The following is a 121,802-nucleotide window of genomic DNA, read 5'->3' as shown; positions in this document are numbered from 1 at the left end:
GCCTCAGCCTCCTGAATTGCTGTAATTACAGGTGTGCACAAGCTAGACTGATTCCTGCCACTTCATTATTGTTTCTCAAAATTGCTTTCGCTATTCTAAAATAGTTGTTTTTTTGCATATAAATTTTAGAATAATTTATCTGTATGTATAATGTTATTGGAAATTTGAAAGAAATTATATTAAACCTGAATGTGAATTTGCAAAGAATTGTTGTCTTTATTACTTGAGTATTCCAATCAATTGATCCAGTGTGTCTCTTCAGTTATTTATGCTTTCATTCATTTTTTTCATCAAGACAGCATACATATTTTGTTAGATTCACAATTAAGAATTCATTTTTTAGTGCTTATGAGTGATATTATATTTTTTGGCACTTATGTGTTTATTGCAGATATGAGATATGTAACTGAGGTTTACATGTTCATTTTCTATTCTGCCTTCTCAATGAATTCATTATCTCTATAAATCTATTTTTGTGTGTGGATGCTTTGGAGTTTTCTATGTATATAATTATGTCATCTGCAAATAGGGATAGGTTTATTTTTTCTTGACAATAAATAATTATTTAATTTCCTTTTCTTGTCTTATTACACTGGCTAGAACTTCCAGAAGTTCTATTCCTGTTTATGGGGGAAAGCACTGAGTCATTAATTACAAAGCATAAATGTTAGCTGCAGGTTTTTTATTGATGTGCTTTATAAAGTTGAGGAGGGACCTTATATTTCTATTTTTCTGGGAATTTAAAAAAAACATGAATGGTTTTAATTTTGTCAAATGCTTTTCTGTATTGATTGATACAATATTGGGATTTTTCTTCTTTAGTTGGCTAATGTGTTGGATTACACTGAATAGTGAACTGGTCTTGCAACACAGGAAAAAAGCCTATTTTGTCATATTATATGATTTTTAAAATAAATTCTGAGTTCCACTTGCTAATTGTTTTAGGTTTTATTGTTGCGATGGTCATTATCAAGGCACCACTGGTTTTAAATTTCTCTACCATTACATTGGGCTTAGGCTGGGTTCTAATTTGCAGGAGGCTATTTCTCATTATTGCTCCACCCTCAATTTTAGTAATTTCCTATGGCTCATTCCTCAGAAAGGGTCTCTCTCTCTCTCTCTCTCTCTCTCTCTCTCTCTCTCTCTCCTCTTGCCACTTACTCTTTTGTGGACTGCTGATGTTGCCTGATTTGGTATGTAAATGCAGAGTTTGGAAGGTTTCTGTTGTCCTCATCCCACAAGTGATAGGCAAGCCCCATGTACCCTAGAGTCCCTGAAAAATTAGTTCAATTAATCTACCTTAATTTCAAGAGTATACAAAACATATTATTCTCATGTAGCTCCATTCTGCATCCCTGTTTTGTACTATTATTGTCATATAAATTATGTCTTTATAAATTATATTCCTATTCTAATTTATTATTATTATATGCAATTGTCATAGAGGAAAAAATAACTTTAGTAAAATCGTTTTGATATTTATATTCACCTAAGTACTTCCTTTTACCAGTACCCCTTATTTACTCTTGGGGATTTAAGTTGTTGTAGTGTCTTTTAATGTCATGCTGAAAGATTCCTTTTAGTGTTACTTGTATATCATATGTGCTGGCAATGAATCCTCTCTGTTTTGTTTATCTGAGAAAGTCACAATTTATTTTACTTTTTGCTGGATACAGAATTCCAGGTTGATCGTCTTTTTCCTACAGCACTTGAATGAGGGCATCCCTCAGCTTCTGACCTCTAGAATGTTGAGGAGTAATCTCTTTGAATTTAACATTTGTAGAATTTGTTGAGGTTCTTGAATGTGTAGAACAATGATTTTCATCAAACTTGGGGAACTTTCCAGAACTGATTTCTTTATCTATTCTATTTTATCATTTATTTCTCCTTCTGGAAATTTCATTACACATGTGTAGGCTTGATGGTTTCCCACAAATTTCTGCGGCTTTGTGCATTTTCTTCATTCTTTTATCTTTTTATTCTACACACTGGATAATCTCATTTGATCTCTCTTTAAATCCACTTATTCTTTCTCCTGTCTCCTTGGGTCTTCTGTTGGGCTTCTAGTGATTCCCCCCCCCAATTTGTTTATGGCATTTTTCAAATATGCAATTTCTATGTGGTCATTATTTTTGTATCTCTTCATTAATATTTTTATTTCATAAGATAGTATTCTCATACTTCTAGTCACTAGTCAGTTTTCTCTAATTGTTTGAATATATTTAAAATTGTAAATTTAAAGGTTCCCCCCCCCCAGGTAAGCCTGTTGTCTTGGGTTCCTGAGGAACATTCTATTAAATGCTTTATTTTCTATATATGTATCATTTTTTCTTATTTCTTTGCACAACTCACAGCTTTTTGTTGAAGCTGGGCAAGTAGATAATATAATGTAGAAATTGTGGAACTCAGATTCCCTGCTCTCCCCAAAGTTCATTGGTGTTTCTGTGTACTGTTGTGGTAGTGATGGTTTATTTAATTATTTTTCACACTAATTTTTTGCAATATCTGTATTCTTTGTCATGGTGACCATGAAAACTCTGGTATAGAGTGATTAAGAGCTCAGTTGGAATAATTGTAGAGATAGAAACAAATACTATACTGTAGTGTGAGAAACAAGCTCAACTTCTGAAACCCAAAGAATGGATTTAGAGATGTAAAGTATAGCAAAAAGCGAGGCTTTTAGTGATGGTCTTGCAAAATCAGGTGTCTGGGTGAGCAGTCACATCCAGAGCATTTTATTCTCTAGTTATACAATGTCCCTTCCCCAGTTCCTCATTGGTAAGTACTATGATATGTGCAGTCTTCCCGAATATTATCTAGGTTAACTGTCTCCTACAGGGTTATTTAAAGAAATGTACCTATAGTTGTACATTTTACCCCCCCTCCCTCTGTTCTTTTGTGGTGGGTAAAGACTTCTTGGGGTAAGTACAGTATTTAGTTTACTTCTGATGGTCAGGCTGGGCCCCTTCTTTCTCACCTCCTGTTTGTCGAGGAGCTGTGCATTTGTCACACTCAGGTATAAACTGCTAGTAACCATTTGTTCTATTTCTCCTTTGGGTGTTTTCTTTTTACATCCCCAGCAATTTTACATTTAAAGCTAAACATTGTGTTTTGAAAATGGACCACCAGACTTTCTATTTCTCAGAGTAGTAAAGAAATCAAATTAACAGTATAATGTTAATTTAATGTTTATATAATGGTCTGTACTAACTTGATTTCAAGAGAAGTAAATTAAGGGTAGGGCATTAATTATGTTATTCACAACATAAAGTTAATAAACAGCAGATAAGATTTACAAACAGAATTTCCTGAGTCTAACCTCAGCTTCTATGATTCCAACACATGCTTTCCAGGACTCTTCTCCCTTGACAAGAGAAAAGTAAATTATACCATTTGATTTTTTTTATCACGATTTCTTTCTAAATTGGTCTTGACTGGGGGAAAAGTCGGATGAGTCTGATGAGGTCAGGGTGGGGTGCAGGGAACAGAAATTCTGTATTTGTGTAATCAGTGGATAAAATAAAAATACAACACAGATCATTCATGGCAGAATTGACCAAGTAGAAGAAAGATATGTAAACTGAACAGTAGGTTGTTTAAAAATATACAATCAGAAAAGAAAAAGAAAGAAAAGGAATGATGGGATAGGATCTATTGAATGACATCAGGAGAGGCAATATTTACACTATAAAATTTAAAATGGAGAAGAGAGAGAGAAATGAATATCACTCAAGAAAATAATGATGGAAAATTCCCCAGATCTGAGGAAAGATATAAATATATTGGTACAGGAAACTCAATGATCTCTAACTGGGTTCAATTCAACTAAGAATATGCCAATACGTTTTATAATCAAATTGTCAGAAGTCAAAGATAAAGAAAATCTTTAAAGCAGGAAAAAAAAGATCCTTACATAGAAAAGAACTTCCATAAAACTATCAGCCAAAAGAGAGTGCGATGATATATTCAATGTTCTAAGAAGGTAGAGGTGTGCAGCAATTCCAACGAAGAATACCTGATGCAGCAAAACTGTGTATGTATGGATGTATACACACACACACACACACACACACACACACACAGGGGATGTAGCTCTTGGTAGAGTGCTTGCCTATCATACTGGAAGCCCTGGATTCAATCCCTAGTAAATTGCCCCCCACTCCTGCCACCACACACAAACAAGAAAATACAGAGAAGAGATAGGGACTTTGATAAACAAGCTAGAGGAGTTCATCACCACTAAACAAGATTTGCTAAAGGGAGATCTGTAAGCTGAAAGAAAAGGATGCTAATTAGAAACATGAAAGTATAAAACTGGCTAGTAAAAATAAGCACACAGTTAAATTCATAAATTTATACTTATATTTTATTAGAGATATATAAACCACTATTATCTCTAGTATGAAGTTTAAAGGCAAAACTGATAAAAAAAACTGTGTATCTCTTAACAAATAATGATAGCTATAAAGTTAAAAGATGTAAATTATCAGAAGCACAAAATGTGGAAAGAGGAATCAAAGTGTAGAGTTTCAATATATAAAGTTATCAGCTTCAAATAGCCTGTTATATTATTATATTATATATAATATTATATATTATAATATATGTAGTTATATATATTATAACTACAATATTATAGAAGCCTTGCGGTAACCAGAAAGAAAAGTCTTATGGTACATAAAAAAACATAAAGAGGAAGGAATCAAACATACCATTATGAAAATTACCAAATAACAAAGTAAAGCTGCCAGAGGAAGAAAGGAATAAATGATCCACAAAGCAACTAGGAAACAATTAACAAAATGAGAGTGGTGGCACCAAGAATGAACAGAGGGAAACTTATAATGATAAAGTGCATTTATAAAACCCACAGCTAACATCATAGTGTGAAAAATTAAATGCTTTCCCTCTGATATTGGCAACAAGACAAAATATGTCAACTTTTACCACTTGTATACAACATTATTTTGAAATTCCATATATGAATATGTCACAGTGAATCTCATCATCGTGTATATCCACAAGAAATTAATTTTAAAAATAAAGACGGGTAAATGGCAGAAAGATCAGTAGAGGGAAGGGAGCAGGGAGTGGGGAGAAGAAAAGGGAAGGAGAGGTACTGGGGTCTGGATTTGAACAACATATACTCCATGCTTGTCAAATGGATTATGCTATCATGTATAACTAAAAAGAACTAATGAGGGGCTGGGGATGTGGCTCAAGCAGTAGCGTGCTCGCCTGGCATGCCTGCCGCACTGGGTTTGATCCTCAGCACCACATACAAATAAAATAAAGGTGTTGTCAAGTCCACAGAAAAACTAAAAAATAAGTATTAAATCTCTCTCTCTCTCTCTCTCTCAAAAAAAAAAAAAACTAATGAAATAAGAAAACAAAAAGAAACGAGGTACATAAACTTGAAATTTAAAAAAAATTATTCAATTCTGAAACAATCACCAATGTAGACAATCCTAAAGAACCTAAAATAATAGTCCTAGAAATAATAAGTGAATTCAGAAAGATGCAGGATTTAATATCAAAAGAAAGCTCACTTATTTCTATACATATCATTAAAATTTAGAAATTAAAATATGGTACCAATAATAACAGAATCCAACAACATAAAATATTTACAAGCAATTTAACTATCAAATGATGAAGACAGAGTGATATTAGCACAGAACTAGAAAACTTGAACACCAGAATAGAGTAGAAAACCAAGACACAAATCCACATATGTATGGAATTTTGATATATTACAGAAGTGACATATTAAGAGAGAAAGGAGGAGAAGATCAATAAATGAAGCATATAAATGATTATCAACATGGAAAATTTCTTGGATCCTAACCACATCTTATATATAAGCAAATGAATTAAGCCATTAATATCTAAAACAAAACTTTGAATTATTAGGAAAATAGTTTCATAGTTTATATGAGAATGTTTTTCTTAAATAAGATACCAAAATGTCTTGATTATAAACTAAATTATTTCTAAGTTTGGTTGCAGAAGACAGACAAAAAACATGGATTTCAGGACTGAACAAAAATTTTTAAAATAACAATAAACAACAAAACCTAGGGGAAATTCTAAGATATCTAAGTTAGCTTTAATTCATGTGTAGTGGGAGGTGGGTGGTTACGGCTGGGAATGGAGAAGTAGTAGGAGATTGCAATAGAAGAAGGGGCCAGAGGAAAGGTATTTGTTCTCATCTTGTCTCTTCCCTACATTATCTGGGCAAGCTTAATTATCCTCATGTCCCAGAGTAACAAGCAAAATTACAGATCGCTGTTGAGTTGCCCAGTGCTTTTGAGTTGATAAAGAAATGTGAAGTTTGGGCAGGGGTTGTGGCTCAGCAGTAGAGCGCTCACCTGGCATGTGTAAGTCCCTGGGTTCAATCCTCAGCACCACATAAAAATAAAGGTATTGTGTCCAACTACAACTAAAAAATAAATACTTTTTAAAAAAAAGAAATGTGAAAGTTGATCAGATTCTTGAAATATTTCTAACCCTATGCCACTGAAACACCAAGGTGTTGAATAACACACTGGAGAAGTTGTCTTTTCACAATGTTCTTCTTCCTAAGGGTTTAGTGATAAAATTTCTATAAGGGAAATTATGTAGTGATGCATTAGCTAAAGTGGTGTCTAAGGTTTCCTGTGTTGGTGTTTATCTTTCCATTTCTTAAACTTGGGGAAACTGAAAATCAGCCCTTGGTCTTCCCCCTTCCTTGATATGTGTTTCTAGGCAACATAGCTAATCTACTTGGAATAACATAAGCTCAAAAGTTAAAGTAAACATCTGAGGATATACTGTAAAAGAAAGACAAAACAAACAACTCTTTCTGCTGAAGCAGAATTATTAGACAGTTTAAAATGAGCATCATAAATATACTTAAGAAGATAAGGAAAGACAGTATATGAACAAACATAAGAAATGATCGTACAACATTTTATATGAAACATATAAAACATTTGACCCAAAGAATGCACTAGATGCATATAATAGGATGGATTGAACTGAAGAACCCATCCACTTGGTGGAGTTTTGCAATGAGCAACTCTTCAAGAAGGCATGAGATAAGGGTAAAGACATCACACCCAAAGGGCTTATCCAGAGGGGAAAAGAAAGAGATAGAATCACCCACACCTGAAAATATTAAAGCAAATTTTAAAATATCATACATAATGAGAACATTCTAAAGGCTTCCAAAGAGGTAGAGCCAAAGATTTAGAAATAGAGAAGATTTAGAATTTTCCAATTTTTGGCACCTACATTGAACACTATAATGTAGTGGAGTACATTTTTAAAATAAATTTGTTTTAGAATATTATGATTCACAGAAGAATTGCTAAGATATCTGAGAGCATTCCCACAACCAGTATATACCCACACCCAGTTTATCCTCTTGTGAATATTTTATATTAGTATGGTACATTTGTTAAAATTATTCAACATATGTGGATATATTATTATTAAAGTCTATTCTTTATTCAGGATTTGTTGTCTGTTATCCAATTTATTTTTGTCTGCCAGGATCCTATCCATGATATTTAAAGACATTTAGTCTTTATGAATTCTTAGGCTTCTGTTGTCTGTGAAGATTTCTCAGACTTTCTATGGTTTTATCCCCTGTTATTGTTTGCCTATTTGTTTTTGTTACCAGGGATTGAATCCAGGGGCACTTAACCACTGAGCTACATCCCAGCCCTTTTATTTTCTTTTTATTTTAATTTGTTCTAATTAGTTTTACATAACAGTAGAATGCATTTTGACACATTATACAAAAATGGAGCACAACTTTTTTTTTTTCTTTTCGAGACAGGTTCTCATTAGTTAGGGCCTTGCTAAGTTGAAGAGGCTAGACTTGAATTTGTGATCCTCCTTTCTCAGCCTCTTGAGCCACTGGAATTACAGGCATATGCTGCCCCCGCTGGATAGGTTTAAATGATTGATGATATAACATTTAATGATTTGAATTTGTTGAGTGTTTTTCTTGTTTTTAATATATTTTAGATGTTAATGAGCTTTATCTTATTCATTTATTTATATGCAGTGCTGAGACTCGAACCCAGTGCCTCACACATGCTAGGCAAGCACTCTACCACTGAGCCACAACCCCAGACCTGTTTAGTGTTTCCCTGATTAGTCAGGAATTATGGGTCTTTGGGAAGGACATAGATGTAAAAAGCTATTCTTATATTATATTAAGGAAACATACTTTAAACATGACTTACTAATCTTGATGTCAGATACTGTTAACATTAGCCAAGATGTTTATCAGATTTCTCCTCTCTAAAATTACTTTCCCCCACCCTTTCCCTATAGTAATCTTTGAAAGGAACACTTTTTGTAGCTCACATATAATAAGTGGGAATTATCCATTTACTTGAAGGCAAATATGCATGAATTATTTGGAATTTTTCTGTGTGGGAAATTATCTACTCTTTCCACTTATTTATTCAATCATTTATTTAGGTTCGTTTGGACTTGAAGGTATTTGTTTTATAGTTTGGGTTTTAGTCCAATGGGGCTTTACTTATTTTTGTTGCTCAAATTGTTCCAGCATTGGGCATGGTAAGTCCTGTGGTTGGATCCTGCATCTCTTTGATATAGCCTATCATTGTGGGTATTTGGGGGAGCTTCCTTAATTTCTGGCACTAGAAGATAATCTTCTTCATTTTCTGCCCTAGTCCAAGATTCATTTATTTCTCCAAAGAACTTAAGTTCCTTTAATCAAATACTGGTTTTAGAAACCAATATCTGGACACTAAGTGAGCTCATGGCTACCGGAATGCCACTCATTCTAGCCCTCTCAATTTATAGAGCAATAAAATATATATTTATGTATATACATATATTTCTATATGTATATATATTATGAGTTCATACTGATTATTTCTAATTAAAATTTATTACTGCAGGATCATTCAGTTCTCATCCTCTTGCTTACATATAACCCCTATTCTAAAAGTAAGAAGCATGGCTCCTGCCATCTCCTCTCCATTTATTTAATTGTTTAATCCCTGTATATAAATGTGATGACTTCGGAACTGTTAACCTATAACACCATAGGAACAACTTAATTAACTCAAATATAGTCATTTATGTATACTTCTCTAGACTTTTGTAAAATCCTTTTCCCAAAATTATTTAGATCAGCTAATATGGCAATTTTAAAAAATGTATACACAACAAAATATTATTCAAATGGGAGATGTTATAAAAATATTCTCAAGACTTCAGGTAGATTTTCATATAAAGATACACATTTAAATCTCTCCTGAGAGTGGACTTAGAATTGATGAAACAAATGATGTTACAAGAGATATAGAAAATAAGAGTGATCTAATACCTAAAGGAATATCATTTTATTAAAAAAATCAAGGATGAATGGGTAAAGAAAATGTGATATATATATATTCAGTCATAAAGAAGAATGATTTTATGACATCTGCCAGAAAATGGATGGATCTGGAGTCTATCGTGCTAAGTGAAATAAGCTAGTCCCAAAAAGCCAAATGTCTAATGTTTTCTCTGATATATAGAATCTAACCCACAATAAGGGGTGGGGGAGTGGTGAGGGAAAGAATAGAAGTTCAGTAGATTAGATAATGGGGAATGGAAGGAAGGGACTGGGAATAGGGAAAAAAAGACTGTGGAATGAATCTGACATAATTTTCCTATATACATATATGAAAACACAACAGTGAATCCCACCATTGTGTACATCCACAAGAATAGGATCCTAACTAGAATAAGATATATTCCATGCTTACATAATTACATCAAAATGGATTCTACTATCATGTATAATTATAAAGAACCAATAAATTTTAAAAATCAAGGAAAAACAAGAAAGCAAAAATAAAGTTTAGGGGCTGGGGTTGTGGCTCAGTGGTAGAATGCTTGCCTAGCATGCACTGGGTTTGATCCTCAGCACCACATAAAAATAAAAAACAAACGAATGTGTCCACCGAAAAAAACTAAAAAATAAATATTAAAAAAAGATTTTAAAAAAAAGTTTAAAGTTTATTTATCATAACCCTGAAACAAATTTCTATGCAAGATGATTTGTTATAATTACAACTAGATCAGTGTCATAGTTACTTCTGTACAGAAAACATTCAAGATTTAGAATTGTAAATTGGGTTTATATTTATCACATGAAGGGGACCCTACTGTTATTGCTTCAATTAAAAAATATGTAATAGGATATAAGCTCAGGCTTTGGAGAATATACTAACAGCAGACCTTTATTTTGTGATTAAAGCTTGGAGGGTACAGAAATAAACAATGGATAATATATTCAACTATTCTAAGAATTGGTTTAATTCCACCATAGTATATAAGGAATTCCAGGATTGGAGAAGATAGAGAAACAGATGTGGATTTATGGAAAAGAACTGTCTCTGCTCACTGGACACCAGGGCCTTGAATTAAAACTAGAGAGAATATCTGATGTCAATGAATCTGAACAAGTACATCTCTTGGTAGCCCAGGTTAAAGACACAAAAGTCAAAATAGCATAAACTTTACAACTATGATCACCTAGAAATTTAAGAATCAACGAATCATGAGAAAGTTTTAGAAGTTTCAGTAGAGAAATGTAGGGCAGAAACCAACACTCATAGGTTAAACAAAGAATGGGTGAAAAGGATATTATGAACATGGTGGGTGTTCATGACACTTTCTGAAATCATCCACATGCATGTTGGGTGACTTTGGGGATCTTCCTTCACCTACTTAAACTTTAATGTTTTTATTCAAAAGGGTGGACAATAATGCTACCACACAAAAATAATAATAATAATACCTTACAGGATTTTTTAAGATTTTTTTAACTTCCACCAGAAAACTGAAGGTAGCCACTTATTCATTGAAAATGGTAGGGGAGTTGGGGGGGGGCTCTTGAATTCTATCACTGGAAAAATAAACCTCTACTTTCTTTCACCTCCTAGTGCTGGAGAAGAGGTTATGGCAAAGAACCAATCTTGTATATGGACATTTAACAGAGCCTTTACTTTATGCTACTAAAATAATAGATGGTTTGAAAGAGTTGGATTTCCTGTAAAATAAAATGAGAAAAAATGTGAGCTTCCAATAGCAAGTAAAATAAGAATGTGGAGTTAAAGAACATGATTGTGACTAGGAATAAACAAAGAGGGCCCTGTTCTCTGGGTCAGCTCTAGGACTATGGTACCTGGTCCCTATGAAGCAGAGTTCAAGTTAGCATCAGGGTTGACAAAGAAGGGTGGAGTGAACACAGAAACTACGGGATAGCACATAGTTTGCTATAACTAGGATAACAAAAATACTGTAGATTGGGTGGCTTAAACAACAGAAATGTATTTCTTCATAGTTCTGCTGCCTAAACTCCAAGAGCAAGATGTCAGCAGGTTTGGTTTTTTTTCCTGAGGAAGAAAGAAAAAGATCAGTGTCTTCATCAGAAGGTCTTCATCTGATGAAGGTCTTCTTCCTGTGTATTCATGTCTTTATTTTCTGTCGGTGTCTGTGTCCTAATCTCCTCTTCTTATAAAGACACTAATCAGATTGGATTAGCCCACCTTCATTTTACATTAATTACTCTTTGAAACCCTTACCCTGAAATACAGTCATGTTCTTACACAAAAGTTTGGGTGGGGAATAATTCAGCTTATGTGTTCACCTTCCTCTTTTGTTTTCTACCCCAAAACCTACCTCAAGAGATGTCATCATCTTCAATAGATTAGTGTGTCTCCTTACTTCACTTCTTTCTGTGTGAAGAATCATTTATACGTGGTTTTGGTGATTTCTCCCACAAAAAAAATTGAGGTTACACTACAATGTTTTTTCTTGGAACTTGCTTTTAATAATACATGATATAATTAACTATGTATCATGGGAATTAACTATATGATAAGAATATTCAGATCAGGCAGAGATATAATTATTCTTTTCCTTAACTTTAAATTTTTTCCTAAGAGTTTGTTGTTTAGTTTATTTTGTTACTAACAGTCACAACTCTTATGAGTGCATTAATGAGTACTTTTATATTTTTATGCAGAGTATTTATATTTATAGCATAGATTTCCAGCAATGAAATATCTGAGTAAAATGGCATATATGCTTTTTTATTAATAGATATTATAAAATTGTTTCCCAAAAACAATTTCAGAACATTTTTTCCAGTATCTTCACATGGAGTTATTCTTTTTTTTTTTCTTTTCGCTGATGAGTGAACATATAAAAAACTGGATAGGTGGAAGGATCTGGAATTTTACCCTACTTATAAGCTCATCAGTCCATTACTGTTTTAAGGAAGCTGGCAAAAAAACACAAGACCCCTGGTTCAGAGAAAAAGAAATTATTCACAGAAAAGTAATGCTTGGAGCTTCATGTTCACATTGGTTCCTCCTGGCCCCAGTTTTCATGGGGTGACCCAGATGGGCCTCCATGAGCATGTTACAAGAGAAGACCACCTATTTTAGGGGACTCACCAGTTTTACAGTAAATAACAATAAGTCTCTCCTGTGTCTTGGAGAACATAGAACATTTCCTCATCTTCAAGATTTCTCTCTACAAACATAACCCTTAGGCACAACCTAACAAAAGAGGACCCAGGACGTGTCACAATCAGCAAGAATGTTTATGGGCACTAAGTACCCATGGCAGATTGTCTCCTCCAGTACAAAGTAGGATCTTAGCCACTTATTAGTCCTCCAATAGCTTTCTATTGAATATAAATTAATGTCTAAGTCCCTTGTCAAGGTGTGGCATCACAAGTCCAAGCCTGTTCTGAGACTAGTGGTAAAGAAATAAGTAGAACAGAGAAGTATATACATGTGGCACAGCAAAAATTTATTTACATGATAATAATGCAAATTCCCAAGTATCAAGAGAATTTTCTATTCTATTCTACCACTCTAAAGCCCTAAAAGTAAAAAAAAAAAAAAAAGATGATTATTCCAGGCTTCTCTGCTGATGGATTATTCATTCTGCATGAGGACATTAAGCACTGAACATTCAGCAAGACTCCACAAGAAAAAGGACTCATCAAACCACAATACTTCACTTTGTGCCAAATACATATGCCTGGGTTTTTGTACCCCTTTTTAATCCTTCTGTTTCTGACTCAGCAATAAATTAAGGATGTGAATAACTTTAAATCAAATCCAAATCAATGGCCTTTCCTGTTTCCAATCCAGCATTTTAAATATAAGATTACACTTCCTAGATATAATCTAGCTAATAAGCAAAGTAGGAGTGATGAAATCAGAATACTTTTGTGTTAGTTTGCTAGGACTGCCGTAACAAAATATTATAGACTGGGTGACTTAAAGAACAGAAGTTTATTTTCTCACAGTTCTGGAGACTGTACGTCCAAAATAAAGATGCCAATAGGGTTGGTTTCTGGTGAGGCCTCTGTCCTTGGCTTGCAGATGGCTACTCTCTTACTGCCTCCTCACCTGGTCTTCCCTCTGTGCATATGTGCTCCTGATGTCCTTTCCTGAGTCCTAATTTTCTCTTCTTATAAGTATTGTATTAGGGCCCACTATCCAGGCTTCATCTCCTTAAATTTCCTATCTCCAAATATATATTCCTATTACAAAGTACCGAGGTTTGATCTTCAATGCATTGATTTGAGGAGATACCATTCAGCTTAAAATACTCAGCATCTTGCAAAACCCCCCAAAAATAATAAATGTAAAAGATGATTATTTATGATAACTAAATTCATAAAATGAAGAATTTCCAGACTTTAGCCCTGATGGAAATGTTTAGCACCACCTATAAAGTCACTTGGCAAAAAAAAAAAATAATCACCTGTGATTCTCATCAGGTCTATAGATACAGCTAGTAATTTACAGGAAATATAAAACACAAATTTCTTGTTTAAAAACATGACATGGATATAACCAACAAAATACAGAGTAATTGGTAAACAACCTAGTATCATGAACAAGTAAATTGTGAGAAATAAAAAGTGTGAATATTGGTACAAACTAAACGTGTATGTACCTTGAAAACTTTAGGTAAAATTTAAAAATCTAGACAAAAAATCACACATTGTATTATTCTATTTATATGAAATGTCCAAAATAATTAAATCTATAGAAAGCAAATTAGTGGTCTCAAGTGTTTTAGAGAAAGAAAAAATGTGTCCTGACTACTTAATGTCCTTTCAGGGTGATGAAAATGTTGAGGAATTAGATCAACATAATTACACAAGATTCTGACTATACTGAATTCTATCCTTTAAAATTATTAAATTATATTTTGTGAATTGTTACCTCAATAAAAAGACAAAGTTTATCAATTTTCAAAAATAAGACCCAACTCCATGCTGTCTACAAGAAACCCATGCTGAATATAAAGATAAAAATGTGTTTTAAAAGTTGGGAAAATATATGACAAACACCAATGAACAGAATGTGCAGTTGCTCTATTAGTATCAAAGAACAAAGAATATTACCAGTGATAAAGAGGGGCATTTCATGATGTGGAAGAAATCAATCAGGAAGATAAACAATCCTAAATATATATGCCCCAAACAAGAGTTCCAAAATACATTTAAAAACTGATGGAAAGAAATAGGTAAATCCACAATTGTTATAGGCTTAATGTTCTTTTTTCAAAAAAACTGATAGAATAATAGGATAGGAAATCAGTAGAAATAAAGAAAAATTGAACAACACTCAATTTGACCTTATTAATACAGAACATTCTGCCCAACAACAGCACAACACGGTAGTCTTATCTGCAGTTTCAGTTATCATGGTCACATATAGTATAAGAATATTAAATGGGAAATTAAAGAAATAATCCATAAGATTTAAGTCACATTATGAGGATCATGACAAAATCTTGAACTGTCCTGCTCCCTCTCACCTGTGAACCATCTCTTTGTTCAGTATATCCATACAATATATGCTACCCACTTATTAGTCCATTAATAGCTGTCTCAATTTTCAGATTAACTGTCCCAGTATCACAGTGCTTGTGTTTGTTCAAGTAACCCTTACATAGTAGTTTAAGCCTATGTCATAATACCTGTCATTCATCTAACTTAATATCATCACATAGGCATTGTATAATCTCACATCATCACAAGAAAAAGAAGCATGAATACAGTAGAATACATAAAGAAAAAGATATTACATTCACATAACTTTTATTACAGCATTTTTATAATTGTTCTGTTTTATTAATGTTGTTAATCTCTTACTGTGTCTAACTTATAAATTAAAATTTTTCATAGGTGTGTGTTAGAGGAAAAAAACATAGTGTTTATAAGGCTCAGTATTATCCACACTTTCAGGCATCCACTGGGGCATGAGGATATTATGAGATACCACCTCACACTACTTAAAACAACAAAACAGGGCTGGCACAATGGCACACACCTGTAATCCCAGCAGCTCTGGAGACTGAGACAGGAGGATTGCAAGTTCAAAGCCAGCCTCAACAAAAAGCAAGGTGCCAAGCAACTCAGTGAGACCCTGTCTCTAAATAAAATGTAAACTAGGACTGGGGATGTGGCTCACTGGTCGAGTCAAGTACCCCTGAGTTCAATCCGAAAGAAAAGAAAAGAAAGAAAGAAAGAAAGAAAGAAAGAAAGAAAGGAAGGAAGGAAGGAAGGAAGGAAGGAAGGAAGGAAGGAAGGAAGGAAGGAAGGAAACAAGTGTTGGTGAGAATGTGGAGAAATTGGAGCCCTTATGCAGTGCTGGTGGGAACATAAAATGGTGTAGCTGCTAAAGAAAACACTATATTAGTTCTCAAAAGATAAAAAAATAGAGTAACCATGTGGGTCATCACATGCAGTTTTAAAAAGTAATACAGAAAGATGCTATCTGTCCTAGTAGGTCAACTTATTCAGCATGTATTCTAAGTCAACCCTCTGAAATTCTCTAGCAATGGATCTAGATTAGAGTAGAAACAATTTGTTAAACAAAAATGTTGCTTCTGCTTTAGGAATATATACCATTTATATAGAAAAGCAGGTGGTATTCATAAGAAAGAAAAAAACTACCAGAGAATAATTTCCAGAATAAGTGAAAGAGACTGGGACTGCAGTACTGATGAAAATTCCACCCCAACTGAGGATTCTTTAAGTAGAAGACCAAAGGGGAGGGAAAGGAGAAAGTGCCCAAGACAAAGGAGGATAAAGAATCTGTGTGAGTGTGGTAGTTACAGAATGTAAGGGGAAACACAGACATTGGTTGGGAGGAAATGGTAGCTACAGCATGCCTGGGTTCAAGACTAAAGAGAAAGATCAGAGTTCTAAGCTGTTGCAACCCCTCAGAGCTTACAGGCTGGGTGCTATCATACTAAAGTAAAAATACAATGATCTTATAAACAGTGAATCCAGGATATACTTCTTTGCAGAAAAAAAAATGGCACAATAAGACTGTGCTTTCTTAAAAAAAGGTTTCAAAAATCTATATGACATTTTAGATATAACAGAAGAGGACAAAATGATTTAAACTTATGAGCTAGGGAAAAAAATGTCAGAGATAATTAAATCAGGAGAAAAATCCAGGTTAGGGTAAAGATGGGAATTCAGCTTTAGGTATAGCTGAAAATGGGGGTGTGGGAGAGGAAGGGCAGAGTTCTGGATTGAGGTCAGCATGGGGCAAATGCAAAATGAAAACAAGATCCAGAGGGGAGGATCAAATATCTCCATCCAGGGGAGAGATGAAGAAAAGTGAGAAGACACTGGGTGGGTGAAAAGGAAGAGGCTGGGGTAGAGAAGGGAGCCTAGGCTGGGAAAGCTGTGAGTGGGTAAACCATGGATCTGGTAGAAGCAGGAAGTATATTAAGAAGTGTGGCTAGCAACCATGTATGGGGAATTCCTGGAACTATTGACCTATATCTCCTTCCTTTGTGTCAGAATGTCAAAACTCCAAGGAGCCAGTCTGGTAGAATCTGACCCAGGTACTAGTAAGAGTCAGCTGGGCAGATGCCAGATTAGAGGTATAAAGATCAGGCTGGAGCTTCCTGCCATCAGAGAACTCAGCTCCTTTCTCTGGGCAGAAAGGTTTTTCCACCTCTTCCACCAGAGGGATAATGTCATGAGTGGGGGACCCTGAACTTCAGGCCTAGTGTTGGGAGATCACTGAGATGGGGCTGTGTCAGGCCCTAGACAATGGTAAGGCCCATTCCATAGACAGGAGATCCTCAATAATGCCTGTCTCTTCCCAGCTCTGCCCCTCTGGGACAGTACACTAACCCTCCCTCTACACATGAAAGCATCTAAATCTACAGCCCCCTAAGACTCAGGACAATTCTAGATCTCAAGAATTGTCTTCCTCAGAGAACCTGGCCATCAACCCTACTCCTAACCCCACCCTAGTCACAGATGCCTATAACCTGCCATGATCTGGGGCACAATGAGGCCACAATGATAGCCAGTGAGGGATTCTGTCTAGTCTGTGCTGGAGCTCATGTCTGTCTCATGGTTCCCTATTTTCCTGCCTGAAGATATAGATGGGAAAAGATTCCCACCAAAGCCTATGATGACCCATCCTGACTGCTTTCCCTTTTCTTGCCTACCATCCAGCAGGCACAGAAGGTCTAGGCATTCTGCACACTCTCCAGAGTGCAAGGTCATTTCTAGATGCAATCCCGGTACTACATATACTCTGGCTCAAACCTGAAGTTAGTGCCCTGATCCTTGAGGCTGACAAGCCACCCTCCTCTCTGGGATCTGGCTATTATCTTCAGTACTCCCATCCCATATTTTAGGCTCTGAAGAACAAATGGCCTTTCTTGACCTCTTCCCATAACCATATCTTTCTAATACCCATCGACCAGACTAGACCCTTCATACCTAAGAGCAATCCCTTGAATTCTTCTGGTTCTGTGGGACATCTATTAGAATTTTTGGAGCTATTTTAACCAGATACACAGATAAATAATCAATACCAGATACACAGATGAATAATCAATACCCTTCCCATGGAGTAGAATCTTACCTTGAAGGATCTAAAACTCTGCCTTCTCCCACCAACCCCACACCACCCCATCAGCCTTTCCAGTACCAAAATTTCTGTAATACTTCTCAGTTTGGTCTCTATTCTCCATATGCTCCAGAAGATCCTAGAGGTGAAAATAACGGGTCATAGGGTATGTGCATCTTCAGTCTTAGCAGCTACTGAAAGTTCCAAAATGGTTGTACCAATTTCCCACCTTCCAGCAGGGTATACATTATAGTCATGTCCCTCAAATAAATGAAAAAATATCTTTTTTATTTTACTTTAGCCACTTTGATAGGTATATAATGTTATCACACTGTGAGTGTAAGTTGTATTGCCTCAATGATTAGTTGGGCTGAGTACCTTTTCTTTGATTTAATACATTTGGATAGTCTCCTTGGGAAATGCCTATTAAAATTGTTTACTATTTTCCCTCTGTTTGCTTTATCCTTTGATTTTAAACAACAGAGTATTTGACCTATTTATCACACAGCCTATTAGACCTCCTCACCCTCCAAATTCTACCATAATGACAGTCACAATATACTAAGGGGCTTTACATAGGTCACCTCATTTTTTAAGGCAACTATCATCCCCAATTTCAGAGAAAAAATATGGAAGCTCGAAGAAGCAAAGCAACTGGTGCAAGGTGATGCCATCGGTCAGCAACAGAGCCAGGGCTGATTCCCAGGGCTCGAAGAGTTTAGCAATACTTCCCATGAATTTTTAAAATTATTAACTACCTCTCCCTGACGGTTCATATTCCCTTTTCCTGCTTAACACGTTATGTGTAATTATTCTGTTTATTATCTGTCTTTCCTACTAAAATCTAAAGTAAAAGAAGGAAGAGATTTTTATCTGTTTTATGTACAAACATATCCCCAAAGCCTAGAGAATGCCTGGCACATAGTAGTTCTATACATTTTGAATAACCAAATGAATACTCAATGATTCTAAGGGATCAACATCCTAAGACATCAACATTTAGTTTCCTCTTACCTCTGAGGCTGACAACTTATAAACATCAGTCTTTCTTTTTTTTTTTTTTTTTTTACTCAGTAGCTGTCACCCCCCCACACACACACAAGGGTTAGTTGCAATGTAGAATCTGAAAATAATGGTGAACCTTTTGTTTTTTTTCACATTTTTTATTTTTTTATTTTTATTTTTTATTGGTTGTTCACAACATTACAAAGCTCTTGACATATCATATTTCATACATTAGATTGAAGTGGGTTATGAACTCCCAATTTTTACCCCAAATGCAGATTGCAGAATCACATCGGTTACACATCCATATTTTTACATAATGCCCTATTAGTAATTGTTGTATTCTGCTACCTTTCCTATCCCCTACTATCCCCCCTCCCCTCCCCTCCCATCTTCTCTCTCTACCCCATCTAATGTGATTCATTTCTCTCCTTGATTATTTTCCCATTCCCCTCACAACCTCTTATATGTAATTTTGTATAGCAACGAGGGTCTCCCTTCATTTCCATGCAATTTCCCTTTTCTCTCCCTTTCCCTCCCATCTCATGTCTCTGTTTAAAGTTAATCTTATTTTCCTGCTCTTCCTCCCTACTCTGTTCATAGTTGCTCTCATTATATCAAAGAAGACATTTGGTATTTGTTTTTTAGGGATTGGCTAGCTTCACTAAGCATAATCTGCTCTAGTGCCATCCATTTCCCTGCAAATTCCATGATTTTGTCATTTTTTTAGTGCTGCATAGTATTCCATGGTGTATAAATGCCACATTTTTTTATCCATTCATCTATTGAAGGGCATCTGGGTTGGTTCCACAGTCTAGCTATTGTGAATTGTGCTGCTATGAACATCGATGTGGCAGTATCCCTGTAGCATGCTCTTTTAAGGTCTTCAGGGAATAGTCCAAGAAGGCCAATAGCAGGGTCAAATGGTGGTTCCATTCCCAGCTTTCCCAGGAATCTCCAAACTGCTTTCCAAATTGGCCGCGCCAATTTGCAGTCCCACCAGCAATGTACAAGTGTACCCTTTTCTCCACATCCTCGCCAGCACTTGTTGTTGTTTGACTTCATAGTGGCTGCCAGTCTTACTGGAGTGAGATGGTATCTTAGGGTGGTTTTGATTTGCATTTCTCTGACTGCTAGAAATGGTGAGCAATTTTTTCATGTACTTGTTGATTGATTGTATATCCTCCTCTGAGAAGTGTCTGTTCAGGTCTTCTCCTAGGTTTTCCTGTCTCCTTCCAGTCTCCAGATCAGCTCTGTCATTTCCTTACCATGTGCATCTTCATACGCATTGCCCAACATTCAGCCATCAACCAGGGACAGGTATGAACAACTGAAGCCAAGGTCCCTGAGGGCAGGTATCTAGGCTAGGGAATGCTTGAAGGAGAATTAGGAAAGTTAGTGTCCTAAAATCAGATTGCTATACATTCAGATTCTCTCCCCAACCCCCAGTTCAACTGGCTTGCTTGGGTTCCCAATACCCCATGCTCAATGCAGATGCCCCCATCCATAACAAAGGAAGTTGTGAAAATGGCCACAGTGATGAGGTGATATCTGGCAGACCCATCTTCAAATGACCAGTACATGGCTCCTGAGTTGATGGCAGCCAGACATGGTGAGTGGGGACCTCTGCACCTGGGGATACTAACAACTAAAGGAGAAACATCAAGGTAAGGGCTCCATTCTGCATCCCTGTGTCTTGGAACTAGGAGAAAAATTCATTATTTATTTTTGTTTCAGGTGGCCCTGGGGCATCACGAAGAGGAATATTTCTCAAACCCCGGAGCCAAGGCTGTGCTAATGCAATTTTAAACATATTTGGACAACGTGGAAAGGGCAATTGTGGCCTAGAATGAGCAACTAGACATCCCCTTTGAATACTTGGAGCCAAGCTGTGCAGAGAACAGTATGGCTATCTGAGCCCAAATCTGTTCTTTCTTTAAGATCTTATGCCACCATTGTGATTAATAATTTGTCCCTGAGGTTTTTTTGTTTTGTTTTGTTTTCTTGGGTCTCAGTTGATATGGTTCTTTTTACTCCTAATACTGAGTTCTTTACCTAAGTATTTCACTTGAATGAGGCACTGTCCTCAATTCTAGGTACCCTATGGGAAATATCTTTAAAGTTAGAATTAAATTCTTTAGAGAAATCCACCCCTTGCTCCTGTCATTTTCTTTTGGCCCTAGAAATTTGCCTTTCCCACATATTATATAATTTGGAGGGCTGAGTTTTCAGATGCTATGATATAGAGATCAATTTTATTTTCATCTAGACACTCAGTTATCCAAGTACTGTTTATTGAAAAACCCATCCTTCCTCATTTTGTTAGTCACTTTTTTATCACTGTGACCCAAATATCTGACAAGAACAAATAAGAGAAGGAAAGATTTATTTCAGCTCATGGTTTCAGAGGTTTCAGTCCATGGTTGGCTCACTCCTTTGTTTGGGGGCTGAGGTGAGACAGAACATCATGGCAGAAGCAGGTGGAAGAGGAAAGTTGTTCAGCTCATGGCTGCCAAGAAGGGGAGGGGAAAGAGGCCAGGGACAAGATACAAACCTCAAGAATACACCCCAGGTGACTGTCTTACTCCAACCACGCCCCACCCACCCATCATTTCCACCTCATCCCAGTAGTCCATTCAAACTAATAATTCATCAAATGGATTAATTCACTGATGAGGTTAGAGTCATCATAATTCAATCACTTTCCAAAAACCCCACCTCTGGACATTGCTGCACTGAGGACCAAGTCTTAACACTTGAGCTTTTGAGGTCACAGTGGTGTTATACCTAATACAGCCCACTGTTTGATAAGACATATTTATCCAATTATTCTTTAGAGGTGCTTTGGCTTTTCTTAAACATATATTAAAATTAGCTTGTCAAGTTTCACAAATGACGTTGACTGGAATTGCATTGCATCTATATGAAATGTTAATCTCAAACCAATTTTGCATTTCTAGAGATATATCTAACTGAGTCATTTTATACATTGTAAATTCCATTTTTTTTGCCTTTGTATATTTTATGTCAATTTTCATGAGTAAGATTGGCCACTGGAGGTTTGAAGGCCTGCACAGGGTTAATATCAGAATTCTGCCAAATAACTTATCAAAGTAATAGGAAAAAACAGAATATATGATTCTGTCACCAGAGAGACTGAAATGCATTCCAAATGTGCTAACTAAAGTAGAACTAAAGCAAATCTTCCTTGGGCTGGGGTTGTTGCTCAGTGGTAGAGCTCTTGTTTAACATGCGCAGGACACTGGGTTCAATCCTCAGCACCACATAAATGTAAAATAAAGATATTGTGCCCACCTAAAACTAAAAACTAAATAAATATTTTTTAAAAAATCTTCCTTAATATGACAATATATTAATAAATGAATAGAAAATGTTTCGTTAACCAAAACCATTTATGCTGAAAATCAAAACTCAGAGAATGATCACCACTTTCATCGTTATTATTCCATAGACTTTGAGAGAGGCTAGTTAGTCCAAAAGAAAAGGAAAATGATTGTTTAAGTTTAGAGAAATACCAAAATAATCATTATTTGAGAGGATAATTATAGACCCAGAAAGTTCAAGAGACTCAAAGTTTATTAGAACTAGGAAAAGACAAGATATAGAATAAATACGTTGAGAGAATAGTTTTATCTTTTTTCTAATAATAGCCAATTATAAATTGTAATGTATTCCGCTGTAATTTATTTTTAAAAAAATCAATTTATAAAAGAAAAAATAAATTAATTAAAATTTAAAAATAACTCAATGCCTCTTACTGACATATTATGAAATAAAAATAAATGTGATAAGAAGTAAATTAGCTATAAGGAAACCTATGAAATTATTTTGATATTAAGCAAGATCTTAATAAGTGTAAAAACATTCATTTCCTAAGTAGGAATACTTAACATTGGGAAATGATCACACAGAGACTTAAAGCATGAGCTCTAGAGTCAGAACATTTGGCTAAAATCCAAATTGTAGTATATTCCCCAGGAAAGAACAGGAGAATGCATTCAATTGAATGTGTTCAATTTATTTATTTCCCCGATCAGGTTGCAAAGTACATCTTAGCAAATTGTGTCTTATCAAAGTGGCCGTGTATAAAATCAATAAGCAAAAATCAATTGTATTTCATACACTACTAATTATCTGAAAAGAACATTAAGAAAATCGGTTCCTAGATCAGAATAAAATATTTAGAATAAATTTATCCAAATACATAAAAGACTTTTTTTTAAAGAGAGAGAGAGAGAGAGAATTTTAATATTCATTTTTTAGTTTTCGGCGGACACATCTTTGTATGTGGTGCTGAGGATCCAACCCAGGCTGCATTCATGCCAGGCGAGTGCGCTACTGCTTGAGCCACATCCCCAGCCCAATGAAAGACTTTTATGGAAAACTATAAAACATTAATGGAAAAAAAAAGAAAGCCTAAATGAATGGAAAGGCACCCTGTGTTCACTGATTACAAGACTTGAAATTTTTAAGATGGTGATAATGTGGGGGACACCTTACATCCAAACCATGACAGACCTGAATAGACACTTCTTTTTAAAAGGTGTACAAATGGCCAATAGGTATATGAAAAAGAGATTACTGATCATTAGAGAAATACAAATTAAACCCACAATGAGATATTACTTCCCACCTGTTAGAATGGCTATTAACAAAAAGACTAATATTAACAATTATGGTGAGGATGGGAGAAAAGGGAACTCTATACAGAGTTAGTTAGAATGTAAATAAAGACAGCCATTATGGAAACAATGTAGAGGCTCCAAAAATTAAAAATAGAAATGCCTTATTACCCAAAATTCTGCTTCTAGAGATATATCCAAACTATACGAAATCAGTATGCCAAAGAGACATTACTCCTGTGTTTATTTCAGCATTATTTATAATAGCTAAGATGTGGAATCAACCCAAATGTCTGTCGATGGAGAAATGGATAAAAGAAGTGAAGTATATATACACTGTGGAAGACTAGTCAACCTTTAAAAATAAGGAAATCTTGTCATTTATAATATGAATGAACCTGGAAGATATTATGTTGAGTGAAATAAGCCAGGCATATAAAGACAAATATTGCATACTCTTACTTATGAGTGGAATCTAAAAAGTCAGATAATAGAGTAAAATGGTAGCTACCAGAGTGACAGGGCATGGAATATTGGGGAGATAGCCAAAGGTCACAAAAGTTCACTTATACAGGAAGAATAAATCCAAAAGATTATTGTGTATTATGGTCATATAGTTAATAACACTTTATTGTATATTTGAAAATTGCTAAAAGGATAGATTTTTAGTGTTGGCACCCTTCCTCCCACTGGGTATAGAATTCTAGGTAAGCAGGTACTCCAGAATAGCACTTGACTCCCCCCCCCCGCCCCTGCCCCGCCATTGCTTCTGTTGAGAAGTTAGCTATGAGTCTGGTTGCTTTTCGGAAAATATTGTATCCTTCTCTGTCTTAACATTTCCTCTGTCTGGTTTTCAGTGGTTTGGTTATAATGTGTACCTATGAGGTTTTCTTTGCATTTACTTATACCACATAGCTCTTACTTACATTTTTAAAAGTCTTGTTTACATAGATTAGCTACATTCATTCATTCTTTCCTTCCACTCTCTGCATAGTTCTGAGTTTCATTCCAAGTCAGTGAACATTCAAACATCCAGTATGGAATGATCTATAGAAACTAGGGGCCAGGACACTAAGAAATTAATTCCTCTCTCCACATACACATTTCTAGCCTTTGTATGCTTTTTTTCCTGACCAGCCCTCTCTTGCATATCAAGTCATCTCTCTCCCCTCCTTGTGTACCAGACCCAAAACCCCTTCAGGAATCCTGGTTAGGTTTCCTAGAGCTTACTGTAATTCATTCTTCTGATTTTAGTGCATCTGTGTCCCCCTCCCACAGGGCTGTACCACAGCATCCTCCAGGGTGGGCGTGCACATTGTGTTCATTCTCTGGGAAGGGTTTCCACTGAAGCTGTGCTACATGGTGGGCATCTATAAATGGTAAAGAGAAATGATCAAGGGTCCTAATGACAAGATTTCCCTTTTGGCTGGAAGCCCTGATCTAGAGATCATCATTCAACTCTCTTCACCACAGCCAAATAGCAGATCCTGTTATTCCATTGCTCGCCAGAGGGCTCTCTATTTAAACCACGGGCCCCACACTGAGAAGCCAAATACTTTGGTCCTAGAATGTCTAATTTCAGTGTAGGTGGGTTACATTTTTCTCTTTATTCATTGGCTAAAAATCAAAGCAATAATCCCAATTACTTAAAAAAGAGGACAGTTCATATTTTGAATAACTAGGATTTTCCTGACCTCTCCCTCTTTTCCATTCCAGCTGCACAATTCTCACAACTTATTAAATCTCTCCTATGCAAGTGGTTTGGTTCTTTTACTCCTTCCTAATATGGTTTAGTTTTAATCTCTCATTTTATGAAAAATAAAGCTTGGTTAATATTTTGGTTTTGTAAGAAATGATGTACATTTTTGCTGTTTCTCCATTTCCATATTAATTTTTGACTCTTGCTTCTTTAATGTTTAAATTATACTACTTTTTCTAGTTTTAAAAAATTGAATACTGAGTCATCCACTGAAGTGGCATTCAGCATCAAATAAGAGTGGTTCCAAAAGGCAACTGGTTTATTTTTCTCCGGTAACGTGTCTGGAACTGGGCTATCCATGCTGTTGTCGTGACTCCTCCTACCTTCCAGATCTTTTTTCCTGTGTGGCTTTCATCCTCATGATTACAAAATGGCTTCTATACCTCTAGACATCATGTCCACACTCCTGGCAATTAGAAAGAATAAAGGGGGAAAGGCTTTGTTCTTATCTTTTTTTTTCCATATTGACTTTGTAAAGCAACTATTTTCTGATGAGACTTCTCTCTTAATAAAATCTTATTGCTCTATAATCTTTTAGATTTTACTTTGCTTTTTAATTATGTAAGTCATTTACATGATTTCTAAATCAAAACTATTTTAAAAAGGAGGGGGTGGCTGGGATTGTGGCTCAGAGGTAGAGTGCTCGCCTGGTATGTACAAGGCCCTGGGTTCAATCCTCAGAACCACATAAAAATAAATAAAATAAAGGTAAAAAAAAAGTATAATCAGGGAGACCATGACTTTATTTCTGTACCCTATATACTCTCCATTCCCTTCTTCCATAAGTATAGTCCTTTGTTAAACATTTTGTTTTTTCTTCCTCTGTTCTTCTTTAAAGATAAGCAAATATGGGTATAAATCCATTTTATACAAAAGTTAGCATATTGTACACTTTCACGCACCTTACCTTTTTTCCATACTATATTCTGCAGATTTTGACTTTTTGCAGTACACAGATATTCCTCACTTGTTTGATAGCTCAATACTACTCCAATTTGTGGCTCTAACAGCAGTCATAATGTTGTGAGCCAGTTCCTCATTGAAGGATGTCTGGGTTGTTTTCAACCCCTTTACCATAATGAATAAATTCTACAGTTAATAGCTTTGTGCTTACATCACTCCTCATTTTTGTCCAGGTATTCTGGGGATAGTCCTACAAGGGAGATTTCTGCTTCAAAAGGTAAATGTGTGTCATTTTGTTACATTAGCACCAGATTCCCATTTTGCATTCAAATGGCTCTAACCTCATTAATGAATCAATCTACTGATGTATTCACAGCTAAATGGACTATTGAGAGGTGGTGGAAACTGTAGGAGGTGGGACTAGTTAAAGAGTGGGTCCTTTGGGAACTAGACCTTTCTTTCTTTCTCTCTCTCTCCCTCTCTCTTTCCGTGTCCCCCTTCCTCTCCCCCTCCTTCTCTCTTGTTTCTCTCTTTCTCTGGCTACCATGAGATGAGCAGTTTTGCTCTGCCACACCATTCCACAGCAATGTGCTCACACAGCCCCAATCATGGACTGTAACCTCTGAAACCATGAGACAAAATAAACCTTTCTTCCTCTTAAGTTGATTTTCTCAGGTATTTAGCCACAGTAACAAAAAGCTAACTAACACAGTCTGTTTCCTCACAGTGTCACCAACAGAAACTTTTGTCAAGTTTTGGGATCTTTGTAAAGCTAAGCAATAAACAATGGTATGTCAGGGGAATTCTAACTTGCATTTTTCATTTCATGAGCATGACTGAGAATCTTGTCATTTACCTAAGAGTCATTTTAATTTATTTTTCTGTATATTATCTGTTTTTATCTTTTGCTCATTTTTTTCTATTGTGTTATTGGTCTTTTCTTTCTTGAATTTTAGGCATTCATTATGTATTGAAGTAATAATCCTTTGTGGTAAAAAATTACTTATTATTTCTTAGTTTTCCATTTGTCTTTTTTCTTCATTTGTAAATTTTGTCATGCAAAAGGCTGATTTGTTTGTGTCATATTTATAAAGTAAAATTCATCTTTTTTGCATGGCTGCCGGATTTTCAGTCACAGTTAGGAAAGTGTTCCCACTGTCAGATTCTAAAGGAATCCACCCACCCCACCCCCTTTTTTCTTTTGCCACATAGGTGAGGGTTTGGAGAGTTGTTTGTTTTGGTACCAGGGATTAAACCCAGGGGAGCTTGACTACTGAGCCACATCCCCAGCCTTTTTTTTTTTTTAAAGAGAGAGAGAGAGAGAGAGAGAGAGAGAGAGAGAGAGAGAGAGAGAGAGAGAGAGAGAGAGAGGAGAGAATTTTTTTTAATATTTATTTTTTTAGTTCTCGGCGGACACAACATCTTTGTTTGTATGTGGTGCTGAGGATCGAACCCGGGTTGCACGCATGCCAGGCGAGCGCGCTACCGCTTGAGCCACATCCCCAGCCCATCCCCAGCCTTTTTTATTTTTTATTTTGAGGCAGAGTCTCGCTAGATTGCTTAGGGTATCATTAAATTGCTGAGGCTTGCCTTGAACCTGCAAATCTCCTGTCTCAGCCTCCCGAGTAGTTGGGGTCACAGTCATGTGCCACCACGCCTGGCTTCTTGTTGTTGGTTTTGGTTTGCTTTTACATGTAGGTACTTGGCCCATTTGGAATTTTTCCTACATTATGGTTTGAAGAATAGTTACAATTTTACCTTTTACCATATCGCTGAAACATTTGTCTCAATATTGCTTGTTTAAAAAGTCCTTTTCCACAATGAAGATAGATGATTGCTTTTATATTTACTTCTAGATTGCTGTAATGTTTCATTGATCTGTTTATTCACATATCCACACCACAGTCCTTATGATGAAAACTCAACTATATTTAAAACTTGACTGGGCTATGTCCCCATAGTCCTTCTTTTACCAAGATTTTCTAGGTATTCCTGCTTTTATAATCAATCCTTTAAGTCTGGAAAAAAATTAACCACACATTTATTTGATTGTATTACCTGTTAAAATTGATGTAGGGTGAATCAATGTGGTATTTAATCTTCCTACTCATAAACGTGACTTGGCTTTCTACTTGGTTGAAACTGACCTTTGTCTTTGGAGATAATTTTATAATTTTCTCATGTTGGGTCTGTATATTTATTGTTACATTTATACCTAGAAATTTTTCTTTATTTTTTGTTATTGTAAATGTGATCTTTCATTATTTCTATCAACTGGCTGTTTTCTACAAGGTTAATGACTTCTGTGTTTAATTTTGTATTCTGCTACTTAGCTAAATTTTCAGTTTGTTTTTAGTAGTTTTTCATTTACTCTTCTAGGTTTTTTAAGTATGTAATTATGTAATCTGAAAATGAAGACAATTTGTGTCTTGCTTTATATTTTTCATTCCTATATTATTCCTTTTTCTTTCTCTCTTGTACTGGTTAATACCCCCAATATGCTGTCAACTGATAATAGAAAGAAAGATGTTGACTTTACATTTTAATTTTTTTCACATTTAAGTTGTAGTGATCCAACCTTGCTATATCATGGTGTGTGTTTGTGTGTGTGTGTGATACTGGGGATAGAACCCAGGACCTTGCACATGCTAGGCAATCACTCTGTCACAACTACCTCCCCAGCTCTGTCACCAATTTTTAAATTAGTTTAATTTACTAGATTCTCAGAGGGCTTCCTAAATTCTCCCATAGAGATAGAAGATTTACTCATTAGTCTTTCTATTTTTTCAATTTTTTATTCTAATTTGTTATATATGACAGCAGAATGCATTATAATTCATTACACATACAGAGCACGATTTTTCATATTTCTGGCTGTATGCAAAGTATATTCACACCATTTATACCTTCATACATGTACTTAGGGTAATAATGTCCATCTCATTCCACCAGCTTTAGTCTTCCTATTTTTATTGTTACTTATATCTTTCGAGTTATCCTGATGGTTATTCTTTTTTGCATTATAGCATCTCCCTTTATCTTTATTAATGCTTATTTTTGCCTTTTACTTTGCTTGATATCAACCCATTAAGTCCTGAGCTTTTGATTCTGAGACTATTTCAGTGAAACTGACACAGGTCCATTAAAATAGGTTGAAAATCATACTTTATATGGTGTATACAATATTTGCTTTTATATACCATTGTATTCTTTTTTTAAAAAGATTTTTTTAGTTGTAAATGAACACAATACCTTTATTTATTTATTTATTTTTATGTGGTGCTGAGGATCAAACCCAGTGACTCACATGTGCTAGGACAGCTCTCTGACACTGAGCTACAACCCCAGCCCCTATCATCATATTCTGATATTATATGTAATTTAATCATATTATTATTATTGTCATCATTATTGAAAAATAGTTATTATTTTACTTTTTACCCTGCAGCTATCTGCTTGTCTCAACATAACAAAGAAAATTAAAAACCTCATTTCAAGTCAAACTCAAAATTACATATTGGTGCATCCAAAAGCAGTTGATACCAGAGGATGGCACAGAGACTCTGTGAAAAAAAGAGAGTAGTGTGTAGGACCCTATGGTTGGCAGAACTCAGAAATCACCAGTTTGGAAGGTGAGAAAAACAGCACCAAAAGACATAGTCTGGGTCCTTTCACTGGATCAGTAAAGGAAGCAAGCCCCCTTGAACTTGGTAAAGTTTGGAGGAACTGAGAAAGCATAAATGGATAAATGCACCATATTTTAAAAAAATATATTTCTAGAAACAAGAAAGGGAACCTTGAACTACACAACCCGAAAAACTATTCTTGTCCCTTCATAACAAAATACCCACAGGAAATTTCTGCAAATAGCTGATAGAGAAGGACCTAACTCATTCAAATATGAGTTTTAAATAGGAACTAACACAACATTTATATAGAGTATATACTTTTCAAAATATAAGAGACAGTACAAAGCATTTCTACAGAAAGCCTTCATCATAAACATGTTTTTATGAGTTAGTGAGAAATAAATATCCAAAGTTTTTTTAAAAAAATACTTAATAAAGCAACTGCCACCGTGAAGGAATACTACAAAGTAAAATAATAATAATAATAATAATAATAATTAGTAATAGTAGTAGTAGTATTCAGGAATAAGCTGAGCAGACAGTAGTGGAAATTAAAATGTCAACTAGTGGAACACAAAAGAAACAGAAGGACCTGGGCATAGTGGTGCACACCTGTAGTACCAGTAGCTTGGGAGGCTAAGACAGGGGAGCACAAGTTCAAAGCCAGCCTCAGCAACTTAATGAGGCCCTAAGCAATTCAGTGAGACCCTGTCTCAAAATCAGATATAAAAAGGGCTGGGGATATGGCTCAGTGGTTAAGAGGCCCTGGGTTCAATCCCAGTACAAAAAAGAAAGAAAAAGAGAATAAATAAATAAAAGGAAAAAACAAAACCAACATGAAATGAAGACAAAAAGAGTATAATGGGAAAAACATAGAGAGTACAAAAGGATAAAAATGAGAGAAGTAGGCATAATGAAACAGATCAAAAAAAACATTACAAAATACAGAGGTACAGTCTGTGGAGAGGAAACAATAAAACAGACTATAAGGAGATAGTTTTGAAATAAAATTCTAGCAAATGTTCCTTTAAAAAAGTCATTCAAATCTATGTTTTGAAAGGGCACACCATGTCTACAGAAAATGATCTAACATGGTAAGACCCAAGACACATCCCAGCAAAGTTGTTACACTTTAAAGACAAAGATAGAATTTGTTTGTTTGTTTTTGTTTTGGTACTGGATATTGAGCCCAGGAGTGCTTAACCACTGGATCACATCCCCAGTCATTTCTATTTTTTATTTTGAGACAGGTTCTCGCTAAGTTGCAAAGGCTGGCCTCAAACTTTCAATCTTTGAATCGCTGGAATTATAGGCATGCACCTCCAGGCCTGGCGGGAAAAGATGGAATTCTTTGGGCAGCTAGACTAAAAGATCAGATCACTGATTCTTCTCCACACAATGGTTTATGCCAGAATACACCGAACAACAATAAAATATATGTAAAACAGAAAATATAAGCCAGGGATTTTATATCCAGCTATATTACACTTCCAGTGCAAGGGTTACTAACAGTTACCAATGCATAAGAACTATGGAGTATTGTCCTCATTAACTCCTCTTATGGAAACTACCAGAGGGAAAATTCCAGCCAAACAAGAGAAACTTTGACAAAAGAACTGGAAATAAGCATTGTACACATATTTTCAGCAAAAGTAAAATGAAAATAATGGTGAGGATAAGGGTATTGAAAGTAAATATTCTATGTTTTGATAATGTGGGACTCATACAACCAATAAAATGGAGAGAATAGGGAGAGAAGTAAGAAAACTGAATAAGCCTCAAGTAGTAAAAGAATAAGCATATTTAACAGGAAAAGATAAACATTAAGAAAGCTAATGTTGGTTAAAATTGAGAGGTGGAGAAAATGTATCAGGAATAGAATATTAAATAATTTTAGCATTTCTCATAAAAAGGAACTAAAAACTATTGTTTGTATTAACCAACATATAATTACAAAGATAAGATTTTAACAAGCCAGGCATGGTGGCGTGCACCTGTAATCTCAGCAGTTCAGGAGGCTGAGGCAGGAGGGTTGCAAATCCAAAGCCAGCCTTTGCAAAAATGATATGTTAAGCAACTCAGTGAGATTCTGTCTCTAAATAAAATACAAAATAGGTCTGGGGATGTGGCTCTGTGGTCGAGTGCACTTGAGTTCAATCCCCAATATCAAAAAAAAAAAAAAAAAGATTTTAACAAACCTTCTTGAAGATGTATAAAACTGCAAAGTAAAGAAAACCAAGTGGCCCACATATGAAATTTTAAATGTTTATTTGTGTGTAATTAAAGAAAGAAATATACAGAAATATGTAATTAAGACACACACACATACAAAATCATATGACAGAACCAGGGACAGATATAAATGACAATAAATGTAAATCAACCTACCTTTCCAATTACTAGAAAATGTTTATATTGGATCTGGAAAAAAATGCTCTTTTGCTATATACAAGAGATATGCGTAAAATTCATTAGAAAGTGTAAAAATAAAAGGATTGATGTTTATATATCAGAGTTTGAGACATTACCATGAGGTCATGTTTAGCTTTAGAGACACAGATTTTACATGTAAAACATTTATAGATACATTCGAACATGTATATGTTCATAGGTAGGTTCATATAGGTTAGTATACACACACACACACACACACACACACATATATATATATATATATATATATATATATATATATATATATATATATTACTCTGTCAATTGAGAGGAGGTAAAAGTAATGATGGTCCAGTAACAACAACAAACCTAATGTCTAGACTTTGTTTTTTCATACTGCTTTCCAATGAAAGAACCAAAGTTCTTTAGGAAGGTGACAAGATTCTAGGACTGGGGCAGAAATTATACAAAGACAAACCAGGAGTATCTTGCAATGGCAGAAAGCAAGGAAATGCTCTTGCACACGTGCACACACACAAAACCCAAAAGATGAGGGTATGTCGAAGGGATACAGGAACCTACTGAAAGTGATCCCAATGGCCAAAGCTGAAACAACTTGAGCAATAAATTAAATAGAAGAATTTGGATCCGAAATCAAGATATAAAATAAATATCCATGGGAGGAGATAACGCCTGGTTGGATTTGAAACTGGAAAGAAAAGTTCTTAGACAAGCTCAAAAAAAAATGAGTTCAAAACTTCCGATCCAGTGAGTAGCTCCAGCAGAAACCTGGGAGCCAGCAGCTGCAAGGTATCAGTGCTTTGAGGGCAACTTTTAGGGCATGTAAATGTCACTGATAAAAACTGGAAAGTGTGAAGAAGGAACCCTTTAAGACAGATGATTAAGCTCAGTTGTAGACAAGTCCAGCTGAGTGGTGGTAGGTGAACCACCCATTGGGTAATAGGAAATACAGACTTGGAGTATTTGAAAGAAGTCAGATGTTGGGGCTGGGGATGTGGCTCAAGCGGTAGCGCGCTCGCCTGGTATGCGTGCGACCCGGGTTCGATCCTCAGCACCACATACCAACAAAGATGTTGTGTCCGCCGAGAACTGAAAAATAAATATTAAAAATTCTCTTTCTCCTCTCTCACTCTCTCTTAAAAAAAAAAAAAGAAGTCAGATGTTGAAGAGGAGACCATGGAGTCTTCTGCATGGAAGAGGAGAGCTTCAAGAGCAGAGAAGGAGAGAAGAATTCAAGGACTGAACCTTGAAATGCACCTTCTTGTAGGAATGAGGAAGAGGAAGGATGAGACCTATCCTGGGGCTTAGGAGAAGAATCAGACCAGGGACAAAGAAATCAATGGCAGAGAGAGCTTCCAGGCTTAGGCAGGCAATTGTTGCCTGGTATGACACAATTTGTATTATATTTGTTTAAGTGCATAGGAAAAAGTAAAGACGTGCACCAAATTTTTAAAGAGGGATGAAAAAAATAGCTGAGGACCTTAATTGTGCATGAATTTTTACAATTAGTAAGCCGTATTTTTATAATTCCCACCCTCCCCATTACAGCCAGAGAACAGTGATGAGCCATTCTGCTCTCCAGGTCCTTCTATCTCTCCCTCCAGTGTCCCCAGCTCTCCTACAGCTCTCCCTAATCTTCCTACTCCAGCCTGCTCTAATTTCCTCCAAGTGTTGGTCAGCTACTCTTTGCTGGGGGGAGGGTAAACTGTCCCAGGGGCCAACATAAGAAGATAGCTTGCTTTTGCCTCTGAGGTTGAGTTGAGGGTGGATCTCCTACCTGCTCCTTCCCACCTAGTTATTGCTTTCATCTTCAATGACATCTGCTTTAAGTTGTCCTTAATCCTCTAAGATTACAGAAGTGGGGCTTTGATTAAAGCTTTACTCTGACTCTCATTATCTTGATATTTGCTAGGTAAAATAATAACGAACATACAGTGATATCTTACCTCTGCATGGTGCAAGGTGGTTTATAAGGCACTCCCACATCCTCTCCTGGAAGGTACACATGACAGATATTTTTCCCATGGAATAAAGGAACTAAGCCCAGATGGGCTACAGGTCATAAAGACCTAGAATAGCAAATATAGCTCAGATTTTCTGCTTCCCAGGTCAGTGCTTTTTATGATTCATGTGTTTACATAGTGAGACTTCTTTGATATTTAGTATTAAATTATAAAAATTATATACATTGAATATAATCAGTTTTTTAATATTGTCATGTCTTCTGTGTATATGCCCCTTCTTATTCAACTTGCAAACAAAAATTAAAACATTACCAATTACATAATGGATTATTATGATGTGCTATAGTTTGGACAAGGTTTGAATGTGTCCTCCCACCACCCACATATTGGGATCTTGGTCTGCAGCATGGATGGTGTTCAGAGATAGCGAGATCTTGAAGAGGTAAGCCAAGTAGGAAGTTGTTAAGATTGACCCTCCCCACTCTGACTTTCTGTTTTGCAATGTGATCTCTCCATCTCCCCATAGCTCCCACCATTCTTAAGTCATCTGTCATAAGGACCTTACCAGACCAGTCTGGCACTGGTGCCATGCCCTTAAACTTCCAAAACAGTAAACTAAATAAGCCTCTTTTCTATATAAAGTTTTCCAGCCTGGGGTATTTCATTATAGTCACTAAAAATAGACTACAGGATAGTAATAGTGGTGGTGATGTGTAGAAAGGGATAGACAGACTCAGGTTATATGTGGAAGTTGAATTGACAGAATATGCTTATAAAGTGGATGTAAAGAGTGAAAGATAAACTCTTCATTTTTTGGTTAGAGAACTTACATAAATGGGTAATGGGACTATTTAATGAGTTGGAAGAAAACTTAGGAAAGAGGAAGTTTAATGGGAGGAATTCAAGAGTGTCATTTGGAGTTATGTTAATTTTCAGATAGCAGACAAGTCCACAATCATCCTGGGAAACTGATGCACCTCTCGGTAACCGATAGAACAGATGGAAAATCAGTAAGAATATGGATTTAAACAACACCATGACGAAACTTGATGGAGTAAATGTTTGCAGAGCACAGAACCCTACATTACATACCACACATTATTTTCAAGAACTCGCAGGACCTTTATAAAATGAATCACACAGGACAATAAAGTAAGTCTCAACAAATTTAAAAGATTGCAATCAGGCAAGCCATGTTATGACTGCTATGAGCAATCAAGCCAGACATCAACAGAAGTAATCTGCTTATGAAGACAGGGTGCTGTTGGCACAGGGACTGACCAAGAGCAATTAGAATAGGTTGGAGAGCCCAGAAACAAAATCAGACACATACAGACACTTCATTTTTGGCAGTGTATATCAGGTGGGAAAGCAGAGACTATATGTTTTTACTGCATATTAATAAATGGTACTGGGATAAGTAGGTGTTTATATGGGAAAAGAAATGGGACCTTTGCTCATTTCATGTCAGTTCCAAGTAGGTTAACATCTAAATGTAAAATATAAAACTATAAAGCTTTCAAAAGAAAATATAGAAGAATACCTTCAAACTCCCATGGAAGGATTTATTAAAATACTAATAGTACTAATTCTAAAGAGATTGACAAAGTGAACAATACAAAAATGGAGAATTTCTATTCATCAAAAAACTATATAATTGGGATGGGGTTGTAGCTCAGTGGTTGAGCACTTGCCTCACACACATGAGGCACTGGGTTCGATCCTCAGCACCACATAAAAATAAAGTAAGAAAAGATATTGCGTCCATTACAACTAAAAAAAATTTTTTAAAAACTATATAATTGTTAAAGATTGATAATTGGAATGTGGGGTTTCATTATGTTTTCTATTTTGTGGATGTTTGAAAATGACCATTAAAAGGATTTTTTAATAAACAGCTCATAAAGAAAATTTATGAGAACCAATAGGGGAGAGGATATTTGCAGCACCTATATTTAAAAAGGTGATAGCATCTAGAATACAAAAAGAACTCTAATAATCCAATAAATAAGATATAACCTAATAGTAAGTAGACAGAATACTCAGAAGATCCAGTGCCCCAATAAGCATATTCCCAACCTCATTAGTAATCAGAAAAATACTAATGAAAATTTCAATGATATATAACTATCTACTTTCAGAATAGCTAAAATAAACACAATACCAGAGATTAATGAGGATGTCAAACAATGGGAATTCTTATTTGTTACTGGTGAGATCTCAAATTCCTAGAGCCACTCAGGAAACCAATTGTCATTTTCTTGCAAATTTTAACTTGCTCATACCTGAACAAATTAACTGTTCCAATTCCAAGTACAAAAAAAATATCCTTAAGAAACTCTTGCCCACTTATAACACTTTACATGAAAAAGATGAGACTATTCTTAATAGCCAGTAATGGGAAACCACCCAGTGGTCCATTGACAGTGAATGGATAAATTAATTGTGGTGTATTCATACCTCTAAACACCACCAAGTAATGAAATGAATGAATTACAGCTACATGCAGCAATGTAATTTAATATCATAAATACAATATTGGGCTAAAGAAGCAAAATTTAAAAATTGATTCCATTTACATAAAGTTCAAAAACAGGCAAAACTCAGCAGTGCACATTTAAGTGGTATCGCTATAAAGATATACAAGGACAAGTTATCACAAGGTTAGAAAGTGGTTATTTCTGGGTAGAGGGAGAGGTTTGTTGTAGGGGTAGGGGTGGGGAGCAAAGAAAGTGTGGATAATGGAATGCTGGCAATATTCTAATTCCTGAATTGGGTTATGATTACCTGGGTGCTTTTTAATTGGCTTTAAATTATTCTTTAATATGTGTGTGTGTGTGTGTGTGTGTGTGTGTGTGTGTGTGTGTGTTTTGGAGCCATAAATTCCTGAAGAATATGATAAAAATTAAGGAACCTGGGTGTGGTGGCACACATCTGTAATCCCAGCAATTTGGGAGGCTGAGGCAGGAGGACTGCAAGTTCAAGGCCAACCTCAGTGATTTAGCAAGGCCCTAAGCAATTTAGTGAGACACTGTCTGTCTCAAAAGAAAATAAAAAGGGGTGGGGATGTAGCTTAGTGGCAAGTGCCCCAGGTTCAATCCCCAGTGTCAAAAAAAAGAAGAAAAAAAAGAATAAAAAGAAAGAAAATTAAGAATAAGAACTCTTTCTCAAAAAAAAAAAATCACATTTACAGGAAATTTATGTACCGTTTTAGATTTCTAGAACCACTAAAATACAACCATGAACAAGAGGATATTTGGACCATATACTGAAAACTGCTATAAAATCTATGAATTTAAGATCTCCATTTGTAGGGACAACTTCACAAGAACAAGAGCCTGGAAACCAAGAATTACTTGGGTTTTGTTGTTGTTGTTGTTGTTGTTGTTTTGTTGTTGTTATTTTCTTTTAGAACCAAGGTGAAAAAAATCCAGCTGGGTCAACTCTCCTTCTGAAAACCACACAGCCACCAAGATCAGGTTTCTGAAACCAAAGATAGCACAGAAAATACTGGGCACCTGAAAGTGATACACTGAGAGTTTCTCACAAATCATTGTAAGGAAACTTAACAGTAAAAGCAATTATGCTTATGAATTTGGAAAGGATAAAAGCCTCTGGTCAGCCCTGGGGATGGTTGTCAAGGTATTAAATAGTTCATCAATGGAATCAATCTCAAGGAATTTGAATGGCACCAACTGTAAAACTTTAATTTATACTCAACACAAGAAATGGTATGGTGCAGTTGCTAGCTTGTGTTTTTAAAATATCTAAAGTTATAGGGACATTTTGGAGGATACTTTGTTGAGGATAACAATAACTATGGTAAGGAAATGGCAGAGTTGAAGATATGGGCATAAATAACCTGTAACTTAGAGCTATGTGATTGAAAGCAAATTATATCACTCATGGACTTTAATTTGATGGGTACTAATTTGCACTTGGTTGTAAGCAATTGCAATTGGTACACTCACAAGTTCATTGGAACAGGAACTGAAGGATTGCAATAGGCCCTGGAACTTTGTGAGCTCTTAAGAATTTCTGCTCAAAAAAGGGATTGCCATTTTCTGCCTAATTTTTCTGTAAGCCTAAAATTGCTCTGAAAAAATAAAGTCTATTAACTTTCTTAAAAAAATTAAACATTGGAAATGGTTAATAATCAATGTGTTGCTTGTTAAACAGTTATGAAATACACATGAGAGCATTTTCTGATCTTAATTCCTAGAAACAAAATTAAATTAGATTCTTTTTGTTTTTGGAAAGAGCATAATGAAAGCTAACTTATCCTAAAGTGAGATGAATTATTCTTCCTGTTTAGATAATCCAGGAGAGGAAATTAAGTGAGCATTGGGGGGAAACAGATTCCTTTGAGAGACATGCTCTTGAGCACAGTTGAAGTAACTGAGATGTATAACAAAGAGGGCCGCTGGCAAAACATCACTGCTGGAGGAGCAGAGATTCTGTAAAAGTAGGATTGCTTTTAAAAATGTCTTCAATGGAAAATAATTTGGAGTATTTACTACATATGTGATTATGTGCAAACAGGTTATGGACATAAATAAGCTGTTAAATTATGGATACAATTATGGATAAATCAGCAGCTTTCAAAAGAAATCTAAATTGAGTTCAGATATATTTTCTATTCAGAAGCCGGTTTGACACCTTGGGTCTTGGATATTTCCATAAGTGACACTTGTCCTGGATTTTTCCACGATCACCAGTCACCCTGTTTGGAATGCTGTGATAGTTCTCCTATTTGTTACCTGCAACTAAAAATCTAACAAAGGTTATTTTACAGTGTCTCTGGAAATGTGAAAGAAAATTATGACCTGGAATTTCTGCAAAGAGCAAAACTTTAAGAGAAAAGGCCTGAATCACATAGGTAAGTAGAATGAATTGGACAGAACTCCACAAATACAACCACAAGAATGGGATCCTAATGGGAATGGGTTATACTCCATGTGTGTAAAATATGTCAAAATACACTCTACTGTATGTATATCTAAAAACAACAAATTAAAAAAAAAGAAAGATGGTTTTAAAACATGAAATCTATGGGATTTTTAAAAATTATCTGGGTAGTGTTGAGGTGCACAGCACTGAGCAGGCACCACAAAAGCCTGAGTTTTCTCCTCCCAGACCTGCATTCCCAAATTTTCCTGATATATCAAGAAAGTGTCATTATAGCTCTGGGAATTAGTAGAGATCACTCAGGATGGAAAATGGGGAAGAATAAAGATAATGTAATACTTATTCAAAAAATGTCTGCTAAAATCCATACCAGCATTTTTCAAAACTTTGCAGCCAATGTAGAACTATGTATATTGAATTATCTGATCATCAGTGAAAAATCCTAGAATAGATTCTCAGAGTCAGAGATGCTTCTTTTAATATTTATTTAGTTGTAGATGGACACAATACCTTTTTTTTATTTTTATGTGGTGCTGAGGATCAAACCCAGTACCTTCCACATGCAAGGTGAGATCACTACCACTGAGCTACAACCCCAGCACAGAGATGCTTCTTACCATAGAGTCTTTTCTTATCTTCATACATGGCAAGCACTTCATGAGCCCAATGATATTGTCACTTGTGTGTGTGTGTGTGTGTGTGTGTGCGCGCGCGCGCGCTAGCAATTGAATCTAGGGCCTCGGACCTGCTAGGCAAGTGCTCTACCACTGAGCTACAGCCCAAGTCCAATGAGTAAACTTTGAAAGAGCCAAGATTAGACCCTGACCACATAGGTTCTGACAGGTATAAGCAAGTTGAAGTCAAAAGTCCACTGCTATGACTTGCTGATGGCCACTGAAACAAACACCTAGAAAAATTGTCTTTTTACTTTAAACACCTAGGAAATTGTCTTCTTTTGACTATGACACTTTGTACTCAATTATATTGCATTATATGATGAGTATAAGCAGGTTTCTGAATGTTCTTACCTGCAGTATTTCCTCTGTTAGGCTCTCCTGTGAAAACTGCTTGTTAATTATTTAAGTCCAGTAATCATTGCTTCACTATATAATTTTTCTTTTATTCGTCTCATTTCTAATAATTTGTTTTATCTCTGATGATTTCTATCTTCATCATTGTAGTTTCATTTTAACCCTGCATTCTGTTTGATCCTTCTGCTACTATTTCTTAGCCTTCTCAGTTTTTTTCTGAATTTTAGCCCATGCTTCAGCTATTTTAATATATCTTTAAATCCTTCAATTGCTAATAGGTTTGCCAAAATTTCTAAGAATATTTGCTTCTATATGATACTTTTTTATATTTTATATAAACATTCCTGGTTTTCTCATGGTCATTGGATTCTTGCCAATTTGTAGGAAAATCTCAACCACTGAGGCATTTCTTTTTATTATTCCTTTTCTATGACAGCACCATAGTTTTAAAATTATTCAATTCTATGATAAACTATATCAAATATGCCAGAAAAGTATCTTTATAGAGAGAGAATTCTCTATTACTCTCTCATATCTTCATTTGCTGAATGACCCTCTTGTTTTTTCCATTTGGAAGATCTGGGGGCCAAATGCTTTTGTGGGAGTCAGCACCTTCTGAAAAAAAAAAAAAAATATATATATATATATATATATATATATATATATATATATATATATATATTGTACCAGGGATTGAACCCAGGGACTCAACCACTGAGTCTCGTGCCCGGCCCATTTTTATATTTTATGTAGAGACAGGGTCTCACTGAGTTGCTAAGTGCCTTGCTAAGTTGCTAAGGCTGGCCTTGAACTCTCAATCCTCCTTCCTCAGCCTCCTGAACTGCTGGGATTACAAGCATGTGCCACTGCACCCAGCTCTGCTATATACCTTATGGTATGTCTTTTTCCAGGGCTTGCTAAGTATGATGTTCCAGCAATTTTTCACTCATGCTGAAACAATCCATCTATTGTAGAAATTTAAGTAATATGAATAAACAAAAAAGAAGAAAAATAATGTAAAAACCATCCAAAATTCCACTACAAAATTCCCTCAGATAAATTATTTTTTGTACATTTTTATATATCCGTGTAACCAAAGAGGAGGCCTATAGTGCTTACTTCTCTTTCTAAAGGAATTTACCCCTCTCTTGGCTCTAGCTGCTAACTGCCTTACTTTGTACCATGTGACCCTGTTCCACAGGTCAGGTAGATTAGAGCAATAATGAACATCCTGCCTGTATTAGTCAGGATTTAGTTAGGAAAATAGACACCACCCTAAGTATTTCAAACCAAATGCAAAATTTAATAAGGAAAAGTGACTACTCAGGAAATGGAAATGCTGAGAAGCCAAACCCAGGATGGTGAGGCAACTGAGAGGTTAGCAGCAGCCAGAACCCTTCCTACCCAAGGGTTTAAAGGACAACAGAAGGTATTTTCATCAGAGCCCAGAAATTGTGGCCAATCAGAAGGAGCCAGAATCAAGGAAGTGGGGATTTCCCAACGGGGACTGGAACCACAGCAGGAGGGTTCATTTGGGGGAAATTGGAGACATCGAAGAGAAGCAGCTACATTCAAGTACCTCACAAGAAGCAGAACAGAATACCTTAGCCTTTCCCCTTCTGTGCTCCAGTCATCCACCATCATCTTTCCTTGACCAAACTTACCCAGAAGTCTGTGGGCAAAGGCCCATAGGAAATGAGAATGGGAGTAAGCACAAGGAAGCAATTGGCCAGAAATTGTCTCAGAGTGGCAAATCAGATGGATAGCCTCATAAAATCTAGTATTCTTGCCAGAAATGTTTAAACTGAATCTAATGAGGAAAACAGCAGGCAAATCCAAAAGATATTCCACAAAACAACTGTCCTAAACTTTTCCAAACGTCAATGTTACAAAAGACAAAAAGAACAGAGAATTTATCTGTATTCTCTGATATATTATCTTACTATTCTCCTTCATCGGTTTGATGAATATGGTATGCCAACAATTTTTTCTGTATGCCAAAACAAACATCCATTGTAGAAAATTTAGGTAACATGGATAAACAAAAAGAGAAGAAAAGTAAAATATAAATCATCCAAAAACCTGCTACCCTGAGATAAGTTACTTTTTATAATGTTAATGTGTGATCACAGCTGGAATACCAGATCAAAAATAGATCCATATATCAAGGACATTATGGAGCAATTATGAAAATATCGATATGAATTGCACATTGGATTGTAGTTGTATAGAAAAGTTAAATTTCTTGAGTGTGATACTTTGGACGTGATGATGTAAGACAATGCCTTCATTCTCAGAGGACACAGCTTAATGTATTAAAGGTAAAATATCATGATGTTCCTAACCAGCTCCATGCACGTATGCATGAAGAGAAAATCAGTGAGCAAACAAATGTGGCAATTGCTAAAATTGGTGAATCTAAGAATAGGGTCCATAGGCATTCATTGCACTATTTTTGCAACTATCCTGAAGGCTTACCGTTTTTCAAAACCAAAACTTGAGGAAAAAAAAATAGGTTGCCTTGTGACTTTTGACTACAGGCATGAGATAAAAAGATGAACTGAACTAACCAGTTCTTAGGAATTTGAAACTAAAACCCCAGAAAGAAGTTGAAGGTTAGTGATAAAATTTGGAGATAATAGAAAAAACGTGAATGGAGATAGGCAATAGCAAGCTGAAATTAGATGCAAACCCAAACTATGAGGTGACAGAAAATATACAGGAAACTGCTTACAAAAATAGCTGCCAAGAATGTTTTCCACTGCTGTAAGCACATGCCACTTCTCCCATCAAGAAGCAAAGTCTGTTTCTCCTACACATGGCCTGAATTGGCCTGAGGACTTGCTTTCCCAACAGAATGCAGAAAAATTGACTTGGTGCTAGTTCTTGACCATCTTTCACCTTCCTTCTCTTGGAGTTCTGAGCCACCCTGTAAAGAAAGAAGACTGCTCTGCTGGAGAGATGGACTTGGCAGGTGTCCCTAGCTGTTCTCTACACCTCAGCCAAATCCAGATCCTCCAGCCCTAGTCAAGCCGGCCCAGCCACCACCTCATGGAGCCGAGACAAGCTGTTCCTGCCAATCCCTTCCTGAATTACAGCATCATGTTCCAATAAATAAACAGTGGTTGTTATTTAAAGCCAATGAATTTGGGGAGATTTGTTATATAGCCAATAGCCAACCAACAGGACAGACATCAGAGATGCCACTAGGGAGGAGAGTAAAACACTGCCTGGGTTTTATCATTTTAGTCCATTTCATGGATTGGCTAAAAACAACCTCCACTCATTTCTTGAGTTAAATTGAACTGGTATCTGCTCTTTGCAACAAGAAAAGAATGCCCCTATTCTTTCTCGTTGCAGGTATTTTTAATTTCTGAAGATTACAGATGAACATCTCTTATTTCTGCTTGTCTTCCCTTTTTATGGGGTGACCACTATGATTTTAAAATGGTGTGTTGCAAAATGCATCGTACAAATAGAAGGGTGAATAAAATCATTGGCTCTGTTTAATATTAGGTTATTATATTAGAGTGTCCACCCAGTTTCAGATCTAAAATGTGGGCAATCCTTTAGGAGTATTCACTCCTCCCCAATTACAGTCTCTTTACCCTCAGTGAGAACCACCAGCTCTTGAAACAGAGACAAGCTTTTTGTGTCAATCATTGCCATTTTTCCTTTATAGTTTTCTACGTCTATATGCATCTCTAAACAATGTAACGCTTAGTTTTGAAAAACTGAGTAGCAAGCACCTATTTAGGTGGATAAGGAAAAGGTGATGCTTCCACTGTTGGAGGAAGGCTCAGAGGGGGAAATAAACTGAAGAGTGTCTGGGTGGTTGTCTGGCTTCAGCTTCCCTGAGCCTTTACAAGAGCCTTTTATGGGGAAAGCATTGAGTAAGACGATGAGTAACACTGGGAAACATCGAGTTCAGCACAGTTGAGACATGTGATGGCACCAGAGCATGGGGCAGGTATTGGGTGTTTGGCCAGGATACAGTCGGAGGGACAGGGCTGTTTTGTGTCTGCTGTTCACGATGATTTCCCCTCTACCTCCCAGGAGAGGTCAAAGCAGAACATTTCTAGACAATATGTGCACAGCAGTATCAGCAGAAGGGCATGGATGGACAGGCAGGAACCTCATCAGTATGTAGTCAAAATAAGTCCAGAGAAAACTCTGGGCCAGACTCTAGGCACTTTGTCCTAGGTTTTAAAAGTCAGCATGATAGTAGTGGAGGAAATGGGGATGGAAGCTGTGTATGTGTCTCTCCCTGGAGACCCAAAGCTTCAATCTGAACTTGCTGCCTTCTGCTCCTGTCATCCTGGAATCTCCCATCACCCTCACCTGAAGATTCCCTTCACCACTCTCCTGTGTCTGATGTCTAACTGTTGTTTCCCCCGCCCTCCTTTTTCTGGATTTGTTCTCTCATTCAAGAACCATAACCTCCAGTATCTTCTTGGGAAGCATATTTGAAGTATATGTATCTTTGCCCTCATAGTCAATCAGTAATTTAGCTGGGTGCAGAATTCCAGATTGGGACTCATTTTTCTTCAGAATTTTGAAGGCATTATTCTGGTCTCTTCTTCTGGTTTCCACTGTTGGTTGAGTTGGCAAAGCCAAATCTGATTGCTGGTTCTTTGTACAATGGTCTTTGAGCTCTCGCCCTCATGCTTGCGCTTGCGCGTGCCCTGCCCCACACCACCCCCAGGTTTTTAAGATCTCTTAGCCCCTGTTGTTCTGAAATTTTATGACAGTGTGTGTGATGGATCTATTTTCATCCATTTTGTGGGGCATTTGAAGGATCTTTTCAATGTGGAATCTCATGTCCTTTAGTTCTGGTAAGTTTCCCTGTTTTTTTGGTAACTGTATCTTCCATTCTCTCTCTCTCACTCTCTTGCTCTCTCGCTCTCTCCCCTTTGTGGTGCTAGGCCAGCATTTTACCTCTGAGCTACATCCCCAGCCCTGTTCTCTCTTTGTTGAATACCTATTATTCAGATATTGAGCCTCCCGGACCTACTCTCTAGTCTTATCTATTTCCTCTCTTTGTCTTCTGGGAGGTTTCCTCACTTTTGTCTTCCAACTCTTCTATTATATTTTCCAGACCTACTACCCTACTTTTATTTTTAAGTTCTCTTTTTTGTTCCTTAATATTTATCATGATCTTGTCCTGCTCTTATACCATGAGTACAATTTATTATCTTGCCTATTGGTATATTGATAATAGATTTTTAAAGTAAATATACCCCTGTATATTTGGGGGACTTGGGGGTTGTTTTGCTTTTGCTTTTGTTTTTGGCTGTATCTTCAATATCTGAAGCAACAGTTGACTCTTCTTTGAAGAACTGCTGCCTCCCATATTCTCATTCCATAAGGATGAACTCATCATTTGCTGGTTCTTTTGTCTTTATAATACACTTAACCTGCCTGGGCTTCAGTTTCTTCATCCATTAAATGAGGATGATGATAGAATCTATTTCATTTGGGGTTGCCCAAGGTTACACATCTAAACCATGGATCTCAGGCTCAGACTCATAATCTGACACATAATTAGCTCAATAAATTTCAACTGTCATCATTATTACATAGTTCAGTGACTCACACTGCAGCACATGACCCAGGACTGACAAATGAGATTTGGCACTGGGGTTTTGTTTAATTGATTAGAAAGAAAATACTCTCTTCTTGTCGGGTTATTAAATTGGTAAAATACAATCCCAAAGCTGCTGGTAGTCCTCTTTAACAATACTCATGGAGGGTCTACCAAAATGAACCTAGCATAAAATTAAGCTGAACCAAGAGATGAAAATACATTACTGGTTATTATGATGTTAGATCCAGTCTTGCTCAAAGGCACCATGCCCCTGGAACTTTCTAGTATTATAAATCAATACTATCTTTTTCTTTCTCTTAAGTAATTTTTATTGAGTTTTCATGATTTGCAACAGAAAAAATTCTTCATAATACAAAAATTGGGAACATACTGTTTTGAAACTTTTGCTTTTTACTTAATATAACATTATCATATATTTAACATTATCATATATTTATATTATTAAAATTATTCCTTGACATTATTTTATGTCAAATATTTTGTTTTATGAATACCACATTAGTGGACAGATAAATTATTATTAACTTTTCAATATTATAAATTATACTGAAGTGAATATCCTCAGAGCCAAATTTTTGTGAATATCATGGTTTCCTGAAAATACATTCCCAAAAGTGGTACTTTTGAGTCAAAAGTTGCATGGGATATGAAGAGTTTTGTTACATATTGAAAAATAGACCACTGGAAATGTAGTGCCAATTCACTCTCATGCAATGAATATAAGGGAATGTCTATTTTCTCCATCCATTGCTTTCAGGGGTAATATCTTTCTTAAAAAATCTCTACCAAATTAATCACATAAACCCCCCAAAATAGTATCTCATTTTTCTTTATATTTCTTTATAAACTGAGTCATCAACCATGTACAGATTTGTTAATATTGTGCTGAATTCAGTTTGTTAATATTTTATTTAGAGATACCATATTTTAAAATTGGTTCTTCTGATATTCTGTTTGCTCAGGTTTATTAGAATTTATTCTAGTTTATAAAATAATACTTAAAATATTAAGTGTGAGTTCTACAATTAGATGTATAATCTTGGGTGCTTAATCTTCCTTACCCTGAAGAGAGGTAACCAGTTGAACGTGATCCAGTGAAACTCCAAAGAGTTTTAAGGTCCTGCAACTGTAAATGGTGGGAACCCTGCTTCTTCCTGAACCTGCTCCCAGATTTGCAGGCAGCTCACAATCAAAGCAATTCATTTCTGCATAAATAATCCACTCCTAAGAAAAGAACTTCTTCTTCTACTAACATTGGGTTATATACCCATAGCAGAGGTCATCTGCTTCCCAGTTCCCTGTGTGATGTTCATATATCCACAAACCCTGCCTGTGTATTCCGAGCTTGTAGCCAGCATTTTAATGCCTCGCATTTGTATGAAGAGTTAGCCAAGGAACAGAAGACATTGACAAGAAGCTCTAAGATGAAAGAGAACAACAAAAATAAAAGAATTTTTATTCTTTTATTGTAAATTCTTTATTATAACATTTATATGTTATCTACAATTATATTACCTATACACATTTATTATAACTTCTTGTTAATTTTTTTTCTTTGAGGCAGGATCTCACTAAGTTAGCAAGGATGGCCTCAAACTTGAAATCTTTCTGCCTCAGCTTCCTGGGTTGCTGAGACTATAGGCATACCCTACTCTTCCCAGCATAACTTATTTTTTCATTATAACTTTACTAGAATTTATATTTTATGTTATAAAAAAACAAAAAGAAAAGATGAAGCTAAAACAATTTAAAGAGAGACACAGGAAAAAAATCAAAATACCCTCATGACAGGGAAACACTTGTTCTCCTCTCTTGATGTTTCAACAGAGCAAGGTTCCAGATCTCAGGAGGGAATGACACACCTCATTGGTAAATATGGGAAGGGTAAAATGGAAATGCTTGACTCAGCTTCTCTGAGTTTTACTTCCTAAGATCCAGCCTGTACACAGATATGATGAGTTCTCTATTATTCCCCTCCAGATTTTAACTGCATGAAGCTGGCTGGTGAGGCTCAGTTTGAGAGTGTGTTCTGATTACTATTGCTGCATGACAAACTAACACAAAACTTAAAGGCATAAGGTAACCATTTTCTTTTGCTCATTGGTCCTGTGGGTCAGGAATTCAGAAGGGATGAAAGAAAAGGTTTGTCTCCACTCTCCATGACATCTGGGGCCTTAGCTGGGAAGTCTGGAAGACCCAACTGCTAGGGGCTGGATTCCTATGGAGGATCTTCACTCCTATGTCTAGTGTCTGAGGCTGGCTGTCTGCTAAGACGTTGCAGGTCTTGCCTACCAGAGCACACATATCTAGCTTACATACATACCAACTCATACAGATCCATACATGCCATACGAGCCTGGGATCTGCCATTCCACTGCAGCTCAAGATTCTAAAATCAAGTGTTCAGCAAACACAGTAGAAGCTGCAGCATATTTTCAGATTTCATCTTAGAATTCACACATTATTTTCCATCACACTCTGATGGAAATATGGCTACCAATATGCCTGGGTTCAGGGTGGAAGAAGACATAAACTCTACCTTTCAGTGGGTGGAGTGTCTAAGAATTTTTGGATATGTTTTAAAGCTACCTCAAGTCATTATCTTAAAGATCCTAACATCTGATGTAAGGGACAAGAACATTAAGAAATAGACCAAGAGTAGATATGCAGAGGCATTAGTGTTCACCCCAATTATGATTCAAAACAAGCGTGGACTCCAAATAAACAACTGTTTCTCCTATCAAAAAGACAAAAGATAGGGAGGCTGAGGATCACAAGTTCAAAGCCAGCCTCAGCAACTTAGCAAGGCCCTCAGCAAGACCCTATCTCAAAATAAAAAATAAAAAACAGGTTGGGGATGTGGCTCAGTGGTTGAATGCCCCTGGATTCAATCCAATAACAACAACAACAACAAAAAGACAAAGGAAGGAAGAAAAGGGAATGGAAGGGAGGATCTCCAAATACTGCCTCCTTAGCCCCAGCAAGTCCCTAGCAGAATGAGCCCCACAATCATTCCCAATCCCAGCTTCTTCCCTTTTCCTAATCTGGACCTAAACTTCAGGACAAAAGGGACAGATACAGGTCAGAGTCCTTTATCCCTAATATTCTACTCTTTGCAATCAAGTTAAATCAGAATTGTGAAATATTCTAAAAACTCCATCCAAGTTTGTACCCTTTGCTCCTGAGGTCAATTTCTTCTTTTTTCAGCTCAAGTATCTTTTATCTTTCTTGAAGACTATTCATGGACTCTGGAGGAACAAGCATGCAAATCTTTCAAAGGAACAGAAATGGAATGGTAATGGCCCTTGAGACTCCATATTGAACATCTATTCATGATTCTCTTCATTTGACACATTGAGAGGCATATTCAAGGGCCAGCTTCCTCCGATCTTTAACAACAACATTAAAGTGTAAGTGATTTATAGTCAAAGTTCTAGTAAGAATTCTGTGAACATTAAGTCTCTCCTTTGTTGCTATGTTTGTCTTTTTTGACAAGGGTACGATTTTGTGTATGAGGATAGGATTTTGTCTTCTAAGATAGGATTTGTGCCATTTGCTCAGTGTTTAGTCTGTTGCTTTCATCTTTTATTACAGATGAAAAGAAAACTATTTTATGACTAATGCCAGGTAGTCTTAAGGCTCATGATCATCTCTGGTTTTTTTCTGAACACTGTGTTTATTTTTCTATCACAAAAATCATCACATAATTTGTAAATAAAATTAATAATGGAATTTGTTGTTATATATCTGTACATCTTCAGGACATAATGATATAATTTGGTCAATTTTCTTCCCCTGCTCTCCTTTCTTCCTCCCTCCCCCTGGTCTTCTTCATCTATTTTCCTGGTTTCCCTTCATGAGATCACTACCTACCTTTTTTTCCCCCCTTTTTTCTCTCTAGCTTCCACACATGGAGAGAAAATATACAACCCTTTATTTTCTGAGTTTGGCTTTCTTTACTTTCTGATCCACTTAATGAAAAATCAATACCACTAACAGTTCCCAAGTTTTATATTCAAGAGAATATAAGTATAATCCAAAATCTCTTGCCTTACTTTATTTATTTATTCACTTTTTTTTATACCAGGGATTGAACCCAAAGGTGCTTAACTACTGAGCCAAATCCCCAGCCCTTTTTTATTTTTTATTTTATTTTATTTATTTATTTATTTTGAGGTAAGTCTTGCTAAGTTGCTTTAGGGCCTCACTAAGTTGCTGAGGCTAGCTTTGAACTTGTGATCCTCCTACCTCTGTCTCCCATGCTGCTAGAATTACAGGTGTGCACCATTGCACCCAGCTTGCCTCACTTTCTAAATCCTAGTTATAATTGACCCAGCAACAGTCAGGTGTTTATCTCTGGAACAATCAACTACATCCAGGAAAAGAGTGTGAACCTGGATTCTCTCCCTGTTAACCAGAAGGTGGTCAAATTCCCAGAAATGTTGGGGTATGGACAAAGAGAAAACTTTGATTTGGCCAAATGTTCTAGACACTCCTGTTTGGATGAATGAAGCTGGGGTTAGCTCCTAGAAATAACAAGCATCCTGGCTATTTCCATATCTAATAATCAGGTGCAACAAGTATCCCCAAGGTTGTGTCCTTGCTCATTCTCTTCTCATTTCTATACCTGGAGAAGTCTATCTATTCTAATGCCTTAAAAGATCATTTATATGCTGATGTTGTAAGCCTGGAAGTGCTAGAAAAAGCCTCCTCAAGAATGGATACAGCTGCAAGAATTCCGAATGATTCAGGTCTATCTGGTTTCCATGTGGTAAGTGGACTGGAAGCAGATGAGAGTGGGCAAAGGCAGACAGCATGAGATTCTATTGCAATTGCTTAAACTGCTCCAACAGGAGAAAAGAGATTCAAACTGTAGATTAGCTGAAGAATTCAAGAAACATTTAAGAAATAAGATCAGTAAAACCCATCAAAGGGGGCTGGGGATGTGGCTCAAGTGGTAGCACGCTCGCCTGGCATGCGTGCGGCCTGGGTTCGATCCTCAGCACCACATACAGACAAAGATGCTGTGTCCGCCAAATACTGAAAAATAAATATTAAAGTTCTCTCTCTCTCTCTCCCTCTTTCTCACTCTCTCTCACTCTTTCTTTAAAAAAAAACCCATCAAAGGGAAGGTATGGGTTACAGCTAGATAACTAGGTATAGGATGGAAGTGATTCAGAGAAATTGGGGACAATGAACTAGAATCAGGTTTCAGAAAGAAGACTGGGCTGAATGTGCTGAGTTTGAGGTATCTTCTAATACCTTAAAGGTGATCAATAGCAGGCAATGTTGTTCAGGTTCTCATCCCTGGAACACAGGTCTGGTTGGAGGTTAATATGGCTCTCTTAATCCCTTTCCCTTTGCAGTGCTGTAATTATACCTGAACTTCCACAACAGTCTCTTGACAGTCCCCAGACTCAACTGGGCTTCTCCAATCTACATAATTGCTACAGTGAAATTTCTAAAATATTCCTCCCTGGTTCGAAACTCTTTCATCAACTTCATGACAGAACTTTTCAGGAAGGCATACACAGGGGTGTTTCCCTAGCTACATCAGACTGCAAATACAAGTGAGGGTCAGATAAAGATCATGAACAACCTTTCCCTGGCATACATGGCCAGGACTCAGTAAGACATGGCTCAATCTCTAATTCTATTTCAAACGTCCCAAATATATGTATGTATAGAATACATTTTGAGTTGTATTAAACTGATGACATGTCATGAAGGATTCAAGATATGTACTATATGGTCGAATTCAAAAAGGAAAAAAGAATGAAAAACTAAAAGAAAGAAAGGAGAGAAAGAGACAAGAATAGAGAAGGGTAGATAAACAGAGGAAGAGGGAAGGAGAGAAAACTTACCTTAAAATCACAAAAAAATGAACAAAACTGCAAAATAAAATCTATCAAATACTGAGAAACATTTTTTAAATGAAGTGAAATACCATGTTCATGGATTGAAGGACTCAGTACAGTTAAAATATCAATTTTCCCTAAATGGATCTGTAGATTAACACAATACCATTCAAAATATCAGGTAAATATTTTGTAGAAATAGACAAGCAGAAATTCAATCTTTAAAGAGGAAAAGGAAGACTTAATGAGAACTAGCTAACTATAAAACTAGCTCTCTCCATTATTATATATCCATATATAATATATCAAGTAGTAATACAGGCAAAGTTGTTCAGGGTCTCATGTGTGGAACACAGGTCTGGTTGGAGGTTAACATGGCTCTCATGTGTTATGTAGTAATACATACTATTACCAGTATAGTATTACCATAATAATAAACATTAGATCAGTGGAATACAGTCCAGAAATAGACCCAAATCTGAATAGTCAACTGATTTTCAACAAAGATGTCAAAGTAATATAAGACAATCTTCAAAAAAAAGTACTAGAATAATTGTATATCCATATGCAAAAAAATTAGATCTAAACTGTTACCTCACACCACATAAAAATAACTCAAAATAAACAATAAGTCTCAACATGTGGTTGAACCTATAAAATTTTTAGATTAAAAACATAGGAAAATTTATTATGATTTTGGCTTAAGAAAATTTTTCTTAGAACAAAAAATATATGAACTACAAAAGAAAAACTGATAAACCAGTCATCATCAAAATAATAGACCTATGCTCTTCAAAAGATACCTGTTAAGACAATGAAAATACAGGCATAGACTTGGAGAAAACATTTGTAAAACATATATCTAATAAAAGAGTTGTTTTCAGAATATGTGAAGAACTTTTACAACTCCATAACAAGACAAACAAGTCAATAAAAAAAACTAGGCCAAATATCTAACACTTTATCAAAGAAGATTTTTGAGTGGCAAATAAGTTCATGAAAAGATGTTCAACACCATCAGTCGTCAGGGAAATGCAGATTAAAACTAGGACTACCAAAACTTCAAAGATTGTCAAAATAAAAAACAAATGTTGTTGAAGATGGGGAGCAACTGTAACATTGCTAGTGGGAAGGTAAAATGGTACAATTATGGTGGAAAACAGTTTGACAGTTTCTCATAAAGTTAAACACACAATTAGCACATGACTCAGAATACCACCTAGGTGTTTATCCATAGAAATGAAAACATAGGCCTGCACAAAGATCTGACAATATACAGTCATAACAGCATTAAATCTTGTTCAAAGAAGCACTGTTTCATAAAGCCAAAAACCAAGAACAATCCAAATGTTCATCAACAGGTTGGATAAACAAATTGTGATATTTCTCTATAATGGAATATTACTCATCTATAAAGAAGAATGAATGAATTGAAATCGCTCTCTAAATCTCCCACTGAATATAGTTTAAAACTATGCAGATTATAAGAAAAACATGAGAAGACTGTAAAAAATTAGGGGATGAAATTAAGCCAGACAGGGACTGTGGGATCTCAAGAATGGCATGACTGAGTTCTCTGGGTTTTCTTTTATTTTAGATATTTGGAACTGGATGGTATAAATGCTTATGTAAACACCAATGGGCACAAACAAAATCTCCCCAAAGGCTTACCTTCTCTGAACTAAGGACCAGGAAAGGGGCAATCCAGCAAGACAGAAAAATTTTAGATAATAATCACCCCATCCCAGCCAAACACTGTAGACCACCATCCCAGTGTCACCCCCATCAGCAAATGCTGAGTGAGGAGCCTAGACTCCTACCCTCACTTGGCTGTAACAAGGGACCCTTATTCCCCTGTCTGGGTGATATTTGACAAGATTGAGTGGAGATCCAAGATATCCATCCCAAGTTGGTGGTAATGAGATGCCCTCCTCCAGAATGTCAGGGGAAACCTCATGGGGATCCTGGACTTCCATGCACACACCTAGCAGTAACAAAGTGCCACTCCCTCTCTTCACTGGAGTCAGAGGGAGCCTAGTGGGAATATGGAACTTTCACCACTATCCAGTAGTAACAAGGTCTCCTCCCAACTAATTGCAGTGTCAGCCAAGGCCATATGGGGAGCGGAACAAGGTGCTTTTCTGCATCCCAAACTGTTTTGTTTCATAGAGGCGTATTTGGGAGGTTGGACTTCCAACTTTACCTGACAGTAATAAGGCCATCTCTCTTCTTCCTCCACCAGCATGGCAGCAGAGGAGGCCTACCAAAACAACGATTTAAATAAGATCCAGAATTTCATAACCTAATACCTAAAAGGTTCAGACTTTAAAAAAAAAGGAATAGAATTTCAGAGGCCCAGGTGTAACAAAAGATCTAGCATTTATATCATTTTATTCACAAAATAAGAGGGAAGATGTTGGTACTAAAAAACTATTCCAGAAAATAGTAGTTCATCTGTAGGTTTAGTAAGAGACCAAAACCTACAGATAAGAAACCTGAGCAAACCCCAGACAGGATAAATTCAAAGAAATCTAACCTGAGCAAACCCCAGACAGGATAAATTCAAAGAAATCTATCGTAAGACATTATAATCAATTTATTGAAACTGAAGAAAAAAGAAACAATATTTTTCGAATGCTAAAAAAAACTAGCAATGCTGAATATTACACCTCTTAAAACTATCATCCAGAAAAAAAGGAAAAATAAAGACATTCTCAGATAATGGAAAATTTGTTACCAGCAGACCTCTAATGAACTTTGCGTCTCCTCTTAGGTGTTTGATAAGTGAAGCAAAAAGTATGCCATCATTTGATGTGTATTTCCATATATGTGAAATAAATATTTAAAACAGTAATATTATAAACTAAGGAAAGATTCTTTTTAAAATATTTTCAGTTATAGATAGACTCAATACCTTTATTTTGTTTATGTATTTTTATGTGGCACTGAGGATCGAACCCAATGCCTCACACATGCTAGGCAAGTGCTCTACCATTGAGTCACAACCCCAGCCCCAGGAAAGATTCTTAAATGAAGGTAGGTTCTCTACACTTCACTTAAGCTCTCCATACCAGTGGACTGTGATAAGTTATGTGAGTGTATTTTAATGCAACCAGTAAAAAATGACACACTCAAAATTACTACAGATAAATCAAAATGTAATTCTAAATTTTTAAAGAAACTCACAGGAAAAGAGCAATACAATGAAAACCAGAAAAAATTTTAAAAATTAAATGGCAGATAGAGATAATTTATTGGTGGTTATATTAAATACAAATGGTTTGAATAAAACCAATCAAAAGACAGATAAGAGGTAAAGTAAGAGGATTGCAAGTTTGAAGTCACCTTGAGAAACTTAGCACCATCCCATGCTTTGTCCTTAACGGAAAGGAGGTTAGCAAAACATCCTGCTCCCAAATGTCCTTTTCTGTTCCTCAAAACCTTGTCATGTTAAGGGAATACTGAGAGCAAGCATGGAAAGTCCAGATACATATTACCCTGAAGGACACTGGCTTTCTCTCATGCACACTGGGGCCTAGGGCAAGTTAGTATTATCTGTAGAGAGCTACTTTCTTGCATGTACATGGGAACAGTTGCTTCTTGGGGTGCTAGTCACACAAGCAAGGTAATACTTCTGCATCCTAATATACAAAATTCTTCTAAGTGGGGATGGGTGCAGAATCGAGGGCCCTGTGGAAAGATTACATGTCACTTGTCCAGTCAGTCACCACTGGACACAACACCGTGAGGGAGAGGAAGCACTGCTTGGCGAAGCATCTTGAGGAACAGAGGTGCCATCTGTCAGACTGTCACTATTGAACTCTTCTTGGAGTAGTATTGATATATTTCTTGTAAGCTTTCCCCAATAATTCATATCTCACATTCTGTCTCTGGACACTTTCTTTGGCCTTTCCATGACCAACCATGCTGCCTGGCACAACTGAGCTGTAGACATGACACCCTGTCTCAAAAATAAAAAATAAAAAAGGGCTGGGGACATCACTCAGTGGTGAAGCACCCCTGGATTTAATCATCAGTACCAAAAAGAAGAAGAAGAAGAAGAAGAAGGAGAAGAAGGAGGAGGAGGAGGAGGAGGAGGAGGAGGAGGAGGAGAAGGAGATTCAATGTATCAAACAGCACTGATGAAAGATCACATGGCATATGAATCCATTTATAGAACATTCAATGAATGACAAAATTATAGACATGAAGAACAGATTAATGCTTTCCAAAGTTGGAGATGTAAGAGGAGGGACTGGAGTATGGACATAAGGAGATCTTTGTGGTAATGGATTAATAGCTCTGTGTCTTCTTGTAGTTTTGGCTACACAAATCCATACATGTAATAAATAAAATAGCAACCATACAAAACTACACTGAGAAAGAGAACTATACACACAACTTGTATCAATGCCAATAACCTGATTTGGATATTAGAGCGTGATTACATAAAGATGTACATGGGACCCCTGTGCATTACCTTTGCAATTTCCTGTGAATCTAAAAAATTTTAGAAAAGTAATGAACTGCAAATGCTCCTTCAGAAACCAGATATTTTGCATATGGCTTATCTTGAAAGAATTTGAAGCTGGTAGGTACATAATTTAAAATCAAAGTATAGTATATGTATATGGACTATATTTAGAAAAATTTTAAAATTTTAATTTTCTGTTATAATTTCTTTATTTGTATTTATTAAATAATGTGTTGTTTTACTATGTGATACATTAAGGAAATTTTTAAATGATCTACTAATAAAATAGATAGATTGCAAAGACATTATGCTGAATTAATAAATCCATATACAGAAAATTTATTATGTATGATTCCATTTGTTTATATCCCTAGAAAATAAAAATCTAATATATAGTGACAGAAAGTAGATCAGTGGTTGCCTGAAGCCAGGAAGGGTTATTGGTATAGACTACAAAGGAATATTTGGGATAATAAAAACATTCCATATTTTTATGAGGTGATGGGTATGTAGGTGCATGAACTCATCAAAACTTGGGAATATCCATTTAAGATTAATGTGTTTTTTAATGTACATGAATTATACTTCAATAAAATTGATGTAAAATTCCTTCACAGGCTGGGCGCCTTGGTGCTCTTGTGTGATCATAGCAGCTGGGGAGGCTGAGGCAGGAGGAATGAAAGTTCAAAGCCAGCCTCAGCAAAAGCAAGGTGCTGAGCAACTCAGTGAGAACCTGCCTCTAAATAAAATACAAAATAGGGCTGGGGATGTGGCTCAGTGGTCAAGTGCCCCTGAGATCAATCCCTGGTACCAAAAAAAATCCTTCATAAAATTTCATAAATAAAGTGAAAATATTTTAAGATATAAAATATTTGAAAGTACATTTTTGTTATAAAGTATGGCATATTTGACCATTTGGGTATAAGATGACAGAAAGTCAAATCCAATTGTAAGACTTGCTTAAAACCTTACTGATATTGACACTTCATATATACACTCTAAAGTAATAGCCCTAAATTGTGTATCCTCATATTAGCATCAAACCTTAGAGGCTTACTTGCACTCCACTGACTGTGCAGAAGTATATCCCTCCAGAAACCCAAAAGCAACCTCAGTCATTTTCTCATGAGGAGAAAATGATTCTTCAATGTAAGGGTTTCTTGATATAATCCATTCAGATTATGAAAGAAACTGTTGGTGACAAATTCTCTGTCACAATTTTCCTGAAAAATCTAAAACTATTCTAAAATTAAAAGATTATTTTTAGTTATAAAATAAATCACTTTTTTGGGGGGGTGGGTACTGTGAATTTAACCCAGAGGCACTTTACAACTGAGCTATGTCCCCATCCCTTTTTATTTTTTATTTTGAGGCAGGCTCTTGCTAAGTTTCTGAGAGCCTCACTTATTTGCAACCTTCTTGTAACCTTCTTGCTTCAACCTCCCAAGTTGCTGAGATTACTGGTATGTAAACACAGCACTCTACTTAAACCACTGGTTTAAAAAAAAAAAATAGTTTGTGACACTGTAGCCTGAGGAGAAGGTGTAACATTTCTGGAAATCTTAATAATGTCATCAACACAACATGCTATTTTTTGATGTTAGATGGAAACCATGACTGCTCCCAGACTAATTATTTACAGTGGATTTATAGAAGGTTTAGAAAACTCTACCCAAAATATACCCCTAAAAAAAAACATTCGTTTACTATTGCTGCTGCCCACAAAAACATTACAAATATTAGGAACTTCAGAAGAGATAACAAATATTACTCTAAGTTAACACCAACTAGCTGGCCAGTGGAATGGTGCCCTATATATAGTGACAGGAAGATGAAATATTACCTGTGAACAACACAAACAGGATAGAAAACACTAAATCAAGGTGACCTACTTTAAAGTACCTCCCATAGAAAAACCAGTGGATTGAATTGTCATGCCACCCTCCTACGCTTCGTGGGCAGGTACTGGAACAAAACTCAAACCAAATAATAATAAATTCTTTAAGGTGGGGAAGGGAAACCAGATGATTGTTATTTCCAATTACATTAGGAATAAAAAAGGAAATATTAAATAGTGTGTGAAAGTAAAACTATCATGGAAACTGGGAAAATACCCAAATGTAGTACCCTTTAAACTGGCTGGCTCACCCAAAGAAACTCTAAAAATTTGAAAAAAAAAAAATCTAGGAGATGTCAAGTTCCCACATCTGAGAGAAGGACCCAGCACTTCAGAAGAACTTGTCACCTGGAAAAAGATCCGGGTATGAAGACAGCAAGAAATTCACTCCACATCCAAATTCACTTCTACAGATCCTGGATTGCCTGGCGGGGGTTGGTGGGGGGGTCCATGACCACTATTTTAAACCACTATTTCTTAGACCCAGTCCACAGGTGCCCTGGTGCCTCAGCCTACAGACTATATACCTCTCTCTTACCCTTTATTATTTAGGATCCTTATTCACATGTAACAGTCAATTCAAAGTGGCTTTTTAAGAAGAAAAGTCACAATGGTTCCTATAACTTATTCAAACAATATTATCAGGACTCAAGCTCACTCTCTGTCTCTAGCCTTCTCTAGCTTTGTTTTCTTCTGTGTTGCCTTTATACTCTGACAGGCTTTCTTCAAAGAGGCTTCTGGAGTCAATAGGCCCATAGTCTACAGGTTAGCAGGCACCATAGGAACACAGAGACTTCATTCTATTTCCATCAAACTTCCAGAAAAGGCCTCTATGGCTCTGATTAGCCCATCCAAGACCATGTGTCTACCTTGGAGCCAAACACTCTCCAAGAGCACACTGTCATTACTAGTATTTAATGAGGGCTAGGGATATAGCTCAGTTAGTAGAATGCTTGCCTTGCATGTATAAGGCCATGAGTTCAATCCCTAGCACCATCAAAAAAAAAAAAAATCACTAGTATTTAATGAATTGCTTAGCAGTAGGGAAGGAACAAAATCATCAGGCAGCCTGAGGCTCACCAGCAATATCTGATGCAATTAAAAGCAATAAAGTAAAAAAGAATAGGAATCTCTACTTGACTGAGCAGGTTTTCAGATTTCATTCTTCCTAAGATAATATTAAGTACTATTAAGTACTAACCCATTATACTTCATAAGCTTCCATGAGGAATCTGGAATTGCTTAAAAAAACACTTAGAATAATGTCTGACTCAAAATAAGTATAAGAAAATTTTTAATTAGCACTACATAAAAAGAATCCTAGAGAAAGAAAAAAAAGGCATATCCTAATAGAGCGGAGGCAGAGAACTGTTCTAGAAGTAGAGTAACCTAATTTTGTAACAAACTGGTAAAACAGGATATATTTGTTAAACTACTTTTTTATGTCTTTGATTCATAGCTTGAGATGATCAAGACTGTTTTAAAATATCTTTTCTATTGCAAACAAAAGTATTTGATACAGAATACATATCCAATGATGGTTACAAGATGGTAGTATAATAGATATTGGAGTCTACCCTTCTATACCAAATTCTTACAATAGAAACTGCTAAAGGTATACTGTAAATAAATGAATAACTATGCTCTAAAACTAAAAATTCTTGTTGGAATGGAGAGTGAAAACTTGCTAAAAGACAAAAATCCCACACTAGAGCAAATTTAAATAGGAAATTGTAACTTAGGACCTCAATAGGAATATATAAAAGACTTCCTTCTCAGGAGGAATCAAGACTTTGCCATGGGAGATATCCACAGAGACAATGGAGCCATTGCACCCTGCACACAAACTTCCCATGCACCTCACTAACAGCACAACCCATTCACTGCAAATTTTCTGTTAAAACACATATGGTATGCAATCTTGACAGTGACAACAGCCCCTCCACCCAACTGGGCTGTGAAAGCCAGACATTCTAGTAAATAGCATCAATCATGAAGAGGAGTGCACCAAAAAAAAAAAAAAAGAAAAGAAAGAAAGAAAGAAAGAATCACCAAATGGTTGAGAAGTTTGTAACACCATAAGAGAGACACCAGCTCAAAAAATTAGAGGAATGTAAACTCAATTAAATAGAACTGAAAAAGTGTCAGACAGGACTTTAAAATAAGTATAATTAATATCTTTAAAAAGATTAGGATGGGTAGTATCATCATGAAGTAGGAATAGGAAGTTAATAAATGAAGCAGAGACCTTGGAAGTAGAAAAATGATAATTGTTGAAATTAAATTATTGGCAGCATGGACAAACCTGAAGAGTCAACTTGCAGGTTGGAAGATTTGACCAAGGAATTCTCTGAAAATGCAACATCAGAAATAAATCTTTGAAATTTGAGGAAGAAAGCATTGAGACGTGCAGAGGGTAGCTTTAAAAGTTTAAAATCTATCTAAAAGTCCAAAAAGGAGAGACTAAGGGGGGAAAATGGAAAACAGGAACTATTTTAACAAAATAATGCCCTTGTAGTTAATTGTGAAAGCTCAAATCTCTGCCCCTTTTTTTTCTCCTTCCTCCCCCATTAAAATGCCAATTGGTGGATTAACATGGAAGGTATAAACTCACTAGTACAAAGAAAATTGGAGATCACACAAGAGTAGATAAGAAACGGATAAGTTAAAAGCAGACGGACAAGTGGTAATTAATTTAACAAACCAGAAAATGTTAAAAAAAAATCATTTGCTTGCAACGTATGGGTGGGCCAATAAGCACAGATGCTCAGTAAGATTCAGGAACTGGAGTACCAATAACCTATGAAGGTAGCTACAAATACAAGTTGAGGCTGGACACAGTAGAATTGATTGAAAATCTGTCTGAAAAGCAAATGACCCCCATATTCCTTCATCATCTCAGTTCGTCAATTGTCCCTCCTTATTCACAACAGAAGACTAGGAGTTTATTCTGTGATGAAGCAGGAAGATCTGGAATTGGGACAGCAGGTGGATGTGTCTTATTGAAAAGAGTCTAGTGGAAGCCAACACACTAAATATTGAGTCCTCAGTCATCTTTCAAATTCTAATGGTCAGGCTTTACCCCCCAAATAGGAAATTGGATGATTGGTCTCTGGAGAAACCAAACATCCTAATAAAAAAGACCTATAGGTACTGGCCAGGGAAGGTCCTATGCCAAATAACCAGGTCTCTGCCCATACTCTGAAAACCCCCACCAATGATCACAATTACCTTTTTTGTTGCCTCACTCTTAAATATGAAGAAAAAGCCACGGATCATCAGACATTTTAAAAGGAAGGGCCTCAGAAGAAGGGCCTCAGAAGAGACTTCTCCAAGAAAGTAACAGAGAAGACCAGGAGATGGAGATTAGAAGACACAATGACAATATAGGAACTTCTAATCAGACGTTTAAGTTGCTGTATTTTGAGGTTTCTTTGTTAAAGAGCTTTGCCTTTATTTTCACTTACAAAAATACCCCCAAAATTCTAAGGTAAGTTTATTTCTTCATCTACAATTCTATTCCTAGGCAAATTACCAATCAAGTGTGAGTTGAATAAAAACATGTTCAAATATGCAAGACCTCAAAAAATAGAACTTTTAAGCACCCCTTCTCAAAAGACTACTAGAGCAAGAACTATGCCAAGCTCCAGGTGTAATGGCATCAAATAAGCAACGTAAGTACTACCTCACTGTCCATTATTCTATATATTGACTGCTAAATCATCATACTTCATATGGGCCCATGAAATTATCATGTTTTTAAACAAATAATTTACACTGATAGGGGCCTGCCAAAAACATTTGCCTGAGACTCCACATACCCTCAGGACAGTCCTAGTTAAAGTGGTCAATCTTTTTTTTTTATATTGATTATTCCAAACATTACAGAGCTCTTGATAAATCATCTTTCATACATTTGACTCCATTGGGTTTTGAACTCCCATTAAAGTGGTCAATCTTTTACAACAACCAATGGATTTAAGAATGAAGAGACCATAAGTAAGCTTTGGGAGTGGATTCATTATAGTGATGAAGGCAGAAAACAACACTGAAGAGTCAAAGAAAGATTGGACAATGAGCTGGGCATAGTGGTGCAGGCCTATAATCCCAGCTACTCAGGAGGCTGAGGCAGGAGGATCACAAATTTGAGGCTGGCCTTCCAATTGAGGAGATCCTGGGTCAAAATAAAAAACAAAAAGGGCTGGGAAGGCACTAGGTTCAATCCCTAGTAACACACACACACACACACACACACACACACACACACACACACATACACACAGTATGAATAATAAGATAGTCAACCTCTGCCTTTGGTTTATAGACTCGGGTGGAAAAGATAGTGATGCCTGAGAATTTGGTTTTGAAAAAATCAATTATTTACATTGCTAAAGTAGGAAGCCCATTATTTACAAAATATCTTAAAGAGCCATTTTGGTTTTGGAAAGCCAGGAGGCAAAGCAGAGTTTGGAAAGGAGATGAGACAATGACTGATAAGTTTTACATAATACAATTTTTTAAATACTACAATTGGGGATTGGCTCAGTGGTACAGCATGTGCTTGGCATGCATGGTGTCCTAGTTTGAGTCCCAGCACCATAAAAAAGTAAAAAAGAAGAAGACTGACTTTCCTATATTATGCCATTGCTGGGGGGAAGGCCTGGAAATAAAGAGAACAAAGATAAAAGGGCTGGAGTTGTAGCTTAGTGGTATAGTACCGGCCTAGCATGAACAAGGCCCTGGGTTCAATCTCAAGTACCACAAAATTAAAAATTAAAAAAGGTAAAACATTTCTGCAATAAGACACCTGGAAATGCAGATGATGTAGGTCTAGTCAGTCAGAGGTATCTTAATAATATAAATGGCTAACATCAAGTTTTATATTAAATCCTGTCCTTACTTAAAATTTTAAGTTTGTCCATCAAAAGTATTTGCCTTAATTTTGACTTTTAAAATGGTGTGTTAAAATATTTAACACTTTACAAATAGTATTTATCTTGATTACTGAGTTTCTTGGGACCTGCTTAAATGTTACACTCAAATCAAGTGCCTCGCTCACCCCACCCCAGTTCCTGCCCTTGCAGATCTTCAGTAAGTGTCACATGGCACAGTGTCAGGAAAGACTGTCAATTCTGGCTCAACGCAGGGTGACATGAAGAGACCATCAGCTGTAGACAAGACATGGAAATTCTCTAAAAACCAGTTTAAGAAGCCTGAGAAATGTGGGATTATAAGGTAAACTTCAGAGCGAAGAGAAAGATAAACAGCAGAAGTTGATACAGGACATTGGCAGGGGTCCCAGAGAAGGGTGGAGCTGTTTACTCCTGTGTCCTCTGCTAGACTCCACAGCTTACTTGTCCACAAACCTTGGCCTCTCCAAAACAAAATGAGAAGCTCAATGTACCCTGGAACTGACCTTCTTTTCTCATCCTCAAAAGAGAATCTAAGGGTTGGCTGTTGGGTCCCTGAGGAGTGAACACTAGAGTGGGGACTCAATACAGTACCAGGGTGACCTTCCCAAACTCTTTTAAGAATGTCAAGGTTAGAGCCAGCTCCAGAATAAGTAAGTGAAGTGGTTTAGAAGTATACCTAGGAAGACTCTCTTGACACCTTAGTTGCTTAAAAGATAACTTGATAAAAATAAGAATGGGGCCCAGTATTCATCCCTGCTCTATCTACCACTGCTGTCCAGGAAGATAAGGATAAGGGAGGGGCTCCCGTCAACCTCGACCCTTGATGTTTTGATGAGTTTGGTTTTTTATGTGTACTATGGCACAAATCAAGCAGTCAATCCCCTAGGAAAATCAAACTCCTAGACAAACAGTTAAACTCATGGTCACCAACTTTTTCTAGGGTCTCAAACATGCCCAGCACGTCTATCACAAATTTCCCAATCAGCTATCTCTCTTATTTTCTTCACTTTCTCCTGCCCCTTCCCGCCCTCTGTCTTTCTTTCTTTCTCTCCTTCTTTCTTTCTTTTTCAAGAGATGGGGTCTTGCTACACTGCTCAGGCTGGCCCAGAACTCCTGGGCTCAAGCAATCCTCCCACCTCAGCCTCCCAAGTAGCTGAAATTACAGGGGTGCGCCCCTGCACCCAGATTCTCTTTTATTTTCCTTGAAAAACCAGCCTCTACCTCAGAGCAAAGCCTGTCCAAGGAAGGGGGCATGACCCTTGTCCTTGGAAGACCCACAAAATACTCCTAGGCACATACTCACCCTGCTGAGTTGTTTACCTACAAATAACAGGAGAGATCTGTTGCGCCAGGTGTCCCTGACTCAGTCAGGCTAGGTGGGGACCCATAGCAACCCCCTGGCAGCCACCAATCAGCATGAGACAGGGAAGTACCTGAGATTCCAGATAACCCTCCCAGTGGTTTATGATATTTGATAACATGTTGGGAACCATGTAATTCAGCACGTACTCCCCTCATGGCTTAAATCAATCAGTTCAAACTAATCTCCCTCTTGTACTAGCCAATCATCCCTACCCAACTTGTTCCCACCAGTGAATTTGCTAATCATATTTTAGAGTTGTTTTATGATTTTCCCACGGTGTGTGATGATTTGCTAAAAGATGCTATGATATATGTGAAGTCCCTGCCTTCTCCAAAGAATGTATAAAAACTGCTACAAACCCTGGGCTCGGGGCCTCTCAGCGTCATAAGTCTCTGTGTGCATGCAGAGGACCGAGCTAGCTCGCAATAAACACCTCTTTGCTGCTTACATCGATCTTGGTCTCTGGTGGTCTTTTGGGGGTCCCAAATTTGAGCATAACATAAGGGGGCTTGTCCAGGATCCCCCTTATAAGCCTACCCAGACATCTCAATCGAGAGGTGATGAAAACCTGGCCAGTAAGTAAAGGCATTGTCGATCTATAGTTTTCTGTACTCTGGTTGCCTACAGATTCTGGTTCTGTATTGTGTGGTTGGCAAAAGGTCCAAGTGGACGCACTGAAGGGCAGCCGACGGGGTTTGTGGGAGACGTCCCCAGCCCCTTTCTGGGTTCTGAGTGGATTGCCTTTAGTAAAGTATTTTGTGAAGTATTTAGTAAAGTATTTTTTTTAATTTTTTTAATATTTATTTTTCAGTTTTTGGTGGACACAACATCTTTATTTTATTTTTATGTGGTGCTGAGGATCAAACCCAGTGCCCCGCACATGCCAGGCAAGCACGTTACTGCTTGAGCCACATCCCCAGCCCTAGTAAAGTATTTTGTAGCTAACAGATCCTCCATCTGCCTCTGCTTTTGGTTTCTGAGTAGCAATCCATGCCGCACTGCGAATTCTGTGGCTGTGCTGCAAATATTGTGTTATGTGTTTTTGTTTCTATTGTCCTGTCTGCCTTCACCCCAACACCATGGCAAAGGAACTAATCTCCCAATCTGGAATTGTCAGACCCAATCTGAGGGGGATACTCCCCCAATCTGTTTGTCTGAAGGGAAGGCCCCAGTTGGCTTGGGGCCAGCACCCCACTTCTGTTTTTTCAACAATCTGAAAAGGGAATTTGTCTTTGTGTGTCTTTTTGTGTCTTTTTGTCTGTGTCTCTGTTAAGTGTGATGGCATTGTTTTACTTTGGACAGATGCAGTGTCCCAAGTTCCAATCTGCCTTAGATGTGTAGAAATAACTTTAGCTAAATTCTAGCCTGAAAATGTCCCTAGTATGCTTCTCCTGCTTCCCTGTGAGGGACCAAAAGTCAATAGAACCGCCAGCTTTTCTGTTTTCACCTTTTACACCCCTTTTAGCTGTGTTTTAAAGAACTTTGATAAACTTTACTCCCCTTTGTTAAATGGGATTAGGGAAGCAATGTTTTCTTTTCTTCCCGTAGTTGGCTTGAGTGCACACACTGCAGAGGGAAATGCCTGCTGGGAATCTAAGAACTTTGGTATCTCCCTTTTTCTTTTTCTCAAAACCCTGTCCTCATTATTAAATTGGCATTAATTGGCTTCGAGGACAGGAACCAAACTTTCAGTCACAAATTTTGGCACCCCAGATGGGACTCTAGAGGAGCCCCCACTCTGCTTTCTTGGGGAAGCCTAGCGCCCCAAACAACTGCATGCCGAGGATATAAGATGAACTTTTTGAGAGCTGACTACTGAAAAGTTAGGAGACATGGAGCATGCCTGGTGCCTGGGGTTGGACCAAACCAGAGGAGCTAATCCTGTAAGTAAAAGGAAGGACTGAGGGACTCTCAGCAGCTGCCGAAGCCCTTTTGCTTTGGGGAACTCCCTCCTTCCTTCCCTGCACTATAAGGATTATTCCACCTCTGTCTACTTAAAAAAAAAGAGGGGTGGCACTGAATGCAGTAAACTCACCTCACCAAGACCCTTGATTTTACACTTCTGGTTGCCCCTCTGTGAGAACATCTGGTCCACTCGTAGGGACATCTAAGGTGCCACTGGTGTAGGAGTCATAATTAAATGGGAGTTGGAAACTTGGGAAGATTTTTCTCTTAACTGGTCTGTTTTAAAGGTTATTATTGATTGTTTCTTGGGGATGATCTTGGCTGAATGTGTATCTAAAAGATGATGTTTTCTTTTAACAATCTGGTATCTGGGTTTTTGAAGCATTGCACAATCTTACAGTTAAAAGTTGGGTTTAGGTAATTATTTAGTTTATGATTTCAGATAATTCATGCCAGAGAACTTAAATACTTAGGATAGAAAACTAAAGAACTCTACTTCCAAGTTGGCAAGTAACTCCCAATCATTCAGTTTTCTCACCAATTTTTGAACTGGGTAGCCTGGGAAGATTTCCCCTAGGTGTACCAGTGCATTAATTTGGGCAAGGATATGAAATCATGGTATGGTATCTGTTTCCCTCAGTATGTAGGATTTAGGAAAGGAAAGTGTTGGATTGGGACTGTTGGTCTGGCTTATTGAAATGACATTGAATAGCAACAGTCTTGGGAATTTTTAAAGCTTAATTTTGGATATAGATGGTAGTGTGTGGTTCCCTTTTGGAACTTAATACTACTATAGGAACTTCAGAGCATAGGAAGTGGCTTAATGATCCTGAAGGGATTTCTTCTGATGGTAGCTTTTAATTTATCAAGTAAGACCCTATTTTCAGTTTTGTGTGAGCAAGTTTTTCTAGTGTAGGAAAATTTTTTGGCAATACAAGATGTAAAGGTATGGAATTTTGTGAATTTTATCTTAAACTTGTATCATAATTTTCAACATCCAAACCTGAAAATTATGACTTAAGGTTAAAATGCCTTAGGCATGAGGCTTCTGCTCAGAATAGCAGTTTTCCCTACTCCTTCCAGACCTCAGCCAGGACTTAAGTTGAAATGCAAATAGAAGAAGACTTCAAGCTCAGTAGGAGACTGATCTGAGGCTCAAGGAAAAAAAAAAGTGAAGGTGAAGCCGGTGCCCAGAGGAGCGGGAGGAGGAGAGGTTGCTGCCGTCTCTCAGGAAGATTCGTCCTACCATTAAAAACCTGAAAACGTTGGACCACACAAGTTCTTACTGATTTCAGGGAAGAACAACCATTGAAGATGTCCAGCAAAACAGCAAGCACCAACAACATAGCCCAGGCAAGGAGAACTGTGCAGCAGCTGAGACTAGAAGCTTCCATTGAAAGGATAAAGGTCTCAAAGGCCTCTGCAGACCTCATGTCCTACTATGAGGAGCACGCCAGGAGTGACCCTTTGCTGACAGGCATACCGACTTCAGAAAACCCTTTCAAGGATAAGAAAACCTGCATCATCTTATAGTGGAAGAATGGAACCGTTCCTCGCCTCTTCCCAACAAAGCAAATCCTGAGCAGCTCCTTGAAGAGATTTGCCTCCAGCTTATTTGGTAACCACTGCTAATAACTAAAATGCTCTTCTCTTGGAATAATGGACTCTAAAGTCTTTATTTTCCAAGTTGCCCTTTCTTTAAAATACCTTTACTGATTTAATACAGAATAACAATCTTTGTTTTCCATTTGATTACTATGGTATTACTTTGGGTTATTGTTTAAGGAGAGTTGGCCTGGGCCTTCTTAAAAACACAATTATATATTTCATGTATTCAGTTGATTCAGATATGTTAAGACTTAAAATGCCTAAGCACCTGTCAAATTAAAATGCCAAGAATAACTTCAGTCCTGAAACCTTTATATCATATTCTGCTCTTAATAAGGTTTGTGCCAACCTGTATAGTGTACAAGGGAAAGGGGTGTATTTTGTATATGTATGTCTCCGTATGTACACATATCAAAGCTTATTTCCTCATCAAAGCTCCCCTCTCCATGTAACAGCAGTTCCTCAACTCCAGAAGTTGTATTTATCTTGAGCTGTGTAGGTAGAATAAAAATTCTTTTCATATAGTTATTGTGCAAAAAATAAAGAAAAAGCATCCTAAAGATTGTAAAAAAAAAAAAAAGTGAAGGTGTCTTTTTACCTGAAGTCAAACTAGACTAAACCAAAAAAGTAAATTTTATGGTAATTTTTAATTACCAGCTGGTCATTTTTTCTAGAACCCTTGCTTTTTCTTAGATTCTGTATTTTTTGAGCTCATGATTTTGATCCTACAGACCTAGGTTAATGTTTTTCTGATCAGTTCTATTTTTGATCAACTGTGGAGTTTTTAAACATTGCAATGGAGATTTCACCTGCTACAAGGCCTTTACTATTGTGCTATGTGTGCACACTTGTGTTATGTGTTGTATGTCTGTATGTGTGTATGTCCATATATCATGCACATGATATGACAATTGGCAGATATATGAGGAGCTTCATAAAATTTTTAAAAAATGGATCCAAATATCTTTGATTCACATGATTTAAACGGTTCAATTTAAATTGGGTAAACAGATGAAAGTAAAGTGTCTTTAAAATTAAGCTTACAGGTTTTTCTAGGTGTTCAAAAAAACTAATAAAATGTTGATGTCTATGAAATAATCTGCCTAAATTCAGAAATTTACAAGGATTGTTTCAAAATGTGAACAGAAAAGGAGGTTAACAGATGGAAAAGAGAAATTAGAAGATTCTAGGTTTGGATTTAATAGAAGGAAAATGTGTTTCTGGATAAGAGAGTCTATGTGATTAAGTAAATAAGAGGGTTTAAGTAAATGATAAAGAAGGTGTAAGTTGGTTATATATGTTATGTTTTTGAGCAAGTAATCTTAAAGAAATCAAAAATTATACAACTATAGTTAAACAACAACTGTTATTTTGCAATATTGTAATATGTTATTTCTTTAAAAGCTAAACTTGGTTAATATAAAAACATCAATGTAATTGTGGTGCTATTAATGTGTTCATATTTTCCAGGTATACAAGTCTGTAAAGTAGAAGCTTTAAAAGAGCATTATATAAAACTGGTGTTCTAAAGTTGTATGGTAATTTTAGGCTTAAAAGAAAAACATATTGGAGATTTATTTATATCATTTGATGTTCTATAACTGGACCTGTTATCAATAGGATATATAAAGTTTTATGTTACTTTTTACACTGAGGTACAATTTAAATGTATTTTTAAGTTAATGAGAGCCTAATCTATGTAAGGTTAATATTGTAAAACACAAAAGTACTTTGCTACTTTTCTACAAAAGGTTAAAAGCTTTCAGCCTTTCATTAATTCATGTTTTAGATGTGATATTATATTGTTATTATATTACCTAATATTCATGTGAACTTAAGCAACAATTTATGTAGGCTTTATAAAATGATGTTTTGAAAGCAAAGATCAGCTTCAGAACTAGAGCACTAAAATTTATGAAGAGCCCCACCTTACCTGAGATAAGGCTCTGTGTCCCATCTTACTACATGTGAGAATGACTACAAAAGAAGTAGGCCAGATTTCAGTACATTTAAAGTTGTGTCTAAAAGTTGGTTTTTGCCAAGGATCTCAAACAGGGGAATATAATGTATAACTCTGCCAAGTTCAAGGTAGCTATTACATGAACTAAATATGTTTTTACTCTTGTTAATTTTGTTTTGTAGTTTTCTTACAAATGGTCTAAAGATTGCTTGTTAATGTTTTGCAGAGGTACTGCTTTTAGAACACACAACCTGGGCTAGTTTAAAATAATGAATTATCACCTACAGGATAGAGAGAGACCTTAAAGCCCAGTACTCTTAATATAAGGCTGTTGAAATTTGTTTGCTAGATATTTAAGATTAAATTTTAAAATTAAATTAAAGGGCCAAGAAAACGAATATTTGGCTCTTGCCCTCTGAGTCAGTCTGAATCCAGGGAACAGGGGACTTCTCTAAAGAGCTTTGCAACTCTGGGCCACATAACCTCCCGATCAGGGAGATTAATGACACCACTGGAGAACAGAAAGCCAATCAGTGCATTTGCTATGAAGAGGAGGGTTACCAGATAAAGGAGACATCCCTGATGCTTCAAGGGAAGCCACATGGTCAAGCAAGACTTGGACCCATCCTAGCACAAATGGCACTAGCAGAACTGAGAAGCTGCTGTAAAGTTCCCCCCGGAATCCCTTGGAAACTCAGCTGACTGTTAATAATAGACTGACTGCTTCATCTTTAACACTTAGCAAAGACAGTTAAAACCAAAACATAGTTATTCCTGGGCATTTTAAGTAATAATAATAGTTAAATGTAACTTAAGGTATATACATTGTGTTAGTCCCCAAGAATAAGTAAGATTGGAGGTTACAAAAGAGATTCTTAGGCAGGAATGCCTGATAACTATCAAAAGGAATTGCCAGAGTAGTTTTTAGTTTAAGGCTTACAGATATTCCTAACCTACACAGGTAGGCTTGGTGTTTACTAGTATGATTATGCAGCCCTAACTAACATAATTAAAGGTTTGTCTATTAGACAGAGGTCATACTAGTAAAAGGATTTTGCAAGATCAGATGACATTAAATTATTAAACTGTATCTTATGGGGAAGGACATCTGTAACACTAAAAGTTAAATGTTATGTTTACAGTCCTGATAACTGGGGATGTTAAAGCCTGGTGAGGGAACTTCTATACAGTGACATGTTCCAGCTACTGCAACATTTATTCAGTACTCATGGTTTTTGTTTCTCTCATAGAAGCACCCATTCCCAGATGACAACCTGTTTTTCCCCAACCAGACTTCAAATGGAACTGACTTCTAAAAGGGAACTCACGTCCCCCACAGCATCCCCCACAGTGTCGAGCCCCCTCACGTTCAACGCCCCCTTTCAGAAAGAGCCATTGCCCCTTCTCCTTACAGCAATAAGGAGTTCCTAAAATTAGAGGGGGTAATGAAGCCAGAAATAGATAGGTAGTGTAGATAGGTAAATCGAGTCAGGTTGGATCTAGAAGGCCAATTTTGAGTAAGTCTGGGAAGTTGAAGACTGTCTCCTGAGGGTTACTGTTTACCAAGATGTAGAGCCTGCCCAAATAGGCCCCCAACTGAAGGAACCATGATTGGTTCCCAAGTTTCCAGACAAAGGGGGGAATGAAAAACCAGCCCCTACCTCAGAGCAAAGCCTGTTCAAGGAAGGGGGCATGACCCTTGTCCTTAGAAGACCCACAGAGTACTCCTAGGCACATACCCACCCTGCTGAGTTGTTTATCTACAAATAACAGGAGAGATCTGTTGCGCCAGGTGTCCCTGACTCAGTCAGGTTAGGTGGGGACCCATAGCAACCCCCTGGAAGCCACCAATCAGCATGAGACAGGGAAATACCTGAGAAGGCAGATGACCCTCCCAGTGGTTTATGGTGGTTGGGAAACCATGTAGTTCTGCACGTACTCCGCTCATGGCTTAAACCAATCAGTTCAAATGAATCCCTCTCTTGTACTAGCCAATCACCCCTATCCAACTTGTTCCCACCAGTGAATGTGCTAATCATGTTTTAGAGTTGTTTTATGATTTTCCCTTGATGTGTGATGATTTGCTAAAAGATGCTATGATGTATGTGAAGTCCCTACCTTCCCCAAAGAGTGTATAAAACTGCTGCAAACCCTAGGCTCGGGGGCCTCTCAGTGTCACCAGTTACTGTGTGTGCACAGAGGACCGAGCTAGCTCACAATAAACACCTCTTTGCTGCTTACATCGATCTTGGTCTCTGGTGGTCTTTTGGGGGTCCCGAATTCAAGCCTAACATCCTCAGTCTATTCAAACTCTCTCCACTCTCCTTATATTTCTGAAATGCCCCCACAGCTCCCTTGACTCTCAGAAGCCAGCTCCTTACCAACCACCTCATACAATAAGTACAAATCATCAGACGGGATATTTCTCCACACCTAATTTTCTGGTTTATTTGCTGCCAATCTCATTTGTTCCCTTTTGTTTAAAAGGAAGAGTTGTCTCTACTATTTGAGGCCATCCTTCTCTACCTTTTTGTCATTACTGCCCCCTTTGTGGAGCCTTAAGACATTTTTTCTAATAGATCCCTGCCCCCAGCTCATAAAATTTTAGTATCTTAATTAATATCTTAATATCTGTTTACCTACTGTGGCCTTATGGAGAGTCACAGACCATTATAATAATAATATAATATATAATCATATTATATTATTAATATTAATATATCTGCCCCACCCACTTTGAGAATGCACCATGGGAGGCCAGTTCCTCTGCACATTCTCGGGATTTTTCTCCTCCCACAGGATTCTCCTCTCATCTTTTACACCCTGGCTCTTCCTGCGCCTCACCTCTCCCTCTCGCCCTCCTGGTTGCCTTCTTCAATTCTGGTTCTCTTTCTTTTTTCCTTCACAGACTTATTTATTGGAAGATGTGCCACACTCCAGTATGCATTCTGGTTCTATCTCTCTATGAAACTGTCCTCTACGATGCCCTAGACAAACTCAGGGTCCCCATACACAGTCTCTTCCCCAGCAATTCCATGTTAAAAAAAAAAAAAAAAAAAAAACTTCAGCAGCACTGGCCATGAGAGAGCTAAGCCAAACACATTGTTTCTCTACAGCTGTTTATAAACAGCTAAAATTTTCACTCCAGCTTTATTGAGGTATAATTCACAAATAAAAGTTGTATATTTTAGGCTCTGTAATGTTTTGATACATATATACATCATGAAATGATTCCCACAATCAAATTAATAAACATGTCCACCATCCACCTAGTTACCTTTTTGTAAAGTTGTGGTGAGAATGTTTGAGCTCTTCTATCTTAGCAAATTTCAAGAATACAAAACATTATGATTGATTCTATATTTAGAAGATCCAAAAATTCCACCAGAAAACTTTTAGAACTAATAAATGAATTCAGCAAAGTAGCAGGTTATAAAATCAAGACCCATAAATCAAATGCATTTCTATAAATAAGTAATGAAGCCACTGCAAGAGAAATTAGGAAAACTGCTCCATTCACAATAACCTCAAAAAAATAAAATACTTGGGAATAAATCTAACAAAAGAGATAAAATTCCTCTACAATGAAAACTACAGAATACTAAAGAAAGAATCTGAAGAAGACCTAAGAAGATGGAAAGATCTCCCCTGTCCTTGGATAGGCAGAATTAGTATTGTCAAAATGACCTTACTACCAAAAGTGCTATACAGATTTAATACAATTCCTATTAAAATCCCAATGACATTATTCATAGAACTAGAAAAAGCAATCGTAAAATTCATTTAGAAAAAAAAAAGAGGCCCAGAGTAGCCAAAGCAATAAGTATCAAGAAGAATGGAGCAGAAGATATCACAATACCAGAACTTAAACTATACTGCAGAGCTATAGTAACAAAAATGGGATGGTATTGGCACCAAAACAGACATGAAAACCAATGGAACAGAATACAAGACACAGAGACAAACCCACATAAATACAGTTACCTCATACTAAAAAAAAAGCATCATAAACATACTTTGGAGAAAAGACAGCCTATTCAAAAAATGGTGGTGGGAAAGCTGGAAATCCATAGGATGAAATTTAACCCCCATTCTCACCCTGAACAAAGCTCAACTCAAAGTGGATCAAGAACCTAGGCTTTAGACCAGAGACCCTGCACCTCCTAGAAGAAAGTGTAGGCCCAACTCTCCATCATGTCAGTTTAGGACCTGACTTCATCAACAAGAATCCTAAAGAACAAGAAATAAAATCAAGAATCAATAAAAGGAATGGTATCAAACTAAAAAGCTTCTTCTCAGCAAAGAAGACTATCAACAATGTAAAGACAGAGCCTACAGAATGGAAGAAAATCTTTACCAAATGCACCTCAGATAGAAAATCTTTACCACATAATCTCCAAGATATATAAAGAACTCAAAAGACTTAACACCAAAAAAACAAATAACCAAACTAATAAATGGGCTAAGAAACTGAACAGATGCTTCACAGAAGAAATTGATCAACAAACATGAAAAAATATTAATCCTCTCTAACAATTATAGAAATGCAAATCAAAACTGTAGTGAGATTCCAGCTCACTCCAGTCAGAATGGCAACTGTCAAGAATACAAGCAGTAAGTGTTGGTGAGGATATGGGAACAAAGGTACAATCACACATTGCTGGTGGGACTGCAAATTGGTGCAACCACTCTGGAAAGCAGAATGGAGATTCCTCAGAAAACTTGGAATGGAACCACCATTTGACTCAGCTATTCCACTCCTCAGTTTATACTCAAAGGACTTAAAATCAGCATACTTCAGTGACACAGCCACATTAATGTTTATAGCAGCTCAATTCACAATAGCTAAACTATGGAACCAACCTAGATGCCCTTCCACAGATGACTGGATAAAGAAAATGCTGTTACATACAAATGGACTATTACTCAGCCTTAAAGAAGAATGAAATTATGACATTTGCAGGTAAATGAATAGAACTGGAGAATATCATGCTAAGCAAAATAAGCCAATTCCCAAATACCAAAAGCTGAATGTTTTCTCTGTTAAGTGTATGCTTATGGTTGGGGGGCAGTAGGGAAGAATAAAGAAACTTTGGATTGTGCAGAGGGGAATTAAGGGAGGGGTGGTACAGTGGGGATGGGAAGGGCACTAGAATGAGACAGACATTATTAACCTAAATACATGTATGATTACCCTACTGGTGTGACTCTGTTCCATGTACAGACAGAGGAATGAGAAGTTATGCTCCATTTGTATACAATGTGTAAAAATGCATTCTACTGTCATATAGAACTAATAAGAACAAATTTTAAAATCATAGATAGAAAAAATTATGATTAACTAAAATCACCACACTCTATATTAAGCCCCTAGTCCTTAATCATCTTGTAACTGAAGCTTTGTAGACTTTGACCAGTATTTCCCCTTTCTCCAAATCTCTACCCGCTGGTAACCACCATGTTACTGTTTCTATGTGTTCATCTTTTCGGTAGATTCTGGGTATCAGTGAGACCATTCAGTTATTTGTCTTTCTGGGACTGGCTCTCTTTACTAGACAGAGAGTTCTCAAGTTTCATCCATATTATTCAAATGACAGAATTTCCTTCTTTTTAAAGTTGACTGGTAGTCCCATGTTCTATATGTACCACATTTTCTTTATCCATTCGTCTGTGGACACCTACGCTGTTTTTTCTGCTGGGGTAAATAGTAATTAGTGCCTAGAAAAGCTTACAGTGAGATAAAAATGACTCTAAAAGATGTGGCAGCAAAGGGAGAAGCCGGGTGCTTCCCTTACTTCCAATCTTGAGGTGAGAATCAAAGCAGAGTGACCTTGGTTGTAAAGTAAAAGAATGTATTCATAAAACATCTGAAGAAATCAATCTCCACAATGGGCATGCGACCTATCCCATACGTGTTGCCTGCTTGTAAGAGTGGCAGCCCTCCATTTACTCTGGCCTGCCACCTCCCAAGGAGTACATGAGTAATAAAATGTCCAAAACCTCTCCATTGAGTCCACCAAGTTCTTTCATTGGGGTCAGGAAACAGTAGGCTTGGAGCATTTGCTATCCTGAGGTTAAACATTTCCATGTCTTGGCTGCTGTGAATGATGATGCAATGCCTATGAGAGCAACTGAAGTTATTAAGTGAACATGAACTTGAAGTGAGCTGAGCATATCAGGTATGTAATTGAACGAATGTACTCTCCTAAGAACAATGGGACTTATTTCACTCAGCTCTGTGCAAACCTGGCATTATGGCTTGGATCCTAAATATTCCTGAAGGCCCATGTGCTGAAGGCTTGATCACCAGCCTGTAGCACTATTGGGATGTGGTAGAACCTTTAGGAAATGGGGCCCAGTGAAAGGAAGTTAGTTCATTTGGGGGCATATCCTTGAAGGGGATATTGGACCCTGGCCCTTTTCTCTCTTCCTCTTTTTTGTTTCCCATCTTCCATGAGGTGAGCAGCTTTACTCTGACACATACTTCCTGCAATGATGTTCTGCCTCACTACAGCCCCCAAAACAATAGAACCAACCAACCTTGAATTGAACCTCTGACACTATGGGTCAAAATAAACCTTTCCTTTCTATAAGTTGATTTATCTCAGGTATTTGGTCACAGTGGCTGAAAGCTGACAGACATATATCTTACTAGAGGGACTCACTCTAGCCTCTTCAGTGTATCATCTTTTAACTTTTAATTAGCATAATTATTATGAACACTCCCTTTCTAACAGTCAAAAATCCCTGACTTATCCCATGACTACATGAACTATGCAGTCAATGTCTTCTCTGGGTATATTCCTATGCCTGACACATAAACCAACTCCACTTTGCTGTTTGTTTATATTTTTCAAAAATTTTTTACTTTATTTCTTTCCACCCTTTCCTTGGACTCTAACCTATAGAAATAAAACCACCAGTACATAAGGATATAGGCACACACAAGCTCTTTGTAGTGTTCAGTATATGTAAAAATAAATGGAAACTGAATGCTCAGGATCAGAGGCAAAGTTGAATACACTGTAAAGCAGTCATATAATGGAATACCATTCATCTTCTTAAAAGAAGTCAGATTGGGGACTGGGGTTGTGGTTCAGTCATAGAATGCTTGCCTAGCATGCATGAGGCACTGGGTTCAATCTTCAGCACCACATAAATGTAAAATAAAGATATTATGTCCATCTAAAAATTAAAAATTAAAAAAGTCAGATGTGTAACTATTGAGCTTCAGAAATTTCCATAGATATATCTTTTAAGTAAGAAAAGCAAGATCCAGAAAAATGTATACAGTATGGTACAAATTTGTGTGTGTATGTGTGCATGCTGCATATTGAACCAATAGGCGATCTTAGTACTAAGACACATCCCCAGCCTTTTTTTTTTTTTTGAAACAGGGTCTTGCTAAGTTGCTTAGAGTCTTGTTAGGTTGCTGAAGCTGGCCTAGAACTTGCAATCCTCCTGCCTCAGCCTCACAAGCTTCTGGGATTTTTTTTTAAATAACCCAAACCAACCATTTCTATAAGTTGTATTCATGTTTGAAGATGATTCTATGAATCCATAGAAACTTGGGCTTGACCTGGGAATACCTGCTGGTGTTGAGGTAGCAGAGTAGGAGGGGAAAGGGGAACAGGCAGCAAAGGATAAAGAAAAAAAATAATCTTACAGCTTTTCTAACTATCTATCTATCTATCTCTATCATCTATGTAAATATCTAACTCTACCTCTCTCTCCATCTCTCTGAATTAGACAGCTCTCTGAGGGCAAACTTCTCTGAGCCTGAGTGTCCCCACTTGGACACCAGTTTTTTGGCCCATCAAGGTTCCCCTTCCACTCCCACCCTGTCCATCCCCATTCCTCACTCCAGTAGTCCCTAGGTGCCCAGAGTTGGCAGAGGTGGAAGAGAGAGCAAATTTGATTGAATGGTTCAAGACACTACATGAAAGAAAAGTGATTGGGACCCTGATTCTTTTTGACATTGTTCAGTATTAAGTCCTCTCTGAAAGATTAAGATTTCTTTAGATGTCTACCAGAAGGACACACACACACACACACAAAACCTGGATCCCAAAAGGGAACCCTCTGTGAGGAAAGTGGTCTGGTCTAATGACCAGGCTCAATTCCAAGCCTAAAGTTCAGGAGGCAAGGCTAGACACAGCCCAGGCACAGCCCTGGCACAGGCCCCTAGCACCACAATCATGTGTGGATGTGTAAAGAGTGTGGAAACCAAGTCTGTGTCACTGTTGTGGCCTGTGCAAGGCCTCCATGCAGCACTAAAAAAATGGCCCACTAAGTTGCATAGAATAAGGGTTCTCCAGCTAATCATAGTACAGCCTCAGAAAGGAGTGACAGCATTCAAGGAAGGAAGTGCTGGGTCTCCTGCAAACAGGGATGTAGGGTGCCCAAATTACTAATTGGAAATACATGAACCAGTGTCTGCCCCGAAATCATATTCTGTGATTATACAGTTTAAAATTACATGGTTTATAATGCCATGTTTATGTGTAAGGGCCTCAGGGACCAAATATGAATTTATATAGCCCCATGCCATACATGGGCTCCGAACAATAATAGAAAGACAATAGAACTATCATCCAAATTGACTGCATTTTGAGCCATATTGGCAGCAGGAGAAAAGGAAAGGATAAAATTATTCTTACATTTAGAAAATGTTTTAACAAGTCTTTTTTGGCTATGAAATCTAAGGTCTACCCCCTGGGGCATAATCTAGTGAGAGATGCTTTGATCAAGAAGTTAAATTGTTCTGTGGAGAGAAGTAATGGGAATGTGGGAATGAGCTACTGGCAGAGAGCAGGGCAATAGAAGTCTGGACAAAGAGAGGTTAACTTTGGTTGCACCTGTGCCAGTGTGGACTTCCCTATGCAAAGGGCCAAGACAAAACAAAGGCCTCATTTCTTCTTGTGGCATATTTAGGAACAAAATTTTAAAATTTTAAAAACAAGAGGCTTCATTCTGTCAAAAATAAGGGAGAATCTTCTCCCCACCCCTCTTTCTTTTCATGAAAGAATTTGCTTTAGGAAGTCTCCATATTCATTTCTGTCTCTGTGAAATGTGTGTAAATCTGTTTTAAAGATACATAAACCTTTTGTAAGCTTTATTACATAGGAATGTCTTTCTCAAGCAAGGAGCTGGGAGCAGCCTCTTTGAAACACACACAACAAAGGAAGTAGAGCCTCCATCTCCCAGTTTCTATTGGAGAATGGAGCCCAACTTAGACAAACACTTTGTTTAAGTTGCAAAACTATCTCCTATCATAAAGGTAAGACAGCAGCTTTGGGAGGCTGAGACAGGAGGATCACGAGTTCAAAGCCAGCCTCAGCAACAGTGAGGCACTAAGTAACTCAGTGAGTCCCTGCCTCTAATAAAACACAAAAATTAGGCTGGGGATGTGGCTCAGTGATTGAGTGCCCCTGAGTTCAATCCCTGGTACCCTGCCCCCACCAGAAAAATAAAATAAAATAAAGGTAAGAGAAGTTTGTCCTCCTATTAAGTCAATTAAGTGAACACAGGTGGCCACTCCAATTACCAGTGAGTCTAGGATACACTTTGTGTGAAAAAATGGTACTATAAAGTCATTTTACTTGAGAATTAATTATAATTTATCTTAAGCACATGTAGGTAATGAGTTCTATCTGTTTAGCTTTCTTCATGGCTTCACAATCTCTTAGCAATTGCTTTTGAAGTGATTCACATGCTGATTTAAGGCTTATTCAAAAATAACAGTTTTGGGGGCTGGGGATGTGGCTCACGCGATAGCGCGCTCGCCTGGCATGCGTCCAGCCCGGGTTCGATCCTCAGCACCACATACCAACAAAGATGTTGTGTCTGCCGAGAACTAAAAAATAAATATTAAAAATTCCCTTCCTCTCTCACTCTCTCTTTAAAAAATAAATAAATAAATAGCTCATTTCTTTAAAAAAAAATAACAGTTTTGTTGCTGCTGTTGTTGATACCTGCGTGAAGAAGTTTTCAAGATTAGGATTTTTTTTTTAAATAAATCATCCCTAGACTGTTCGATAGTAGAGAGTCTGCCTAGCACGTGTGAGGCCCTGGGCTCAAATCCCCTGGTATAGAAAAAATAAATTTTAATATATTCTCCCAACATTGTGCGTGTGCTTAAAAAAGAAAATAATAGTGGTGAAGGAGTCTTGAGGGGTCAAGAACCCTAGTGGGAGGCTGGGGCCTGTACAGGGCCATGGGGAAACAGTATGTGGTGATGAATGGCAAAGGAATTTCTAGGAGGAGTGATGCTGACATTCCACTGAAAATAATAAACTAATAGCAACTAATACACAGAGGACTCTGTGCCAGGCCTTGTTCTAAAAGTTTGAACATATTAACTCATTTAGCTTATGCACAGTTTAGATTATTTTCCTCCATTGTAAATTCCCTCACAGTATCCTGGGGTAGGCAGAAAGAGTCACAAAACAGCAGAGAATCAGGCTGAAGTATGGACTCACTTTGGAAATAAATATATTTTAAATTCTTTTCTAGAAAGTAAACCATAAAAATATGTGTGGAAAAGGCCAGATCCTGCTATCGTGAACAATGAGAATTTGAGCCATTTTATTGGGATATTACAGAATAGGGTAGCCCCAGAAAACTGGGGGTGGGGGAGGTGTTCAATGGCTCTGTTCCAAGCACAAAGCATTTGGTAGGAATGGGCCCTAAAAGGTGGGAAATGGTATTCAGGAAGGACGCAATGCTGGTATAAGCTTTGGAAGTTGGAAGGTGGGACTAGACACACCCCCCCATGATTTATTCCCACCAATAACCAGCACATCTTTTTGGTGTGCCTCAAGAGAGCCCAAGCCACCAGGATACATCCATCTGCTGTGAGTCAAATGGTTCAGGAAGATCTAGATAGGGACATGTGCAGGGGACTTCATCTGATTGATTCCTGGATGGGTGACCAGCCTGAGCCCTGCATCATCCTTTCACTGTTTACAAAGATGACAACCAGCACCAGACCATCTGCTGTTCCTGATTTTCCTACCCTGAGACCCTGAAAGGCCAGAAGAGAATTTGGGAATAAAAATTAACCTGGAACCTACTGAGGGTGAAGGAGCTGCACTCATCTGAGCAAAGGGGAGGTTGGAGGGAGGAGTCAGAGGGAGACAAGTGTGTATGGAGTCTTGAGCTGTTAGTCTTCCAGACTCTTGAGAAGCCCTGGTCACTTATTGAAGGACAGGACTCCAAAGCAGTAATGATGAGGGATGGGAGGACTTACTGGACCACAGGGGTCTGACAACAGAGCATCCCCAGGGGACACCAGTACAGCCTCCCAGGTTAGCCTTCCCGAAACTGTCCTCAGGTCCCGGCCCAGAACAGCATGGACTTTCCCTAGGCCTGGAGGATAGACTCACCCCCTCTTTCTCCTAGTTACCCCCAAAGACCTCCGGGTCCCTGGGAAATGTCCTCATCCTTGTTCAACCTGGAGGCTCTTGCCCTCAGGTCTCCCCAGGAGGTCCAGAGAGGCCCGCTGAACCCATTCTTTCATCCTCACCCTGGCCAGGGTCCCTTTCTCCTCCAGCAGCTACACTCTGACCCGACCCAAAGGCACAGCCCTTCCCCACATCCTGCCGTGTGGCTTGAATCGCAGGTTCAGGCTAGTCTGGGGCGGGGACTTCGGAGGGCGGGGACGCAGACCCATCTTTAAAGATCTGGAGCTGGCCCTGAGGCGCCGGCGGCCCTGGGAGGTCCCTGGAATCGCTCAGGACCCGGCTCTCCTCGCCTCAGCTCCCCTCGCCTGAGCTCCCCTCGCCTGAGCTCCTGGGGTCGCCATGGGCCACTGTTACCGCATCCGCGTGGCCACCGGAGCCTGGCTTTTCTCCGGATCACACAACTGCGTGCGCCTGTGGCTGGTCGGGGAGCGCGGAGAAGCAGAGCTGGAGCTACAGCTGCGGCCCGTGCGAGGAGAGGTCAGCCTGTGAGAGAGGGGCCCCGGGCCCCTAGCCCGGGAGGGTACCAGACATGGGAAAGCGGCAGGAGACTGGGGGCCAGTGACAGCGCAACGGCGCTGGCTGGGAGTTCTACAGTTAGAACTCCCGGAGCGAAGTCAGGAACAGGGTTGGGAGCTATAGGCTCCATCTGGGCTTCTCCCTCACCCAGACCCTGGTCCTGGCAGCCACCAACTCCTTCTCCAAATGGCCCCAGGGTCAGTGTAGCCATACAATCTGTGGTCGACTGTGAAGCTCCTCCAGGTACCGTCTCGGTGACAGCTTAGGGATTGGGGTGAACTAAAAGATGATGATGCTCCATCATCAATTCAAGTCTCAGAGGGCAGCGCACTGCGGGCTTCTGCCCTCCCGAGGAGCACGCAGTGTGGGGCAGGTCAAATGGGGAAGGGAGGGAGGCTGTCTTCTGAGGCCCTGATAAACTGAGGTTCCACAAAGGGCCGGCTCCGCCCTCAGAGCGGCTTCTCTGGGTCCCTTCGGCTAAGTCTGGCAGGTCTGCCTCCCACAGAAAGAGTTTGTTCTGGATAGTCCGGAGGACCTAGGCACATTGCAATTCGTGAAGCTGCGCAAACAGCACTCACTGGTGGACGACGCATGGTTCTGCGATCGCATCACTGTGCAGGGTCCGGGAACCTCCGCGGAGATCGCATTCCCGTGCTACCGCTGGGTGCAAGGCCAGGGCGTCCTGAGCCTGCCCGAGGGCACAGGTGAGAGGGCAGCGTGGGGAAAGTAGGCACAAGGACTCCTCCGAAAGTGCTGGGAGCAGCGGGGCAGAACGGGATTGAGGAAGGTCGGCGGGGCTTAGAGAAAGGATAGATGGAAACACACATGAAGTGTAGGGATTCCAGGACGCAAGACAGCAAGAAGTTATGAAGTCTCTGAGTTTTACTCAAAATATATGATGCTCCAAGTTAGACTGGAGAGGGGGTAAGTGATCTGGAGATTCCCTCTTCAAAGTGAGGACAGGGAGTAGGAGATGCAAAGATAAAGGAAAACAGAGAAACAAAGTATGAAGATCTCTCTTTAACTCAGAACAAGTTAGGGTAGGGACAGGTGAGGGGCCCATGGAATGGAGATGGAGGTGACCTGTGAGCAGAAGACAGCTATGGAAACAAATTATATGATGTTAAGAGAGTTGGTTTGGGTTAAATAAAATGGAAGACAACTGTAAAAAACAAGGAGCACTTGGTGTGAGGTGGGAATAAATAAGGACAGCAAATGTTGAATTTTTACTATGGGAAACTAGTAAGAGAGAGATGAATAGAGACAAATGATGACCAGGTGGTTAAGGATGGAAAAATGACACATATGACTTGAGACAAGTGAGTCTAAGTACAGGTAAGAGCAGGAGAAAAAGTCGATAAATAAAATCTACAATCATAAGTCCGAGAAAAATAAAATCAGATCATTAAAGCAAACAATCTTTGAGGGACAGGTAAAGGTGTGGCACTTTGGGTATAAGACATGTGAAATAAGCCAGGCCAATATTTACAGCAGATAGGTATCGACATATAGGTGACTAAGATTTTATCACCTTAATTAAGTGAAATAGGGTCACTTAATTTCACTTAATGAAATAGGAGAAGATGAGTTAAGGGAAAATAAAATGTGGCAAACATGAGATTTTTGTCTTCAGGCAAAAAATGAGGGCTGAAATAAGTTAAATTGGGAATACAGGACTGGTTAACAGTGAGATAAATGTGGAGAAGGAATCAATCAAGAGAGGGAAAGTCAGAGATAAAAGCAAAAGACCAGGACTGAAAACATGGAATCTGGTGATAAAAAGAAAGTCAAGGACCAGCAGAGGAGAGCACAGAACCAAAGCTACATGGCCAATCTTCTTAATGTCTCCCCAGCCCGCCTGGCAGGAGACAATGGCTTGGACGTCTTCCAGAAGCATCGGGAGAAGGAACTGAAGGAAAGACAACAGATCTACTGGTGATCACCTACCCACAGCCCTCCCAACTGTCCCACATTTTCCCTGCCCCTGCCCTTATCACTGACCTCAACACCCTCCCTGAAGCTTTGTCCCAACTTCTAGCTGGGCCACCTGGAAGGAAGGGATACCCCTGACAATAGCTGCAAATTGTTTGGATGACCTACACCCAAATGTGAGATTCCATGAGGAGAAGAGGCTAGACTTCGAATGGGCACTGAAGGCAGGGTGAGAAAAAGGCTGGATGGAGCTCGGAGTGGCATCAGAGTTGGGAGATCCAAGAATGGTGGTATATGGTGAGGGCCTGAGGGGTGAGCCAATGGGTTCATGCCCCAAAATATGTTCTAGGGCTCTGGAGATGGTCCTCAAACGTGTTTACACCCTCCTGAGAGGCTGGAACCGCCTGGAAGACTTTGATCTGATCTTCTGGGGCCAGAAGAGTGCCCTGACTGGTCAGTGACTCCCCCAGATCTCTAAACCCTCTGATGGTCCCTTTTGATGGCCCGTCCATCGTATTTCAAGGTCCCCCACAACTCCTTGCCAAGTAAAAACATGTTGTTCCTGTTCTGATCTCACAGAGGCCTCAAGAATGAAAAGAAAGGGACTCAGGATAGTCTGAATCCCTGAGGCCTTAAGGAGAAGGATGTCCAAGTAGTAATCTCCCTCCTCTACCCTTCTCCCACCCCACAGAGAAGATCCACCATTCCTGGCAGGAGGATGACATTTTTGGCTACCAGTTCCTCAATGGCGCCAACCCCATGCTATTGAGACGCTCCACCTCTCTGCCATCCAGGCTGGTGCTACCCTCAGGAACAGAGGAACTTCAGGCCCAGTTGGAGAAAGAACTCCAGGTACCCCCACACACAAACACATACACTCGGCATTGTTCTCTCCTTAGCAGTGTGGCGGGAAGAACTGGTGAAGATGAGAAGCCAAAGATAAGTCACGGGAAAGGAGGCTGCCTCTTGGTACAGACTCAGGGGTTGGAAAAAAAAAAGTCTAGAAATGACCAAGTATTGGGGGGGGGGGCTTTTAAGAACTCCCAGGATAAACAGAGAAATAGGAGGCACCTCAGGGCACAGATGGGGGCCAAAGATATTAGGAGGAACTATGACATTCCTGGCTGATGTCAGTGTCCTGGACTCCAGTATTCATGGACACAAAAAAAAAAAAAAAGAAAAAAGAAAAAGAAAAAGCCTGTGCCAACAGATGGAGAAATTCAGGAAGGTTTTCTGGGGAGTGAGGGAGGAGATGAATTTGGGACAGATGAACTGAACATGAGGAGGCCAAGTCCAGGCAGAAAACTTGTGTAAATGTGTGCCTGTGTGCTGTATTTAGTGGTAGTGGGAGCCAGGGGGAAGCTCTGTGGAATATTTGGCAGAGGAGGTAAGATTTATATAGGGAGTGGAAGAGGGATGGCTGAGCTGATGGGAGCCAAAAGCAGAGAACAGACCATGAGGGGATGACAGAGTAGGGGTCTGGCCACCTGGACAAGGGATCAGTTGATAACACCTATGCCACTGGATTAAATGGGCCTAGTTCTGAACCCAGATCTGCTACTACATATCCCTGCACAAGACATCTACCCTCACTAGGCTGTTTCTTCACTTTAAAATGAGAGGAATTGGACCAGTAGGGCTCTACCAATAGGGCTCTGGGACTGATGCAGGATGCTAAGCTGGACTGAATGTCTTCAAATATTTTGCCCTTTGCCCTGACCCTTTAGGGATATAATTTTTTTATTTGTTCTTTTTAGACATACATGATAGTACAGTGTATTTTGATGTTATACATATATGGAATATAACTTATTCTAATTAGTATCTCTTTTCACTGGTGGTAACATGTTTCATATGTGAACATACGAAAGTTATGTCCTATTCAGTCTGCTGTTTTTCCTATTTCCATCCTCCTTCCTTCCCTTCATCCCCCCTTGTCTAATCCACTGAACTTCTATTCTTCCCTACCTCACTTATTGTGTATTAACATTCATATATCAGAGAGAACATTCAGCCTGGCTTATTTCACTTAGCATGATAGTCTCCGGACCCATCCATTTAAAGGCAAAAGTCATAACATCATTCTTTTTATGGCTGAGTAATATTCCACTATGTATATATACACCACATTTTCTTTTTCCACTCACCTGTTGAAGGGCACCTATGTTTGTTCCATAGCTTAGCTATTGTGAATTGAGCACTATAAACATTGATGTGACTGTGTCACTGCAGTATACCGATTTTACATCCTTTGGTTACAAACCAAGGAATGGGATAACTGGGTCAAATGGTGGCTCCATTCCAAGTTTTCTGAGGAATCTCTATACTGCTTTCCAGAATGGTTGATCCAATTTGTGTTCCTTTGTCCCCACATCCTCACCAGCATTTACTGTTATATTCTTGATAATTTCCATTATGACTGTAGTGAGATGGAATCACACTGTAGTTTTAATTGGTATTTTTCTAATTGCTAGTGATGTTGAACATTTTTTCATAAATTTGTTGACCATTCATATTTCTTCTTCTGTGAAGTGCCTGTTCAGTTTCTTTGCTCATTTATTGATTGGGTTGTTTGTTTGTCTGTTTTGGTGTTAAGTTTTTTGAGTTCTTTGTATATCCTGGAGATTAATGCTTTATCTGAGGTGCAAGTAGCAATGATTTTCTCCCATTATGTTGGCTCTCTCTTCACATTCTTGTTTATTTCTTTTGCTGTGAAGCTTTTTAGTTTGATACCATCCCATTTAGTTATTCTAGATCTTACTTCTTGCACTTTAGGAGTTTTGTTGAGGGAGTTGGTTCTTGAGCTGACATGATGAAGAGTTGGGCCTACACTTTCTTCTAGGAGGTTCAGAGTCTCTGGTCTAAAGCCTAGGTCCTTGATCCTCTTTTGAGTTTTGTGCAGGGTGAGAGACGGGTTAAATTTCATTCTACTACATATGGATTTCCAGCTTTCCCGGCACCATTTGTTGAATAGGTTGTCTTTTCTCCAATGTATGTTGATGGTGCCTTTGTCTAGTATGAGATAACTTTATTTATGTGGGTTTGTATCTGTGTCTCCTATTCTGTTCCATTGGTTTTCATGTCTGTTTTGGTGCCCATACCATGCCATTTTTGTTACTATAGCTCTGTAGTATAACTTAAGGTCTGATATTGTGATGCCTTCTGCTTTGCTTTTCTCACTAAGGATTGCTTTGGCTATTTGGAGCCTCTGATTTTTCCAAGTGAATTTCATGATTGCTTTTTCTATTCTATGAAGAATGTCACTGGAATTTTAATAGGAATTGCGTTAAATCTGTATAGCATTTTTGGCAGTATGGTCATTTTGACAATATTAATTCTGCTTATCCAAGGACATGGGAGATCTTTCCATCTTCTAAGGTCTTCTTCAATTTCTTTCTTTAGTGTTCTATAGTTTTCATTGTAGAGGTCTTTTACTTCTTTTGTCAGATTGATTCTCTTTATGAATAGATTTTGAACTCTGCAATGGATACATTCCTCCTTTCTCCAGAATGGTTCCCTATTTGAGGCTGACTTTATCCTGCTGGATGGAATTCCAGCCAATGTGATCCAAGGAGAGAAGCAGTATCTGGCTGCCCCCCTTGTCATGCTGAAGATGGAACCCAATGGGAAGCTGTTACCCATGGTCATCCAGGTGAGGCCCCCAGAGCATCTCATTCCCACTTCTCTGTTCACATCAACCTTTGCTCCTAAGGACCCAATCCCTTAACTTTGGCCTCTTAAATCCCATCCACACCAAGACCTATCTTCATGTCACAGCTCACAGCCTGGTCTTCCCAATGCACCTAATGGAAATACTTATTCAAGAATCATAATGGCCTCTTCGAATCCTCATCCTATACCTAGCAGGTGTCAAACATTAGTATGCTTCCGAATCACCTCAAGTATTTGTTAAAACACAGGGTCTTCAATGCCACCACTAGACTTTCTGATTTAGTGTCTGGGGGTGGGCACAGAGAATATTCATTCCTTACAAGTTCCAAAGTAATGCTGATTCTGCATCTCAGAGCACACTTTTTGAACTATTATTTAATCTCTAAGCATCCTCTAATTCTGAATATCTGTTCTCTTGGATAGCCCTTTTTCTCACTATTCCCATCAAACAATCAGTTAATTATTATCATTGTCAATAATTGTACGCATCTAACTTCTGCTTCCCTCTCTGCCACCTGAGCTCTGACACCCATCCTATTTCTCCTAAAAGACTGCTAGAACCTCCTTACTGGACTCCCTGCTTCCAGTTTCTCCTGCATTCAACAAGACCACAAAATCATAGCCAGTGAGGAGAGGAAGGATTCTTATTCCTCCTACTACATTATAACCCTCTAGAAGGCAACAGTCTTGCTTAGTCACCTGTTTCCTCAGAAATGCTGATCGTGTCATACAAAAGTTGATAGTTCAATAAATACTCGATTTTTCTTTCTCCCAGATTCAACCTCCCAATCCCAGCTTCCCAACCCCAACATTGTTCCTGCCATCAGATCCTCCACTTGCCTGGCTCCTGGCCAAGTCCTGGGTCCGAAATTCAGATTTCCAACTGCACCAGCTCCAGTATCATTTGCTGAACACTCATTTGGTGGCTGAGGTCATCACTGTTGCTACTATGAGGTGCCTCCCAGGACTGCACCCTGTTTTCAAGGTACAGGCTCTACTCTTATCCTAACTCCTTCAGACACGTTATAAGGGAGCCCTCTGAAATTGTCAAAGATCTAACAGCCTAGGAATCAGCTTGCAGTATAGATGGAATATCATTAGTAAAATAAAAGTCTTATTTATACCTTGGAGTAATACAAAGGCTTTATTCCTACCTTAGGAGACTTAATATTTTGCCAGGAAGAAGCCCCCAAGAACCAACCAAGAACAATTTCTGGAATTAAAGTTTGAAATCACAAGAGACAACCTATAAACTGATGGAGAATGTTCCACCCCAAGAGAGTAGTCAGCTAAGTAGCAAAAGATCAGAATACAAGGAGATAAGCCCAAGAATAAAGCAGGTAAAGATGTGCACTAGTGGCTTTGTTACACAGGAGTAAAAATGAAAAATCAACAACATGGTAAATAAAGGAAACAGAAAGTTGTAGCATGTCTGGGTGCAAGACTGGAAAGAGAAAAATCAAAAGTCCAAGCTTCTGTGACATGTAGAGCCCATAGTTTGTGCCATGTGTTGTACTGACCTAGAAATACTATAATTTTATGAAACAGTGTAGTGTTTACTGCTAGGCAGAAGACAGCTAAGTAAGACTTATGCTTGCTTAAAAATGTTCTCAAAATCTCAATGACACTTTCAGATAAGGAACATGGCAGAGAAGGGCACAAAATGACAGAAACTTTGAACCAGAGTAATAGAAAAGTTGAAAGAAGCTAGTTTGGGGGTAAAATTAGATATTTGATTTAAGCAACAAGGAGTTTGAAGTATTGGCAAGATATGCAAGTAAGCACTTGTATGGAGAACAACTGAACTGTTTCAGCTGAAGACATCCATCTGGACCTCCCAACCTTGGCCAATATAGCTGTGACCCCTGAAGGTCATCTCTTTGGAACATAGACAAGATGGAGACCAGTATGTTTAAAAGGATCTTGGAATTTATTTGTCTCATGATGCCTCCTGCATCATCATCTTCTGCTCAATATTATTAAGTGAAACCTCAATTTAGACTTATAATTCTCCTCTCTAGCTCAGTCCTACATTGTCATCACTCACCATTAACAATTTCTTCCCATGGCAAATAGCTGAGTTGTTACAGGGTACATAGGAGGGTGAAGCCAAAATGGCCTCCTTTTGATGGCTAGGGTCTCAATCCTGAATCCTGGCTTCAGTACTTACCAATGTCTACATATTTAAATGAGAATAACAGGATGTCCCTCATGGTGTTGTTAAAGGATAAAATGGCATAAAACAATAATGTAACATGTACTACATGCTACAAAAAAAATTAGTTCTTACATTTATTATTATTAGGAGTTGTTTGTTCTCAGGCATCTTCTCTCCTCATGTGGACTTTGGGCCTTCCATGACATTCAGCATCTTTTATGAACTTTTTGAAAAGTTTCATACTAATGTAAGGTGCTTTGATACCTTAATAACATAATGATCACTTGGGTTTCTCCTGCGTCCAGCATCAACAATTCAGATAAATACCAAAACTGGATGAAACCTGCAAATTAATTGGGTAGAAAGGAAGACAAATAAGTCTAAGGTACAAAGAAACATGTGTGAGGATCAAGTACTTTTTTGTGGGAGGCAGGGTTACCACTGAGCTACATCTGCAGCCTTTTTAATTTTTTATTTTGAGATAGAGTCTCACTAAGTTGCTAAGACTGACCTCAAATTTGTAATGCTTCTCAAGCCTTCCAAGTTGCTGAGGTTAAAGGTAGGCCCCAGGTTCAGGTAGCCTTTTTTTTTTTTTAATTGTAGATAGACATAATGCTTTTATTTTATTTATTTATTTTTATGTGGTCTGATCCTCAGATCTAACCCAGTGACTCACACATGCTAGGCAAGCATTCTACCACTGAGCTACAATCCCAGAACCTCAGGTAGCCTATTTTAATAGGCAAGGAAAAGCAGGAAAGAGGTAGCTGAACAGTGTCCAGGTGGCAGTGGGGACAGATTTGACAGCAGCCCCTCTGCTCCTTTAAGCAGGTAGATTAATGTAGCCCCTCTAATTCTGACTGAAACTACTTGCTCAAACTGCCCACAAACAAAACAAACAGTGACAAGACAAAGAGATGTAGAGAGGCTAGTTTAAGGTATGAGGATGTGGTTTGTAGAATATAAAAGAAAGTCAAAAGGATCTGATTCATAAGGAACACCTATAATCAAGGTAGGAATAATAAAGAGAATGATAACAGTTATTATTGGAGAATTTCTGGATGTTCTATCAACTCTTCACACATCACTCACATAATCACAGACGTCACCAAAGCTCCCTGAGATAAGAGATCCTATTATTGCCCCCTACTGACAGAGGAGGAGATTGCAGATGAGAGGTTATAAACTTGGCCTAGTATCAAAGGCAAAGTGGCTCCAGAGCCTAACTCACAAGGAAGTTAAAGAACATGAGACTGATCAGAGAAACAGACCAAGGAAGCAAGAGGGATGAAAGCATCAATAAGGGAGCAGACCACCATGATGGGTGCCAGGCCCTACAATGAAGGACCCAAACATAGCTTCCATTAATTACCCTCCAACGTCTTCCACTCCAGCTCCTGGTCCCCCATATCCGCTATACTTTGGAAATCAACACCCGGGCCCGAACCCAGCTCATTTCAGATGGAGGACTATTTGATCAGGTAAGGAAGGAATACAGTACGGAGCTGCCTAATCACCCAGCTCTCTGCAATCTTCTGCCATTTTCAGCATTCCAGATGACATATGAGAATGTCCTGCCCCTTAACCTGTAAGTCCTGTCCTTTTATATACATGTCTTTAAATTTATAAACCCCATCTTGAACTTCCTGCATAATAGACTATCATTCTCTGGTTCTGCTTCCATCCCTCAAGCCCTGTCAATTCTTATTCCAGGCAGGAAACACAGGTGGAGGGGGCCATGTGCAGTTGCTCCAACGGGCAATGGCTCAGCTGACCTACTGTTCCCTCTGTCCTCCTGATGACCTGGCTGACCGGGGCCTGCTGGGAATCCCAAGCGCCCTCTATGCCCATGATGCTTTACAGCTTTGGGAGATCATTGCCCGGTGGGTAGAAGGAGCTGAAAAATGGGTGGGAGAGGGAGGGTAGGGCTCTGGTTTCAGGTCAGCATGGGGCAAAAGCTGGGAGAGAGAGAAAAGGAAGAATGAGGAGATGGTGAGGTCTAAAAATGAAGAGATAGGGGTGCAGTACACAGGTGAGGAGAGCTGTGAGTGTAGAGACTGAGGGATCTGGAAGAATCAGGGTTTTACTAGGAATAATAGATAGTAGCCATACACAGAGGATACCTAGAACTAGTAAACTACATCTCCTTCCTTAATGCTAGTATGTCAAAAACCTGGGGAGGGCTGTGGGTATAGCTCAGTGGTAGAGCACTTGCCAAGCCTGTCTGAGGCCCTACTTCCATCCCCAGCACCTCAAAAAACATTTTTTAAACTAAACCCTGGAGAATGTCCCAAAGTAAGTCTGATAGGATCTGTTCAGGTACAGGGACAGTCAGTAGATCTGAGGCCACAGCATAGAGGAATAGAGGTCAGAGACTGGAGCTCTCTGCCATGAGAGAGCTCAACTCCCTTCTCTGGGCAGGTATGTGGAAGGGATCGTCCACCTCTTCTACCAGAGGGATGACATCGTTAGGGGGGACCCTGAGCTGCAGGCCTGGTGTCGAGAGATCACAGAGGTGGGGCTATGCCAGGCCCAGGACAGAGGTAAGATCCATCTCAAAGACAGGAGCTCCTCAGATACTGCAAGAGCCCTTTCCCAGCCCTGTCCCGCTGAGACAGAACCCCAACCCAGTATCATATCCCTCCCTCCACACAAAAAAGTACCCAAATTCCAGTCACACATCTTAAGACTCAGGGAAATTCTAGATACCCATGGACCATCCTCCTCAGAGACCCTGGCCATCAACCCCTACTCCTGTCCCCACATCAGTCATAGATGCCCTGCCACAGCCTAGGAACCAACCAGGGCAGAGCCAGTGAGGGGTTCTGTCCATGCTTAGGACTCACATGTTATCTTTGTGGTACCCCCATTCAGGTACTGCCTGAAGATATAAATAGGAAAAGTTTACCACTAAAGCCTATAATAACCCAACCTGGCTCTCTTCCTTTTTCCTATCTGCTATTATCCACCATGCAGAAGAGCCAGGTATTTTCATACTTGCCAAAGTGCAAGGTCATTTCCAGATGTAACCTCAATACTATATATGTTGTGGCTTAAACCTGAAGTTAGTTCCCTGATCTTTGGATCTCGGGTTCATTGGTCAATCTTGTCCTCTCTCTAGACAGTACCTTAGTTTATCTCAACTCCTCTATGCATGTGTGTGTGTGTGTGTGCGTGCACACACACACATACACTACACTTTCATCTCCAAGAAAGAAATAGCCTTTCTCAAACTCTTCCTAGAAATCCATGTCTGACACAAACATACCTAAGTAAATAAACAAACACCTATCAATTCTAAAATACAGACCTACTAAGGCATCAGCCTTTATTTCTTTCCTATTATACTGAAGCCTCTAAATCCTGTTCCTTTTCTGCCCAGGTTTCCCTATCTCTCTCCAGTCCCGGGCTCAACTCTGCCATTTCCTTACCATGTGTATCTTCACATGCACTGCCCAGCATGGGGCCATCAACCAGGGCCAGGTATGGATAGCTGAAAGCCCAGGTCCCTGAAGGCAAGTGTCTGGACCTTGGGAGATCGAAGGGTGAGAGAGGGATTCAAGCCCTAAGTGCCAGGGGTCTAGGGTTACAGTTTCTTCCCCCAGCTGGACTGGTATGCCTGGGTCCCTAACGCCCCTTGCACAATGCGGATGCCCCCACCTACCACCAAGGAAGATGTGACATTGGCCACAGTGATGGGGTCACTACCTGATATCCGGAAGTCCTGTCTTCAAATGACCATCTCATGGCATCTGGGACGCCGCCAGCCAGACATGGTGAGAAGGGAACCCTTGGGAGAGGAAAACTACAGTTGGAAAGGAAAATCAGAGTTAGAGAATGGGCTCTAGGTGCTCCTGTCTTCAGATTAGAAACTAATCCTTTGTTCCATCTTAGGTACCTCTGGGGCATCACAAAGAAGAATATTTCTCAGACCCCCAGGCTAAAGCTGTGTTAAGCCAATTCCAAACAGATCTGGAAAACCTGGAAAATGAGATTACAGCTCGGAATGAGCAACTTGACCTGCCTTATGAATACCTGAAGCCAAGCCGCATAGAGAACAGTGTCACTATCTGAGACCTAAGGTGCCCCCACCTGAAAGATGTCACATCAGCTTTAAGACTGACATGTCCATCTTGAATATAATGTTTTCCTAAGTCTCTGTTGCTAAGGCTCTGATTCCTCCCTCAACTAAACCTTCTATCAGTATACCACTAGCCCAGAGAGCACTAAATTTAAGAGCCAGGCAATATTTAGGCCACAGAGTCCCCACCACAATTACTCAGCTTTCCCACTGTAGCACAAAAGCAGACACAGATGATATATGTCAGTATATTATTTTAAGTATGTTCCAATAAAAATTCATTTATGGACACTTAGGTATGAACTTCCATTATCACAAAATATTAGTTTGTTGTTGTTGTTTTTTTTACTATTTAAAAATACCAAAAAAAAAGGACTTTGCTTGAGGGACATGCAGAGACCACAGACTGGACTTGGTCCTTATACAGTATACTAGCCTAAGCCCCTGACCTTTCTTCCAAAACATCCAAGAGCATGCTTGGGGATAGAAGAAATTCACTGCCTCTGTTAATTCTCCTTTCCAGGAACTAGACTTCATGCTTGGTGGCCAACTCACAGATTTCTGACAGTTCATTGGCAATTTTCCCTTCACCCTGACTCTGCTATTTAGACATGTACCCCAAACTTCCCTGAATAGCCCAGAATAAAAAATCTTTGCCCCCAAATGACTTCCTTTTCCAGACAGTCCCAAACAAAAAATACACAAAACTCATATTTCAAGGCCACTTTTTAGGTCCTTTAATACCCAGTGATCTCTTTATGTTTCCCAGGATCCAAGTTCTCTTTCACAACAATTTTGATAATACTATGCACAAAATAAATGGGAAAATACCACAAAGTTATTCTAGCCTATGACAGTGTTTCTTTGGTTCTGGAGTCTCAGCATCAAAATTATCTCTCTCAATTATTCCGTGCTCTGTGTAGAATGGATACAACAAACTTAATGCAAAAATGTGTTCTTTGTCACATTTTAACACATTTTTGAACAATTTTGAACAAAAATATGTGTTCAGACCCAGGCACCCAAAAAATAAGCATTCTTCAAACATCCCTATGTTCCTGAATGATAATTACAAATCTGCATCGCTCTAGTGAAATACAGAAACATTCTGGAGTTGGGAGAGGGCGATCTACTCATATTTTTAAATCTTGTAGTACTTTACTCAAAGGGCCTACAATCACTTTCTCTAGTAAACAGGGCAGCAAAGTGACATTTTTGTGTACTTACTTTCAGCAATACCTGTAGCAGGATTACTCACCTTCACAACTTGCTCATCGAATCTGCTTTCCATGAACTTTCTCTAACCCCAGATTTTCCCGGTTTCAACATCCAAAAGTATACAGTATTCCAAGAGAGATGATAAAAACCATACAGTATCCCAAGCTTTGTTGTTTAAGAGAACCATCTCTAATGCCAAGAACTCTCAGCAATTTTAAAGCGTTCTCGCCACAACAGCATGTTTTGGCCTCCAGGAGGGCTCCTATCTCCTTTCACTGTGTCAGAACAACCATTTTTAAAGGGAGAGGGGAGTACAAAAGCTATAGACACGCGCGCTCTCTGGAAGAAATCTCTACGTCTCACTATTTCCGCATCACAGAGACCGTCCCAGACTAAAGTGTCTTAGGGGGAAACGAGAGGAGTCCTAGCTTCTCATCCTAACAGCCGGTTACCCAAGTTACCAGGATCCTGCCAGAATTAGGCATTTACGAAAGGTTACGGCTAGTTCCTCGTCACGTGACCCGCCAGTCTGATCACGTGATGTGTCAGCTACTTCCATTCAGATGCGGGGATGTGAGGGAGACCAAGAAACCCTAAACCCTCGCTCTTGTATACTCAAACCCTAGCCACACAGATTACAAAGCGCCTCTGGATGCTCCGCTTCTGTCTGAGACACCACCTCCCCCCACCGAAGTTTCGGAAGGGCCCCAGGGCGCCATCTTCTCCGCTGCCGCCCCCCAGAATGATGGTTGGGGCCTGAGGCCACGCCCTCTCCTCCGCGGTCCCGGGCTCTAGCTCCCAAATCCAGCTCTCTGGACTCCGGAGTGTCCAGGGTTGCTTCTCATCAGGTTCCCACTCGACTCACACTCAAGCAATCCCTGGTTCCCTTCTTCATGGCATCGCTCTTGTGCTGTGGGCCCAAGCTGGCCGCCTGCGGCATCGTCCTCAGCGCCTGGGGAGTGATCATGTTGGTGAGGGGACATCCCGATGGAAGTCGGAGCGGGCCCGCGGAGCCCCCGGGTTGGAGGGCTGGAAGGCCAGGAAACCCCAGGTCTTAAAAGGCAGCAGGCAGGCTAGAGGGGCTGATGGGATAACTGGTTGCTGGAGAATGCGACAGAATTGAGATTAGAAAATAGGGAATTAGAGCTAGAAGGTGCTGGGACTAGAGCCTGGAATGGGAGCAGGGTTGGTAAATTTGCGGACCCATTAAGGTAAGAAAAAGAAGAGCTGGGGTCTTCAGAGATGCATGAGTTGGATGGAGACTAAGAGGGGAAAGGGAGTGCCTCTTCCTGAAATAGGTAACTGAGGCCTTCCCCCCACCTTGACTTCATCCGCGGCGACTTCCATAAATAATATGAAGTGCCTGTTCTCCCTCACCTCTTCCGCCCAGTCCCGTGATAATGACGCCTCTGGGAAGTATAGTCTGGTTCCTGGGAGAGTCGAGTTGCTAATTATTCCCGCCCTTGTCCTAGCCTTTCGTCTCAGTGTCCCCACTTCTCGCCCTGTTGCAGGTGGCTGAGGTCGAATCCAGCTACAGCCACGCATACTACCAGCTCGTTCTGGTTAATCCCAGGCACAGGTGTTGGGTCAACATTAGAAATGAAAGGGATTTAGGGAGTGACCAGCAAGACAGTTGCCTGAGTTCAACAACTTACATATTCCCTTTTTTTCAGATAATGCTTGGAATATTTTTCAACGTCCATTCCGCTGTGTTAATTGAGGACGTTCCCGTCACGGAGAAAGATTTTGAGTAAGTGGTTTGGGGTAGGGGGGAGCCGGGTGCAGGTGAAAAGTGGCTGGACCTAGGGTCAGAATTGTAAGCGGGAAATTGCCGGGAGGCTGGATGTTTAGGACCCTGATGGGGATTGTAACTCCGTGGTAGAATACCACTTTACGCGCTTTCTTTTATGGTGCTGGGTTCAAACCCTAGCACCATAAAAGAAAAATGGGATGTATTTAGGAGTGGTCTCGGAAATCAGGCTTCAGCGTCTCTCCTAAAACCCACCAGTTTAGGTGCGGCTTCTTTAGTTACTTCACCTTTCTGTGCCTCGGTTCATCTTGCAAAGGGGGTATTATAATGGAATAAATCCTTTAACCCAGAAGACTGAATAAGATAATATATATAAAAGGTCTTGGGACGGTGCCTGACACATACTAAATGCCCGGTAACTGTTGGATTTTCTTAATGACTGACACTTCTCTGCTTAATCCCCTCCCTCAGGAATGGCCCTCAGAAAATTTACAACCTTTACGAGCAAGTCAGCTACAACTGTTTCATCGCCGCGGGCCTCTACCTCCTCCTCGGAGGCTTCTCTTTCTGCCAAGTTCGGCTCAATAAGCGCAAGGAATACATGGTGCGCTAGAGGACGGTCCAATTTCCCCTCCCCAGTTCCCTCTATTTAAAGACTCCCTATCCCAGGTCTCCTCCCACCCGTTCTGGTATCCTCTGGAAAACTGGGTCCCCCTGGCGAGAGTCTGCAGCCCCGGTTCTCCAAGCTCTGGCGTCCAGCCCCTCGGCTTGACCATATCACAATAAAGAGAAACTGCTCTCTTAAGCTTCGCGTCTGTGCTTGAGTGACGGGGCGGGCCGGGCCAAGGCTGGAGGTCGGCCTGTAACTGCAGAGACCCGACCACTCCAAGGAAGTGTAGTGAAGCCGGCCGGAAGTGAGGCGACGTCTCCCACCTCTCCTTCCCCCGAGCGCCCGGGCCGCCTAAGCGACTGCGGTTGGTAGGGCGGAGAGCGGCAGGGTTTGAGCCAATCAGCTACGGAGAGGGTGGGACTTCCTGCTCCCGGGCCGGAGCGGCTAAGTAGCCCGGCTCTCCGTGGTCCCAGCTCGCGTGGTGGCGGCGGCAGAGCGTCTCCGTGAGGAGGTGCGCGGGGCCATGACGTCAGCGTCCACAAAGGTTCGAACTCCCTCGCGGACAGCGCTCCCTGGCGGCCACAGGAGGGGCGGGCCCCCTGCTTGGCTCCCGCTCTTTCGCGCGGGGCTGGGGGCGGGCGCGATCTAGGGTGGGGCTAGGGTCTCCGGGCGGGACCGCGCCGGGACTGTGCGCCGGCCCCCCATAATACTGCCCCGCCCCCAGGTCGGAGAGATCTTCTCTGCGGCCGGCGCCGCCTTCACGAAGCTTGGAGAGCTGACGATGCAGTTGCATCCCGTGGCCGACTCTTCCCCCGCGGGGTACGTGAGCCCAGGCTGGGACGTGGACGCCGGGCGCGGACGCTTGGACTCTGTCACAGACACAGATCCTCTCTAGAGCGGGGGCAAATGTTAGTTTCCCTTTGTGCCTGGCACAGCGCAGAGTAGGTGTTAATAAATGATCGTTGAATGAATGACAGATGAAGATACAGACAGGTCCACCACCTGACTCATAATTTCAGTTGTCCCTTGCTGCGAATTGACAGACCAAACCACCACCACTACCACCCACCCCAAACCATATAAAATTCCATCAGACTGCTGCAGACGGTTTTCAGGGGTGCTGTTGTAAGACCCCCTACTTGTTGAGTTGGTGTCAGTGGGCCATCTGCAGCAGTTGCACATTGATGAAGGAGAAAGGTGTTCTAGCGGTGGATGCAGTTTCATGTCGTGGGGGGAGGGGTCCCCAGAGGTTATTTTTGTTGTTTTTAAGTAGGACCCCTTTTAGTCCTTGGAAGGGGGCCCAGAGATTGGGGGCAGAAGGCTGATTGGCTGTGGAATGCACAGCCCGTGGGCTGGATCCACTCCCTTCTGCTCCCGTTTTTGCTACCCCACCTCTCCCCTTCCGACAGTGCGAAGTGGACGGAGACGGAGATAGAGATGCTGAGGGCTGCTGTGAAGCGATTTGGGGACGATCTTAATCACATCAGCTGTGTCATCAAGGAACGGACAGTGTGAGGGAGGGTGGCTGGCAGAAAAAGGGGGGTGGGCAGCTTTCTTCCTCCTTACCCATTATTCATTCTTCCTTAGAACTCCCAGTTCAGCATCTTTCCTACTGTGTTGCTAGTTTTGTTAGCATTCCCTTGAGGACTGAAAGAATATAAGAATTGTCGCAGTTGGTCAAAAGTTCCTAAAATGCCATGGTAGTCAGAACCTTCCAAGAATTTTATTTTAGGGTGCCTGAGCTACTCAATTATTGTATTTCATAATGGGAATCCCTGGTGATTTATATAGATCTTTTGAGATTCTCATTTTTCCAGGGGTATTGTGATTCTGAAATAGTTGATCCAGATCTACTAGTAAGTCTCAGTCTACCTTTAAATCACCAAGCCTTACCTGGTGGCACTACACATCCATACATCTCTCCCAGAAGAGGATTAGGGAATGGGCCTTTCAGCTACTCAGTTCAGGGACTCCACTCTTCACACTCCATCTCCCTAATTGAGTATAGAGCTTCACAAAAATGAGAGCCCTACCAAAGGCCTAGGGCCCTAACCTGGATTCTTATGTAGGGCTCCCAGAATTCCTTCAGAGTGACCCATTACCCCTGCCCTCCCCTTTTCCCTCAGCTTGCTGACCCCTTCCCTAATCTGCTGTCTCTTCTCTTCAGGGCTCAGATAAAGGCCACTGTAAAACGAAAGGTATATGAAGATTCTGGCATCCCCCTTCCAGCTGAATCACCCAAAAAAGGGCCCAAGAAGGTGGCATCTGGTGTCCTGTCGCCTCCTCCAGCTGCCCCTCCACCCAGCAGTTCCAGTATCCCAGAGTCCGGGGGACCCCCCATAAAGAAACAGAAGGCTGGTGAGGGCTGTGGAGTTGTTGCTGTCTAGGGTACGGGTTAAAGGTCCCATCTGAGGTTCAGTGAGAGAATTGGGCCTGGGTCAAAGGAGAGATCTCACTTTCTCTCCCTAGGGTGGTTTCCAGAATGGGGGAGGTAGAGCACAAAGCTTTGGAAAACTGGGGAGGGGAGAAGTCAGGGAACCTAGAACCTAGCCTATGCCCCCTCCCAGATGTGACACTCAGTGCTCTGAATGACTCCGACGCCAACAGTGACCTGGTGGATATTGAAGGGCTAGGAGAAACTCCTCCAGCCAAGAAACTCAACTTCGACCAGGGTAGGAGTCTTCCTCCTCCCACACTGGCTGGGGTTGGGGGGAAGTGCTCACCTGATGGCAGGGGTGGGTGTCAGCAAGAGCATCTCCCTTGTTCAGGGGCTTTGAAGGGAAGGTGCTCTCACAGTGCCAGGGACTGGGTCAGAAAGAAGCAGGGTATTTGGAGAGGTGGGAGTTGTCTTGGAAACTACTTGGGACTTGCTCCATCTCTGTCCATTTTACTTCCTGTTCCAGACAGCCTGACCCTGGATTCTGGCCTTCTCACAACCTCTGCTGATGCTCCTCTACTCTCCTGCTGAGCCTTCCACCTCTGACCTTCTCACTATTCACCCTGGACCTGTGGATCACCTGGGACTCAGAACGAGGCCTGCATGAGAGAGGGAAGGAAGGCTGCTAGGACTGTCACCTGGCTGTCCCTGATAATCATCTGCCCTCAACCCCTGACTTACATCTGATGGACAGTTTTATACAGAAAATAAAGATTCTCTCTCAGCATGGTGCTGGCAGCTGCTGTTCCTTCACTTCTCCTTAGCCCTCAGGGGCTCGGCCCCTCCTCAGTAGTTCTCACCACCCTGCCTGGAGCAGCACAGCCAATATTGGCAGACTCACTTCCCAGTGCCAATATTTCTGTGCTGCTAGAGCCAGGGGAGCTGGGTGTGGGCAACAAAGACTCCACTTTGCTCTCTGGATCCAGAACTTACTCCCAGGGTTGCTGGCGGTCAGTATTCCTGAGACTATCCTAGAGATTTTAAAGGAGCTGTTCCAATGCTTTCATACCCTTTTCTTCCCCACCTCACAAGAACTTTGCCACAAGGCCCCAGATACTTGTGTCGCTTCTCCAGGGTGGCCTTCCAGGGCCTGGCCTCAGCGGTGCCTCCCCCACCCTCGCTCTAACACCACAGTGTGGTTTGGACGTGGCCACAGTGCCGTACAAACCACAGTGTGCTGCTGGGGCGGGGGCAGGACGGGTGGGTTGAGAGGAATAGAGCACAAGATGGTGCTATGAAGACCCCCCCCCACCCAAGAGCAGGGAAACAGAGAAGGCATAAAAGGCAAACATGGCCCCACAAAAGGTTGGGGAAAACCAGGAACCAGGGACAGGAGTTGAGCAGGCAACTGGAAGGAGAGAGGCCTAGGGGATGAGTTCACAGTGTAATAAGACTAGAACCATCTTCCCTCTGAAGGAACTCAATTCAGTGGATCCCTAGGGTGGGATCAAGGGCAGAGGAAATAGGGAATGACTGGGGGGTGACCAACAAACTGCCTCCTGACTCAGCAAGGGCAGAGTCCCAAGGCTTCCTGTGTCCATTTCTCCCCTCCCTGGGTCAGAACCCAAGAGAAACGCTAGGAGAGACAGAGGGCCAAGGACAGCAGGGTTGGGAGTTGGCAGTCCAGAGGTGGTGGGGCCGGAACATGGTTGAGAGAGGGGGGCCGGAAGTCGCCCTGGGCCCTGGGCCTGCCACAAGATGGAGGCCAAAGGCAGGAAATGGAGGCCAGGGGGAAAGGGGAGAAGCAGGGCCCAGGAAGGGGGCTATCTGGATCTGAAGGCCAGATATTCAACCCCCAGTGCTGTTCCCAGTCCCCCATGGCCCTCCAAGGACCATGTCCCACCCCCACAACACCACCCACCAGCCTATCCACCAGGCCCAGGCAGGCGGGCCCACCCCAGAGAGCCACGTTTAAGCTGAGACAAACATGCCTCTCCCCACCCCCAACCCTAGGCCTTCCCTTAGCCTTTTCCTCCTGTCCAGGACTTAATTTTTTAAAGTACCTCCCAGAAAGCAAAATCCAAGGGCCAAAATCCCTTCTGCAAATCAAAATAGTACCCTGTAAAACCCAATGTTATCCTGCCATATCCCATCCTACCTTTTACCAACCCCCTTCCGACACACCCCCAAAACTCTTTAACAATCAAAAAGATCTAAGATGGTGTAAGTAAGTAGTCTTTTTTAGGCCCCTTATGTTGCCAGACTCCCTCCCCGAGACCCCTATCTGTCCTACATTAAACACTGCTAAGGCCCCCTGCTCCTCATTGCTCCCCCAGAGCCCCAAAACAGTAGCTATCCCCAGCTCCCACCCTCGGCAGAGTCTTTGTGGGGGTGAAAGAGAAATCAAACACTATTCTAAAGGTTGGGGATGTTGGGAAGCATTCTGCTCTCAGACTTCAGTCTCCATCTGGGGGGCTGCAGTTTAGGGGTATAAGAGAAAGACTCTCCAATCATCCCCCCAATTCCAAGACTGACAAAGCCCAACCCCACCCCAACACGCACCTCCAAACCTCCCCCCCAACCCGCCACGTCTCTCCTGAAAACAGGGGACACTTTCCTCCCCACTTACCTCAGCTACTCTCCCCTGAGATCCTGGTCCCCTATTTTGAAAGGAGCAAATTTTGGGGTGCATCCCTTACATTTGGGGTGCAGGAGAAAGGAGCCGCCCCAGTCGCATCGCTGGCCTCCTTCCTCTCAGCTGGCTCAGGGACTGGGGAGTGCCCTGGGGAGGGGGGACCCCTACAAGAGAGTTCTGGAGGGGGTTCCTCCACTCCCAGTCAAAATTGGGGACACCCCCCCAAAACCCGTCCCAGCCCATCCGTCTCCAACTCGGCGGGAGAGGCAGCTGCAATGCCCCAGTCAGATTCCCCCAACACTACATTCCTCACCCCATCTAGAGGGGTCCCGGGGCCCCCAAAAAATCCCAAAAAAATCTAGGATGTTGGGAAGACGGTCCTGGACTAGATCCCCAAATTTGGGGTCCTTAGATACCCCCGTTTTTTCAGGAAAATTCCGTCTTTCGCCTGCCTCCCGCCAGCCCTGCTCTGTCCCGATGCCAATTTTGGAAGTCACTCCCTCCTTCCTCCTCCCCGTCTCTCCAGGGCCCCCCCTGCTTGGGGGCTAGGGTCCAGGACACCTGGCTTCCAGACCAGGGGGGGGCACTCCTCAAAGGGCTAGGGGCCAGGAGGTCAAGCTCATTGCTCCTGTCTTAAGGAAGCAGGAAAGCCCGATCCTCCCTTCCCCTCCCCCCTGGCTGGTCTCGGTGGTGGTTTAGGAAAGCCTGGAGGATTGGAATCTGCCATTGCTGTTGCACAGGCAGTTTTTTTTTTTTTTCCTTGGGTTGGGGGGGTGGGCGGTGGGAGGGAGAGAGGGGAGGAGAACCGAAGAGAGCAGGGACCCAGGCGGGAAGAGCTGGCCTGGCTCACCCTCTAGCCCCTGCTGCCGTTGGGAACCCCTCCCCCCTCAGCTCACCCACACTCCAGTCCTCTGCCTGCTTTCTGTTTGGGGCTGTTATCTTAGAAAATCAGGGTACAGGAATCCCCTCCTTTCACCCCCACTGCCACCATTCCTTGCCACAGTTCCAACAGCACTGCCCTGCTCAGGGGTGTCCACTTTACTAAAAGACACCCCATTTTCCCCCAAACTTAAGTGTTTTCCCTAAATAAAGTGGGGTTTGGAGTCTGAAACCACTTCTTCTCTCTCAGATCTATCCAGACCACATAGTATTAAGTCCATCAGGAGGCATCATGGCCTTTCCAAATTTCTCCCTTCAAATCATGTGCTTATTTAGGGGTTCACTAAAGACATTTCTAGAATCTGGGGTGAGAGGGAGCTCTAAGCGAAAGATACTCAACTCAGAAACGTGCTCCAAATCAAAGGAACCTCCAAATCAATCTCACCTCATGATCTATCCCCCAGCTTCACCCAAATGTACCCAAAGTGTAACAAAACAGCCCCAAATAAGGATACCCCCCAAATTTAGTCTTCTATCCTGAGGGACCTCACCTTATAGCTCCCCCTGGACAAAGTTTCCTAGTTATCCATGCATACACAAGAATACCTCCCCCTCAAAATAAGTTTTCACATGATTCAAATATACAACTTTATACCCCCCAAGACCCCCACCCAACCACACAAAGCCTTCAAACTTGCTCTCCGTTTCCTATTATGTGCCTCCTCAAAGTAATTTAAAAACAAAAATCTCCAAACTGAATTTCATGTCCTCAACAATTTAATCTGAGTCTTGACACTTATACCCCAAAAGACTGTACCCCAAAATCAGCATGAGCATTCTGGCTTTTCTGATAATCCAAGATGACAGAGATGGATACGGACTCCAAATTGTAGGTGTCAGAATCCTCATGCCTCAAACATACCATAGACCCTCAACCAAATGATCTATCCCCCAGCTTCACCCAAATGTACCCAAAGTGTTACAGCCCCATTGCCTGTAACAATCAAATCAACACCCACTAACAAATGGCACCCCATAACTGACCAGATAACATTCTATCCTGATACCAAAGGGAGCCCCTAGCCTAATTCTCACCACCAGACTGGACAGAGACCAAAGTAACCTTCATATGCCAAAGCCACCTCACCATTCTGTGTCCTTAGTTATCCCCAATTCCCACTTAGCTGTTCTTTCATGCACTCAAGTAAAGACAACTTCAAATCTGACCAGAGAGCTCTAGGCCTGGATATGCAGCTCCATGGTAAATACTTAATAATTCCTGGTCAACTGTACACCCTTCTGAGACCAAATCCAAAGAGGTCCTCTTTTGCAGCTGGTCTGGTCCCTCTTCTCCAAATAAGCCTTGCCCCCCCCCCCCGCAAAGTCTCCCCAAACAAAATATGAGGGTATGATCTCCCAGATCAGCAGTTTTAAAATTAGAATTGTCAGGCCCTCCTTCTCTCTTTCACTCTTCTCTGTTTGTCTTTCGGTTTACCCTACCCAATTTTCATATTAGTGTTTACTAAAAATAATATCTTGATTAGAAAAATATCTTGATTAGATATCTTGAATATCTTGATTAGAAAAAGAAACATTGTGCCCCCAGGCTCAAGCCCCACTCCTGGTCTCACCCACTCCCCTCATTCCCAAAGTCCTGGATTTCCCACTTCCATAGGAAACCCAGCCTGACGGTAAGTCCCCGGGTCCCTAACTCTACCTCTCTTTTTCTAGAACTCCTCTAAGAGGCAGAAGTGCAAAATAAACCATCGCAAAGGGGAGGAAGCCCAAAGTTTCAGCCGCCAAGACCAAATCCATCCAGCCCCCTAGTCTGTGCACAACCCCAGCCGGGTGGAAACCACGGGGCGAGGCGAGGCTAGTGCTCGTCCGCCCCCTCGTGGAAAGAGTCAGACATTGCCGATCTTCGCCTACTTGCCGCGCTGGACCCCGGCGTCCCGCCAGCCTCAAAGCGTAGCCGACCGGCGGGTGCTCGAGGACCTATTGAGCTGGGACTAGGGGACAGCAAGCGAGCGGGCTTTGGGCGGGAGTCGGTCTCTCTGAATCCCTAAAAGGACTCAGAAGAGAGTTGGGGCGGGACGCCGGACGCCTAGGTCTCCTGAGCGTCTCTCGGCCCCCACCCGGGGCTTTCCCCACCTCCTCGAGGGGAAGCAGCTGGCGGAGCCGTCCGGTCTCAGGACAATGGAAGGAAACGAACTAGAAATCATATCCGCCCTCTCCCTACCCGGCCCGGTCAGAGCCCCCCTTTTTGTGGGCCCTGCCAAAGGAGCCTGTCATTCACACCACACCCTTCCACTATCTGAGACCCCACGGAAGACCACTAGGGCCTCCCCCAAACCTGGTGTCCCCCTTTTCACCCTTAACATAGTACATCGGAAGGGGGAGTCGTGATGTGACACCTTCTTCCAAAAGCCAATACACCAATTTTCGCTGTCCCGGTCCTCCGATTACCCAGAGCCTCTATTATTTCCCATCCTGGACATCCCTAATCTCCCCAGTTCCAACACCCACATCCTCAATTCTTACTATTAGAGGCCCCCCCAAATCCCCACGTTAGGATCACCTGGTGTTTCTGAGGTCCCGCCTTAGAGACGGAGACCCCGCCCCAGGTTCCCCATCTGGAGAGCCAGGGAGGAAGGAAGGATACAGACCCAGGCGTTCACCCCACCTCCACCCCCGCCCCCGACATCCCGGAGGGATAAAGGAGCCGAGGCCGAGAGAGACCCCGCCCCCCCCCCCTTGAGAAGAGAAGCCGCAGCCCCTGCGGGACGGGGGTAAGAAGGAGACACTGAGGGAGCCGGAATCCTGGGACGCCAAAGAGGGTTGGGGCTTATTGATAGTAGGGAGCCTGAGTCCCAGAAATTGCACTTTACTAGGATGGGGACTGTATAGGAGTAGCAGAAATCTGCGGTTCGTAGGAGGGAGTTTCAACTGGGATTTGGAGGGCAGCTTTTCTGGAGTCCCCAGGCCGGGTCAAGCACTTAAGATCTAGGCGCGCCAAGAAGCAAAGAGAGGTAGGTTGTGGAGGGACACAAGGAATCCAACCAAAGGCTCTGTGCGCGATATTTCGCACGCTCTCCATCGACGCAGCGGTGGGGAAACTTCAACTCGTTCCAAGCGCTCTGGGATCTAGCTCTCTGGAAGTCAGCGACGATGTGGTTGAGGACAGAATTAACGAGACGAATTAAGTGAGGCTTCGTGTGCTGGGGCCCGGAGATGGTGAACCTGGCTCTAGCAGCACCTTGGGAGAAAAGACAAGCAGAGAAGGGAAGGTGTCTTAAGACTGCAGAATCCCTGAGCTCTTTCCACCGCATCCACAGGCCTGCGTCGCTATGGGTTCCACCACTGCCCCAGACGGAGCGCTCGGCTACGTCCGCGAATTCACCCGCCACTCCTCCGACGTGCTGGGCAATTTGAACGAGCTGCGCCTGCGCGGGATCCTCACTGACGTCACGCTGCTGGTTGGCGGGCAACCCCTTCGAGCACACAAGGCGGTTCTTATCGCCTGCAGGTTCGAGGGTTGGGGCTAGTGGGGACCAAATGGGGAAAGGGGTGGAGCCATAGGCCATAGAGTGGAAATTCAAACCCAAACCTTGCTGGAAAAAGAGGGGCGAGTCCCAGAACTAAACAGGGTATAATAGTGGGGAAGCGGGATTTCTAAAGGAAGGGGTTTTCTAAAGCAGCGCGTGTGTCCCTTGGTCTAACATGACCTATCTGTCCTCTCTCCAGTGGCTTCTTCTATTCAATTTTCCGGGGCCGAGCAGGAGTAGGGGTGGACGTACTCTCCCTGCCCGGGGGCCCCGAAGCTAGAGGCTTCGCTCCTCTTCTGGACTTCATGTACACTTCGCGCCTGCGCCTCTCTCCCACCACTGCACCCGCTGTCCTTGCGGCTGCCACCTACTTGCAGATGGAACATGTAGTTCAGGCATGCCACCGCTTCATCCAGGCTAGGTAAGGGAATCATGATTCTGTGTCCTTCCTGGGTGAGGTGGCGCCCCAGGTATCAATGGCAAAGGCAAAATTAGGAAATAGAACTAATGTCCATCACGTTTTTTTTTTTTCCAGTTGTGAACCTCTAGGCATCTCCCTGCGACCCCTGGAGGCAGAACCCCCCACACTCACAACAGCCCCTCCACCAGGCAGTCCCAGGTGCTCTGAAGGGCACCCAGACCCACCTACTGAATCTCGAAGCTGCAATCAAGGCCCCCCAAGTCCAGTCAGCCCAGACCCCAAGGCCTGCAACTGGAAAAAGTACAAGTTCATCGTGCTAAACTCTCAGGCTTCCCAAGCAGGGAGCCTGATTGGGGAGAGTAGTTCTGGTCAACCTTGCCCCCAAGTGAGACTCCCCAGCGGAGATGAGGCCTCCAACAACAGCAGCAGTGAAGAAGGACCCATCCCTGGTTCCCATAACAGGTACGCGATCTAGAATTCCAAGACTTTGTAGAGGCCAGCCTGTGTTATCAGTAGGCAGGGAGATGGGAGGTCCCTTTCAAAGATACTAGTCCACCTTTGGGAATTGACTAGAGATCAGGGTAACTCAGTGGGGAGGGACTTTGACAGGGCCATGAATGTGGCTCATTGATTAATATTAGCTCACCATCAGAGGATAGGCCTTTGACTCCAAGTTCTCTTGGAGAGAATGTCTCTATGTATAATCTCTCCTAACCTCTTCTATGGGCCTATCTGCTCAGGCTTTCTCCAACTACTGCCGCTAGGCAGTTCAAATGTGGAATTCCAGTCAGTGCCCCCTATCTCTTCACATCCCGGGTTCAAGAGACTACTGGATCACCCTCTGAGCGGCCCTGTCCACCACCAGGTAAGAGCTCCTCTTTTCCAGTTTTTCTTCTATGACTATACCAGGCCAGTCTGGGTTAAAAGGACTCAGGAGACATCTATTCTGGTGGTTCCTAAACTTTATTATTTTTTTTTTTAAGAGAGAGTGGGAGACAGAGAGAGAGAGAGAGTGAGAGAGAATTTTTTTTAATATTTATTTTTTAGTTTTCGGCAGGCACAACATCTTTGTTTGTATGTGGTGCTGAGCCATATCCCCAGCCCCCTAAACTTTATTGCAAATTAAAATTACGTGGGAAAGTTTTAAAACTCCCAGGTCACACCCAGAAATCAGAAAGTCTAGAAGTGGGGATCAGTAATTTTTTTTTTTTTTACATCATCATAGAACTTTTTTTAGCGGGGGAAATCAGTAATTTTTAAAGCTCCCCAAGTGCTTCCAATGAGTAGCAAAGTTTGGGAATTTCGGGCCTATCCCTATTTAGGGTTGAGTAGTCTGTCCAGACTTTGACAGTGTCTTGCTGGTGGACTGTCATCCAGACTGGTGCAATATAGATGAAACCAAAACCTCTGCCTACTAGTAGGGGCTTCCACCTACTGTCACCACTATTGAAGAAATTAGCAGAGTGCTCTGGAATCAAATGTAGAGTAAGATTTTATGGCCTTTGTCAAATGTGTCCCAGAATCCTTCACAGTGAATTGGAAGAAAAGAACACCTTACCTACTTACTGTTGTTGGGTTTGAGGATTCACTCCTACCCAAGAAGCCCTCAATTAGTAACTATGGTCGTCATTGCTCACTACCCTCACTCACCTTTCCCAGGAAGTGAGTTTTTCGGCTGCCAGAACTGTGAGGCTGTGGCTGGATGCTCTTCGGGGCTGGACCCCTTGGCTCCCAGGGACGAGGACAAACCCTATAAGTGTCAGCTCTGCCGGTCTGCCTTCCGCTACAAAGGCAACTTGGCCAGTCACCGTACTGTGCACACAGGTAGGAGAGGAAAGGGATTTGGCTTTCGTGCCCACCACTGTTTTTAAGGCAATGTCCCTGACTTCTCTTCCTCCCTGTTTATAGGGGAGAAGCCCTATCATTGCTCCATCTGTGGAGCCCGTTTTAACCGACCAGCTAACCTGAAAACGCACAGCCGCATCCATTCGGGAGAGAAACCTTACAAGTGTGAGACTTGCGGTTCGCGCTTTGTACAGGTACGAAGCCAACCCCTGCAGAGAGGGTTCAAAGGTTAGAGGGCGGGGTGGAGAGAATTCTGCCCCTCCCAAAGGTGATCTGAAGTCTCCTCCCCTCCCAGGTGGCGCACCTGCGCGCCCACGTGCTGATCCACACCGGAGAGAAGCCCTATCCTTGTCCCACCTGCGGAACTCGCTTCCGCCACCTACAGACCCTCAAGAGTCACGTCCGCATCCACACTGGAGAGAAGCCTTACCATGTGGGTATCCAGCATGGCCAACCCTTAGAATTACCTTCCGTTCACCTAGGGGCGGAGCTCTGAGAGGAGGGACCTTTCTACCCTTAGATCTCTTGGAAACTAAGAGTCCTAGTGAATAAGAGGCGGAGGCCGAAGTAGGGATTGCGCTTCTTCATTTTCCAGAGAGGGATTAACGGGTGGGAAAACCTTTGCTAAAATAAATCAGGGTCTATCTCCCGGGATCCCCTGAGGATTTGGGAGGATGTGAAGGCCAAAGCGCTAATTTTCTATAGAGAGCTGGACCGTTTCCCTTTGCCCAACACCTAAAAGATGGTTTTGGAATGGGTGAGACCTGACTCAGTTGTCCTCCCACAGTGCGACCCGTGCGGCCTGCATTTCCGGCACAAGAGTCAGCTGCGGTTGCATCTGCGCCAGAAACACGGGGCTGCTACGAACACCAAAGTACACTACCACATCCTGGGGGGGCCTTAGCTGAGTGCCCCAGACCCCACTCGCTCCCCAGGGCCCAGGAAGTCCCCAAGCTTGGACCTGGCTTCCCTGTTCGTCTTGGTATGGGGGTGTGCAAGACCACTCTGGTATCAGAAACTGCTGCCACCTTAATTTCTTGCTGGGGAGAGCAGGAGTGGCAGATCCAGGCTAGATCTGCCTCTGTTTTGCTGGTCAAAACCTCTTCCCCACAATCCAGATTGTCGAACTAGAGGCTGGGGTCAGGGAGACATTGGAGGCCTGGTTTCCTTAAGGGAAGAGCCCCCACCTGCAGTCCCCACCTCATTTGGTTTATCTGTAAATATAATTTATTGCAGCCTTTGGGTAGCACCAGGGCCTTCATTCTGTTGCATTTCCCACTTCCCTATGCCACAAGTGTGATCAAAAGTGACCAGAAACATAGAATGTGAAGTCACAGCTCTGCTGGCAGAGATTATTAGCACTTGGCTCTCTCCTTTGGCTTGAGTGTTTTTATATTGTTATTGTCATAGCTTTTATCTTTACAATTGTTCTTTTTCCTGTTTGTTTGATGTTGGTTTGTTTAAAATGGAGAAAGGGAGACTCCATTCCCTGCTCCTCCAATTCTAGGTCTGGAACCTTTATTCATTCTAGGGCAAGCCCTAGGAACATGTGGGATTATGGAATTGGGTCTGGAACCCTCTCTGGTATTCTGGACTCTGAGATGCTCTAGCAGGCTAGAATTAGATATAGTCTTTTCTTTCTTTTCATGGGTGATAGGAACCTTTATGATGAGCCTAAAACGGAGGTAACAAATGCTTCCTGAAAGTTGCGGGGTGGGAGATTGGATCCTAAATCACTTTAAGTAGAGGCCAGTAGTCTTTACTTCAAGATGGTTCAGAACCTACACTGTCTCACCAATCCAATCACCTGGGTTTGGCTGCCCTGCATTCATCTGTCACAACAGAGCCCACCCAAGGCTTTGAATTGAATTCATAATTCTCTCACTACGGCCAGTTCTTAGCACTGAGTTGATCCCTCCTCCATGGGAGAAAGATCTGAAATTTCTTGTCAGAGATCATATGACCTTTTCTGATTCTACCAGTCTCTAAGAATATTGTGACCTAGGGGAGAAATATGAAACTTTACCTTGACTATAGAGTTGTGACCCACCCATTACTGTAGAGGTATCTAGGTTTGAATGTTCCTTGGGGTTCTCTATACTGAGATGAACCCCTTCTTTCTTTAATGGGTTTTGGACATCTTCTGGCAAGTGTCCAGATTCCAGAAACGTCTTTGTCTCTTTAAGTCACAGGTGTTTGGTAACTTTCTTACCTTAGAAAAGCTGGATCTGTGATCTTGTCTTCCCATCACTGCATTCCTGTCTGGAACCAGTGAGTGCATTAGAACCTTCCACAGGAAGAGGAAAGAGGCTGAGTTCCATTCTGGGTTTATTGTAGTTTGGAATTATGATTGCAATTGTTGTTGGGATTGGAGATTTGAGAGTAAAACTGGTTGACTGATGAGTTCAAGCCCCTTCTAGTTGACCAAGTTGCCAGGTAGGATTAAGAGGTTGATTAAGTGCTGAAGTTTCCAGTGTTGACCAAGTAGGGGAAAAGTTATGGATGGGGTAGCCTCTTAGAAACTGTCTGGAATGTTGAATAATACTCTGAATCCCTGATTTATAGTCTTGGCCCTTGTAACCCTGGGACCTATTTGATTATAGGACATGGATGGAGGGTAAAAAGCACTTCTGAATTGGGGGGGGGGTGGAACTTCCTCAAGATAGATCAATACTAGTTGCTGTCACTTGGGGACTAGTGAGAAAGCTATTCTCCCTAAGTCTATCTTAAACCCCATCACCTCATTGAAGAATTGAAGAAGAGGGAAAGCAAGAGGAGACATGTAAAAAGAAACCATAATCTCTGTTTTAGCAGATGGGATGAGCAGGTTGAAAGTGCCTGGGGGTGGAGATATTAGCTCTTTCAAGATCTGATCCTTGGAATAAAGAAGCCTCTGAGTCTATCTGTTGTGTTCTGGGTTCTTGCCTCAGGGGACCTGGGGATTGGAAAGAGATTTCTTCCCTCTTAAATAATATTTGGATTCTGTGCTCATTTCACTGTTTCATCCCACCACACATCTTAAATGGTCCTTGTTCTGCCCTTGCCTTCCGGCTCATTGTGTAGGAACCAGTGACTTCATGAAGTTTCTCCGGAGCCACCTGCATCCTGCTGGTCTGAAGTCACTTCCTGCCTGAGGTGCAGAGGCAGCAGGGAGAAACTAGGAAGCCACTAGTAATACCAATAGGTTGAGGGGTGCGTTTGTGCTGGGGATATTAATGCTTGGGACACCCCACCACCACTAAGGAAAATGGTTGGGACTTGGATCCCAAGGACAACAGGAGGTGGCAGTGAGAAGGCTGTGTAGTTAAGAGCCAGCATGCCAACTCCACCTTTGTCTCCCAGCAGTGGTATCTTGGAAGTCTATCCAGTGTCCCGAGCATGTGCCTCTCCTACTTTTTCCCGTTCTGTGTGTGTCCTGGGTGCATAGCTCTGGTCTGGCCCTCAGGCAGAATGGTCACAAATTCTGATATTATCCCTGCCTTCTGTCTTAAAAGTCCTTATCTGTGATAAAAGTCAGATAACATGGCCCCTGATTTGCCTCCAACATTTACAGGATGTGGTTGTGTTTCTTAATCTTTTAATACCCAGACCTGGAAAAAAAAAAAAAAAAAAAAACTAAATCCTTCCTTCACTTCCCTCTGCAGCTTCACTTCCCTCTATGCCCTATTGAAAAGAAGACCAGCTAATATTACTTTCACCTGCTACATGGTGTGCCCTAAACTAAGCATTTTAGTGCATGAATTTTCTAATTTAACCCCCCTGACAACCATTAAAAAATAGCCTAACTTACAGATGGGAAAACCAATATCTTGACCAAGTTAATAAATGATAAAGTCAAGATTGGAACCAGTTTGATTCTAAAGACTGAGTTCTTAACCACTTATATATGACCACACCAACTAGCATATTCCCCATCAATAGTTTGAATACATATTCATACACACACACACACAGAGGTAAGAATTCTGGTATGATTATTTTCCATATGTGAAATCAAAAGCTACACAGTCTCCCCACCTCATTCCCCTCTTCTTCTTTGCCTGTTTGTTTCTTTTCCCCACTAGTCTAGGTGGGATTTTTGTTGTTGTTGTTTGTTTGTTTGTTTGTACTGGGGGTTTAATTCAGTTGTACTGCTTAGGGCTAAATTGCTGAAGCTGGCTTGGATCTCCTAATCCTCCTGCTTCAGCCTCCAGAATGGCTGAGATTACAGGCCTGTGCCACCATATCCTGCTGGGTATGAACTCTTTGAGCCCAGGGAACCCAGGTCGGGGGTCCTCCAGAGCTTGAGGAAGGAACTGAAGTCCAAGACGTTAATGCTGTGGAGTCTGGGGAGGACTAGGGGGTGCTCACAGGGGGCCTGAGTACTGGTGGGGTAAGAAAAGCTGATTGCTCCAGTTGCCGGGGTCATAACTTCTCTTTATCCCACCTTGAGTTCAAAAAATATGGTTAGGACATAGCTGTTACTAGAGGGCAGAAGAAAAGGTTCCAGCCCCGCTGAGGAAGGGGTAGGTGGTGTTGGTGGAGCCCTATGTGACTTTACAGCCGCCCTTCCTCTCTTCAGTTATTTTTGGTCTCTGTGACCCAAGGTTTCCTGTTAGTGGGAACAGAAAAGTGTTATCATCACAGAAATGAATGCCAGGAGTCCAACAACCCATTCCCCGTCTCTTTTCCGTTGGCCCTTGAACCTCTCATAAATCCAGCCATCTCGATTTGGGGAGCTGCGTTAACGGTGGCACTCCTTCGAGTTATTTTGAATTTTATAACCTGTCCTCTGGAACCCCACGTGGGTCTGGCATTCCTCAAAAACAAGTGAGTGCTTGCCTCTCCAGAACCAGTTTGCCCACCACCAGTCCTTACGTGCGGGTTTTGGTGCTGAAATGCGGATGACTCGGCCCACACCATGAGCAGGGGACCGCTGCATCCCCGCGGTAGGTCCCTGCATCACGTGTGGCTGTATCCAGTCAGTCGCTTCAGGACCCTCCTTACGCATGCGCCCCACTCACTGCCCGTCCGGAACAATGCTCTAAGTCCCGCCCAAGCCTTCTGGCCCCACCCCCTGCTCTGGAGTCCTGCGTCCTCGTTGGCTAGCTAGGGATTGGATGTTGGCCCGCTTGACCAGGTGTAGACATCCCCAAAGATAATTCATACCCAGGCCGGTGCGCGTCTCCATTTCCACCTCCTGGTCCCTAATCGAACGTTTGGGGGCCCGCCACTAACGAATTGGCCCTTTCCTGGACCCTCAGCTGCAGGCCAGCCGGGCTGCGCCTCCGTGCGCTTGTGACCGAGGCTAGCACGGGCCTGGTCTCCCCCCTCCCCCGCCTCACTAAGACCGTACCCCTTGGGAAAAGGCGCAGGCGCCTCACGCCGCCTGATCTGTACCTTTCTCTTTACCCGATTTTGCACCCCACCCCGCGTTTGGTTCCGAGCCTCCCAGCAGGGTGGGCATACACTGGTGGAAGTCTAGAGCCCGGCTCCTGCAGGGGCTGGCTCTTAGTGGCGGCAGCCCTGTTCCTACCCAGATGGCTCGTGGGGCCGAGCCCCCCGATGGGGGCTGGGGATGGATGGTGGTGCTCTCAGCCTTCTTCCAGTCGGCACTGGTGTTCGGGGTGCTTCGCTCTTTCGGAGTCTTCTTCGTGGAGTTTGTGGCGGCGTTTGAGGAGCAGGCAGCGCGCGTCTCCTGGATCGCCTCCATTGGAATCGCGGTGCAGCAGTTTGGGAGTGAGTGCTGAGCCCGGTCCGGTGTCCTGTGACCCTCACCCTCGAAAGAGAAAGGGGTTACAGGAACCGAAAGGGGAAGAAGAAGGGGTGTGGAGGATGCTAGGGAAGGACGCCTGAGTCCTCACAGAACCCTTTCCCCTTCCCCAGGCCCCATAGGCAGTGCCCTGAGCACGAAGTTCGGGCCCAGGCCTGTGGTGATGACTGGGGGCATCTTGGCCTCGCTGGGTATGCTGCTCGCTTCATTTGCTACCTCCTTGACCCACCTATACCTGAGTATTGGACTGCTCTCAGGTGAGACCCTGGGCAAGGACAGGAGAGTCATATACTTGGGTCTTTGGCCACTGGATTTTCACCTTTTTCCTGCTCCTTTCAAAAAGTTTAGGGAGAATGTTGAGGGAAAGTTTGAGTAGCACTTGTGCCCTGAAGGGAATTCTTAAGAGAATGACTAAGTTGGTTAACATGGTGGGGAAATTGGAAAGTCAAAGATAATGAATCCAAGAATGTATGTGCAAGCCCAAGGCTAGAGGGACTGGAGGATTTCTGTAAAATTGTTCTGGGCACTGTGTCTGAAATGAATATCATTAGCCTATGTACAAAGAAAGACTTTCAAAGCTTACGCAACTTGGCAAAGTAACATTACATGGCCAGAAATGGTAGAGCAGGGGTCTAACTCCAAAGTTCTGTGCTACTTATTTTACAAACATTATCTCTAGTCCTCCCCCAGTCCCATAAAGTGTAGCAACCCCATTTTGCAGATGAGGAAATTGAGGCTGGGAGAGTAAGTAAAACACATGGGGTCACACAGCTAGAAACTGTCAAAACTAGGACTACATCCAGGTCTGTGGGACCCCAGAACAAAGGCTATATTCTGCTGCTGAGCACTGTTGGGATTACTGGGTTTCCTGAGCTCCACAAAAGTTCTCAACCCCCATTTCTTCCTTTTTGACAGGCTCTGGCTGGGCCTTGACCTTCACTCCGACCCTGGCCTGCCTGTCCCGTTACTTCTCTCGTCGTCGATCCCTGGCCACAGGGCTGGCACTGACAGGAGTGGGCCTCTCCTCTTTTGCATTTGCCCCCCTCTTCCAGTGGCTACTCAACTACTATGCCTGGCGGGGGGCTCTACTGCTGGTATCTGCCCTCTCCCTCCACCTGGTGGCATGTGGTGCTCTCCTCCGCCCACTATCCCTGACTGAGGACACAGTTATGGGTGGCCCTGCAGCCCAACTCACCTCCCTCCTCCATCATGGCCCCTTCCTCCGTTACACTGTTGCCCTCACCCTGATCAACACTGGCTACTTCATACCCTATGTCCACCTGGTGGCCCATCTCCAAGACCTGGATTGGGACCCACTATCTGCTGCCTTTCTACTCTCTGTGGCTGCTATTTCTGACCTTGTAGGGCGTGTGGCCTCTGGGTGGCTGGGAGATGCAGTCCCAGGGCCTGTGGCACGGCTTCTGATGCTTTGGACCACCCTGACTGGGGTATCACTGACCCTGTTCCCTGTGGCTCAGGCTCCCACAGCCCTAGTGGTTCTGGCCGTGGCCTATGGCTTCACATCAGGAGCCCTGACCCCAGTGGCCTTCTCCGTGCTGCCTGAACTGGTGGGGACTGGAAGGATTTACTGTGGCCTAGGACTGGTGCAGATGGTAGAGAGCATCGGGGGGCTACTGGGGGCTCCTCTGTCAGGTAAGGGGAATGGGGTTGCCAGGTGGGCAAGGGCTGCCATGTTGCACAGTCGGGGGAAGGAACTATTCCCATCATGTGTATGTGAATATTGTCCTCTGGTATGGTACAGTTCACAGCCTGCATGACCAATCATAGCAGACTTGATATGGGTCCATAGGGTAGAGAAATTGGGGCTGGGAAGTTCTAACTGGAAAGACAAAGAGGAGTTAAGTGGAAATCTTGGTATGGAGCTAACAGCCTGGGTTTTCAGAGGATATGGCCAGATCTGGACCTATATAACATTCCAGTGTCTTCCATTTTCCTTTGTCTTACTGGGCCCCAGGCCATGTGTCTGAGTACTCTGGTCAAAGTACTCCAGGCTCAAGATTCAGGAACCTTATGACTTTAACATTCCCTCTTAACTATTAACTGAAGATGTGGAACGGCTACAATTGCCAGAAAGAAACCTACAGGTATGCCTGACATAATCTGGCTTATCAAATCTTCATGGGCTGGTTTGGAGATTCTTTCTAAAGGCACACAGGCGGTTCAAATTACCTTTGAGGCCCTTAGGGAAAATAGAATTCTCACATTCATCTGGTCTACCTTGGGAGTTTTGATTTCTGTAATATTATGCACCTTTCCTTCACCCAAAAAAGGGGTCTGAGGGCTGGGGATGTGGCTCAAGCGGTAGCGCACTCGCCTGGCATGTGTGCGGCCCGGGTTCAATCCTCAGCATCACATACAAACAAAGATGTTGTGTCCACCGAAAAACTAAAAAATAAATATTAATTTTTTTTTTTTTTTTAATAAAGGGGGAATGAGCTGTCAGCCCCAGCGAACAGATCACTCATGTGTATTCTTTTTCTCTCTTGGATCTAGGCTACCTCCGAGATGTGACAGGCAACTACACAGCTTCTTTTGTGGTGGCTGGGACCTTCCTTCTTGCAGGGAGTGCAGTTCTCATCACTCTGCCCCACTTCTTCTCCTGCTTTTCAGCTCCTACTACCAGGCCTCAGGACCTTGTAATAGAGGCAGTGGATACCAAAGTCCCCCTGCCCACGAAGGAGGGGCTGGGAGAGGACTGAATTCCACTAAGAGATAGTCCCCAAAAGCCAGATCTTGACAGCTCCAGATTTTCTCCTGCCCAAAGGAGGCATCCACAGAACCACAGTGCCTTAAGATTCTTGATCCCTTTCTCGCCCCAGAGCAGGCCTGGGACTCCTCCGATGTGTGTGCCAACCCTTGGTATTTTGCTGAGGACTTACATTTCTTCTCATTTGCTCTCCCAACCTTTTCTGAAGGATCCAGAGATCCTACTCCATTAAGCTGTGAATCAACTGAAAATCAAAGGCCAAGAGACTTCTCATGTTTTACATGTGAACTCTAGTGTCCTCCTAAGTGTCCTCTCTGAAGACAGATGTTTGAGAAGCAAAGGTGTCTGTTTGAGATAAAACTGAATAAGGAAACCGTACAATAATTGTAACCGCAAAAAGAACCAGGGCCCATGTGTGGGTTGGCTTATGAAATCAGGGCAGGGGAGGGGAGGTGTCCAGGAGCTGTGATGATCCTGAGTTCCTCCCTCCTGTCCACTTACCTACCTCTTCCCCACCTGGGGCTTAGAAATTAAGGGAATGGTGAAATCACAGAGTGTATGTGTGTGGGAGGGTAGCTTGTTTAGGAGGGGGAAGAAAGGCTGATAGAGATGAAGTTTGGACCTAGGATTCTCATATTTCCCAGGAAAATAAAAGGAGATTGAAATGCTGGAACTGTTCCACCAGGTCTGGATATTCAAGGTAAATAAAAATGGAGCAGGTGGCATCCATAAGCATCTTTTCCCCCACCCCAGCCCACCCAAACTGAACTGCAGACAACTTCTCAAAGACTCCCTGTTATGGCAAGGATTTGGGCAAAGAGGAATGGACTGACTGGATAGCTAAACACCCTTCCCCACCCCCAACTGGGGTCCTGTTTTTTCCAAAAGCCTTTTGGGATATCTTAAAGTAGAATATTTTCAGGCTTCTAGGATGGCCAACAGTTGGAGCTTTCAGAAAAATCAAATAAAAATTATTTATTGGGGGAGGGGTTTAAACAAGAAAATGATCAACAATCGGTGTCCAGAGTGGAGGGAGGTCCTCCTGGGGGTGGCAAGGCAACCTGGGGCATCGGAAGCAGCTCCCCTCTCTCAGGGGGAGGGGTAGCTGGAGGTGAGGTTGGACGACAGGAGGGGAGGGCCCTAGGTAGCCCCAAGTAGATGAAGCTGCCGAAGAGGATGAAAGAGCCACAGACGAGGAAAGAAGCGGTGAAGTTTCCTGTCTCATCCCTTAGGAAGCCTGAGAACAGGGGTAAAGGAATTTAGAGGTCTTGCATCCCAAGGGCAGAGGACGGTTGGGAGTGGATCTGCTGGTTCAGGCCCTTACCTGACAGGGGAGGGCCCAGGAGTCCCCCGAGGCTCATCAGCATCATCACCAGCCCAGTGGCCTGCACCACACCTCCGATGCCCACCAGCCCCGGGAGCACACCAAAAACTAGGGGGGCATAACTTCCAGCGCTAAGTCCGTAGGTCCCAGCTGCAGCCAGCAGGGGGCCCCCCCAGTCGTCTTCGCTCCCCACCGCCGGCACCAGTCCCACTGCCAGCAGCCCCAGCCCTGTCAGAGCTCCAAACAGTGCCAGCAGCCGCGGAAGGGGCACCCAGCCCTGGTCCGCCAGACACCCACAGACCAGTCGGGCACCCGAATCCCCCACTGCAGCCACGGCCACCACCAGAGCTGCCCCGTATCCCCCCAGGCCTCGGTCTAAAGCGTGTGGGGCCAAGTGCACGTAGGGGACGAAGTACCCACCCCCAATCAGAGCTGTACCCAGAGCAAAAACTGAGAAGGCCCGATGCTTGAAGAGACCCAAGCCGAGGGCAGCTAGAGGGTTGAGGGGTGGAGCCTTGGGGTCGCCAGGGAGGGACAGGGGTCGCAGCAGGGCGCCACAAGGGGTGAGGTGGAATGTGACAGCGCCAAGGAGGAGCAGAGCGCCCCTCCAGCCGAATGTGTCAAGGAGGAGCTGCAAGGCAGGCGCCAGAAACAGGGAGGAAACCCCGTTGCCAGTGAGTGCTAGTCCCACAGCCAAGACCCGACGGCGAGAGAAGTAACGGGAGAGGGTACCGAGGGCAGGGGCAAACACCAGAGCCCAGCCAGCGCCTGCGAATAGATAAAGTGAGATTAAGGCAGGTTCCAGGGATGCCTGCCCCAGCATTCCCAGCCGTGCTTCTTGCAGAAGCCCCCCCCCCACCTCATTCGTTATCCCAATTCCCAAGAAAGTCCTATCCCCACCATCACCCCTGATCATCACCCCGGGTCATGCCACTCCCCTCACCAGCGAGGAGGCCCAGGCCGAGGTAGAGGTGCAGCAGACTTCGGGCGAAAGCCGATAAGACGAAACCCAGCGAAGTAAGGACTCCCCCAACCATCACCACCGGGCGCGCCCCCCAACGTGTGCTCAGAGCGCTGCCCACTGGGCCTAAAAGGGGTCGAAATCAACGGAAGACACGCTCCTGGACCCCCAAACTCTCTCCAACACTTCTCATTGGCTATTTGCTTGGCCTCAAACTCCTCCCTGGGTCTAATAGCTCCTCCCCTTGACCTCAAGTCCCACTCTTCTAGAACTTGGTTTCCATAATCAGTCGCTCATTCTCAAGTTGTCTAGTAATTAATTGGATCTCCCATCACTATACTCACAGTTCCTATACCCTCTTCCCACCCCCCACCTTGGGCCCTCCCTCACTGGCTGCTTGCTGCATGGCCAAGGCCAGGGCGCTGACCCACGCAGTGTCCTGGGCGCTTCGGTCAAAATGCTCGGCGAGGTCAGGGAGAGCAAGGCCCAGGGAGCGTAAGAGCCCGTAGGAGAGCCCATTCACCGCGAAGGCCGAAAACGCCACCACCCAGCCCCAGCCCCCGTCCGGGGGTCCAGGCGGCTCGGGGGTCATCACCGTCTGTAGGGGTGGGGAAACAACTGTGAGCGAGGTCTCCGCTCCTGAGCGTCCTCTTAGGAGCTAGCATTCCTGAGATCCGTTCTCCGGCTGCTCTCCCAGGGTGGGCACGTCACCCAGAGCGTGGGTGAGGGAAACAGGCCTAGGGACAGAACTCCTGGGTGCTCGAAGGGAACCGGGTTGGGGAACAGCTGGATCCCCCAAGCCGCGGGCGCTCCCTCCCACACACACCCTTTCGCCTTACCCGACCTCTCTAGGCTGTGGGGGGAGGGGAAGCTCGACCGGGTTTTCTCCCCGCTTCCCGGGCGGGCGGGGCCCCGGAATGGAGCGACTGCAGAGATGGAGCCCAACTTGGACAGGTCCTCTCCGTAAACAGAGATCACCACAGGGGCCTGAGCCACCTGGGACGCGGGAGGGGTACCGAGGGCGGGGGCAGGCTGAGACTGTCAGCCAATCCGCCGAGCCGCGGGTGAGGCCAGACGCTGAGTCCCACGGGGATTGAATTATCCACACACAACCCCCAGCCCCCGGTAGGGAGCGGCCAGGAATAGATGTCGCCTCGCCCCGCCCCGCTCACGCCCACGCACCTGCCACCAGCTGCGCACAGAGGAGACGCGTGGATTGCAAATCCTTCGCAAAACCAGGGGCAGCTGATCACATGTGAAAAGAGGGATGGTCCCCGGAGCCTAAGGAAACGAGTAGTTCTGTTCACCCAAACGTTGCTGAGGATCCAGTAAATCTAGGATATCACATTGACCTCCAGTGGGTGCCTGCTTTGTGCTCAACAAGGGCATGCCCTCAAGGAGGAAGAGAAAGGAGAGGACTCCCTAAGATGAGGTCCAATGGTATGCAGTGCACTTTTTACATGTTATCGTTTCATCCTTACAATAACCCTATGAAAAAACTGCCATCCCCGTTTTACTGTTGCAGTAACTGAGGCTCAGAGAGGTTAGGTGATTAGTCCCAAATCACTCAACTAAAAAAGAAAAAAAACGGGGGGGGGGGAGGAGGAATATTTTAATTTGGATCTGTCTAAATTGTGGGACCATACGAGAAGAACAGACCTAGAAGTGAAACAGAACCTGCCACGGTTGAGAGAAATATCCTGAGAAATAATTTGATGCAAATTACCCTGGAAAGAGCAGAACCTTCGCAGGGCCAGAGAATTTATGATTCTAACATAAGGGAGTCTGAGAATAGAAGAGATCTTTGCCTTCAGGAGCTCTAAAGAAAGACAGCCTAGGATTTTAAAATCAAAGAGATGAGAGAATTGAGCCCAACTATTTGATTTCTTGAAAAACTATACAATAAGCATCCTTTTTTAACAGGTCAGGGTTGTATTACTTCAGCTGTTTGAATCAAAAGATGTGTTCTTTGGTTTAATTATTAAACAATACCATTGAAAATTCAGCAACTTGTAGATTGTAGCCTGCATCAACCGATAACCACATGGTGGCAGTGTTTCCTAATTGCTGAGAAAGTGCCTGTAAGGAAAAGAAAAACAACTGTCTTAAGTTGTGAGACTGTAAACCTTAAAAAACCAGAATGACCTT

At 41.2% G+C, this 121,802-nt stretch overlaps 6 protein-coding genes, 1 long non-coding RNA gene and 1 pseudogene across 18 annotated transcripts; 6 read left to right on the top strand and 2 right to left on the bottom strand.

The window, feature by feature from the left end:
• Nucleotides 1-19,827: 19,827 nt before the first annotated feature.
• On the bottom strand, nt 19,828-95,313 carry LOC113177746 (uncharacterized). 3 transcript variants are annotated; one of them, XR_013343879.1, is made up of 4 exons: nt 94,868-95,313; nt 93,237-93,333; nt 89,661-89,871; nt 19,828-20,321 (listed from the first exon to the last, which is right to left on the bottom strand). It is a non-coding gene; the product is annotated as an uncharacterized LOC113177746 (long non-coding RNA). The 3 variants fall into 3 exon arrangements; XR_013343878.1 differs by lacking the exon at nt 19,828-20,321 and adding an exon at nt 25,674-25,755; XR_003300142.1 differs by lacking the exon at nt 19,828-20,321 and having other exon boundaries at nt 89,325-89,871.
• Nucleotides 67,443-67,916, top strand: LOC144255926 (guanine nucleotide-binding protein G(I)/G(S)/G(O) subunit gamma-12 pseudogene; annotated as a pseudogene).
• Nucleotides 81,590-93,602, top strand: Alox12 (arachidonate 12-lipoxygenase, 12S type). 2 transcript variants are annotated; one of them, XM_077800403.1, is made up of 15 exons: nt 81,590-81,727; nt 81,869-81,875; nt 82,276-82,470; nt 83,620-83,701; nt 83,805-83,927; nt 84,048-84,151; nt 84,390-84,550; nt 87,207-87,350; nt 88,146-88,355; nt 90,923-91,009; nt 91,242-91,411; nt 91,950-92,071; nt 92,911-93,011; nt 93,134-93,304; nt 93,423-93,602. In XM_077800403.1, the coding sequence occupies exons 1-15, from the start codon at nt 81,590-81,592 to the stop codon at nt 93,600-93,602; spliced, it is 1,995 nt and encodes a 664-aa protein (XP_077656529.1). The 2 variants fall into 2 exon arrangements, with proteins under 2 accessions (XP_077656529.1, XP_026238051.2); XM_026382266.2 differs by lacking the exon at nt 81,869-81,875 and having other exon boundaries at nt 82,272-82,470.
• Nucleotides 95,314-95,596: 283 nt separating the features above from the next.
• Nucleotides 95,597-97,382, top strand: Rnasek (ribonuclease K). Its single transcript, XM_026382273.2, has 3 exons — nt 95,597-95,798; nt 96,501-96,577; nt 97,049-97,382. Exons 1-3 carry the CDS (start codon nt 95,721-95,723, stop codon nt 97,188-97,190), a joined length of 297 nt encoding a protein of 98 aa, XP_026238058.1. The 5' UTR covers nt 95,597-95,720; the 3' UTR covers nt 97,191-97,382.
• A 209-nt stretch (nt 97,383-97,591) lies between these two features.
• Nucleotides 97,592-100,345, top strand: Bacc1 (BPTF associated chromatin complex component 1). 5 transcript variants are annotated; one of them, XM_026382267.2, is made up of 6 exons: nt 97,595-97,731; nt 97,912-98,006; nt 98,597-98,698; nt 99,355-99,545; nt 99,755-99,859; nt 100,091-100,345. In XM_026382267.2, the coding sequence occupies exons 1-6, from the start codon at nt 97,711-97,713 to the stop codon at nt 100,153-100,155; spliced, it is 579 nt and encodes a 192-aa protein (XP_026238052.1). In that variant the 5' UTR covers nt 97,595-97,710; the 3' UTR covers nt 100,156-100,345. The 5 variants fall into 5 exon arrangements, with proteins under 5 accessions (XP_026238054.1, XP_026238057.1, XP_026238052.1 ...); XM_026382268.2 differs by having other exon boundaries at nt 97,596-97,731; nt 100,095-100,345; XM_026382269.2 differs by lacking the exon at nt 98,597-98,698 and having other exon boundaries at nt 97,592-97,731.
• Nucleotides 100,346-105,832: 5,487 nt separating this feature from the next.
• Bcl6b (BCL6B transcription repressor) lies at nt 105,833-111,871 on the top strand. Of its 2 annotated transcripts, none has more exons than XM_026382280.2 (9): nt 105,833-105,867; nt 106,414-106,604; nt 106,823-107,044; nt 107,159-107,506; nt 107,785-107,909; nt 108,704-108,868; nt 108,953-109,083; nt 109,185-109,322; nt 109,677-111,871. In XM_026382280.2, exons 2-9 carry the CDS (start codon nt 106,426-106,428, stop codon nt 109,791-109,793), a joined length of 1,425 nt encoding a protein of 474 aa, XP_026238065.2. In that variant the 5' UTR covers nt 105,833-105,867; nt 106,414-106,425; the 3' UTR covers nt 109,794-111,871. The 2 variants fall into 2 exon arrangements, with proteins under 2 accessions (XP_026238065.2, XP_026238066.2); XM_026382281.2 differs by having other exon boundaries at nt 105,844-106,107.
• A 2,193-nt stretch (nt 111,872-114,064) lies between these two features.
• Nucleotides 114,065-118,021, top strand: Slc16a13 (solute carrier family 16 member 13). The gene is made up of 4 exons (XM_026382279.2): nt 114,065-114,607; nt 114,755-114,898; nt 115,557-116,294; nt 117,156-118,021. Exons 1-4 carry the CDS (start codon nt 114,409-114,411, stop codon nt 117,359-117,361), a joined length of 1,287 nt encoding a protein of 428 aa, XP_026238064.1. The 5' UTR covers nt 114,065-114,408; the 3' UTR covers nt 117,362-118,021.
• A 308-nt stretch (nt 118,022-118,329) lies between these two features.
• Slc16a11 (solute carrier family 16 member 11) lies at nt 118,330-120,908 on the bottom strand. Of its 4 annotated transcripts, none has more exons than XM_026382278.2 (5): nt 120,837-120,908; nt 120,045-120,252; nt 119,637-119,780; nt 118,694-119,461; nt 118,330-118,606 (listed from the first exon to the last, which is right to left on the bottom strand). In XM_026382278.2, exons 2-5 carry the CDS (start codon nt 120,244-120,246, stop codon nt 118,377-118,379), a joined length of 1,344 nt encoding a protein of 447 aa, XP_026238063.2. In that variant the 5' UTR covers nt 120,247-120,252; nt 120,837-120,908; the 3' UTR covers nt 118,330-118,376. The 4 variants fall into 4 exon arrangements, with proteins under 4 accessions (XP_026238063.2, XP_026238062.2, XP_026238061.2 ...); XM_026382277.2 differs by lacking the exon at nt 120,837-120,908 and adding an exon at nt 120,499-120,687; XM_026382276.2 differs by lacking the exon at nt 120,837-120,908 and adding an exon at nt 120,494-120,584.
• Between the last annotated feature and the right edge of the window lie 894 nt (nt 120,909-121,802).

The sequence above is a fragment of the Urocitellus parryii genome, chromosome 7 (genome assembly GCF_045843805.1).
Source record: "Urocitellus parryii isolate mUroPar1 chromosome 7, mUroPar1.hap1, whole genome shotgun sequence".
Classification (NCBI taxonomy): domain Eukaryota; kingdom Metazoa; phylum Chordata; class Mammalia; order Rodentia; family Sciuridae; genus Urocitellus; species Urocitellus parryii.
Note: the sequence above shows the minus strand (reverse complement) of the source record. Positions and strands in the feature narration are given on the sequence as shown.

What these genes read in the sequence shown, in the direction of transcription:
- Alox12 (XM_077800403.1), top strand. Translation starts at nt 81,590, where the DNA reads ATGGGCCACTGTTACCGCATCCGCGTGGCCACCGGAGCCTGGCTTTTC. An exon ending in GAATGGGCACTGAAGGCAGG is followed by an intron (nt 83,928 to 84,047) that starts GTGAGAAAAAGG and finishes AATATGTTCTAG; the next exon opens with GGCTCTGGAGATGGTCCTCA. An exon ending in CTTTGGGAGATCATTGCCCG is followed by an intron (nt 91,412 to 91,949) that starts GTGGGTAGAAGG and finishes TTCTCTGGGCAG; the next exon opens with GTATGTGGAAGGGATCGTCC.
- Rnasek (XM_026382273.2), top strand. Translation starts at nt 95,721, where the DNA reads ATGGCATCGCTCTTGTGCTGTGGGCCCAAGCTGGCCGCCTGCGGCATC. An exon ending in CCTGGGGAGTGATCATGTTG is followed by an intron (nt 95,799 to 96,500) that starts GTGAGGGGACAT and finishes CCTTTTTTTCAG; the next exon opens with ATAATGCTTGGAATATTTTT. An exon ending in GTCACGGAGAAAGATTTTGA is followed by an intron (nt 96,578 to 97,048) that starts GTAAGTGGTTTG and finishes CCCCTCCCTCAG; the next exon opens with GAATGGCCCTCAGAAAATTT.
- Bacc1 (XM_026382267.2), top strand. Translation starts at nt 97,711, where the DNA reads ATGACGTCAGCGTCCACAAAG. An exon ending in GTCATCAAGGAACGGACAGT is followed by an intron (nt 98,699 to 99,354) that starts GTGAGGGAGGGT and finishes TCTTCTCTTCAG; the next exon opens with GGCTCAGATAAAGGCCACTG. An exon ending in CATAAAGAAACAGAAGGCTG is followed by an intron (nt 99,546 to 99,754) that starts GTGAGGGCTGTG and finishes GCCCCCTCCCAG; the next exon opens with ATGTGACACTCAGTGCTCTG.
- Bcl6b (XM_026382280.2), top strand. Translation starts at nt 106,426, where the DNA reads ATGGGTTCCACCACTGCCCCAGACGGAGCGCTCGGCTACGTCCGCGAA. An exon ending in GCGGTTCTTATCGCCTGCAG is followed by an intron (nt 106,605 to 106,822) that starts GTTCGAGGGTTG and finishes TCCTCTCTCCAG; the next exon opens with TGGCTTCTTCTATTCAATTT. An exon ending in GCGGTTCGCGCTTTGTACAG is followed by an intron (nt 109,084 to 109,184) that starts GTACGAAGCCAA and finishes CTCCCCTCCCAG; the next exon opens with GTGGCGCACCTGCGCGCCCA.
- Slc16a13 (XM_026382279.2), top strand. Translation starts at nt 114,409, where the DNA reads ATGGCTCGTGGGGCCGAGCCCCCCGATGGGGGCTGGGGATGGATGGTG. An exon ending in GAGTATTGGACTGCTCTCAG is followed by an intron (nt 114,899 to 115,556) that starts GTGAGACCCTGG and finishes CCTTTTTGACAG; the next exon opens with GCTCTGGCTGGGCCTTGACC. An exon ending in ACTGGGGGCTCCTCTGTCAG is followed by an intron (nt 116,295 to 117,155) that starts GTAAGGGGAATG and finishes TCTTGGATCTAG; the next exon opens with GCTACCTCCGAGATGTGACA.
- Slc16a11 (XM_026382278.2), bottom strand. Translation starts at nt 120,246, where the DNA reads ATGACCCCCGAGCCGCCTGGACCCCCGGACGGGGGCTGGGGCTGGGTG. An exon ending in CGGCCTGGGCCTCCTCGCTG is followed by an intron (nt 119,462 to 119,636) that starts GTGAGGGGAGTG and finishes ATCTATTCGCAG; the next exon opens with GCGCTGGCTGGGCTCTGGTG. An exon ending in CCTGGGCCCTCCCCTGTCAG is followed by an intron (nt 118,607 to 118,693) that starts GTAAGGGCCTGA and finishes CCCTGTTCTCAG; the next exon opens with GCTTCCTAAGGGATGAGACA.